Source organism: Budorcas taxicolor, chromosome X, assembly GCF_023091745.1.
Source record: "Budorcas taxicolor isolate Tak-1 chromosome X, Takin1.1, whole genome shotgun sequence".
Lineage (NCBI taxonomy): Eukaryota > Metazoa > Chordata > Mammalia > Artiodactyla > Bovidae > Budorcas > Budorcas taxicolor.
Genome location: NC_068935.1, coordinates 140,705,061 through 140,848,942, shown reverse-complemented (window position 1 = coordinate 140,848,942; position 143,882 = coordinate 140,705,061). Strand labels below are relative to the sequence as shown.

The following is a 143,882-nucleotide window of genomic DNA, read 5'->3' as shown; positions in this document are numbered from 1 at the left end:
TAAAGAGTTTGTTTCCAGTGCAGGAGACCTGGCTTTATCTCTGGGTCGGGAAGATCCCCTGGAGGAGGGCAGGGCAACCCACTCCAGGATTCTTGCCTGGAGAATCCCATGGACAGAGGAGCCTGGCGGGCTACAGTCCATGGGGTCGCAAAGAGTCAGACACGACTGAGTGACTGACGCTTTCACTTTTAATGATCTCTTGTGCATAAGGGAACCACTTTTTTTTTCATACACCTTGTGTCAGAAAGAATTTATGGGATGTTTCTTATGGAAATATGCTACACTGACCTTGCTTGGATTCATATGATAAAGCTGCATTTATTGTTTCTTTTTCTTCTATGGCTGCGAATAGAACCACGTGATTATCAATGAAAAACAATGAAAGTTAAGCAAAAATGGCATCTTTAAAATAAGAAAATTTCAATTATGAACATGTTTATATTCTTCTAGTCTTTGAAATCGTCCTTCATTTTTCTCAGTGTTTTATAGAACACTTTGGCAATTTTTGCTAAAATTTTAAACCAACTTTGTTGATGCTACGGTAATTGGTATTTTAGCTGCATTTTCTATTGACATGCAAATCTATCTTGAGGTTTTTATGGACATAAATGTTGAATCACTGAGGTTGCACACTTGAAATGAATATAATGTGAACTTTTGTAGTTCCGCAAAAAGAATAGATAAATAAATGAGTAAAAATTTAAAAAAGAAGCAGATCTTTACCCAGTCCTTGCAGTCAGTAACTATGCTACTGCACTTATAAATTTTAAGGGTTTACAAATCATTTCAAAGTTTATGTATATACAAACATGTCAATTATGAACAAAATTTCCTTTTCTCCAATTCATATATTTTTTAAACTTGTTGTTTTGTAGTGGGGTATAGCCAATTAACAATGTCATGATAGTCTCAGGTAAACATCAATGAGACTCAACCATACATAAACAAGTATCCATCCTCCCCCAACCAACTCATAATAGTTTAATCTGATAATGCAACCTTTAGAATTTTGCTCCGAAGTTCATGGTAACAATTAGCCTGTAATTTTATTCTTATAAGGTCCTTCTCAGATTTTTATGAAACATGTACAGTGCCTTCATACAATGAGTTGGAAAAATATCCTCTCTATTTCTGTTTTCTGGAAAAGCGTGTAAGATTGACATTACTTCTTCTTCCTAATGGTTTTGTAAAAACCACTGGTAAATGTCAGTCTTGAATGTTCATTGGAAGGACTGGTGCTGAAGCTCCGATACTTTGGCCACCTGATGAGATGAGCTGACTCATTGGCAAGATCCTGATGCTGGGAAAGATTGAAGGCAGGAAGAGAAGGGGATGACAGAGGATGAGATGGTTGGATGGCATCACAGACTCAATGGATATGAGTTTGAGCAAGCTCCGGGAGATGGTGAAGGACAGGGAAGCCTGGCGTGCTGCAGTCCACAGGGTCACACACAGTGAAACATCACTTCATGAGTGGACAGCAACAACAAAAAGCCCACTGTCCTTGGTAACATCTTAAATTAGATTCAATATCTTCAATGGATAAAGGCCTTTTCCTATTTGAACAATATAACGACACGGACGAGTCCCACCTTTCTGTTTGCCTGGGGTGCCTCAAATTCCGATTTTTCTCCTGAATCATCTTTGCTCAAGCCGTGGGTCTGGCTTTCTGCGGTAGATAAAGAAGCCCTGCTATCATGCTTTGAATGCTACCCTGGGTTTCTTTGATACCAAAGGACACACGTCAACACCACCCTGGCCTCTACGTCTCCACCAAACCGAAAGCCACTTTGTTTGAAAGCCGACAGCGTCCACCCGTGCCTTTGACAGCCCTCTCCCCATCCGAGGTCACGAAAACGTCTTAAAAGGAAGATAAATGCCTCGTGGGGAGACAAAAAGTCTTTTGAGTTCTGAATGGCAAAGGAGACATGAAGGAGAGAAAAAAAAAGTTCTCTCTTAGATGTGGGTTTGTTGAGCTGCTACAGAAAACCAGCACATCCTTACCGGTGCTAGCCTGGGACCCTGTAGCTGGGCAGGACGTCTTTTAAAAAAAAATATTTTTTAAATTGATTTTTGGCTGTGCTGGGTCTTCATTGCTGTATGAGCTGTCTCTGGCTGCAGCAAGCAGGGGATACTCTTCGAGCTTTGCTACACGAGCTTCTCACTGTGGAAGCTTCTCTTGTTGCACAGCACGGGGTCCAGACCCCAGGCTCAATAAGTTGCGGTGCACAGACGACCTAGTCTCCCCACATCACGTGGGACCTTCCCGGCCCAGGGATCAAACCCTGGGGCCTCCTGCCTCGGCAGCTGAGGCGGCAGGAAGCTTTGAGCAATTGGCAAAAATAGCTTGTCTTAACATAATTTTTCAAGGGGCTTGAAGTAAATGCTTTCTCCAGGGCAGGGGGTGGGGTTGGAGGGGGGTGGGGACACGACGGATGCCTCCTTTTGTCACCCACTGGGAATACACGCTACAGGCCAGGTATCGGGGAAGGTTTGAATAGACAAAGGTGTCGCTAGGAAGACCGCTCTGTGGGTGACTTTCGCCATTGTCCACTGGGCACTTTTCCTCTCTAACAGCTCCATTGGAGGGGGCGGGTCATGGTAACCCACTGCAGTATTCTGGTCTGGACCATCCCAGGGACAGGGGAGCCTGGCGGGCTTCGGTTCACGGGGTTGCAAGGAGTCGGACATGACTGAGCAACTGGGTAAGAGAGCGCACGGGTCACCCATGGACTTTTTCCTACTCTGTGCACATTTTTTTTTTTTTTGCTTCAAATAGTTGTTTCTGTCTCTTTTTTAAAGATCTATTTACTTAACATCTGCGCTGGGTCTTCGCTGCTGTGCAATCTTTTTTTTTTTCTAGTTGCAGCGATCAGGGGGCTAGTCTCTAGCTGTGTTTGCACGGGCTTCTGATTGCGGTGGCTTCTCTTGTTGAAGAGCACCGGCTCTAGGGTGCTGGGGTTTCAGGAGGTGCAGCCCACGGGCTCACTCATTGCGGCCCCCAGGCTCGAGAGCACCCAGGGGATCGAACCCGGCTCAGTCGTTGTGGCCCCAGCAAGAACCGAGTCTGAATTTCCCGTGGCAGCTAATGAATGAGCCGGAAGCTACACGCGGCAAGCCTCTGAGACTCTCCTGGAGCAGTTCCGGCTTCGACATTTACCAGCAGGGTGTGCCTTCAGGGCGGTAGAGCCTCGGAACCCTCTTCGGCCAGCATCGCAGAACCTGCTCGTCACCTCCGTGCAGAAGAGTCGTAGCTCTTTCCTGGCTTCAGGTCCTGCTTGCTTTTCGTTTGCATTTCTTTGTTCAAGTGAGAAAGGAGAGGTGTCCGAGCTCCTTGGGTTGGCGGTGGGGCTTCCATGGAAACACGGCTCCCCCTACTGTTGCGAGGGGGTGAAGGAAAGAGAAGGAATGGTACCCAGCCTGTCCAAGGACAGCTTCGCTTGCTTCTTGGGACCTTGAAAAGGCACAAACAAATCCTATCAGATGGGCCAGGCTGCAGAGAGGGCGGGTGAGTTTCAATCTCACGCCCTCTGTAGCGTTTCCTCTGTATCAAAGATTTTAATGCCCCCAGCCCGAGCGATATTCAGACTGCATTTTCTCGTGTTGCTCTTGTGCGGTTGCTCAGCTGTTCAACCCGCATTTCCTCATGTTGCAGTTGTCTAGTTGCTAAGTTGCGTCCGACTCTCCGTGGCCCCGTGGACTGTAGCCCGCCAGGCTCCCCCGTCCGTGGAGTTCTGCAGGCAAGAATAGTGGAGTGCGTTGCCATTTCCTCCTCCAGGGCATCCTCCTGACCCAGGGATTGAACCTGGGTCTCCCGCATTGCAGGGGGATTCTTCACCAAAGACACCTAGAGACTGTTTCAATCGTGACCTTTCTGATGCTTCAAGAATATCCAGTCTCAAATGGCAGCTTTCCTTCTCCTTGATATGCTGCATATATTATAATTTTATTAGCATCTATTAAAATAGTATCGTATCCTAAGACGAAACAATTTCATCGTTTCTGAATTATTTGAGAACGTGGTTTACATGACTCCCCTTGTGGTACTCTGCCTCCTGAGAGCCTTTTTTTCTTATATTTATTTATCTAATGTTTATTTTCTAATATTTATTTTTCCACCATCTATTACCAGTTTAGTATTTACTAAGTTACTTATTTGGCTGCATCGGGTTCAGCTGCAGCACCCAGCGTTTTCAATCTTCATTACAGCACTCGGGCTCTTTGAGTCATGTGGGGTCTAGTTTCCTGATCAGAAATTGAACCCAAGCCCCCTACACTGGGACCTGGACCACCTTAGCCACGGGACCACCAGGGAAGTCCCTGGTGCTGCTGCTGCTGCTAAGTCACTTCAGTCGTGTCCAACTCTGTGCGACCCCATAGACGGCAGCCCACCAGGTTCCCCCATCCCTGGGATTCTCCAGGCAAGAACACTGGAGTGGGTTGCCATTTCCTTCTCCAATGCATGAAAGTGAAAAGTGAAAGTGAAGTCGCTCAGTCATGTCTGACTCTTAGCGACCCCATAGACGGCAGCCCACCAGGCTCCCCCGCCCCTGGGATTCTCCAGGCAAGAACACTGGCGTGGGTTGCCATTTCCTTCTCCAAGGGAAGTCCCTAGAAACAGGCTTTGTAAGATGAATGCCCTTTGCGTATTTCACGAGTTAGTCTCTTAATTGGGTTACATTATATGCCAAGGTAGGAGGGGAGAGGGGGCTTCCCTGGAGGCTCAGTTGTAAAGAACCCAGCTGCAATGCAGGAGACTCGAGTTCGATCCCTGGGTCGGGAAGATCCCCTGGAGAAGGGCCTGGCAACCCACTCCAGTATTCTTGCCTGGAGAATCCCACGGACCAAGGAGGCTGGCTGGACTGCAGTCCATGGAGTCGCAAAGAGTTGTACACGACTGAGCATGCCTAGCCAGCATATGCCAAGGGGAAAGGAAATCTTTAAAATTTTAATTAAGGTCCCTGATCTGGTCACTGGGAACTCATGAAACAGAGACATGAACTGGGGTGGGCCTGGTCTAACCAGGTTCTGCCTTATGAAGAGGGTCCTGATGTTGCCTGAGAGGAATGTGTGTGTGTGTGTGTGTGTGTGTGTGTGTGTGCGTGTGTGTGTGTGTAATGGAATATCATAGAGCCTTAACCAGAAGGACGTCCTGCCATTTGCAACAACACGGGTGGATTTGAGGGGCTTAGGCTAAGAACTGTGAGGCAGACAGAGAAAGACCAACACAAAGCTATGGTTTTTCCAGTAGTCAAGTACGGATGGGAGAGTTGGACAATAAAGAAAGCTGAGCGCTGAAGAATTAATGCTTTTGAACTGTGGTGTTGGAGAAGACTCTGGAGAGTTCCTTGGACTGCAAGGAGATCAAGTGAGTCCATTCTAAAGGAGATCAACCCTGAATATTCATTGGAAGGACTGATGCTAAAGCTGAAACTCCAATCCTTTGGCCACCTGATGTGAAGAACTGACTCATTGGAAAAGAGCCTGATGCTGGGAAAGGTTGAGGGCAGGAGGAGAAGGGGACGACAGAGGATGAGATGGTTGGATGGCATCACTGACTCAATGGACATGAGTTGGTGATGGACAGGGAGGCCTGGCTTGCTGCCATCCATGGGGTTGCAAAGAGTCGGACACGGCTGAGCGACTGAACTGAACTGATATGGTATGACTTGTGTATGGAATCTAGAAGCAACCACCAAATACATAGATGCAGAAAGCAGATTGGTGGTTACCAGAAAGAGGTGATGGGGTGGGATGGGGAGGTGGGGAGGGAAGCACAGCTGGGAGCCCTCATCTTGGGGCTCAGGTCACCTTCTGTGAACATCTATTCAGAGTGCTGACCTGGCTTCCAGCAGAAACCAAATGCCGTCCACGAAAGCTTCTCCCTGAGCGACAAGCATTCCCTTTTGAGAACATCTCATTTCCTGCTTCGCATCTCGCGAAGTCTCAAGCTCTAGACACATGTTCCCTCGATGATTGCCTGGGAACTGAATTTTTTTTAAACTCTGCTTTGCCACCATGGGATCTTTAAGAGCTCACACGTGGCTGGGTTCACTAAACGCCTTGCGTTGTCTAAGAGCCCCGAATTAATTTGCTTCTTGAGATGTCTGTACAGTAAGCTCCCGCATGCGTGCTAAGTTGCTTCGTTCGTGTCTGACTCTCTGCGACCCCATGGACTGCAGCACGCCAGGCTTCCCTATCCATCACCACCTCGGGGAGCTTGCTCAAAGTCAAGTCCATGGAGTCAGTGATGCCACCCACCCATGTCATCCTCTGTCGCCCCCTTCTCCTCCTGCCCTCAATCTTTCCCAGCGTCAGGGTCTTTTCCAGTGAGTCGGCTCTTCGCATCAGGTGGCCAAAGGATTGGAGCTTACGTGTATACAGCAGCCAACAGACATGGAAACAAAGACTCTCAACATCGTTAGTCATTGGAGTGAACCAGCTTAAAATGAAAGTGAGATGTACAATCTTCAGGTATAAGAGAGCTGTGCTTTGTGTGCTGAGCCACCCAGTCGTGTCTGACTCTGTGACTCCACGGACTGCAGCCTGCCAGGCTCCTCTGTCCGTGGGATTCTCCAGGCAAGAACACTGGAGTGGGTCACCATTTCCTCCTCCAAGGCTCAACCCAGGGATGGGAACCGAGTCTTTTCTCTTTACTGCATTGGCAGACAAATCCTTTACCACCAAGCCACCTGGAGAAGCCCGTAAAACAGCTACAAGGATATATTGTACAGCGCAGGAAATATAGCCAGGATTTTCAAATAACTATAGATGAAATAGAACCTTTACAACTTGTGAATCAGTGTATCATACACTGGTACCTTATGTGATATTGGACATAATGTTACTTCAATTTAAAATGATACTACCTATGAAAAATAGCAGTCTGGCATATGAACCAGAAATTTCACTCATAAGTATGGAACCAAGAAAAAAAATTGGCTGGGGGAAAAGAAAAGGAATTTTACTAATGCTATTGCAGTTTCATGCTCAGGAAGATCCCCTGGAGGAGGGCATGGCAACCCACTCCAGTATTCCTGCCTGGAGCATCCCATGGACAGAGGAGCCTGGTGGGCTCCAGTCCAGGGGGTCACAAAGATTCAGGACGTGACTGAGCAACAAACACTTTCACTTTCATGCATAATACCCAAACAGATAAATTGGTTATACAAACTACGGTCAGCAGAAGCATCACAAAAAAAAAAAAAAAATTTTTTTTTAATTTGTTTGTTGGCTTTTTTAGAGTCTTTATTAAGTATATGACAATATTGCTTCTGTTTGAAGTTGTACTTTTTTTTTTTTTTTTTTTGATGCACGGCACCTGAGATCTTAGCTCCCCAACCAGGGATTAAACTCACACCCTCTGCATTGGAAGGCCAAGTCTTAGCCTCTGGACCACCATGGAAGTCCCCCACAAAAACATAGAAAGGAATCCATTCTGATTACAGCCGTGCATGCCTGCTAACTCATTGTTGCGTCCGACTCGGCCATCAGAAGGACTGTAGCTCGCCAGGCTCCTCTGTCCATGGGACTCTCCAGGCAAGAGTACTGGAGTGGGTTGCCACTCCCTTCGCCAGGGCATCTTCCCCACCCAGGGATCGAACCCACGTCTCCTACGTCTCCTGCGTTGGCTGACAGGTTCTCTACTGCTAGTGTTTACCTGGGAAGTCCCGTTACACCTGAGCCTTCCAGCTTTCCACCTTCCTCCCGTCTTTCCTGCACAGAATCGCCCGCCGCAGGCGATAATAAAGCCTTTACTCACCCCTTGCTTGAGCTCACTTGGAGGTGCTGAGGCTGTTTCTTCTCATATTATAAACACACCTGGGGGACCCCTAACATGATGATAAACATGCCGTAGCTGGGGGGGTCCATGAGCCAGGTGGAGCTTCCCATTCCAAATTATTACCAATTCACGTTTCCACCTACCTGCTGTCTCCAACGAGCTTTTAAAAACTTTAAGACGTGTCTAAAATAATGTTTCTGAGTGAAATGGAAAAAAAAATTGTGGTGGTGTTTGACGCCACCTAGCGGAAGCGTTTTGCTATGACGCCACTTAACTATTTCTTGACCATTAACAGAAGAAAGGCAAGAAAAAATTTTTTAAGTTTTTTTTTTTTTTTCCCTGACGTGTACCATCCTTTCCCTTTTCACTTTCATGCATTGGAGAAGGAAATGGCAACCCGCTCCAGTGTTCTTGCCTGGAGAATCCCAGGGACGGCAGAGCCTGGTGGGCTGCTGTCTATGGGGTCGCAGAGTCAGACACGACTGAAGCAACTTAGCAGCAGCCGCAGCAGGACCATGTTTTAAAATCTTCATTGCACTTCTTACAATATTGCTTCTATTTTACGTTTTGGGTTGTTTTTTTTTTTTTTTTTGGCCTCGAGGCATGTAGGATATTAACTCCGCGACCAGGCATCGAATCCACAATCCCTGCAGGGGAAGGCAAAGTCTTAACCACTGGACCAGCCGGGGAGCCCCAGGGAACCCTTTCAAGATCAATGGAACACAGAATCGTTTTTTGTTTTTTGTTTTTTTTTTCAGAAATGATCGTGGAACCCGCGCTCGAAATGTGGACACTAGCATTTTTTTCTAATTAAAATAATATCTGGATTAATGGTGTCCACTGAGAAAAGCAATGGCACCCCACTCCAGTACTCTTGCCTGGAAAATCCATCCCATGGACGGGGGAGCCTGGTGGGCTGCAATCCATGGGGTCGCTAAGAGTTGGACACAACTGAGCAACTTCACTTTCACTTTTCACTTTCCTGCATTGGAGAAGGAAATGGCAACCCACTCCAGTGTTCTTGCCTGGAGAATCCCAGGGACGGGGGAGCCTGGTGGGCTGCCGTCTATGGGGTCACACAGGGTCGGACACGACTGAAGCGACTTAGCAGCAGCACTGAGGAAAGTTCACGGCCTAAAAGTGGAGAATTTTGCTTTATTCTGCGAGCGTTCTGAGGACTCAGACTCAAGCCCAGGAGGCAGCCTCTCAGATAGCGCTGAGGGACCGCTCCCAAGAGGAAACGGAAGAGACAGGATGAGCAGCAGTTTTTGCAACATCAAACAGGTAGCCGGAACATCAATATTGTTACTTAAAGGAAACCAGGCAGCTCACGTTAATGAATTTAGTGCTTTTCAAAGTTTGAGAAGAGCTATGACCAACCTAGACAGGATATTAAGAAGCAGAGACATTACTCTGCCGACAAAGGTCCATCTAGTCAAGGCTATGGTTTTTCCAGTGGTCACCTATGGATGTGAGAGTTGGACTGGAAAGAAAGCCGAGCGCCAAAGAATTGATGCTTTTGAACTGTGGTGTTGGAGAAGACTCTTGAGAACTCCTTGGACAGCAAGGAGAGCCAACCAGTCCATCCTAAAGGAAATCAGTGCTGAGTATTCATTGGAAGAACTGATGCTGAAGCTGAAACTCCAGTCCTTTGGCCACCTGATGTGAAGAGCTGACTCATTGGAAAAGACCTTGATGCTGGGAAAGATTGAAGGCAGGAGGAGAAGGGGGCGGCAGGGGATGAGATGGCTGGAGAGTATCACGTGCATTTGAGCAAATTCCGGGAGATGGTGAGAGTCCAGGAAGCCTAATGTGCTACAGTCCAGGAAGCCTAATGTGCTACAGTCCATGGGGTTGCAAAGAGACAGACAGGGCGGAGCCACTGAACAACAAGTTTGGAAAGAAGGGAAGTCTCTGCTCCCTGAGCTCCTTCCTTTGATATGCACTTCAGCTGTCTGGGACCAGTCTCCTGTTCTTTGTGTACACGTTTGAATGTGACTGCCGCGGCTATTAGCGGCAACATCATTTGTTTCAGTTCAGTCCAGTCGCTCAGTCGTGTCCGACTCTTTGCAACCCCATGGACTGCAACAGGCCAGGCTTCCCTGTCTATCACCAACTCCTGGAGTTTACTCAAACTCATGTCCGTTGAGTCGGTGATGCTAACTATCTCATCTCATGCCAATCTGAGGTAGACAGTTTCAAAAGGAATCCCTGGACTGTGGACCAAAGCAATTCTGGATAAAACTTCTCTAACCAGAGCAAGATTGCCCACAATGTAGGCAGTGACAGTCACGAAACTATAACCACTCTGCAGAGCCGTGTCCCAGGTATGATAGTCCATGCAGAAAAGAACTGAAACTGAGTAACTCAGTAATTCACAGGATGAGGTGGTTGGATGGCATCACTGACTCAATGGACATGAGTCTGAGCAAACTCCAGGGGACAGTGAAGGACAGACAGGGAAGCCTGCCGTGCTGCAGTCCATGGGGTCGCAAAGAGTCAGACACGGCTTAAAAGACTGAACAAGAACTCCGATTGGTCTTTTTTTTTTTTTTTTTAACTGAAACCACACCTAGTCTCCAATAGACACATTTGGATGTGAGAGTTGGACCATAAAGAGGGCTGAGCACCAAAAGAATTGATGCTTTTGAACTGTGGTGCTGGAGAAGACTCTTGAGAGTCCCTTGGACTGCAAGGAGATCCAACCAGTCCATCCTAAAGGAGATCAGTGCTGAGCATTCATTGGAAGGACTAATACTGAAGCTCCAATACTTTGGCCACCTGATGTGAAGAGCCAGCTCGTTCGAAAAGACCCTGATGCTTAGAAAGACTGAGGGCGGGAGGAGAAGGGGACGACAAGGATGAGATGGTTGGATGGCATCACTGACTCGGTGGACATGAGTTTGAGTAAACTCCTGGAGTTGGTGATGGACAAGAAGGCCTGCCGTGCTGCAGTCCATGGGGTCGCAAAGAGTCGGACACAACTGAACAGCAAAGGACTCTTTACGTTGATGGTGGCGAGAGAACGCCCTATAGATGAGCACGGGTCTCCATAAGCACCCTTCTCGGCCTACAAGGATATGACACCTTTCAGTAGGTCCTTTCCTTATTAGCAGTGTCAGAGCCTGAACATCCGCTTTGTCATAGATTTCTCTCCCCTGGCCCTTCCGGAAATTGACGGCTACATGGGCTGGTGATGTCATTGTTCCTAAACAGCCCCAGACGCTGTGAGAGGTTCACAAATTCAATTGCGTTGATAGCATTTCGCTCTGTGTTTCCATTAACTAACCTTTAATTCTGATTGGCAGCAACACCGCTACTGAGACTAACCAGAGCTTCCTGAGTATCGAGAGAGTCTTGGTCATCAGCAGCCTCTGCACAGAGAATACCAAATCAGGGATAGAAAAAAAAAAAATTGCAAAGTGACAGAGCATTCAGAATCAAGGAGTAAACATGAAAACCTTAGAAATTCCTCAGAAATCTCATCGTGAGGTCAGTTGTGGAAATGGGGGCATTTAGAGACAGTATGGGCTTCCCTTGTAGCTAAGTCAGTAAAGAATCTGCCTGCAAAGCAGAAGACCTGGGCTGGATCCCTGGGTGGGGAAGATCCCAGGAGGGCATGGCAACCCACTCCAGTATTCTTGCCTGGAGAATCTCATGGACTGAGAAGCCTGGCGGGGTGCAGTCCATGGGGTCGCAGAGAGGCTGACATGCCTGAATGACTAAGTACAGCACCAAATTAATCCTGCCAAGTTGCATTCCCTTCCATGTCCTCACGTGGACGGACCTTTCTTCAGTCAGTTGAGTTCAGTTCAGTCGCTCAGTCGTGTCCGACTCTTCGAGACCCCATGAACCGCAGCACACCAGGCCTCCCTGTCCATCGCCAACTCCCGGAGTTTATTCAAACTCATGTCCACTGAGTCGGTGATGCCATCCAACCATCTCCTCCTCTGTCGTCCCCTTCTCCTCCCGCCCTCAATCTTTCCCAGCATCAGGGTCTTTTCAAATAAGTCATTTCTTCACATCAGGTGGCCAAAGGATTGGAGTTTCAGCTTCAGCATCACACCTTCCAGTGAATATTCCGGACTGATTTCCTTTAGGATGGACTGGTCGGATCTCCTTGCATACAGGTTGGATGCAACCTTTCTCACATACAGACAAAACATTTGGATCTTTCTCCTTGGGAAAGTGTAAAGAAGGAAGTGAAAGGGTTAGTCACTCAGTCATGTCCAACTCTTTGTGACCCCCATGGACTGGAGCCCGCCAGGCTCCTCTGTCCATGGGATTCTCCAAGCAAGGATACTGGAGCAGGTAGCCGTTCCCTTCTCCAGGGCATCTTCCCGATCCAGGGATGGAACCCGGCTCTCCTGCTTTGCAAGGAGATTCTTTACTGTCTGAGCTACCCAGGAAGCTCTCCTTGGGAAAATCTGTTGCTTTAGTGTTAATTATGCTTCTGTACTTCAAACATGTTGACCAAGCAAAGTGGTCCTGTGTGGGGGATCCAAGGGGTATTGTTGTCATAATATGGCTTTCTCCTCAATTGCGGAGAGGGCAGCTGATTAAAGAGTTTGTTTTCTTGCAGTCAGAGGACTTCTTTGGTAGTCAAAAACCCTTATTGTTTTCTCAGAGAGAAAGGAGAATGAAGCCAACGTTTGAGACGAGATGACTATGAATGTAAAGAGAACCTGATGAGTCCTACACGGGAAAAAGCAGAAAGCCAAGCAGTGTTCTTCCCACCCCACCCCACACCCCACCCCAAGCAGCAGCCAAGTGGCGTCTCAGGCAAATGCCGACTCAGCTGTGTGCACACACACAGGTTCCAGAGCAGAGGGCAGAGAAGCAGCTTCCGTCATCAACGCCATCAGCGTGCTCATACTCGTCTCATCAATACCGTCGTCACCGCCATCGTCATCACCACCATCATCACTATCCTCAGCACCATCATTAGCGTGACCATTATCATCGTCGCCATCGTCACCACCATCACTGCACGAGCGCCACCATCATCAGCACCACCATCGCCAACATCCCCACCGTTCCACCATCATGCCCACCAGCACCATCCTCCCTTCCACCATCACCCCCACCATCATCATGATAAATGCCCGGCAGATGTTAGCATCGTACTTGCAATCTCGTATATAACAGGTCTAAAGTAAATCCACTCAGGAGGTGCCTGGAATAGGCAACTTCATAGACATAGAAAGTAGAATTCTGGTTCCCAGAAGCTGGGGCAGGGGGTGGGCAAGAGGGGATGGGGAGTTGGTATCTGACGCAGACAGAGCTGGCTTCCCAGGTGGCGCAGTGGTAATGAACCCGCCTGCCAGTGCAGAACATGTGGGTTGGATCCCTGGGTCAGGAAATGGCAACCCGCTCCAGTGTTCTTGTCTGGAGAATCCCATGGACAGAGGAGCCTGGCGGGCTACAGTCCACGGGGTCGCAAAGAGCCAGACACGCCTGAGCAACAGAGCACACAGCTTTTGTGAAGATGAAAAAGTTCTGGAGATGATGGTATTGATGGCTGCACCACCATGTAAATATGCTTAATGCCTCCTCCGACCCGTGCACCAGAAAAGGGCTGACGTGGAAGTTTTTGTCAAGTGTATCTTAACTCAATTGAAACGCACATACTCGCAGAGCTGGATTTATCCTTGACCCCTGATTTCAGGCATTCCCGGGAAATCGTCCTGTCTTATCACCTCCCCCCCGCAATGCCCCGATCCTGTCACAAGCTGCGTGAGATACGCCTCCTTCATGTTAGTTGTCTTCTTCCCCCAAACCCCTTAAATAATTATTTTTTTGCCTCAACCATCCCTTCTTGTTAACCAGAAAGCCGTCTTCTGCAGCAAGACCATACAAGTCAGATTCTCTGGGGACTGGAAGGAACTGCTTCTGTCTGAAACTGGGTGGAAAGCCTTCCTGGGCTAAAAGGAGCTGGTATCTGGCAGCTCCAATACTGGCCAAACCCCAGGACTCAGATGGCTGATAGCACATCATCGGTCGGTCTGATAATTGAGTCTCCAAGGAGAGGGTCTCTCCTGGGAGCGGAGATGCTCTCTCACCACCAGGACGATGAAACAGGTGTGATTTTCCTTCTCAATCCCTCAGGGCTACCAGGCAAACGTCACGATTAGCCTGCAGCAGCTGCTGCTGCTGCTGCTGCTGCTGAATCGCTTCAGTCGTGTCTGACTCTACATATGAAATAAACACAGTTCCCGTATCAGAACCTGTCTCCATGCAGAGAGCTTTAAAACATGGTACCCCAATTCTTCAAGGGTGATCAGAGACCTGTGACCACGTGCGAAGATTTAAAATATGTCAGTTCAATACCTCAAGGGTGATCAGAAACCAACCACTATGCAGAAAGCTTTAAAATATGGCCCTCCAGGTGAAGAGCCAACTCATTGGAAAAGACCCTGATGCTGGGAAAGATTAAAGGCAGGAGGAGAAGGGAGCGACAGAGGATGAGATGGTTGGATGGCATCACCGACTCAATGGACATGACTTTGAGCAAGCTCAGGCAGATGGTGAAGGACAGAGGAGCCTGGTGTGCTGCTGTCCACGGGGCTGCAAAGAGTCAGACACGACTGAGCGAGTGAACAGCAACTAATGCTTCAAGGGTGATCAGAGACATATGTGCACGTGGAGAGACTGAAAACTTGGCACCCCAGTACTTTTCAAAAGTGACCAGAAGCCACTTAACAAACCAACACGTCAAGGGTTAAATGATTCGATTTTTTAGGATGCGCCCACTTGACATCAGGAAATTTTCATCTACCTCGTGCAGGGAAAGGCAATCTGGATGATGCTGGAAACAAGCTAAGAAGGGCTGATGCAAGTTCAACCCTTGGGGGCCCCCCCCCTTTCTTTCCTGGTGGCACAAACGGTAAAGAATCTGCCTGCAATACAGAAGATTCGGGTTTCGATCCCTGGATTGGAAAAGGAAAACGTCCTGGGGAAGGAAACGGCAACCCACTCTGGTCTTCTTGCCTGGAGACTTGCACAGGCTGGGAAGCCTGGCGGGCTGCAGTCCATGGGGTCGCAGAGAGTCGGGATGCGACTGAGCAACCAATGCTTTCACCTTTCACCCTTTCTTTCAACAAGAAAACTGCCTTTTGGAGGAGAACATGAGCTCAGCTGTGCCATATTGGAGCGGGGAGGTCATAATAAAAATTTGTAGTCACCCAAGGACTTGCATGGTAGGAGCAGCCAAGCAATTTCCCTGCCCCAAAGAATATGGCATTTGGGAATAAGCAGGCATTTGATGTCCTCTTTCTGAGCGAGGGGGAAGGGAAACAGCCCATGATTCTACCTCAGCCCTGCCTCTAACCTGCCTCTCTGTTTATGACATTTCACGTGGCATAAAGTCTGACTGGGGGCCAAGATTCTGAAGCAGCCAGCATCACCCACGAGCTGGTTAGGACAAGAAACCTGCCACCCAGACTTCTGAACTCAGCCTCTGCACTTTAACACAATCTGCAAGTGTTCTCTTTGCAAGTTAGTGATTGTGAAACCCTTAACTTATAGGGCATTTCCTCAGTCTGCTCAGACTCCCCGGTCTAGCACCTGTTCTCAACCAGAGGTGGTTCTGCCCCCATGGGGACGCTTGGAGATTCCACAGACATTTTTGGGGGGGGGGGGGGAGGGGGGCTGGAAAGCCCATATAAATAGTGTGTGTAATACATGAATTTTTGCAAATTTTTGAGTTTTTGAAAATTTTTGAATTTTTACCTAGCTAAAAAATTTATGACACTTTGATTCCACTTGTTTGGCTTAGTATGAATGGAATGCTAGATATCTAATTTTAAAAAATAAATGCACAACAAGCAACACTTTACTGTAAACCACAGGAAACTATAGTCAATACCTTGTAATAACCTGCAAAAGGAAAATAATCTGAAAAGTAGTATTTGTGTATATGTATGATTGGGACTTCCCTGGTGGCTCAGAGGTAAAGAATCTGCCTGCAATACACGAGACCTGGGTTTGATCTCTGGGTCGGGAAGATTCCATGGAGGAGGGAAATGGCAGCCCACTCCAGTATTCTTGCCTGGAGAATCCCACGGACAGAGGAGCCTGGCGGGGCTACCGTCCATGGGGTTGCAAGAATCGGACACGACTCTAGTGAACACACCACCACCCTATGTATAATTGAATCACCTTGCTGGGCAACTGAAACATCGTGGGTCAACTATCCCTAACGTACATATATACATACGTAAGTGTCAGCTTTTAGGTTGAGAACACGTTTTCAGTCCGCACCTTCCTGCCTTATGCTTCCCCCAGCCCCGAGCTCAGCTGCTGAGTCCTGTGTGACTCTTTGCAGCCCCACGGACCGTAGCCCCCCAGGCTCCTCTGTCCATAGACGTCTCCAGGCAAGAATACTGGAGTGGGTTGCCACTTTCTCCTCCAGGGAATTTCCCCGACCCAGGGATCGACCCTGTGTCTTCTGTGTCTCCTGCATTAGCAGGCAGGTTCTGTACCACTGAACCACCAGGGAAGCCCAGATTGCCCCCAAACTGCCCCTTTCCTCCACTACAAGAAAATCCACCTGGAAAAAACAACCCCTTACAGCCACGGCTCAGAACCAAAGAAAACTCACCTTACAAGCGCTGCGAGGGTGGGGGAGGGGAGCTGGCCCCGCCCCCATCACCTGCCAGAGGGGGGTCATTGTTCCCGTCACAGCCCCGGGGGGCAGGGACGGGGGGGGGGGGGGGGGGGGCGGTGGGAGGACGCCTGTCTGCAAAACCTCCTGTGGCTCCATCTGGGGCCGAGCCTTTAGCAGACAGATGCGCTAGAGTCAAGCTTCAAAAGGATCAGCCTGAAAGGTCGCCGGGGGGAGCAGGGAGGGGCGGGTCACAGGACCTCTTTTCCAGGAACCTTGTGGGTTGGATTCCATCCAGGGCGCCCCAGCTTTGTTGGGAGAACTCCCAAGGGGCTCAGAGGAACCAGGTCTCTCCCAAGGTCCCTCCCGTGTCTCTCTCTCTCTCTCTCTCTTTTTTTTTTTCAGGCCTTTGGAGTGGTCTCCAAGGGAGGCGCCACTGTGGCATCAATTTACAGAGCGCTGGCGAGAAAACGAAGGTGAAAAAAAAAACAAGGGAAATCAGGAGCTCAGGCTGGTGTGTCTTCCCGTCCATCTCGTGAAACGGGGCGGAAAGGAGAGACAGAGCCCGCCACGCCCCACCCGCCGAGTGTCAGACCTGAGATCTGAGCTAACCCTGAAGTTCCTTCCTCGTATCTGTTTATCTCCTACAATGGGAAACAGGCCAACGCGTATGGAAAATTCCTCCAGAGACGCACTCAGCTCGCCCAGGCGTCATTCCGGGCGCGATTCACACCCACGTTCCTCTTTGCAAATTAAGCAAGCTTTCCAGCGCACAAGGAGACATCTCCAAGGGGACGAAGCTCCTCTGGTCCCTGGTGCCTCCTGTTCTGTTCACTCACTCTTCCTACTGGGAACGTCAAAGTCCAGTTCAGTACCGTTTTTCTAGATTCCGTTTATAATGGGACTGAAGAATTTATTGACAGGGCAGCAATGGAGCAACAGATGTAGAAAATAGACTTACAGACATGGCGAGGGGGGAGGAGGGGGGAAAAAAAAAAAGTCAAGCTCATCCTCGATTGCACACACCAGAAAGTGCTTTCCTGGCCAGTTCTAAAGTGTCTCTCAAATAGCTCCCATATTTAAAATTGGCTTTGTCACGGGACATCAATCCCGCATAAAAGGTTTTGTTTCCTGTTAAGCTTGAAATGGGATTTGAGAAATGGAACATTTCCTGCCGTATCTAGACAGCGTATTAAAAAGCAGAGACATCACTTTGCCAACAAAGGTCCGTACAAAGTCAAGGTTTTTTTCAGTAGTCATGTATAGATGTGAGAGTTGGACCATAAGGAAGGCTGAGTGCCAAAGAATTGGTGCTTTCAAACTGTGGTGTTGGAGAAGACTCCTGAGACTCCCTTGGACTAGCAAGGAGATCAGATTAGACTCTCCTAAAGGAAACCCTTCATATTCACTGGCAGGACTTATGCTAAAACTGACTGTCCAATACTTTGGCCACCTGATGGGAAAAACTGACTCATTAGAAAAACCCTGATGTTGGGAGAGACTGAGGGTAGGAGGAGAAGGGGACAACAGAGGATGAGATGGTTGGATGGCATCACTGACGCGATGGACATGAGTTTGAGCAAGCTGCGGATGGACAGGGAAGCCTGGCATGCTGTGGTCCATGGGGTCACAAAGAGTCAGACACGACTGAGCGACTGAACTGACTGACAGTGTGTATGTTAAATGCAAACTCTTAAACTAATTGCAATGCAACAGAAACCAGCCTTTTTTCCTGTCATTTTGCCCAGACGTTAAAAGCAGACCCATTCCGTCCCTAAGTCATTCTTTGTCCAGAGATAAGCCCTGATATCTCCGCCCCAGATCATTTCTAAGAACTGAAGAGAAAAAAAAAGACCTCAGGAAACTGTTAGGAGCTGAAACACTCACCCACCCCCAGAGGCAGGAAACAAGATCCCCAAATGGATAAGCACCCTGACTCCCTCCCTTATTCAAAATATAATCACGTGGATTAAATGGTAGCTTTAAAAAAAAAAATTAGCAAGCCTCAAAACAATGGCATTTGAAGCAGTCATTGAGTGACAAGGTTGAGCATCTTGTCTCTTTGGGGAAAGAACAAAGTTGAATTCACTTCATGGCCCTGGAAGGCCTAACCCAGGACATGCTCGAGGAGGCTAGTGGAGACTTTGCGTTCGCTCACTCAGTCATATCTGAGTCTTTGCGACCCCAAACAAGAAAGCATCCTTCACTATCTTCTGGAATTTGCTCAGATTGATGTCCATTCCATTGGTGATGCCATCCAGCCGTCTCATCCTCTGTCGTCCCCTTCTCTCCCTGCCTTCAATCTTGTCCAGCATCAGGGTCTTTTCCGATGAGTCGGTTCTTCTCATCAGGCGGCCAAAGTACTGAGGCTTTAGCTTCGCAGTGGCAGTCCTTCCAATGAATATTTTATTCTCTGAAGCCTAAATGTATCTTCGGTGGCCGTCTTCCTTGCTTGGCGACTAAGACCCGTGGTCTGTCACCGTACCGCAGGGTCTCTAAAGGTGTATGAAAAGAATTTCAAAGACTAGTCCCTGAAATCTTCTGACCCTAGAGTCCCTTTGGTCTTCCGTCTCCAGCGTCTTGATTTTACCAATTTTTGTTCGTTGGCTCGTTTGCTTTAGGTTTTTTATTTACTTTATTGACGTCTGGTTGATTTACAGAAGAGTGGTTCACTTATATGATCATATGATCATATTCTTCTTCACATTCTTTCCCGTGATGCTTTGCTATAGGATATCAGACATAGTTCTCTGTGCAATAAACACTGTGTGTGTGTGTGCTCAGTCGCTCAGTTGTGTCCGACTCTTTGTGACCCCCTGGACTGCAGCCCGCCAGGCTCCTCTGTCCATGGGATTCCCCAGGAAGAACAGTGGAGTGGGTTGCCGTGCCCTCCTCCAGAAGATCTTCCAGACCCAGGGGCCAAACCCTGCATTTCCTGCATCTCTGACATTCCAGGCGGATTCTTTTTTTTTTTCTGTTTTATTTTTATTATTATTATTATTATTATTTTACTTTACAGTACTGTATTGATTTTGCCATACATTGACATGAATCCGCCACGGGTGTACATGAGTTCCACTGAGCCACCAGGTAAGCCGTCACAGTATACAGCAGAACATTCTTTATCCATCCTATGTATAGTAGTTTGAAAAAGAAAAGTGAAACATACTGGAGTAGGTTGCCATGCCCTCCTCCAGCGAATCTTCCCGACCCAGGGCTTGAACCCACATCTCTGATCTCACCTGCATTGGCAGGCAAGTCGTTTACCATTAGTGCCACCTGGGAAGCCCAACCTCAGGTGTAACTTGAATCTATACCATTGTTTCCTTCTTGTTTTCATTGAAACCCAAACCCCAAATGAAGATCTCTCTGTCCCTGGGAACCTTGCTTGACTTCTTATAGTCAAGGAATGGAGACACAGAGAATCAGGACCAATTACCTTGGTGAGAAATCCTAGATGAGTACAACGCACATTTTCAAAATTTCATTGAAAATCTGCGTCTATGGCATACCTTCCGGTTCGTACAAATGCCACTCTTTATAATTGGAACAGTGAAGAAACCCAGATGATTACGCACTCATAATACACTCTGATAGAGACAGCTCTTTCCTGGCAATCACAGAGATGCATGGAGCTGAAGACCGGTTTGATCTATTGCTGCTGCTTCTAGAGAGAAATTTAATTTCTCCTGTGTTTTTCAGAGCACACGTCAAGAGAAATTCTCTTTCATCCCTTTAGTAGAGTCCAGCCACCCTGGGCACCAAGGAAGAATTGTGGAGGCAAGGCGGTTCCTCCACAGGAAGCAGATGATAATTAAGATTTCCTTCACAGGAGCACTGTATTGATTTTTGAATGTATTGTGCTGTGGGTGAACATACTCTGAACCAAATGGAAGAGGAAGAGGTTTGTGGCAAACATCGTTTCATAAATGCTTCCTGGGTGCTTCTGCCTTTTTCCTACTAAGAATTGTAACCGTGGAGAATCATGACTGAGAGATTGAAGCACCACCCCTTCATGTCTTCTGTGCACAATGTTGCTATTCTTCCTTTTTTTAGTAAGTAGATTTTTTTTCTTTTTTTTTTTATGACAAACCTAGACTGTATTAAGAAGCAGAGATATTAGTTTGCCAGCAAAGGTCCATCTAGTTGAAGCTATGGTTTTCCCAGTGGTCATGTATGGATGTGAGAGTTGGACCATAAAAAAGACTGGGCACCAAAGAATTGATGCTTTCAAATTGTGATGTTGGAGAAGACTCTTGAGAGTCCCTTGAACTGCAAGGAGATCCAACCAGTCCATTCTAAAGGAGATCAATCCTGAATATTCATTGGAAGGACTGATGCTGAAGCTGAAACTCCAATACTCTGGCCACCTGATGGGAAGAGCCTACTCACCGGAAAAGACCCTGATGCTGGGAAAGATTGAAGGCAGGAGGAGAAGGGGACGACAGAGGATGAGATGGTTGGATGGCATCACTGACTCGATGGACATGAGTTTAAGCAAGCTCTGGGAAACTGAAGGACGGGGAAGCCTGGCGTGCTGCAGTCCATGAGGTCACCAAGAGCTGGACACGACTGAGCGAGTGAAAAAGAAGAACAAGTGAGGCATTGACATCTTACCTCCCAGACCAGAGATGGAACCCACGCTACGCTCTTTCTGCAGCGGAAACCGGAATCTTAACCCCTGGACAGCAGGGGAAGTCCTCTCCTATACATTCTTTCATCTCTTCAAGGCAAGTCATTTGTCGGTTCAGGCAACCTTTCGATTGCTTATGACAAGAACTTCCTCAAACAGCCATCAGCTCCTGAATGAAATGTGTCCACAGGGAGCATTCTCTCTCTGGCATTCTTTGATATCTACACACCAGTATGAGTTCCTGAGAAATTTGTTCTTTTTTTTTTTTTTAAGATTTTTTTTTTTTAATGTGGACCATTTCTAAAGTCTTTATTGAATTTGTAACAATATCGATATATTGATTCTGTTTTATGTTTTGGTTCTTTGTTCTCAAGGCATGTGGGATCCTAGGTCCCTGACCAGGGGTTGAACCCACACCCCTGGCGTTAGAAGGCGAAGTCTTAACCACTGGACCACCAGGCAAGTCCCTCAGAAACCATTTTAATTCACCCACAAGTTCACAGAGAAACATTTGATGTCTACCTTCCTTGATGTCTACACACCAGTATGAGTTGTTAAGAAAAAAAATTTTTTTTAATGTGGACCATTTGCAAAGTCTTTACTGAATTTGTTACGAAATCGCTTCTCTTTTACACTTTTTGCTTTTTACCTGCCAGCCAAGTTTGATCTTAGCTCCCTGACAAGGGATGGACCGCCCACCTCCTGCATTGGAAGGACACAGTCTACCCACTGGACCCCCAGGGAAAGTCCCTGAGAAATCTTTTTTATTTCACCCAAATGTTCACAGCGGAACACTGAATCACATACACTCCCATAAAGAAAAAGTGTTCAACGTGAAAAAAGAGTGCATAAAAAGAGAAACGTTTTCGAAACGTCACCAGAGTTGAGAGGGCTGAGCTTCTCAGAATAAAGCCAACAGAAGACCCGGTATCTATTTAGCAAATAATAATAATAATAATAATTACACAAAGGAAAAAAATTGCAATTTAAAATAGCATCAACGAAGTCCCTTGATGGTCCAGTGGTCAGAGCTTTGCGCTTCCAATGCAGGGGGCAGTGGGTTCAATCCCTTGTCAGGGAACTAAGATCCCACATGCTATGCAGTATGGCCAGATAAATTTAAAATAAATACAAATACACCCATGGTGGATTCATGTCAATGTGTGGCAAAACCAATACAGTATTGTAAGGTATAATAAAGTAAAAAAAAAAAAAAAAGTATCAGTAGAAAAAAAAAAAACAAAATAAAATAGCACCGAAAAAGTTATATTCATGGGAATAATTACAAATAGATCCATAAGATGTCTATGAAAAAAATGAAATATTTTTGGTTAAGATAAATGAGAAGACTGGTCTGTGCAGGAACAGGTCCTGTATTTCCTCTCCTGCTCTCATCCGTTCATCCTTCCTCCTCTTCTGACCTCCAGGAAATAGATGACACGGCCGAACCACGTTGTCTGAACGCACTGCAGCAGCTCATAACCTGCTTCCACCGCTGAAACATGAACATGGAGCAAGCTCGGCGATTGACCCCTCCAAGGAAGCAGTTACATTCTCGCCTGCAGACCGCTCGTCTTGCACAGCCTGGGGTTTTACATACTCCCAGCTGTGCAGCTCACAGGATGAAGCTTCCATCCAAAATGATACCAATGAACTTATTTACAAAGCAGAAAGAGATTCACAGACCTAGAGAAGGAGCTTATGGTTGCTGGGGATACCCAGGAAGTTTGGGATAGACATGGACACACGGCTGTATTTAACATGGAGAACCAGCAAGGACCTGCTGGACAGCACAGGGAACTCTGCTCAATCCTCTGTAATAACCTTATGGGGGAAGGATGGGGGAAGGGACAGTCAGGGAGTTTGGGATGGACATGGACACACTGCTGTATTTCACATGGAGAACCAACAAGGACCTGCTGTCCAGCACAAGGAACTCTGCTCAATGTCGTGCGGCAGCCTGGCTGGGAGGGGAGTTTGGGGGAGCATGGATTCATGTGTATGTATGCCTGAGTCCCTTTGCCGTCCACCTGAAAGTATCACAACATTTTCAATCAGCTATACCCCAATAAAAAATAAAAAGTTAAAGAAATAAAAGCTCAGATTCTAAATGTGAGTTTGTTGTACCCAACGCTGTAGAAAACACTCTGATGCTGGGAGGGATTGGGGGCAGGAGGAGAAGGGGACTACCAAGGATGAGATGGCTGGATGGCATCACGGACTCGATGGACGTGAGTCTGAGTGAACTCCGGGAGATGGTGATGGACAGGGAGGCCTGGCGTGCTGCGATTCATGAAGTCGCAAAGAGTCGGACACGACTGAGTGACTGAACTGAACTGAACGCTGTAGAGGACAGACCAGAAGGGAAACACAATCTCAGAACCATCAAACACTGTCGTTTGGGGAACTTTGCCGTCACAGATTGTGTGTATTCTCATTATTGGTAAGAATCAAAACCCACCACAGGCCATCCTGAAGGAAATCAACTCTGAATATTCACTGGAAGGATTGATGCTAAAACTGAAGCTCCATTCCTTTGGCCACCTGATATCGAGAGCTGACTCACTGGATAAGCCCCTGGTGCTGGGAAAGATTGAGGAAGGGAGAGGAAGGGGACGACAGAGGGTGAGATGGCTGGATGGCATCACCGACTCGATGGACATGAGTTTGAGCAAGCTCCGGGAGATGGTCAAGGACAGGGAGGCCTGGCCTGCTGCAGTCCATGGGGTCGCAGAGTCAGACACGACTGCACCAAGGAACGGCAACAACAGACCCCACCCAATCATGAGCTCACTGAATAATCCCATCATAGTGCTTAAGTAAGACTCACAAACCCTTCTACGACCATAGCTTTCAAAGCCGGTTCTTGTACCAGCAGCATCCACACAACCAAGGAACTTGATCCACAGGCAAGTCTTCCAGCCAAATACAAACCACCCCACAAGACCCACTGAAACAAAACCTGTTTTCAGGGATTCCCTGGTGGCTCAGTGGTAAAGAATCTGCCTAGCAACGCAGGAGACACAAGTGCCATCCCTGGGCCGGAAAGCTCCCACACGCCGTGGAGTAACTCAGCCCGTATGCCACAGTAATTGAGCCTGTGCTGTAGAGCCCGGGACTCACAACTACTGACTCTGGTGTGCCCTAGAGTCTCTGCTCTGCAGCAACAGCAGCCACCGCGATGAGGAACTGCAGCTGTGAGCAATGAACCCACAACAATGAACCGCGGCTCATCGCAGCTAGAGAAAAACCTGCACCCAGCAATCAAGGCACAGCACAGCCAAGACTAAACAATCAAGTACACAGCCAGAAATAAGTCATTAAAATGACTTTAAAAAAAAAAAAGCTTTTCACACGTCCTGCGTCTTTCTGAACCACCCCTGACGTTCGAGAACCACCGCGTCAGGCGCCCCTTTCTCGTAAGTAGGTTCATATCATATTTGGGGTCTGGTTTCCGGAATCACATTACTGTTCCAACACAGCCAAAACCACAATGAGCAGAAGCCGTTCTGGAGATAATGGCTCAGACGTCTGTGTGTCTAATGAGATGAAGAAAAATAAAACAAACAAACAAACAAACAAAAAAACCCAGAGTGCCAGCAGGGAGCCAGCGTGTTTAGGCAAAGATGGATGAGCTTGTCTCTAATCCTGGGACAAGAAAAATTGCCTTTCTGGTAAAAAGCATCATCTTGAACATGACATGTTTGCCTTGAACTTGCCTATGAGGGGATTTGGAGGGTGGACGGTTATCAGGTACGGTCGTGGATATGACCTCCTTCATACCGTTTTCTCCCTGGGTGCTAACCGTCAGACCTCACCTGGTGTGGTTATCCTAACTTAACAGTGGGTGACCATCCCTCATTTTAAATGAATAAAAGTGCGTGCGTCCACAAGGAAAGGCTTCCCTGGTGGCTCAGATGGTAAAGAATCTGCCTGCTAATACAGGAAACCTGGGTTCCATACCTGGGTCAGGAAGTTCCCCTGGAGATGGAAATGGCAATCCACTCCAGTCTTCTTGCTTGGAGAATTCCGAGGACAGAGGAGCCTGGCGGGCTACAGTCCATGGGGTCGCAAAGAGTCGGACACGACTCATCGCCTAACACACAGCCACACATCCCCAAGGATAAGACCCTGATGCTGGGAAAGATTGAGGGCAGGAGGAGAAGGGGATGACAGAGGATGAGATGGCTGGATGGCATCACCAAATCAGTGGACATGAGTTTGAGTAAACTACGGGAGTAGGTGATGGACAGGGAGGCCTGGCGTGCTGCAGTCCATGGGGTCCCAGAGTCAGACACGACTGAGCAACTGAACTGAACTGAAGACACATAGGTCACCCACTGCATGATTCTAAGCATATGTGAAATCTAATAAAGTCAAATACATAGAAGCGGACAGGAGAATTCTAGTTGTCAGGGGCTGAGGGATTGGGGGAAAGTGGTTACATCGCATGAAGAAGTTCTAATCGATAGAAGGATTTAAAGGATAGCATACTGACTTTAGTGATAATGTTGCTATTATTTACTCATTCAGTCATGTCTGACTCTGTGACCCCGTGGACTGTAGCCCAGCAGGCTCCTCTGTCCATGGGATTCTCCAAGCCAGAACACTGGAGTGGGTTGCCATTTCCTCCTCCAGGGGATCTTCCCTACCCAGGGATCGAACCTGTGACTCCCGCATTGGCAGGCAGATTCTTTCTCACTGAGCCAGCTGGGAACCAGCAAAGAGTAGATTTCAGGCCCTTCCCCATGCCCAGCAAATGACAATGGTGTTATCGACAAAAAGAAGGCAAATATCCACGTGAGAAGGGATGTGACCTCCTTTGTTGGGTATCTCCTGCCCTCCTGATGCACTGTGAACCAGTTCAGCTTCGTCCACCGTTTTCCAAGGCCCTAAGGAGTGACAGTCACTTGGACAGCAAGCAGATCAAACCAGTTTAGTCCTAAAGGAACTCAACCCTGAATATTCACTGCGAGGATTGATAATGAAGCTGAAGCTCCAATCCTTTGGCCACCTGATGTGAAGAAGTGACTCACTGGAAAAGACCCAGATGCTGGGAGGGATTGGGGGCAGGAGGACAAGGGGACGACAGAGGATGAGATGGTTGGATGGCATCACCGACTCGATGGACATGAGTTTTAGCAGGCTCCGGGAGTTGGTGATGGACAGGGAGGCCTGGCGTGCTGTGGTCCATGGGGGTGCAGAGAGTCGGACACGACTGAGCGACTAAACTACAACAGAGAGTGACCCGGGTGGATAGCTTGGAGAGATTTCCTGCCCTCTGGTTTCCAGTGAGTCAGAAAGGAGGGGTTTCCCAGCAGCAGAGAGGAAGGTGAGAGCAGATTGTGGTGGGTGGTGGGTGTTGGCCACACAGCCCTCTAAGCCTCCAGGTTCTGGGAACCCTTCTCCCTCCCAGGAAGACAAAGTCCTTTCTGATGCAGACTTTGGCATTCTTTTTTTTTTTTTTAATAATTGTTTATTCTCTGATATACATTTACCTTTTTCTTTGACAGGTCTCATGAAGGTGAAAGTGAAGTCACTCAGTTGTGCCCGACTCTTTACGACCCCATGAACTGCAGCCCACCAGGCTCCTCTGTCCATGGGATTCTCCAGGCAAGAATACTGGAGTGGGTTGCCATTTTCCTTCTCCAGGGGATCTTCCTGGTGCAGGGATCGAACCCGGGTCTCCCACATTGTAGGCAGATGCTTTACCGTCTGAGCCACCAGGGAAGTCCATGACAGGTCTCATAATTCATTTCAAAGCTACATTCAGATTGGATTATCTATGCCACTGCTTCCTTTTACTGTGACTTCTTCTTCTTTCTTTTTTTTAATTTATTTGGCTTTCTGGGTCTTATTTGCACCTTGTGGAGCCTTTGTTCATCACAGGCAGGATCTTTGCTTGTGGCACATAGCCCTCCAGCTGTGGTACACAGGCTTCGTTTTTCCAGAGCATGTGGGATATTAACTCTCCGACCGGGGATTGAACCCGCTTCCGCTGCATTGCAAGGCAGATTCGTAACCGCATTCTTGCCTGTGTCTTTCCCAGATTTTTCAGATGAGTTTCCTGTTTACAAGTCACCCTCAGATGGCACAACTCAAGGCTCCCGTGTATTCCTACCCGGGACCACCCGCTTAAGCGTCCCCCACGTTTGGAAGAAACCTTGCTGGCTGGCTTCCACGTTTAGACGTTGACTGCTCTACCTGACTGTAGCCCCAAAATATGAAACCCACCTGCTGCCAACATATTCATTTTCTGCCCCGTTTGCGGGTGAGCCTGTTGACCGCGGTTTCTTTCTGTTTATCTCAACGACCACAGGAATGCCGTTAGGTGATTTGAGATGGTGTTTGTAGAGTGGATTTCAAATGCCTGACGGGAGACTCTCCACGAGAAAAGGACTTAAGGTCTGATGGACGCGGACAGCCCCGTGCACTATTTACATGCTGTGTGAAACCTGTAATTATGAATAGAATTTATAGTATAATACTCACTGCGGGGAATAAAGGACAATTTCCACAGTCATGCTGTTGTGATTTACTTTGGTTTTTAAGACCAATGGGTCACAGGCAGGGAGTTGCAACTTTCTTTTTTTTTTTTTTTTAAGATTTTTTTTTATGTGGATCATTTTGAAAGTCTTTATTGAATTTGTTGCAACATTGGTTCAAGGCTATGTTTTATTTTTTTGGCGGCAAGGAATGTGGAATCTTAGCTCCCTGCTGCTGCTGCTGCTGCTGCTAAGTCGCTTCAGTCGTGTCTGACTCTGTGTGACCCCATAGACGGCAGCCCACCAGGCTCCCCCGTCCCTGGGATTCTCCAGGCAAGAACACTGGAGTGGGTTGCCATTTCCTTCTCCAGTGCATGAAAGTGAAAAGTGAAAGTGAAGTCGCTCAACCGTGTCTGACTCTTTGTGACCCCATGGACTGCAGCCTACCTGGCTCCTCCGTCCATGGGATTTTCCAGGCAAGAGTACTGGAGTGGGGTGCCATTGCCTTCTCCACTTAGCTCCCTGACCAGGGATCAAACCCACACCCCACTGCATTGGACAGCGAAGTCTTAGCTACGGGACCACCAGGGAACTCCCAGGACTGGAAATTTTTGAACCAAGCTGAGGGTACCTAGGAGAACTCTCACTGTATCATGAGATATTTCGGACTGGAGAAATTCACGCAAACTGAAGCATCCCAAGGATGTTGACTCCTTAACGTCCTTTAGTAGGAAAGCTGCTATTTAAAGAGGCTGAATTGGGAAAGGAAGCCTTGCATGTTGGCAAGAATTAACGGATATTTCAGGTATTTCCGTCTGGAATGAACCACTAAAACGACTCAGTCCTTCAGTTGCACTTTCCATGTTTCATTTCATTTAACCATTGCGTTATAACATTGTCTCACTGCAGCCAAGTAGGTGTGGGAAATATTGGGAGTGGAGTGGGGAAGGTGAATATATCTGTCCAAGCTTTACACACAGAAAGGGAAGATTTCCCAAGTGCTCATTTTTACCTCCAAAGCCATGAACACGGAGGGTTCTGTCTGAAAGGCAGTGAAGTTAAATCAACTAGAGAAAGGTTGGCAACTGTTTTCTTTCTTTCTTTTTTTTTTAAGTCTTTATTAAGCTTGTTAGAATATTGCTTCTGTTGTTTATGTTCTGGTTTTTTGAGCAGTGAGGAAGGTGGGATCTTAGTTCCCTGACCCGGGATCAAACCCATACCCCGTGCTTTGGAAGGTGAGTTCTCAGCTAGTAGACCCCCAAGGAAGTGCCAGCAGATGTTTTCCGCAACAACAGCAAAACAAACAGGAAAAAAAAAATGAGGAATAAGCGCTTTGGGCTTTGTGGACCATACCATGTCCTTTGAAAATATCCAACTCTGTCATTGTAACAGGAAATAGCCACAGGTTATTGCATACCCATATACAAATGAATGTATGCAGCTGTGTCCCAATAAAACTTTATTTATAAAAGCAGACCAAGGGCCGGACTTGGCCCACGGTTCATAGCCTGCAGACCTAGAGCAATGCAACCACTCCTAAGTGTTTACTGAGAGCTTACAGCTGATATGCGCACTTCCTGTAAATCATCTGTTTGCCAGACACTCAGTTACATTTTCCCTTTTACTTTCAAAGCACGAATCTCTGCCTGCACACCAGAGCTTGATCACAAATGCAGTTAAATTCTTAATATGGAAAATTCTGGAGATTCTCAAGGAAGCACTTTGCCGTTCTCTTTGCCTTCTGCATTACTAACCACAGAAGCCTTCCAGGACAACGCCCTGATCATCACCAGCAACTGAACTTTCCAGCTCTAAGCTTTTCGTACTGAGCAATTAAAGTAAAACCTGTCGAAGGGAACCTTGTCTGTGCTCAGGTCTGTTTCCAATTTTTTTTTTAAGATGTGGATTCTTTTTTTTTTTTTTTTTGAAATCTTTATTGAATTTCTTGGGGCTTCCCAGGTGGCTCAGATGGAAAAGAATCTGCCTGCAGTACAAGAGATCTGGAAAGATGCCCTGGAGAAGGGAATGGCAACCCACTCCAGTATCCTTGCCTGGAAAATCCCATGGACAGAGGAGCCTGGAGGGCCACAGGCGAGGGAGTTGCAAGAGTCTGACAGGACTTGGCAGCTAAACCACCACTTGTTGCATTTGTTACAATCTTGCTTCTCTTTTGCTTTTTGAAGGGGTTTTATTTTATTTTATTTTTTTTTCAGATTAAGATGTTTCATTCATCTCCAATCTGGGAGGGCTAGAGGTTCCTGGTATCGTTGTTTGTTTGTTTTTTAATTTAAATTTTATTTTTTTACTTTACAATACTGTATTGGTTTTGCCATACATTGACATGATTCCACCACAGGTGTACATGAGTTCCCAACCCTGAACCCCCCTCCCACCTCCCTCCCCATACCATCTCTGTGGGTCATCCCAGTGCACCAGCCCCAAGCATCCTGTATCCTGTATCGAACCTAGACTAGCGATTCATTTCTTACATGATAGTATACATGTTTCAATGCCATTCTCCCCTGCGGTGACTGTGGGATCTTATTTCTGGACCAGGGATCAAACCGCCACCCACCTGCTTTGGAAGGAGCAGTCTTAACCACTGGCCCTCCTGGGAAGATCCCTTGGGACTCTGCTTCTTAAAATACATACAGAAAGAAGGAATATAGGCATATGCATAATTGATTCACTTTGCTGTACACCGGAATCTGTCAAAACATTGTACATCAAACTCTGCTCCAATATGAAATAAAAATTAAACTAAAAAAACACATACACAGTCTGAACCCATGCAGTGTGCCTGTGAGCTTAGCTGCTCAGTTGTATCTGAGACTTTGTGACCCCGTGGACTGCAGCCCTCCAGGCTCCTCTGTTCATGGGATTCTCCAGGCAAGAATACTGGAGTGGGTTGCCATTTCCTCCTCCGGGGGAACTTCCCTACCCAGGGATCGGGCCCACATCTCCTGCACTGCAGAGAGATTCTTTGCTGTCTGAGCCAGCAGGGAACCAACACAGAGGTCTCACCTAAACAGCCTCTAGGAAAGTTCCAGATAAAACTGTCTGATTCTTCCAGTCTGATTTGCCTCAGTCTGTCTCTCTCTTTTTTTCGTATAACAAAGCCACTATGGAAGGATGTCTTAAAAAAAAACATAACAAGGAAAAAATTAGTTTCAGATTCCAGACAGAGCTTTAAAGCCAGGGTAAGAGGAAAAAATTTCAAATGCACAAATGGATAACTCATCTTAGCTATCTGTAAGGAATCACCCCTGATGCCCTTCTCTCTGGCTTGTGCTGAAAGCGAGTCATCAGCCCAGCCCCCCCACTGCCTGGTTCTGCCTGCGGGTCAGAACCCTCCAGCTGAAACCCACTCTCACTCTCCTTGAACTTCGTCACTCCGCAAACTGGGGCGACTCTTCCCTGTAACATCTCTTGGCTGCTCTTACAGCTCTGCATTCCTGAACCTTGGAGCTTAACCATCAAGGTCTGTGGAGCCGAATGAGCCACTCCCTGCTCCCTTTTTACAATGATCACCCCAAGCAAATGAGTCTCTTTGCCAGGCTTCTTTAACCCCATGTTGCTGTTCAGTCGCTCTGTCGTGTCCGACTCTTTTGCGACCCCGTGGACTCTAGCCCGCCAGGCTCCTCCGTCCATGGGATTCTCCAGGCAAGAATACTGGAGTGGCTTGTCATTTCCTCCTCCAGGGGAATCTTCCCGAACCCAGGGATCAAACCCGCATCTCCTGCATTGGGAGGCATTGGATTCTTTTCCACTGAGCCACCAGGTCAGCCCATCAAGCAGTGAACCAAACACGAAATTTGTGATTATTATTATTGTTATTCAGTATGCAAAGCGCCACAAAACCGATTATCATCGTTATTGTTAAGCAATGTTTATTTTTGGTTACTCACTACACATCAGACGTTATCACAAGCTGTTTACAGGAAATATCTCATACTGTTTTCATCACTTAGGTCTGCAGCCAGGATGCCACGTCAGGGTGGTTGGGCTTGAAGGCCAGTTTCCTTATAGCCTTGACAGTCTGATAAAAACATAAACATTCAATGTAAAACATGCTGCTCTTTGGGACTTCCTGACAGTCCAATGGTTTAGACTCTGAGCTGTCAATACAGGGGCCACGGGTTCCATCTCTGCTCAGGAAACTAATATCTTGCATGTCAAAAGATTTTCAAAAAGAAAAAAAAAATGCTGGTATGTATCCTGAGTTCAATCCCTGTGTCAAGAAGATCCGCTGGAGAACGAAATGGCAACCCGCTTCAGTAACTTGTCTGGAGAATTCCATGGACAGAGGACCTTGGCTGACTACAGTCCATGGGGCCACAAACAGTCTGACACAACGGAGTACACATGCACGCATTTATAACTACACCTATTTTAAGAGGTTGTTGCTGTTCAGTCACTCAGTCACGTCTGACTCTTTGTGACCCCATGGACGGCAGCATGCCTGGCTCCCCTGCCCATCACCAGCTCCCGGGGGTCACTCAGACTCGTGTGCCCTGAATCGGTGATACCATTCAACCATCTCATCCTCTGTCATCCCCTTCTCCTCCCACGTTCAATCTTTCCCAGCATCAGGGTCTTTTCTAATGAGTCAGCTCTTCGCATCTGGTGGACAAAGAAGAGGGACTCTCCCTAAACAGAAATCTTGATGTTATTCTCGGTCTTATGAGGGACTGGATATGTGCCTTGGGGAGAGCAGTGTAAATTTTCAGAATCAGTGGAAAAGGAGAAGGACTTTGAGAAAGCCAGACGATACGTTTACAGACAGGAACCTTTACCTGGGAGAAAAAGTGTTTGCATTTCCCCATCGTAAACTATCTCCACCTTCCCTGGTCAGCAGAAAAAAAAGGAGCATTAAATTCAATTTTGGTTTCAAGATACACAATGACAAACAGAGAATAAAAGATGGATAGATGGATGGATGGATGGATGTGTGGGTGGATGGATGGATGGATGGGTTGGTGGATGGATGGGTTGGTGGATCGATGGATGGATGGGTGGATAAATGGATGGGTAGATGGCTGGACAGATGGGTGGATGGATGGATGGATGGTTGGATGGATGATGGATGGATGGATGTATGGGTTGGTGGATACCTGGATGGATGGGTGAGTGGATGAATGGATAGATGGATGCATGGATGGGTGGATGAGTGGATAGGTGGGTGGGTGGGTGGATGGATGAGTGGGTGGATGGATGAGTTGGTGGATGGATGGATGGATGTGTGGGTGGATGGGTGGATGATGGATGGATGGATGAATGGGTGGATGGATGAATGGGTGGATGAATGGGTGGATGGGTGGATAGATGGGTGGGTGGGTGCATGGGTGGGTGAGTGGGTGGATGGATGGATGGGTGGGTGGATGGGTAGATGGCTGGACAGATGGGTGGATGGATGGATGGATGGGTTGGTGGATGGATGGATGCGTGAGTGGATGAATGGATAGATGGATGCATGGATGGGTGGATGAGTTGATAGGTGGGTGGATGGGTGGATGGATGAGTTGGTGGATGGGTGGATGGATGTGTGGGTGGATGGATGGATGGATGAGTTGGTGGATGGATGGATGGATGTGTGGATGGATGTGTGGGTGGATGGGTGGATGGATGAATGGGTGGATGGATGTGTGGGTGGATGGATGGATGGATGAGTTGGTGGATGGATGGATGGATGTGTGGATGGATGTGTGGGTGGATGGGTGGATGGATGGATAGGTGGATGGATGAGTTGGTGGATGGATGGATGCATGGGTGGGTGGATGGATGGATGGATGTGTGAGTGGATGAATGGATGGATGGATGGATGCATGGATGGGTGGATGAGTTGATAGGTGGGTGGATGGATGGATGGATGAGTTGGTGGATGGATGGATGGATGGATGAATGGGTGGATGGGTGGATAGATGGGTGGGTGGGTGCATGGGTGGGTGAGTGGGTGGATGGATGGATGGGTGGGTGGATGGGTAGATGGCTGGACAGATGGGTGGATGGATGGGTGGATGAGTCGATAGGTGGGTGGATGGGTGGATGGATGAGTTGGTGGATGGATGGATGGATGTGTGGGTGGATGGGTGGATGATGGATGGATGGATGAGTGGGTGGATGGATGAATGGGCGGGTGGATGGATGGATGGGTGGATGGATGAGTGGGTGGATGGATGCATGGGTGGGTGGATGGATGGATAGGTGGATGGATGAGTGGGTGGATGGATGAGTGGGTGGATGGATGCATGGGTGGGTGGATGGATGGATAGGTGGATGGATGAGTGGGTGGATGGATGAATGGGTGGGTGGATGGATGGATGGGTGGATGGATGAGTGGGTGGATGGATGGATAGGTGGATGGATGAGTGGGTGGATGGATGAGTGGGTGGATGGATGCATGGGTGGATGGGTGGATGGATGGATGGATAGAAGAATGGATGAGTTGGTGGATGGATGGATGGATGGGTTGGTGGATGGATGGATGGATGTGTGAGTGGATGAATGGATAGATGCATGCATGGATGGGTGGATGGGTCGATAGGTGGGTGGATGGATGGATGGATGAGTTGGTGGATGGATGGATGGATGTGTGGGTGGATGGGTGGATGGGTGGATAGATGGGTGGATGGATGGATGGGTGGATGGGTGGATGGATGGATAGGTGGATGGATGAGTTGGTGGATGGATGGATGGATGTGTGGGTGGATGGGTGGATGGGTGGATGGGTGGATGGGTGGATAGATGGGTGGATGGATGGATGGGTGGATGGGTGGATAGATGGGTGGGTGGGTGCATGGGTGGGTGAGTGGGTGGATGGATGGATGGGTGGGTGGATGGGTGGATGATGGATGGATGGATGAGTGGGTGGATGGATGAATGGGTGGATGGATGGATGGGTGGATGGATGGATGGGTGGATGGATGAGTGGGTGGATGGATGGGTGAGTGGATGAATGGATAGATGGATGCATGGATGGGTGGATGAGTGGATAGGTGGGTGGGTGGATGGATGCATGGGTGGGTGGATGGATGGATAGGTGGATGGATGAGTTGGTGGATGGATGGATGGATGTGTGGGTGGATGGGTGGATGATGGATGGATGGATGAGTTGGTGGATGGATGGATGGATGGATGTGTGGGTGGATGGGTGGATGGGTGGATAGATGGGTGGGTGGGTGCATGGGTGGGTGAGTGGGTGGATGGATGGATGGGTGGGTGGATGGGTAGATGGCTGGACAGATGGGTGGATGGATGGATGGATGGGTTGGTGGATGGATGGATGATGGATGGATGGATGTGTGGGTGGATGGATGGATGGGTGGACGGATGCATGGATGGGTGGATGGATGGATGGATGGGTGGATGGATGAGTGGGTGGATGGATGGATGCATGGGTGGGTGGATGGATGGATAGGTGGATGGATGAGTGGGTGGATGGATGAATGGGTGGGTGGATGGATAGGTGGATGGATGAGTGGGTGGATGGATGAGTGGGTGGATGGATGAGTGGGTGGATGGATGGATGGATAGGTGGATGGATGAGTGGGTGGATGGATGAGTGGATGGATGGATGGGTGGGTGGATGGGTAGATGGCTGGACAGATGGGTGGATGGATGGATGGATGCGTGAGTGGATGAATGGATAGATGGATGCATGGATGGGTGGATGAGTCGATAGGTGGGTGGATGGGTGGATGGATGAGTTGGTGGATGGATGGATGGATGTGTGGGTGGATGGGTGGATGATGGATGGATGGATGGATGAGTTGGTGGATGGATGGATGGATGTGTGGGTGGATGGGTGGATGATGGATGGATGGATGAGTGGGTGGATGGATGAGTGGGTGGATGGATGAATGGGCGGGTGGATGGATGGGTGGGTGGATGGATGAGTGGGTGGATGGATGGATGGATGGGTGGATGGATGAGTGGGTGGATGGATGGATGCATGGGTGGGTGGATGGATGGGTGACCATCTACCCATCCATGGGTGGAATAGCACTGTCTAAGAAAAATCACTCAGCCTGTTTCATCAGGGTGTGTGACAGTCGAAAGAGAACCCCAGAGGACGGCTGTGGGCAGCACACAGGTATGGGCCGCTCGCAGGCCCTGCTGGGAGGCTGATGGTGGAGATTAGGGGAGAAAGCTTTCCATCTGAAGGACCTGATAAGGCCACAGTCAACAGGATGTGGCGATGACCCACGTTCAGAAAAAAGAGAACAAAGGCACAGATAACGTCCCCTTTAGGACCTGGCAGGATTGAACGGAAATGTGTATTTATTTTTTTTTAATACGGAGAAAAGGGAACTACCAGCTTGACTGGTGGGGGCGTGCGGTAGAAATGAATTCACTTGTTATTTCTGTGATTCTTACTCTAGACCCCGGTCTTCTCCAAGGCAGTAATAAGAACGAACAAATCATGCTGACCTCAAGAGACATGTGCCTGTTTCATTTATTGATCTGCATTATCTGAGATTGCCTTTATTATTATTTTTTTTTTTTTTAATTTTATTGGAAGGACTTCTCTAGTAGCCCAGCGGCTAGGACTGTGTGCTTCCAATGCAGAGGTCTCAAGTTGAATCCTTTTTTGGGGAACTAAGATCCTGCAAGTCATATGGTGCCACCAAAATGATATATAAACAGATAAAACTTGAAACGAATGAGTTACAAGTGCATTCTTAAATCACAGTAATTTTAGCAAAATCCAATGTTCACTTTCACTGGATTTTAGTAAAAGTGTTTAAAGGCTCTTAATGTTGACCACGCGGATCTTTTGTTTGTTTTATTTTTTTTTTAATTTACAATAACTGCTCCACAATGTTCTCTTGGCCTCTGACATACGTCAGGATGAGTCAGCCACAGCTATCCATGGGTCTTCTGTCTCTTGAACCTGCCTCCCACCTCCCACTGCATCCCACCCCCTAGGTGGTTACAGAGCTCCTGCTTGAGATCCCTGGGTCAAACAGCAAATTCGCACTGGTTATCTGTTTCACATGTGGTCGTGTAAATGTTTTCACGTTCCTCTCTCCTTCAGTCCCGCCCTCTGCTTCCTCCCTTTGGCCTTACTGTATTATTTTTTAATGGAATGCACACTGCTGCTGACTTTTCTTTCTGTTCCCGGGATGTGTGTACTCTTTGCAACCTCACGGGTCAGACTCTTCTCTTGTTTTCTTTCTGAGGCCAGTTCTCCCTTCCTGACACAAAGCCTGGACCTTTCCACGGGACCTCTGTGCGTCCCACGGCTTCTAAACCGCTCACGTGGGCACCAAGTAGCCGAAAATGGATCTCCCAGACGTTTTCTCAGGAGAACGAGATTGTTCCGGGCAAGAGATGAGCGGAGCTGAGTTCCAAAGGCAAACATTTGCCCCACGTGAAGGTCACTCTCTTCTCTCTTCTCGGCAGTAAATTTGTAAACAACAGATACTTTTTTTCGTTTCCATAATAGAAAGGCATCACTATAAGAGACCTGTGGTTGTTCAGTTGGTCAGTCTTGTCCCGACTCTTTGGACCCCGTGGACTGCAGCACGCCAGGCTTCCTGGTCATTCACTATCTCCCAGAGCTTGCTCAGACTCATGTCCATCGAGTCGGTGATGCCATCCAGCCATCTCATCCTCTGTCGTGCCCTTCTCCTCCTGCCTTCAATCTTTCCCAGCATCAGGGTCTTTTCCAATGAGTCAGCTCTTTGCATCAGGTGGCCAGATTACTGGAGCTTCAGCTTAAGCCTCTGTCCTTCCCATGAGCATTCAGGACTGATTTCCTTTCGGATTGACTGGCTGGATCTCCTTGCAGTCCAAGGGACTCTCAGGAGTCTTCTCCAGCACCACACTTTGAATCGACAGCATTCCCTGAGCCCCTTAGGGGAGACTTGTATTCTTTGAACAAAAGAAGCAGGCAGGCTGATCTCCCTTTCCTTTGCCCTTGCTAAAAGCATCTGTGACCGTGTGCCTGCTGCTGCTGCCAAGTCAGTTCAGTCGTGTCCGACTCTGTGCGACCCCACAGACAGCAGGCCAGCAGGCTCCCCCGTCCCTGAGATTCTCCAGGCAAGAACACTGGAGTGGGTTGCCATTTCCTTCTCCAGTGCATGAAAGTGAAAAGTGAAAGGAAAGTCGCTCAGTTGCGCCTGACTCTTCGCGACCCCATGGACTGCAGCCCACCAGGCTCCTCCGTCCATGAGATGTTCCAGGCAAGAGTACTGGAGTGGGGTGCCATCGCCTTTCTCCGGACCATGTGACTAGGTGACCCAAAATAGCAGAAACAAGACCCAGAGGGAAAGCATGGAAGGGAATTCACTTTGCTGCCTGTGTCTTTGCACGTAGACGGCATGACTCATGAAAGATGCTACATGCTTCTGAGCATCTTCTGGGTGGAAGAGATGGCAGCTTTTTGTGCTGATTTTGAAGAGGGAGGGTGATGCAGACACTGTCCCTCCCTGCCCAATCCCCCTTGAGTCTTGCGTTGTCTTTAAATATATATATATTTTTAATCGATATAGTTAATAGGTATAGCTCACATTGGATGGCGGATTCAATGGACATGAACTTGGGCAAACTCAGAGAGATGGTGATGGACAGGGAAGCCTGGCGTGCTGCAGTCCACGGGGTCGCAAAGAATCAGACACAACTGAGTGACTGAACAACAACCACAAAATAGTTATTGTACAACCTGACTCTCAGACGTACAATATGAAGTGACGAGAAAGTCTCTAAGTTGTGTCCAAGTCTTTTGTAACCCCATGGGCTCTAGCCCGCCAGGCTGCTCTGTCCATGGGACTCTCCAGGCAAGAATACTGGAGTGGGTTGCCATGCCCTCCTCCAGGGGAATCCTCCCAACACAGGGGGCTAACCCACATCTCTTGTGTCTCCTCCATTGACAGTCAAGTTCTTTACTACTAGCACCATTTAATAAAAGGTACCTAAAGTAAAATAAAGGGCTTTCCAGGCGGTATTAGTGGTAAAGAACCTGCAAGCCTATGCAAGAGACATAAGAGACACAAGTTCAATCCCTGGGTGGGGAAGATCCCCTGGAGGAGGGCATGGCAACCCGCTCCGGTACTCGTGCCTGGAGATCCCATAGACAGAGGAGCCTGGCGGGCTACAGTCCACAGGGTCACAAAGAGTTGGACACAGCTGAAGCAACTTAGCTCACAGACAAAGTAAGATAAGACCCTCCTTCTTTTTTTTCCGAACCACTGTGATACCACTATAATTACTGATGCAAACACACACACACACACACACACATTCCTTTCCTTGCAAAGAATGTGGTCCCATTAGCTGGGAAACTTCAGATTATACTTAACTATATAGTAATTAGGCTTGTCATGGCACTTTTATTATGCATTGGATTAGATGGTTAGCATAATCATAGCAACCGGTTCAGTCTGTACCAAAACCATGTAATTGCTTGGTGGGGCTGGGTGAGACAACACAGAGCTGATGTTCCTTGAAAAACATAGATGTTAAATCAGTTCTCCCCCATGTCCTTAATAAGTCCTTTTCAAGCATGGTTGTTCCTGGGAAAAAAAAAAAAAAAAGCTATTTAAAAAGAATTGAAATGTAGCTCAGAGTTGCCTTTCTCGGTAAAGCATGTTGTTATTCCATCAGTAAGTCACACCCAACTCCATTGGTCCGTATCCTTCCATCCATTTATCCATCCATCCTTCAGGATGAGGCTGAAAAACCGTGACCTAGCATGAGACACTGTCCAATTATCTATCTAGTTATTCTGGTGGCTCAGGTGGTAAAGAATCCACCTGCAATGTGGGAGACCTGGGTTCGATCCCTGGGTTAGGAACATCTCCTGGAGGAGCACGTGGCAACCCACTCCAGTATTCAAGCCTGGAGAATCCCCTGGACAGAGGAGCCTGGTGGGCTGCGGTCCATGGGGTCGCAAAGAGTCAAACATGACTCAGCAACTAAGCACAGCATTTATTCTATCCATCCATCCATCCAACCATCTACCTGTCTATCCATCCATCCATATATCTATCCATCCACCCACCCATCCACCCACCCACCCATCCATCTATCCACCTATCTATCCAGCCATCTACCCATCCATCCATTCATCCATCCATCTATCCATGCATCCATGCATCCATCCATCCATCTATGCATCCATCCATTCATCCATCTATCTATCCAGCCATCTACCCATCCATCCATTCATCCATCCATCTATCCATGCATGCATCCATCCATCTATGCATCCATCCATTCATCCATCCATCTATCCATCCATCCGTCTATCCATCCATCAGAGTGAGGCTGAGAAATCCTGAACTAACATAAGAGACTGTCTAACTATCTACCCACTGAGTCTATCTATCCATCCATCCATGCATCCATCCATCCATCTATGTATCCAGCCATCTACCCATCCATCCATCCATCCATCTATCAGCTATGGCCATGGTTCTCAACCAGGGACGACTTTGCCCCGAGGAGACATATGACAATATCCGGAGGCATTTTTAGCTGCCAAAACTTGGGGAGGGGGTGCTCGTGACACCAGGCGAGTGGGAAGCCAGGGACCCTCCTCCACACACCACAGGGCCCAGGACACCCCACATCAGAGACTCATCCAGCCCCAGACGTCAGCCATGCTGAGATTAAGAAATAGTGATTTCACACGCGGTAACATCAGTGTATTTTGGTTTGGGGGCGGGGCGGGGGGGGCAGGGAACGAGCCACGTGCAGTTTCTCTGCGCTCACGTCTCATCTCTTAAGCAAGCACCGTGTTTTAGATCTTCTTGTCCAGAAATAAAACGTTTGCGAAATTTTCTCTATGGCTTGCCAGAGAATAAACACGGAATCCTAAAACACCTTTCAAATGCACCATACAAGCATACTTCACATTTCAGTTCTTAAGGATGTACCCTTCCAGTTCAGTTTAGTTCAGTTCAGTAGCTCAGTCACGTCCGACTCTTTGCGACCTCGTGGACTGCCGGCTGCCCTGTCCTTTACACTTTAGACCTTTCAAAATTACTTTTGGCTTCATTTGTTTGAAGCATTTTATTCCACTCCAATATCCAAACTGTATTTTAAGAAATGCATTTGGGTTTGCCAGCATGTTTTTGTAATACAGACAGGTGCCTCAGGAGTAGAGCTCACGGCTGTATTTCTCTAGGTAAAAATGGCAGATCAGGCTTCTTAGGAGAATCAGAGGCTATTCGACACTATGGAATAAACACAGCAGTGTCAGGTATCTCAGCAAAATTGAGAGGATGAAAGCTAAACTCAGCATTGAGATGACAGCATATTTCAGTTCCAACTTAAATCAATAAAGGAGGTTTCATTTTAGCTGCTAATTCTACTTTGGCCACCTGATGCAAAGAGGTGACTCGTTGGAAAAGACCCTGATGCTGGGAAAGATTGAGGGCAGGAGGAGAAGGGGACGACAGAGGATGAGATGATTGGATGGCATCACCAACTCCATGGACATGAGTTTTAGCAGGCTCCGGGAGTTGGTGATGGACAGGGAGGCCTGGTGTGCTGCGGTCCATGGGGTCACAAAGAGTCGGACACGACTGACCAAACAGTGGTTAGGGAAACATCCAGCTCACCTGTGTCTTCATAAAATTCCACTTAAATAGTACAGATGGATTGACACAATGTCTCATGTTTTTAAAAACCCTTTATGAAAACTATCAATGTAACATAGCTGATTCTCCTTCCTTTTAAAACCTATACACATCACGGTGTATAAAAGAGAAAGCTAGTGGCATTTTCCCCTTGTGTCTCAGACAGTAAAGAATCCGCCTGCGATTCAGGAGACCCCAGTTCGATCCCTGTGTTGAGAAGATCCCCAGGAGGAGGGCATGGCGACCCACTGCCGTATTCTTGCCTGGAGAATCCCCGTGGACAGAGGAGCCTGGCGGGGCTACAGTCCACAGTCAGATAGAGTGAAAAGAGTCAGAAAGACTATATAGTCCATGGAATTCTCCAGGCCACAACAGTGGAGTGGGTGGCCTTTCTCTTCTCCAGGGGATCTTCCCAAGCCAGGGATCGAACGCAGGTCTCCTGCATTGCAGGCAGATTCTTTACCGGCTGAGCCACCAGGGAAGCCCAAGAATACTTGGGTGGGTAGCCTATCCCTTCTCCAATGGGTCTTTAATGAACATTTAAGTTAAATGAATATTAATTTCATTTAATATTCATTAGAATATTTACTCTTAATAAAAGATTAAAAGCATTCACATTAAATGAATATGGCAACTACTCTCTGTTCACAGAACTGGGCATTCTCCATTTTTTTTTTCCCCATTGTTAAAAGAACCTCCAGGTCAATCAACGACCCATGAGTCAGACTCCTGATCCTAGATTTTCCCTTCTGAGTCACTGTGAGATAAGCCCTAATGTCAGGAACAGTAAGGTCAGCTGACATAAACCCTCTCAACCCCCAGGAAAGGCAGAGACTCGTGAGACAGATAAGAATAGAATTCCATAGACGGAACACCCTTTTCCCCTCTAAGTCCTGATGGCTCCATTTAAACCAAACACCACAAAGAATATGGGCGCATAACGCTGGGCTGGAAGAAGCACAAGCTGGAATCAAGATTGCTGAGAAAAATATCAATAACCTCAGATATGCAGATGATACCACCCTTATGGCACAAAGTGAAGAGGAACTAAAAAGCCTCTTGATGAAAGTGAAAGAGGAGAGTGAAAAAGTTGGCTTAAAGCTCAACATTCAGAAAACGAAGATCATGGCATCTGGTCCCATCACTTCATGGGAAATAGATGGCAAAACAGTGGAAACAGTGGTCAGACTTTATTTCTGGGGGCTCCAAAATCACTGCAAATGGTGACTGCAGCCATGAAATTAAAAGACACTTACTCCTTGGAAGGAAAGTTATGACCAACCTAGGTAGTATATTGAAAACCAAGCAGAGACATCACTTTGCCAACAAAGGTCCGTCTAGTCAAGGCTATGGTTTTTCCTGTGGTCATGTATGGATGTGAGAGTTGGGCTATAAAGAAAGCTGAGCGCCGAACAATTGATGCTTTTGAACTGTGGTGTTGGAGAAGACTCTTGACGATCCCTTGGACTGCAAGGAGATCCAACCAGTCCATCCTAAAGGAAATCAGTCCTGAATTTTCCTTGCAAGGACGGATGCTGAAGCTGAAACTCCAATACTCTGGCCACCTGACGGGAAGAGCTCTCATTTGAAAAGACCCTGATGCTGGGAAAGATTGAAGGCAGGAGGAGACGTGGATGATAGAGGATGAGATGGTTGGATGGCATTGCCGACTCAACGGACATGAGTTTGAGTAAGCTCCGTGAGTTGGTGATGGACGGGGAGGCCTGGTGCGCTGCAGTCCACAGGGTTGCAAAGAGTCGGACACGGCTGAGCGGCTGAACAACAACAGCAAAACTGAGGTATAGCTGCTGTACAATATTGCCTTGGTTTCAGCTGTACGACATGGTGATTCACAGGCTTTTAAAACTGATGCTCCATTTATCGTTATCATAAAATATTGGCTACACTTTCTGTGCTGCAGCATACATCCTTGAGGCTTATTTATTACAAGGATAACAGTTTGTACGTCTTCCTCCCCTCCCATAGGGGCCTCTCCGCCTCCCCTCTCCCCACTGGTCTCCACTAGTTTGTTCTTAGTTTCTTGGGCTTCCCTGGCAGCTCTTTGGCAAAGAATCTGCCTGCAATGCAGGAGACCCAGGTTTGATCCCTGCGTCGGGAGCATCCCTTGTGACTCAGCTTCTTTTCTTGTTATAGTCACTAGCTTGTGGTATTTTTTTTTTAGATTCCACATATAGGGGGTACCCTCCAGTATCCCCTGGGGGATACCCTCAGTCTTTCTCTGATCTGTTTCACCCTCATCCCCTCCAGGTCCATCCATCTTGTTGCAAATGGCAAAATGTTGCTTTTTTTTCTTTTTTTTAATGACAACAAAACATTTGTTTTCAAAAGCCCCACCTGAACCCCTCCAACCTCACAGCACGTACTGTTGACACACTGAGATTTAGGAAAATATCCCAATCGCTTTTGACTGCAAACCAAAGCAGGGAATGTCAGGAGCGGGGCTGGGTGTGGGTGGTCCGAGTGGTCTGACAGGTGACGAAGATGCTCTGAAGAAGCACAGGGTATCAGATGCACGCCGTGGCTCCTCTGGTATGTCCTGGCCGACGCGATGCATCTCAGTGGAGTCCTCCCAACGAACGACCTCACTTTTCTCCACGGTCCCTGAAGAACACGCACGACTGAGGTCTGCAGTGGGTTGCGTGCTCCAGAGGTGACCTGACAACTCCTGTGCTCCTGTTTTTATCTCCCCACGCCTCCAAGAAAGAAAGTGAAACGCTTAGTCACTCATTCGTGTCCAACTCCTTGCGACCCTGTGGACTGTAGCCCACCAGGCTCCTCTGTCCATGGGATTCTCCAGGCAAGGATCCTGGAGTGGGTGGCCATGCCCTTCTCCAGGGGGTCTTCCCTACCCAGGGATCAAACCCAGGTCTCCAGCATTGCAGATGGATACTTTACCATGTGAGCCACCAGCGAAGGCAAATATATACATATCCATAGCCCAGAATGTATATGTGTTCTTTCCGGTTATGGCTTATCCCAGGCCATAGAATATAGTTTCTTTTGGAAATGTGAGACTCTTTGCTCCATCTCTGGACAAGCCCACATATCTAGTCCTCATTTTTAAAACCTAAAGAGCATGGGAAGCAGGTTCAAAAGGGAGGGAGGTTCAAGACAGAGGGGACATATGTATACCCAAGGCTGATGCCTGTTGACGTTTGACAGAAAACAGCAAAATTCTGTAAAGCGATTATCCGTCAACTAATAAATAAATAAATTTACATATATATATATATATATATATATATATATATATATATATATAAAGCTAAAGCGCTATGTCTGAAATTCAGTGAACTCCAGGTCAGCCTAAGTCAACACAGCAGATCAGATTCATTTCTAAGCTGTTGTCGGTTCTGTGTCCCTCAAAGCTTCCACACCACTCGAGGTCCCTATCCCACGAAGGTCGTTTTCTCTCTGTATTTACCCTCAGGCTTATCAGCCATGCTTGCATCACCTCTGTGTTCAACTGAGAGTTCAGGTTCAGTCGCTCAGTCGTGTCCAACTCTTTGCGACCCCGTGGACCCCAGCATGTCAGGCTTCCCTGTCCATCACCAACGCCCGGAGCTTGCTCAAACTCCTGTCCATCGAGTCGGTGATGTCACCCAACCATCTCATCCTCTGCCGTCCCCTTCTCCTCCTGCCCTCAATCTTTCCCAGCATCAGAGTCTTTTCAAATGAGCAGCTCTTCGCATCAGGTGGCCAAAGGATTGGAGTTTCAGCTTCAGCATCTGTCCTTGGCACGAATATTCAGGACTCATTTCCTTTAGGATGGACTGGTTTGTTCTTCTTGCTATCCAAGAGTCTTCTCTGAGCGGACAGCCGCCAATTCAGCAAAATTGAAGACACTGGATACCATACTGTTGTTTTGCCATAAAGTTCCAAGGCTCATTATGTTCTTTGTGGTGCAGTGGTTATTGCTGGGGACGGTGGCCCCGGACAGACCCCATCTATGCGTGACGGATATGACCTGGGGTGTCTTTTATTCTGCACACAGATCTTTCAAGTTAAGTCCAGGCATCAGGTGTTGGTGGCATTCTTGCTTTCTGGAGACATGTAAAATCAGTCCTGATTATTCATTGGAAGGGCTGATTCTGAAGCTGAAGCTCCAATCCTTTGGCCACCTGATAAGACGAGCTGACTCATTGGAAAAGATACTGATGCTGGGAAAGATCGAAGGCAGGAGAAGAAGGGGATGACAGAGGAGGAGATGGTTGGATGGCATCATCGACTCAGCGGACATGAGTTGGAGCAAGCTCCAGGAGTTGGTGATGGACAGGGAAGCCTGGCGTGCTGCAGTCCATGGGGTCACAAAGAGTCAGACACGACTGAGTGACTGAACTGAACTGATCTAAGATTCTCTCTGTTCCTCTACATTATGGGATATGATGTCTGAATGTTTCTTTTGGAGTACATTACCTGTTTGCCTATGCACATTTTCTGGGCTTCCCTGGTGGCTCAGATGGTAAAGAATGCACGTGCAATGCGGCAGACATCAGTTCGATCCCTGAGTCGGGAAGATGCCCAGGAGGAGGGCACGGCAACCCACTCCGTTGGGAGAGAACAGAGAACCCCATGGATAGAGGAGCCTGGCGGGCTACAGTCCATGGGGTTGCAAACGGTCAGACGTGACTTAGTGACTTAGCATTGCAATGCAGAGTACATGGGTTCAATCCCTGGTCTGAGAACTAAGATCCCACGTGCTTTATTTGCAGTGCGGTCAAAACACACAAAAAAACAATCAGAAACAAAAGCCAAGACTTCTCCTTTCACAGAGAGTCCCAGAATCCCATTCCTACCTCTGATCTGGCTTCCCTGGTGGCTCAGATAGGAAAGAATCTGTCTACAATGCAGGAGACCCACATTCGATCCCTGGGTAGGGAAGATGCCTTGGAGAAGGAAATAGCAACCCACTCCAGTATTCTTGCCTGGAGAATCCCATGGACAGAGGCGCCTGGGGGGCTACAGTTCAGGGGGTCGCAAAGAGTTGGATACGATCGAACGACTAACACACACATCTCTTAACTGGCAGTTTCCAGCAAAGCCCTGTTCTAATTGAACAAACACTGGGTGCCTTCAAAAGTTTCCCAAGGTCTTCTCAGCGCAGTTCCAAATCCCAGAGATGACGCAAAGGGTTCAATTCTTGACTCTCTTTCCGAAGTGCAGAGTTGGGTATTACCTTAAAAACCAGCCACATATATTCCTTAGAAAGACGTTAAGAGCCCAGTTTATTTATTTCTCTGTGAGTGTCTTCTCTCCCATCCTCCCTCTCAAGGCATCTTATGTGCTGTGCTTATGAATTAAAAAAATAAATAAACAGCAATTAGTGGCATGATTTTTCATAGCCCATCATTTTGGGTGTCAAGTGGGTCGGCCTAATTATACAGGGGACATCATAAAAAATAAAAAGTAGAGCCGCAAGCTCGTTAAATGCATCCAGTATGGACTAGATGGTTTTATACCCTGTCTTTATTTTAGGTGTTTTTGGGTTTTGCCTCCATTTACTTCATAAATACAGACCAAATCGTAAGAACACCACAATTTGTCCTAATTTTGGGTCTAGATGTAATTTTCCTGCTGCTGTTCAGTTGCTAAGTCCCGTCCAGCTCTTTGCAACCCCATGGACGGCAGCACGCCAGGCGTCCCTGTCCTTCACCATCTCCCGGAGCTTACTCAAACTCATGCCTATCAAGTCGGTGATGCCATCCAACCATCTCATCCTCTGTCGTCCCCTTCTCCTCCTGTCCTCAATCTTTCCCAGCATCTGGGTCTTTTCCAACGAGTCAGTTCTTCCCATCAGGTGGCCAAAGGATTGGAGCTTCAGATTCAGCGTCAATCCTTCCAATGAACATTCAGGAGTGAATTCCATTAGGATGGACTGGATTTATCTCCGTGCAGTCCAAGGGAGTCACAGGAATCTCTCCAGCACCACAATTTGAACATGCTGCTGCTGAGTCGCGTCAGTCTTGTCCGACTCTGTGCGACCCCATAGATGTCAGCCCACCAGGGTCCCCCGTCCCTGGGATTCTCCAGGCAAGAACACTAGAGTGGGTTGCCATTTCCTTCTCCAATGCATGAAAGTAAAAAGTGAAAGTGAAGTCGCTCAGTCATATTTGACTCTTCGAGACTCCATGGACTGCAGCCCCCCAGGCTCCTACGTCCATGGGATTTTCCAGGCAAGAGTATTGGAGTGGGTTGCCATTGCCTTCTCCGCAATTTGAACAGATTATATTTCAAATATGAAATATGAAAACTTTCTTCCTATTTTATTTTTTAAATTGAAGTATATTGATTTAGAATGTTGTATTTCTGCTGTACATCTGTGATTGAGTTCTCATATGCAATGTATACATAACATATAATATATACAGGCATAAGTTGTTTATTTTATGTATGCTATGCGTGTTCAGTCACTTCAGTCATGTTTGATTTTTTGTGACCCCCATGGACTGCAGCCTGCGAGGCTCCTCTTTCCATGGGGTTCTCCAGGCAAGAATACTGGAGTGGGTTGCCATTCCCTTCTCCTTGGGATCTTCCCCACCCAGGGATCAAACCCGAGTCTCCCACATTGCAGGCAGAGTCTTCCCTATCTGAACCACCAGAAAAACCCCATAGCTTCCCCATACATGTGTAAATATATGACACTTCTTCTGAGTAATATTTCCTGGGGGACCTCCGTTCTCTGCTGCCTGGAAATGGTATGTGCGTTCTGGCATCTTGTGAACCCCAGTTCAAAAGTTTCTTTCCTCTCCGATCCCAAACCGGTTTTCAAAATCGTGGCTCTATCATGAGCAAAGCTAGTTGCCACCTCACCACCAAACTTAATTTTCAGGATTTTAGGGCGTCATCTCTCATATGTCTCCTTCACGATAAAGGTAACTTCACTCTCTCTGGTTCAAACTGTTGACTAAAAGTTAGTCACAACCTGAAGTAATGAGTGATTTTATTTGGTCGGCATGGTTAGGACTCGGAGCCCAGGAAACAGCATCTCAGTAGCTCTGAGAAAACTGCTCCAAGGAGGCAGGAAGGGAAAGTACTAGTCACTCAGTCATATCTGACTCTGTGGGACCCCAAGAACTGTAGCCCACCAGGTTCCTCTGTCCGTGGGATTCTTCAGGCCAGAATACTGGAGCAGGTTGCCATGCCCTTCTCCAGGGGACCTTCCTAACCCAGGACTGAACCCGGGTCTCCCGCCTTGCAGGCAGATGCTGTACCCTATGAGGCCCCAGGGAAGCCCAAGAATACTGGGGTGGATTGCCATTTCCTTCTCCAGGGGATCTTCCAGAACCAGGGATTGAATCCAGGTCTCCTGCATCTCAGGTAGACTTTACACTGGCTTAGCCACCAGACAGGACTCGCGGGAAGGGATGTCAGGCTATATATAAGTGTGTTACAAAGGAAGCAGGCAGTCCAAACATCAAAGATCAGGTATCAGGTTAAGGAATTGAGCATTCTATGAATGGGATGGGGCAAGCCTCTGGGCTACTGCGTTTATATGCACCTCAGTTCAGTTCAGTCGTTCAGTCGTGTCCGACTCTTTGTGACCCCATGGACTGCAGCACGCCAGGCCTCCGTGTCCATCACCAACTCCCAGAGTTTACTCCAACTCATCTCCATGGAGTCTGTGACGCCATCCAATCATCTCATCCTCTGTCGTCCCCTTCTCCTCTTGCCCTCAATCTTTCCCAGCATCAGGGTCTTTTCCAATGAGTCAGTTTTTCACATCAGGTGGCCAAAGGATTGGAGTTTCAGCCTCAGCATCAGTCTTTCCATATTCAGGACTGATCTCCTTTAGGATGGACTGGTTGGGTCTCCTTGCAGTCCAAGGGACTCTCAAGAGTCTTCTCCAACTCCACAGGTCAAAAGCACCTTGGTTATCTGGGGCCAAATCCCGCTCCTTGTTCCCCTTGCTAAGTCACTCTTGAACCTCCCTGCCACCTCCCATCCAGTCAGACCCCTCTAGGTTGTCACAGAGCACCAGGTTGAGGTCCCTGTATAACACAGCAAATTCCCACTGAAAGTTTAAGTCGCTCAGTCGTGTCCGACTCCTTGCGACCCCATGGACTGTAGCCCGCCAGGCTCCTCTGCGCATGGGGTTCTCCAGGCAAGGATACTGGAGTGGGTTGCCATTTCCTGCTCCAGGGGATCTTCCCGACCCGGGGATGGAACCGGAGTCTCCTATGTCTCCTGCGTTGGCAGGCAGGGTCTTTACCACCAGCGCCACGTAGGAAGCCGCTAGTTCTCCCGAAGGAGTGGCAGAGATGGCAGACGACTGCTTCTTCCATCTCACCCTCCCCCAGCTCATCAGCAATCACCTTGGGGAGGGCGGGGGTGGGGGACAGCATTCGTTTGGCAGAAGGCATTGTGTGCCATTTTGGGAGCCCTCATTCACGTTTGGAGGCCAGGAATCGCTTATGGCTGTGACATTTCTTGCTCACCGATACAGCAGGAAATAGTTTCATTTCATGGACTTCCTTGACGACTCAGCTGGTGAAGAATCTGCCTGCAATGCGGGAGATCCGGGTTTGATCCCTGGGTCAGGAAGATCCTCTGGAGGAGACAGAATGGAAACCCACTCCAGCCTCCTTGCCGGGAGAATCCCATGGACAGGGGAGCCTGGCGGGCTACAGTCCACGGGGTCTGCAAGAGTTGGACACGAATGAGCAACTGACTCTTCATTTTCATTTAACCACCAAATCGCCGAGGGAATGTTACTGTGATGGTCTGTGGCGTTGGCCTGAATCATGCATGAAGGGAGAATTCTAGCCACAGATGCCTTCCTCCAAGGTCTGGGGACTGTTTCTACTTAGTCACATCTTCCTCACGTCCTTCAGGAGTTTGCAAGTTTCCTCTTTGTACCCATTAAGTACTGATGACCGGTGACAACAATCTTTCTCAGATAAGGATTAATAAATGTTCTTGATGTCCTGCCTGGAAGTGAAGATAAACTACAGAACCACAGCTTCTGAGCAAGACCTGAAGATACTGCTGCTAAGTCACTTCAGTCGTGTCTGACTCTGTGTGACCCCATAGACAGCAGCCCACCAGGCTCCCCCGTCCCTGAGATTCTCCAGGCAAGAACACTGGAGTGGGCTGCCATCTCCTTCTCCAATGCATCAAAGTGAAAAGTGAAAGTGAAGTCGCTCAGTCGTGTCCAACCCTCAGCGACACCATGGGCTGCAGCCTTCCAGGCTCCTCCGTCCATGGGATTTTCCAGGCAAGAGTACTGGAGTGGGGTGCCATTGCCTTCTCTAATCCATCACTATTTAAAAATATTAAAAAAGCAGGTTTCCAAGGCTTTCCATCGTATCTCCTGTGAAATTTTTGTGTCCTCAGAATCAGATAATCTGCAGAATAGAAAATTTACTGTAAAGCCTTTTCTAATCCAGATAAAACTTTTTGGATATTTTCCTACTTTTGGGGTGGGGGAGTCATCTTGTTATACAATGAAGATCAGGGTCTGTTACAAAATGTGGATGACTATAATACTTCATGGGCTTCTCTGGTGCCTCAGACAGTAAAGAATCTGCCTGCAATGTGGGAGACCTGGGTTCAGTCCCTGGGTTGGTACAATCTCCTGGAGAAGGCAATGGGAACTCACGCCAGTATTCTTGCCTGGAGAATCCCATGAACAGAGGAGCCAGATGGGCTGCAGTCCTTGCCAAGTTGCTTCAGGTGTATCCGACTCTTTCCGACCCCATGGACTGTAGCCTGCCAGGCTCCTCTGTCCATGGGATTCTCCAGGCAAGAATACTGGAGTGGGTTGCCATTGCCTCCTCTAGGGGGTCTTTCCAAGGCAGGGATCGAACCCAGGTCACTGCAGGCAGATTCTTTACCATTTGAGCCATCAGGAAATCTCACTCAGTCTCAGGGCTGCAGTTCATGGGGCTGCCAAGTGTCGGACAGGACTGAGCAACTCAGCATGCAGGCAATCCTAAAAGAAGTGTCCAGGTGCACTCCTAGACTACCCTTGGTCTTTCTCCTCTCTTCAATACTGCCTTCACCTGTCATCCTTGGTAGAGGTGGCTGTCATTCCTTCTTGATTACAAAGCTCAGTAACTCCCCTGTCCCCCATCACAACCTCACGCTATCACAAAGGTGGTTATGACTGTGTAATGCCTTGCTTAAAAGGCTCCCCCACCCCCACTCTTTTGCCTTTCAAGAAATATGCTGTGGTTGCTGAACAATTTTTATGAACCTTGCAGATGAAATCTGCTTTGTTTCCAAGGTGTGATGAGACCTGCCCAGGATATTTATAGCAACAGGTAGGTACGTGATCACTCCCCTGAACCGGAGAGCAAGGGTCAGATCCACCCCGTAACCCAGACTTTAATTCTCAAAGTGTCTCTGTTAACAGTTTTCCTCCTGGGATATCATTGTTGCAGGGAGAAAGCTAACTCTGACTCCATGTTGGAAACTTGTTTGTCTGACTTGCTTTAATTATTATAATCATACTCAGTAGCTTGCCTGGAGGACCCTGCCCCTCTGCTGGACTGAAAACCAAAGTGTCTTTGTTCAGCTCAGGGAGACATGGTTTGTCTCTGCCCACCTGTGAATAGATGAGATTCAGTTCAGTTCAGTTCAGTCACTCAGTCGTGTCTGACTGTTTGCGACCCCATGAACTGCAGCACGCCAAGGCCTCCCTGTCCATCACCAACTCCCGGAGTTTACTCAAACTCATGTCCATTGAGTCAGGGATGCCATCCAACCATCTCATCCTCTGTCATCCCCTTCCCCTCCTGCCTTCAGTCTTTCCCAACATCAGGGTCTTTTCCATTGAGTCAGTTGTTCGCATCGGGTGGACAAAGTATTGGCATTTCAGCTTCAGCATCAGTCCTTCCAGTGAATATTCAGGACTGATTTCCTTTAGCATGGACAGGTTGGATCTCCTCGCAGCCCAGGGGACTCTCAATAGATGAGATCAGCACAGCCCTCCCTTGGAGATGTTTTTGCAAAACGCGCTGCATTCTGACTTTAGTTCCTGATTACTTCTCTCTCTCGGGTCTATAAGAGAACCTGGCATCCAGACCCCAAGAAGATGCTTATTTGCCCTCCTCTCGATCTCCTGGCTCCCAGATTGGAAGTCACTTCTTGCCTCAACACCTCCTCGCTCGGATTCACTGGCCTGTCCTGCCGTTGAGCTGGAGAAGGAAATGGCAACCCACTCCAGTATTCTTGCCTGGAGAATCCCAGGGACAGAGGAACCTGGCAGGCTGCCCTCTATGGGGTCGCACAGAGTCCGACACGACTGAAGCGACTTGGCGGCAGCAGCAGCAGCAGCCGTTAAGCAGAGAGAGCTTGGACTCAGAAGAGGAAGGCGTGCCTTTCCCTGGGTGTAAAACCCCATCCTTGACCACCGACCTTCATCAGCCAGTCAGACCCCCAGGCGACCCCTGTGCGGGACAGAACCTGCCGGGTGGCCTGAGCTCAGGGGCACCGGCCTTTGTCTAAACCAGCCGCGGGGGCGAGCAGCCCTTCCCCTCGCCCCGCCGGCTCCCGGAGCGCATTCTTCGCATTCCAGCCCAAGGACTGGCAACCTGACCGGAGCAGGCGTCACGCCCGGGGGTAAAAGCCACCCACAGTGGGAAGAACAGGGCTGGCGAGAGGCTGGCAGAACAGCCACACCCAGAGTTGGTTCTATTTCCTGCCACCCGCTCCCAGCGGGCCCACGCCTCCTTTCTGAAGTTTTTGCCGCTGCGATAGGCGGTCCCCACCCCGACCCCCAGGACGCAGGGGCCGGACACTCCCTTCCAAGCGCGGAAAGGCTGGAATTGCTTCAAACTATACGCTGGCACGGTGCTCAGATTGTGGGCCGCGGATTTGCGGCCCCGTGAGCCGGGTTTGGGGAAGCCTGGGGGTGGGGGTGGGGCGGGGACGGCTCAGAAAGGTTCATTCGAGGCGTTTCTAGTTGGGCCAGCCGAGCTGCAGCTGGATAAGACTCCTGAGAGTCCCTTGGACTGCAAGGAGATCCAACCAGTCCACCCTAAAAGATATCAGTCCTGAATGTTCATTGGAAGGACTGAAGCTGAAGCTGAAACTCCAATCCTTTGGTCACCTGACGCCAAGAGCTGACTCATCGGAAAAGACCCTGATGCTGGGAGAGATTGCAGGCGGGAGGAGAAGGGGACGGCAGAGGGTGAAATTAGGTGGTTAGTATCACTGACTCAATGGACTTGAGTTTGAGTAAACTCCGGGAGTTGGTGATGGACCGGGAGGCCTGGCGTGCTGCAGTCCACAGGATCGCAGAGTCGGACAGGACTGAGCAACTGAATAACCAGAGAAACAGTGGCTGGCTGGTGTAAGTGGTATAGCTATAATCACAGATGGCCTGAGACAGACTTCCACTACAGAAAAAGAAAACAGAACAAAACCTATCGTTGTGTGTCTGAAATTTTAATGTACCTGATCATCTTACATTTCTTTCCCCAAATCATCTCAGGTGTGTTTAAACCAGGGGCCCATCAGCTCCCATGCGCTGCTTTTGCCTGTTCTATTATCTGCCTCTTAGTATTTTAGAAAACAGTTCTTTTGAAATAATTTAAGATGTATCAGGGATTTCCCTGGTGGTCCAGTGGTCAAGACTCTGCGCTCTCAAATGCAGGGGACCAGGGTTCAATCCCTGGTCAGGAAACTAGATCCCACATGCTACAACTAAACCTGGAGCAGCCTAATAAATTAAGAAGGAAAAAAAAAAAAAAGATTTATCTGAAGCTGCCAAGAAACCCTCAAGGGAGGTCCCTGTGCAGCTGCCGGCTTCCCCTGCTGTGTACATCTTTATAACATCACTTTTGTCCAGCAAGGCTGGGCTGGAAGTCACCCTGGTGCCGTTGATTACTCTCCAGATCTGTCTACTGCCTGCTGTGGACTAATGGGCATGGCGTGGTCAGCTGAGCTCCCGGTCAACTCCAGTTTTATTTTTTAGTGTAAAGTGATAGTCGCTCAGTCATGTCCAACCCTTTGCGAACCCATGGACTGTAGCCCACTAGGCTTCTGTGTCCATGGAGTTCTCCAGGCAAGAATACTGGAGTGGGTTGACATTCCCTTCTCCAGGGGGTCTTTTCCATGCAGGACTCAAACCCAATGTTTCCTGCCTTGCAGGCAGATTCTTTACCAACTGAGCTATAAGGGAATGCCAAGGGAGCCAGCAGGGAAGCTCTTTTAAAAAGTTATTTTTTAAAAACTTTGAACCACACCCTCAGGTTCCTGGGCCGGTGACACCTCTCACGCCCACAAGTTTTCCAGAGGAGCTTGGCAGGGACTCCGCCCTTGGGGTCCCCCAGGATGTGGACGCCAAGTGCACACGTCTCCCTATGAGCACCTGCTCTCCCTTGCTCCTTGGAAAAAAAGCAATGACAAAACCTAGACATGTAGCCAAAAGCAGAGACATTACTTTGTCTGGAAAGGTCTGTACAGTCAAAGCTATGGTGTTTCCAGTAGTCATGTACAGATGTGAGAGCTGGACGATAAAAAAGGGCTGAGCACCAAACAACTGAAGCTTCAGAGTTGCGGTGCTGGAGAAGACTCCTGAGAGTCCCTTGGACTGCAAGGAGATCCAACTAGTCCATCCTAAAGGAAATCAGTCCTGAATATTCATTGGAAGGACTGATGCTGACGCTGAAACGCCAATGCTTTGGCCACCTGATGTGAAGAACTGACTCACTGGAAAAGACCCTGATGCTGGGAAAGACTGAAGGTGGGAGGAGAGGGGGAGGACAGAGGCTGAGATGGGTGGATGGCATCACCGACTGGATGGACATGAGTCTGAGCAAACTGCAGGAGTTAGTGATGGACAGGGAGGCCTGGCGTGCTGCAGTCCATGGGGTCACACAGAGTCGGACACGACTGAGAGACTTTCCACTGCTGTGGGGGGACGCACGGGCAGCGGGGGAGGGAGTGGTACCCAGCGTGTGGGCGGGGCGGAGGCGGGGTGTAGAGGAGGCGGGCTTAACGGAGGCGCGCAGCGGCGGAGGCAGGGCTTAGCAAAGGCGCGGAGGACCGGGCGTGGAGGAAGACAGGAGAGGCGGAGGCGGGGTTTAGTGGAGGCTTGCCGGTGGCGGGGGAGTAGTGGAGGCGGAGAGGAGGCGGGGCTTAGCGGAGGCGGGGCCTTGCGGGGGCGTGGCGTGGCGGAGGCGGAGCATAGCAGAGCGCCGAGGGGGACATAGCGAGGCAGAGGCGTGGCTTAGCGGAGGCGATGCTTAGAGGAGGCGTGGCGGAGACGGGGGACAGGGGCTGGCGAAGGCGGAGCTAGCCGAGGTGGGGCGGGGCGGAGGCGGGCTACAGACGAACGTAGAATAGGAAGGGGCGAGGCTAGCGGAGGCGTGGCTAGCAGGACGGGCCGTGACCGAGCGCAGAGCAGGGGGCTCTTGGAGGGCGTGGCTAGCAGAGGCGTGGCCAGCGGCGGTGGGGCGGGGCGGAGGCGGGCCATAGCCGAACGTAGAGTAAGGAGGGGCGTGGCTAGCGGAGGCGGGGCCACGCCCGAGCCGCGCTCCCGGGGTCCGGGCGGTGTGGCGGGGGGGGGCGGTGACGGAGGCGTAGCCTTACGCAGAGGAGTCGTAGTTTAGCGGAGGTGTGGCCAGTGGAGTCGGTACTGGAGGAGGCGGGCGATAGCCGAGCGTACTGTGATGGGCGGCTTAGAGGAGGCGTGGCCAAACGGAGGCGTGGCCGTCCGAGACGGGGCTAGCAGAGACGGGCCGAAACCGAGAGCAGAGGGGGCGGGGCTTAGCGGGGCGCTGCCAGGGGAGGTGCGACCAGCGGAGGCGGGGCGTAGCCGAACGTAGAGTAGGGAGGGGCGTGGCTAGCGGAGGCGCGGCCAACGGGGGCGGGTCATAGGCGAATATATAGTGAGAAGGGGTGTGGCTTAGCGGAGGAGGGGCGGGGCTGAGGCGGGCCATAGGCCAACTTAAGTAGGAAGGGGCGTGGCTAGCGGAGGCGCGGCCAGCCGAGGCGGGTCTACGCCCTCGCCGCGCGCGCAGGGTCGGGGCCGGCGCCCGGGGCGGGCGCAGGGAGCGCGCTCGCGGCCCCGCCCAGCCCGCTTCCGCTGGCTCTTCCCTCCCTCGGAGCAGCGCGCTCGCCGCGGCCGGCGTTAGGGGCGGTGCTCGCGTGCCCCGAGGAATGCACGCGCAGCCCGGCGCCCGCGGCCCCCGGGACCCCGCCTCGCTGCCACCGCCGCCGCCGCCGCGCTCCCGGGCCGCGCCCCCGCCGCCCCTGGAGGTCGGGGGCTGCTCCCTCCCGCCGCCCCTGCACTGATCGCCGCGCCGCGCCGCGCCTTTGTCCCCGGCGTGCTCGGCCACCTCCCGGGACGCTCATGGCGGGGCCCGGCTGATGCCGCCGCCTCCGCGCCGCCCTCCGAGGCTGCGTCCGCAGGAGCCCGGCCCCGCGCGGACCCCTCCCCGCGCCCCGCGCTCCCCGGGACCTCTGCGCGCTCCACATGGAGGCGCGCGCCCTGGCCGAGGCGGACGCCGCCGGCCCCCAAGAAGGACCCGCGGAGCCCACCGCGGGCGCGCCCGAGCCTGAGCCTCTCGCCTACCGGCCGGACGACTTCCACATGCGGGCCACCGTGGGTGAGTTCTCTGCGCCGCTGCCGCCCCCGGGGGGGACTCGGGCCCGCACACAAAAGCGTCGCGTGCGCTCGCCCCTCCAGCACCGGCTCCCGGGGCGCGCCCTGCTGGCGCGGTCTCTCCCCGCCTGCCTACGCGGGGGTCCCCGAGCGCCCCTACACTTGGAGGGCTTCTCCCCCGCGACGCCCCTGGTCTTGGAGAGCCTTCCCTCTCTCCCGATCGTCCAAACTCTCTTTATTTACATCTCTCTCCACCTCCCAGCCCCTCAGAGGCCCCCGTCCCCCGCATCCTTCCCCACGTCTGGACTGCGCCCCACGTCCCGAGCGCTCCTCGATTTAGAGGACCTCTCCTGCTTGGTCCTTAAGAGCCACCCCAGCTGCGGGCACTCTCTCAGGATCTTTCAAAGTCTCTTTATTGGGATTTCCCGCCCGGTACACCCGCCCCCCCCTACCCCCCCCGCAACCATCCCCTTCTCTGGACTGTCTTCCCCCACCCCTCCCCAGCGCTCCTCGATTTAGAAGGCTCACCCACCCCGCCCCTTGAGATCTCGTCTCCCCACTTGCGGGCGCACTCTCTAGATCTTTCAAAGTATCTTTATTGAGATCCCCCCCACACACATACACACCGCGCGGTGCCCCGCAGCAACCATCTCCTTGTCTGGCCGCCCTCACCACCGCGCCCCCCCCCAACCCCGACGTCACAAAGCCTGCCGGGGATTAATTCACACTGGTGGTCTCGCGCGGGCGCTCCCCACCCCGCCCCCCACCGGGGCCGGGACTCTTGGGCACACAGGCAGCGTCCGTAGAGACACCTGCCGATTCCACCTCGGTCAGGGTCCCCTTCCCCTGTCCAGCGTCAGGATGCTCCCGCTTGGACTTTAGAATTCTGGAGTGCCCCCGTGCCGTTCTGGGGGGAGGTTCCTTACATCGCAGTTCTTTTCCTGTATGCATTTGACCATCTGGGGTGGCCCATGGAGTTTTGGGGGGCAGTGGACGGCATTGTAGGTAGACAACAGCAGACTACACGTTTCCTTACATCGTGGTACTTTTCCTGTGTACCTTTGAAACTTGGCATTTCTTCTTTTTTTTTTTTTAATGCAACACTAACCTTCCACCTCCACCTTTGTACCTGACCACTCCTACGCAACTGAATAGGTAAAGTGTCCCGGTCCCTGGGCACCTCGGTCCCCAGACATGTTGGTTTCTGGAGTCCACCCTCGAGTGCTTAGAATGTCCCAACCCCACAAGGCCGCTTCATTCAGCCCCGGGGGCTCAAGCCAGCCTGTGACTTCTTGACAACTCTTTGTGGCTAAGGGCCTTGTGCCTATCTGTCCCTCTTTTGCCTTTTTCATGTTGTTGTGGGGTTGTGGAGAGACGAGAATACTGGACAGTGAAGGACAGGGGAGCCTGGTGTGCTGCAGTCCATGGGGTCACCCCCAAAGAGTCAGACGTGACTTAGCAACTTGACACCCACCACCATCACCACCCTCTTTTTCAAGGGAGGAAGCACTGAGTTCAGGGTCATGCTTGAGGCTTCATAAGACCAAAGGGCACAGCCAGAGTGGCCTTGAAACTTCCCCTTTTTTCTGTAACCTCTTGGCCATGTGAGGTCAGCAGTGAGGAAGGGGTCCCCAAGAAGCCTGGTTTGGGATAGAGTGAATGAATGGCACCCTCCGTCTGTCCTGCCGTTCACCTCCTCTCCCTGTCTGCCCGGTTCTGCTCTTGCTCCTTCCGTCTTCTCTGTCTCCGTCTGTCTCTTGCCTTTCCTGTCTCTGTCTGTCCCTCCCTCTCAATTTCATCTCTGTCCTGTTTTCACTCTCTCTGTGTCTCTCACCTTGTTTGTCTTCTCTCTCTCTCTCTCTCTCTCTCTCTCTCTGTCTCTCTCATCCTCCCTCTGGGGCACTCCACTGGGCTGATTTAAGAAGCTGCCCGTGTTTGTGTGTGTGTGGTTTTTTTTTTTTTTTTGCAGGGCAGCAGAGGAGGTGAGAAACCCCAGATGGTGGGCGGGCGGCAGCCACCACCACCCCCCACCCCACCACTAGCTGTAAAACATACATCAACAATGGAAAGTTGGTGGAGGCCCTGCCGGCCCCTTGGCACACAGCTCTGGCAATTGGATCTGTATGGGGCACTGAAGCCAGTCTCTCCTGAAAGATGCCAGGGTGTCTGGCGGGGCCCCCCGGGGGCAGGTGGGTGGACTGCGGCCCGTGACGTAGCCTAGTGTCTGCAGCTCCCTGGGGACACTGTGGGCACTTGCCTGGTGGGCATGGGGAGCCCCGATGAGTCATCTGGTCCTTAAAAATAAGAGCATCACCGCTTCTGGGGACGGAGTGGGGCCAGGTAGGGTAAGACGAGCTCTCTTTGCCTCTCTTAATGAAGAAGATGCTTGTGTTCAAGGATAACTTCCTGTGGGTTCCAAGGGTATGAAGGGAGAGCCAGGTCATCCATATTCAGGATGTTGCGCTAGCTCAGGTGTGGGACCAGGGTGTGTGTGTGTGTGTGTGTGTGTGTCACTTTGGAGCTTTGCTGACTTTTATTTATTTATTTTTTTAATGAAGGATAATTGCTTGACAGAATTTTGTTGTTTTCCGTCAAACTTCAACATGAATCAGCCATTGGTATCCTGCTGACTTTTTGTTTTGAAATCACATTTGTTTTGAAATCACCTTTTGCCAAGACCTTTTTCTTTAATGTTAGAAGATTTGTGTGAGAGAATCTTTTAACATTAAAGGCACGGCCTGAGATGCTAAGAAACTCAGAATAAGCTTGAAGAAGTCCTAACCCCTCCGGAGGTGTCACAGTTTCCAGTAACTTGATATCATAAGGTGTCCCGGACAAAAGTGAGAGGCTGCCTGCTGTTAGAATGCAGTCCAGACTAGCCTTAGGAAACTTCATCCTAAGTTTCCACTCGGGGAAACTGCAGTTTCCCTTTTCACGGCTCACAGACCCATGCCTCACCAGCCCCCATCACAGACAGGCTCCCCTGGTGTCTGTGAACTGTCTGTGCGCACTCTTGCAGCTGAGAAAGGCCTTTCTGCAGGACATGAAAGGAGCCCACACACAAAACACAAACTAACCGCTCCCACAAGCCTCTCAGCCATTATCACAGGCCCCACCCCCTCGGAAACTTCCAGAATGAGTCAGCATGGCCGGACCCGTTCCCCAGCCTGAATGTGTCACTCGCGCTGTTGTGTCCGACTCTCTGCAGCCTCCTGGACTGTCGCCCGCCAGGCTCCCCTGTCCCTGGGGATCCTCCAGGCAGGAATACTGCAGTGAGTTGCCACTCCCTTCTCCAAGGGGATCTTCCCGACCCAGGGGTTGAACCCGGGTCTCCTGCATTGGCAGGCAGAATCGTTACCAACTGAGCCACCACCCTGAAGGGTGTGTTAGAGCCCTGGCCTCACACAGTGAGGCATTTTCAACTGGCCGCATGGCCACTCCCGTGGGTCAGCTTTTCTATTTTCTTACAGTGCACATTTTTTTTCCCCATCTTTTCCTTTTACCTGTGAGCTGAGCCCTGGGGGAGTGACCTGTGGGACTGAATTTCTGACTCACCATCCCCCAGGGATGGTTGTGATGACGTTTGATCTCTCAGTGCAAGTGGAACTTCGCAGGTGGGGCACAGGTGTGCTTATGCCAGATTTAGCAAGAAAAAAGGGGCCAGGGCTTCTCAGATGGTGGGACACCCCTCTCTGCCCCCCTGCCTCCCCGCTGCTGGGCGGAGGGACTGTGACCTCAGAAGCCAGCTGGCAGCAGACGGCCCAGTTCATGGGGAGGCCACAACATCTTGGAGAGCTTGACTCAGGAGGACAGTCAGTTAGCAGTCAGTGATCAGATGCTCTTGTTCTGCGCTCCGGGATAAACCCTCTCTGGGAAACTCCAGAATTGTTGACTAGTTCTCCACGAATTCAAAGAGCTTGGAAGAAACCTCAGCTTGTGTTGGTGAAAAATCTCACCAAGGGCATTTTTCTTTCTTTATTTTAAAAATGTTTATTTATTTGGCGGTGCCAGGTCTTAGCTGTGGCTTGTGGGATCTAGTCCCCCGACCAGGGAGCGAACTTGGGCCCCCTGCATTGGGAGTGTGGCGTCTTATCCACTGGACTACCACGGAAGTCCATGAAGGGCATCTTTTAAAGGGCTTGGAGCGTCGGGGGTGGGGTGGGGTACCATCTTGGCTAAACCGATTTCCTGGATTGGGAAACTCAGGCTCAGTTACAGCAGGAATGGTTTGCAGCCACGCTTGATTTCTTGCCGTGAGCAAGAAATGTTTTGGAATAATCGTAGGAGCGCAGGGGATTCCCAAAACCCACACCTAGATTCGTGTTTCAATCACAAAGCTTTCCCTCCTGTGACATCTTCTTTAGCTATCATATGATATCAAAACGAGGATGTTGGCTGTACATACGGCTATATTTAAAGTCGATTAGCAACAAGGCCCTGCTGGACAGCACAGGGAACTCTGCTCAGTACTCTGTAATAACCTTATGGTCACCAGGGGGAAGATGGGGGAAGGGATAGTCAGGGAGTCTGGGATGGACATGTACACACCGCTGTATTTAACATGGAGAACCAACAAGGACCCCCTGGACAGCACAGGGAACTCTGCTCAATACTCTGTAGTAACCTTATTGTCACCAGGGGGAAGGATTGGGGAAGGGACAGTCAGGGAGTTTGGGATGGACATGGACACACTGCTGTATTTAACATGGAGAACCAGCAAGGACCTGCTGTCCAGCACAGGGAACTCTGCTCAGTGTCACGTGGCAGCCTGGGTGGGAGGGGAGTTTGGGGGAGAGTGGATACACGTATATGTACGGCTGAGTCCCTTTGCTGTCCACCTAAAACTGTCCCAACATTGTTGATCGGCTATATTCCAGTATAAAATACTAAGCTTTTTATCTTTTATTTTTTTAGAAAACGAACCAGGATGTTGGAATGGGTTCCATATCGTGTTGAGAGAGCATAGCCCCGATCACTGTGCCCACTTTTCATGGAAGCTCTTTTGAGTGTGTGAGAAGGGGGTATGTGTGTGTGTATGTGTGTGTAGTGTGTGTAACTCATTCCCTGATCACAGGAGTGTGCTCACATCTGACTTTTTGTTTGGTTGTTTGTTTTAGCGTAGCGTCACACTGTCAGAAAGCCGTGTGTTCTTACGATCTGGGAGTCCTTCCGTAGTGAATAATTAAACCCGTACTCTTCTCTCTTACGATTGTTTTCCTCTCAGCTGCTACGCCTCTTGGTTCCCCAGAATCGACCCTAATCTTTCTCTCCCTCCCACGTGGACGTTCCCTCCCACGTTCTGCTCCCAAACCACAACACAAACATAACCTCCGTGGCCGGTGGAATCCCGACGGGCGAGATCTCCCGTGCTGGTGAAGCGACTCCTTGTCCGGGCCGTGTTGACGGGAGCTGCCGTTAGGAGGGAATGTGGTTTCTGGTGCCACGATACTGTCTGTGTGCACCTTTTAATCTTAACTCACCTTGCGTGGGTGTGGAGGATGCTTTCATCCTGGGAGCATCACGGCAACCTCGCAAGTTAGGTAAAGGACCAGAAAAGAATATTGCTTCTTACAGAAGTCCTGTAGGCTCTTTGTCCTCATTAAAAAAAAAAAAAGAACAAAAAACGTTTATTCATTTTTTTACTCTTTGGGCATGCTGTGTGGCTTGTGGGAACTTAGTTCCCTGACCAGGGATCGAACCTGTACCCCCCGTGTTGGAAGCATGGCGTCTTGACCCCTAGACCACCAGGGAAGGCTCTGTTTCTTTTTTAAAGACTGCAGTGACATTGATGTAACGTGAAAGGAACTGTTTTCAAGGGAACCGTCCACTGGCCTTTTGCATATTTACAGATCCTCGCCCTCGAGGCCCTCGCCTCTGTGACTTTGCAGAACGTTTTTTGTCCCCCGCAAAGGCGACTCTCTCGCAGTCATCCCCACCCCCCACCGCAGCCATCTCTTGCTCTTCTGGCTGCTGAGAACCCCGCCTGCTGTCTGTCTCCACGGTTTTGCCTGTTCCGTGTTGTCATCCTCGCATAGACTCTGCATTCTCGGCTTCCATCTCCGCGGGGCAGGGCCTTTGTAAACTTTTCATCTCCAAGGGTTGTAGCTCAGCGCATAAAGAAGCTACCTGCCAATGCAGGAGACCCGGGTTCGATCCCTGGGTTGGGAAGATTCCCCTGGAGAAGGAAATGGCAACCCACTCCAGTATTCCTGCCTGGAGCATCCCATGGACGGAGGAGCCCGGTGGGCTACAGTCCGTGGGGTTGCCAAGAGTCAGACATGACTGAGCGACTGACACTTTGCTTCAAGAGAAGCCTGGGAGGTGCAGACGCGATGGTTCCCTGCTCGGGAGAAAGAAAAGGAAAACTAGCCTGAGGAGAGAAAAGTACGGGAGGGGAGGGCCATCCAGGAGTAGAAATGTGCAACGAAAATCAATCGCATTTTCATTCTCACTTGCGGAAGGACGGAGGCAGGGATGCGTTAACAACCCACAGGTACGGCCACACGAAACCTCTGGTCCTGAGTAGGCTAGACCCTCGGCCACGGACACACACGAAAATTACGTCCCCTCACAGTGGGACCTTACCTTGAAACAGGGTCTCTGCAGACGTGATGAACTGAAGGGTCTGAGATGACGTTCCTCCTGGATGGGGGTGGCCCTAAACCCCAGTGACGGTCCTTATAAGACACACAGAGGAGAGACACGGACGCAGAGGAGAAGCCATGTGGACGCAGAGGCAGAGACGGGAGGGAGGCGGCCACCAGCCCAGGGACGGACGCCTGGAGCCCCTGGAGGCTGGAAGAGGCGGGGAGGACCCTCCTCTGGAGCCTCTGCAGGGAGCCCAGCCCTGGGACACCCTGACCTCAGACGTCTGGTCTCCAGGGCTGGGGGAGGGTGGATTGTATGGTTGTTAAGCCCCCACATTGTAGGCGCCCCGGGAAGCTCATACAACTCCCAGAGAGGACTGAGGAGTTGCTTTCTCCGTGACTTTGGAGCTTGGTCTGTGAATAATGGGTTGGCCTAAAATCCTTGGAGGTCGAGGACCCCCGGTTCCATGTCAGACATGTGTTTTCCAAGGTTATTGTTATCCCACGCAGAAGATGTCTGAAGCCAGAATGCCCGTCACTCAGTCGTGTCCGATTCTTTGTGACCCCGTGGACTGTAGCCCGCCAGGCTATCTCTTTCCATGGCAAGAACGCTGGAGTGGGTTGCTGTTTACTTCTCCAGGGGGATCTTCCCGACCCAGGGATCGAATCCGCGTCCCTGACGTCTCCTGCACGGGCAGCTGGATGCTTTAGCACTACGGCCACCTGGGGAAGCCCCTTCAGAAGATGAGGCGTCTCTCATTCACTGCCGGGCAGAGCTCCATGGGGCAGGGTCTCCACCAGCTTCCCATGTGGTCAGGCCAGCGGGTACCATCTTGAATCCATGCCGACCTTGGTGTCTTGGTGGGGCATGGGCCCACCAGGAACACTATCCATGGGGTATCTTATCAGCAACACAGATCAGCTTCTCACGGTTCTGGAGGCTGGAAGTTCAAAGTCAGGGTGGTTGGATTTTGCTCAGAGCTGTCTCCTAAAAAATGGTAATCCCTTCCTCGTGAATTATTCTCAGCTTCATCCCGTACCAGAGAGCCACCTCAAGACACCATCACGTGTCTGTGTGGGTGGGTGTGTGTGTGGGTGGGTGGTGTTTGGACTTCTACCTGAGCGTTTTGAAGGGACGTGCACATTTAGTCCGTAAGACTGGGGTTGACCTACCTTCCCTTGAGGTCAAAGGTTGACCTGCCTTTGGGGCTACAGGTGGTTGTCTCCAGTAACACCATCAAGTTGCCATGTCCTAGAATCCTCCCACGGAGAAGGCGACGGCACCCCACTCCAGTCCTCTTGCCTGGAAAATCCCATGGATGAGGGAGCCTGGAAGGCTGCAGTCCATGGGGTCGCTGACGGTCGGACACGACTGAGCAACTTCACTTTCACTTCCATGCATTGGAGAAGGACATGGCAACCCACTCCAGTGTTCTTGCCTGGAGAATCTCAGGGACGGGGGAGCCTGGTGGGCTGCCGTCTATGGGGTCGCACAGAGTCGGACACGACTGAAATGACTTAGCAGCAGCAGCAGCTGCAGAATCCTCCCGGGAGAACACCTGTCCCCCTGGGGCTGGGGACAAAGCCTCCTTGACCCCCTCCTGGGTCATCTATGTACATCAGGACATGGTGGGTGATGCTGATGTCAGCCTTGCTTCTCGGGTGGGGACCACCGAGGAGGTCAAGTCCGTCTCTAAGGAAAGGGCCAGAACAGTCTGTGACCCAGGCGTGACCATCCCCTCCCTGGGTCACTTGACCCTTGTACCCATCTTGTCCTTCCTGTTGGGGAGAGAAGAGAAAAGGAAAAAAAAAGCCACATTCGCGATTCTCAGGAAAACTTCCTCATTTGCTTTGGGCATCACGCTGTGGGGCTTTCCTGGTATTTTCCCCAAGTTGTTTTTTTTTTTTTAGACACCCACATGTCACCACCCTCAGACCATTCGAAAACGTTTCCCTTTGTCCTCTTTTTGTTGAAACTGCACGTGGTTTTTCTTGCCGGGAAGAACCAGTCAATACTGGGAAAAAGCAAGGCTCACTTTTTTGGGAGCTCCGGTCTCAGGGAAGACCACAAGCATCTCCCTGGATTTTTCACAGAGGTCTCTGGGAAGAAAGGGAGATGACCAGGGCATTTCGGGGTGTCCTCCCCAGACGCTCAGGATGTGAGCTGATTGGGGTTTGAGGTGAGAGACAGAGAGAAGAAGGAAGTGTCATCTCTGGGGTCTCCTCTCCTGAGGACATGTAGACAGGCTCTCCTGGATTAGAGCTCCACCCTAAGGACATCCTTACTCCTTAGAGGTTTCATCTCCATTTACCATCCCAGCAGGATGGTGAGTCGTGTCCGACTCTTTTGCAAAAGTGAGCGTGTTCGTCACTCAGTGGCAAGCGACTCTTTGCAGCCCCCTGGACTGTAGCCCACTGGGCTCCTCTGCGGGATTCCCCAGGCAAGAATCCCGGAGTGGGTTGCCATGCCCTCCTCCAGGGGATCGTCCCAAGCCAGAAATCGAACCTGAGTCTCCCGATTCGCAGGCAGATTTTTCACCATCTGAGCCACTGGGGAAAGTCTTGGGACAATTTAAGACCCTTCGCAGCCAAATAAATAAATACTTAAAAAAAAAAAAAAAAGAAAAGCTCTTCCTTACGAAAAATGGGACAGACCAAAAGATGGGGCTGGAGGTGGGCACGTGTGCGCAGGGGGGAAGGTATTCATGACCATGTGAGGCTGTCAGGCTGTATCGGAGTGTCCACCACTAATTGCCACCTCCACCAGGCAGGCTGCTTCCTGGTGCTGGACAAGCAGAACCAGTTCTGAATGTTACAGGAGGGCCCCAGCCCCAGGACTGCTCCTGGATAAGACGCAAAACCTTCCCTTCGAGGAGGAGCTTCTGGCTCCGGGATGCGCCTTTAGACATGCAGCTCTGAGCCACTGGTCTCGGAGTGGGGATGTCGGGCAGGCAGCCGCGTGGAATCGCAGAGACCGCGCTCGTATCCATATCCACCTGGGCGGCGGAGACGCGGGTGATGGAGGGGAGGCTTTTTCGCAAGGAGCCTTTAGAGTGTCGCTCGGTTGAACATCACGAGTCCATTTACTTCCCGTTTTTTGTGTAAGCTTTGTTCAGTCGGGAAGTCCTGTCTGACCCCATGGACTGCAGCACGCCAGGCTTCCCAGTCCTTCACTGTCTCCTCGAGTTTCCTAAACTCATGTCCATCGGCAGACTTGGTAGGCTGTTTTGGTTTTTCTGAGGTTACCCTTCAAAGAATAACAAAACCAACACTACAGATACTTGTGTATTTCTCTGTCAGTAGCTCAGGCGTGTCTCACTCTTTCCGACCTCATGGACTATGGCCCACCAGGCTCCTCTGTCCATGGGTTTCTCCAGGCATTCCCTTCTCCAGGGGATCCTCCCGACCCAGGGATCGAACCCCAGTCTCCTGCCTTTGCAGGTTGATCCTTTATGGTCTGAGTCACAAGGGAAATTAATGAATGCTTGTGAGCTACTCTGAATTGCAGAAATAGCCTCCCCCACATTTCAGGGCTGGGATCTCCGATGCTTTGGTGGATTGGGTAGACAGAATGCTGCATTTTTTTTGCTAAATTCCTGAAGCTGAAGCTCCAATCCTTTGGCCACCTGATGCGGAGGGCTGACTCACTGGAAAAGACCTTGATGCTGGGGAAGATTGAAGGCAGGAGGAGAAGGGGACGACAGAGGATGAGATGGCTGGATGGCATCACCGACTCGATGGACATGAGTTTGTGATGGACAGGGAGCTGGTGATGGACAGGGAGGCCTGGCGTGCTGCAGTCCACGGGGTCGCAGAGTGGGACTGAGTGACTGAACTGAACTGAAGAGACATTTCTAAGTATGAGGTGAGGAATGATCAGCTTGACTTTATCTGATAATCTGTAAACAGTACATTAACATAGGTGAGTCCACACCCGTTTTCCAAAGGAATACCCAAGAGAGAAGCACCAATAAAGTCTAATGGCGAGTCAGCCACCAGATGAAATAATTCAGTTCAAGCGCATCTCTTTCCAAGAGCCGGGGGACTGGGCAGGTGGTTCGGAAGGAAATACAATGTGCTTTTTAACCTTGTATGAGAAATGGAGTTCAGTTCCATGTTGCTGAACGTAGTTGGGTTTCTGCTGGTCTCTGAGTTCTCTCCAGATGGTTCGTGTGGACACTTGCTTGATGAGGCAGCCCATCGCGGGGGAGGGCTTTGGAGGGAAGCCTCCCTGGGGTTCCTGTGAAAAGGCGGACGATGACTTGAACGGATGGCTTCACCCCGCTGGCTCCGTCTCTGGGGAGCCTCTCCTCCGAACAAAGGGGCCAGCACATGGGAGGCTGGGTGTGGCCAGCGGGGCTCGGCTGCAGAGAAAGCCGGCCTTTGTCGTGGTGAGGGCGCCCGGAGTCTGAGTGAGGGACAGATGGAAGCAGGGCTCTGCGGCGGTGGGGGTGTGTGTGTGTGTGTGTGATGGAAGCAGGGCTCTGCGGGGGGGTGGGGGGGTGGTGTGTGTGTGTGTGTGTGTGTGTGTGTGTGTGTGTGTGCACGTGCACGCGCGCGCGCTTAGCCCTGGGCCTTGCAGGAAGCAGGGAAGAGGTGGATAGTGAACCAGCTTATGTTTGGGAGCAATTCCTTCCCCCTCCTCAAAAAAAAAAGTTATTTAGTTCAGGTTGAAAACTTCTCACCAACATCAGTTCGGTTCAGTCGCTCAGTCGTGTCTGACTCTTTGCGACCCCGTGGACTGCAGCCCGCCAGGCCTCCCTGTCCACCACCAACTCCCGGAGGTTGCTCAAACTCAGGTCCATCGAGTCGGTGATGCCATCCAGCCATCTCGTCCTCTGTCGCCCCCTTCTCCTCCTGCCCTCCATCTCCCCCAGCGTCAGGGTGTTTTCCGGTGAGTCGGCTCTTCGCCTCAGGACCTGTTGTATAACACAGGGAGCTCCGCTCCGTGCTCTCCAATCACCTTATGGTCTCCAGGGGGAAGGGATAGTCAGGGAGTTCGGGATGGACATGGACACACTGCTGTGTTTAACGTGGGAAACCACAGTTTCATTTTTGGGAAATTCTACTTGAGTGACAGTTTCCATTTATCCTTCACACCTTCATAAAAAAAAAAAATTAGCAAATTTACCCGTTATTACAAAAAAAAAACAACTCCACCAAGGAGTCAGAGGGTTATGTGGATGCTTGAATGAAAATAGTTACTGTTGGGATGTGATTTTACTCACAGTGACGTTCATTTACTTGATCCTCAAAAAGGTTACTTGGCTTTTTTTTGATAACAGATTTTGGGGTATTGTGTTGACTCAGTTGTGGTATTCCTAGTTTTTTTTTTTTAAGGACTCTTCATAGTGTTCTCCCAGAAGCCTGTTTCTAAGAGGTGTCCATTTCGGGACAATTGGCCTGGTTTCCTTTAAAAGCAGAAGTAAAAATGCCCGGGACGACTGCTTTTGACATCACCCTTAGGATCGCCGTCTAGCACCTGGGATGCTGTTCACGGTTGGGTGTGCAGTTGGGTGGACTTGGCTCTCGACCTCCTGGGTAAGGTCTGCCTTTGTGCAGGAAGAAAGCGGTTGCTTTTAATTGTCCAGCAATTTCGTGGGTTTTTCTTTCTGCCCACATGAGTTGGAGCACACACACCCGTATATGCAGGAAGGTTTCTGGCCAAGGGCCGGGGAGGGGGGACCCTTCTGGCTGTTGAAAACACTCTGGTTCTTTGCATGTTGACAAATAACTGGATGAAAGCTGAGGCCCGCTGCCTCTTAGGACGGGAAACCCATGCTCTGTTCTGGGACTCAGTGCCTGGCTTGACCGTTGAGTCAGCTCGAAGGTAGTTCCCAGGTGTGTGTGTGTGTGTGAAAGTCGCCCAGTCATGTCTGCCTCTTTGCAACCCCATGGACTGTACAGCCCATGGGATTCTCCAGGCCAGAATACTCGAGTGGGTAGCCTTTCCCTTCTCCAGGGGGATCTTTCCAACCCATGGATCGAATCCCGGTCTCCCGCATCGCAGGCGGATTCTTTACCGGCTGAGCCACCACGGAAGTTCTTAGTTTGGAAGCAGTGTGACCTCTCAGGGTCGGGATTCCAGGCTGCTGCGTTTGCAGCCCAGAAGAGATGCCAGTGAATGATGCCAGCCCAGCCCAGGAACCACCCAGCCACACTGAGAGCAGGTGGATTCTTGAAGGAAGGGAGATTGACAGGTGGGCTGTGGAGACGGAGTGACCAGCTTTTATTAGGACTCTTGAGGAATGGCTGGGGTGGTCCTAGGGGTAACATATCCACCTGCCACGCAGGAGACCTGGGCTCAATCCCTGGGTGGGGAAGATCCCCTGGAGAAGGGCCTGGCAGCCCACTCCAGGATTCTTGCTTGGAGAATCCCATGGACAGAAGAGCCTGGTGGGGCTACAGTCCACAGGGTCGCAAAGAGACACGACTGAGCAAAGAGCACATACTTTCGGCAAACTTGAGGAACGGAGATGTCATCTTTCAGTGGCTTTTTGTTTGTTGCCGGCGTTGAACTTGACTTTCCCAGGTGGCTTGGCGTGGCGTCGCCCTTTGAAAACGGATCTCTGGCGTGTCCAGACTCTGCACCGACCCGCCGTGCCTGGGCTTGCAGAACAGTGTGTGTGTCCTGGGTGATGACTGCGCTCTCCGGCTCCAGCCGGGCCAGCCTCGGGCCGGGGCGTTTGGAGACCCACCACTGTTTGTCTTTCCTCACAGATGCACGGATCCCGTGGGCTTGCCCAGAACACGGTTTGCGCGCATTGGGCAAAAAGGAAGGCTGGGTGCTTACCCTAGTCTGGGGTCATGGGGGACTTTATTGTTTAATGTGCTTCAGTATCTTTTAAAAAAAATTCCTCATTGATGTATTTATCTGACTGCACCAGGTCTTAGTTCTGGCATGCGAGCTCCTAGTCACGTGGCATCTGGTTCCCTGCGGTTGTTGTTTAGTTGTTAACGAGGGTCTGACAAACTCTGCGACCCCATGGACTGCAGCACGCCAGGCCTCCCTGTCCATCACCATCTCCCGGAGCTTGCTCAAACTCACTCTATCGAGTTGGTGATGCCACCCAACCATCTCATCCTCTGTTGTCCCCTTCTCCTCCTGCCCTCAATCTTTCAGCACCAGGGTCTTTTCAAATGAGTTAGTTCTATGCATCAAGTGGCCAAAGTGTTGGAGTTTCAGCTTCAGCATCAGTCCTTCCAATGAATATTCAGGACTGATCTCCTTTAGGATGGACTGGTTGGATCTTCTTGCAGTCCAGGGGAATTTCAAGAGTCTTCTCCAATACCACAGTTCAAAGGCATCAATTCTGCGCTCAGCTTTCTTTATAGTCCAACTCTCACATCCATACATGACCACTGGAAAACCACAGCTCTGACTAGACAGATCTTTGTTGGCAAAGTAATGTCTCTGCTTTTTAATACGCTGTCTAGGTTGGTCATAGCTTTTCTTCCAAGGAGCAAGCGTCTTTGAATTTCATGGGTGCAGTCAGCGTCCACAGTGGTTTCAGGCCCCAAGAAAATAAAATCAGCCGCTATTTCCATTCTTTCCCCATGTATTTGCCAGGAAGTGATGGGACCAGAATCCGTGATCTTAGTTTTTTGAATGTTGGCTTTTAAGCCAGTTTTTTCACTCTTAATTCCCTGACCAGGGATCAAACCTGAGTGTTAGAAGGCGACGTCTCAACCGCTGAAACACCAGGGAACTCCTTTTTCTCACCTCCTTAACAGGAGAAGACAAGCAACCTAACTGTGATCGGTACGTTGACAACTGTCCGAGATATGAAGATAGCAGAAGGCTTGAGATCTCGGAACCGACGAAGAATTCAGGGAACCTAAGAGATGATAAAAACCAAGAGGGGAACTTGAGAGGAATTTTTTTTTTAACAAGTCTCACTTTGAGTCCCATTTTCAGACCAGTTGGACAAGATGGTGTGTTGATGAACAAAGGCAGGAAGTGGCAGTTAGTAACAGTTTTTGACAGGCTGGCTGGACATGACAAAGGAGGGAGGGTCTCATTCATCCTGGTGAATTTTGCTATCGTTCTGGAGCTGGGGGCTCCCATAGGCGCCTCTTTCATCTACAGCTTTCTGCTGTGGGCTTGAGGGGGTGTCCCCAAGGTGGTGCTTGCTGGGGGTCCGTCTCCATGAACGTCCAGGGGTCCCCTGTGTTGGCTTCCTGGAGCTGTTGTTACAAACCATTACTAACCAGGTGGCTTCAAACCACACCCATCCATCCTCCCCCAGCCCTGAGATCAGATGTCTGAGGTCATGGTGTCCCAGGGCTGAGCTCCGTCCAGAGTCTCCAGGGGAGGGTTCTTCTTGCCTCTTCCTGCTTCTTGGGGCTCCAGGCGTCCGTCCCTGGGGCTCTTGCAACCTGCGTGACCTTCCAGCATCTATAGTAACAGAGGAAACCTGGGGCTTCAAACTACAGACATCCATCCCCCCACCACACACACACCCCGAGTCCCGAGGAACAAGACACCCCGACTCCTGGGGATCAGACATCTGAGGTCAGGGTGTCCCAGGGCTGGGCTCCCTGCAGAGGCTCCAGGGGAGGGTCCTTCCCGCCTCTTGTGGCTTCTGGGGGCTCCAGGCGTCTATCCCTGGGCTGGTGGCCGCCTCTCCGTCTCCACGTGGCTTCTCCGCTGCGTCCGTGTCTCTCCTCTTGTGTGTCTTAGGAGGACCCTGTCATGGGGTTTAGGGCCACCCCCATCCAAGAGGAACCTCATCTCAGACCCTTCGGTCCATCACCTCTGCAAATACTTTCTTTCCAAGTAACTCCGCATTCTAAAGTTCTGGGTGGGGACTTCCTGGGTGGTCCAGTGGCTAAGAGTCCACGCTCCCAGCACAGGAGGCCTGGGTTTGGCCCCTGGTCAGGGAAGTAGTTGCCACATGCAGCAAGCTGAGACCAGGTTTCGGCCAAATAAATTAAAGAGTGTGTGTTAGTCATTCAATCACGTCCGACTCTCTGGACCGCATGAGCTGTAGCCCCACCAGGCTCGTCTGTCCATGGGATTCTCCAGGCAAGAAGACTGGAGTGGGTTGCCCTTCCCTCCTCCAGGGGATCTTCCCCACCCTGGGATTGAACCCGGGTCTCCCGCATGGCAGGCTGATTCTTTATCAGCTGAGCCAAATTAAAATAAATAAATATTTAAAAAAATTTAAAAAAGGACAGGTTGCAGGCAGACAGGAATCTTGTTTCGGGGACAGACAGCCTTCCAGCCACCATATGCCACATCCTCTGCTTGTCCGGAGGCTCCAGCACGGAACTTGTCACCAGCTTCTCCCCAAAACAAAGCAACTCCACAGACCCCTCTGGACACCCGCCAGGGTTCCCCTATCTGCAGGGGGACCGGGAGGACCCTCTCAGATGCTTCACCCACCCACTGTGGTCCTCCCTGCTCTTCCGCCCTCTGCCAGCCCCATCCCCGCCCGTCCCCAAGCAGCATTTTCTCTTCTCTTTGAGTTTGCAGGCCCCTCTTTTTCGGTTCTTCCTGCTGCCTTCTGTGGCCACAGGGAAAGCTCTGAAACAAACTGAAAACACACCAGAGCTCAGATCAGCCAGGCCACTTCCCCTCTGTCTGCCCCATGACTTCCTGGAACCTGCCTCTCCCAAAGAACTTGGTGGAAGGCTTTCGAAAGGCCGGCCCTTCTCTGCCCCCGTTTCCTCCGCCCCCTTGAATCTCAGCTCTTGTCTGTGGCTGTACCAGCGTTCATTTCAACTAGACCGCAAGCTCCAGTCTTTGCCCTCCTCCCCAGTTTCCACAGCAGACTTCAGTCGCTCAATCGTGTCCGACTCTCTGCGACCTCACGGACCGCAGCACGCCAGACGTCCCTGTCCATCACCAACTCCCGGAGTATACTCAAACTCATGTCCATCGAGTCGGTGATGCCATGCAACCATCTCATCCCCTGTCGTCCCCTTCTCCTCCTGCCTTCAATCTTTCCCAGCATCAGGGTCTTTTCCAGTGAGTCAGCTCGTCACATCAGGTGGCCAAAGGATTGGAGTTTCAGCATCAGTCCTTCCAATGAATATTCAGGACTGATTTCCTTTAGGACTGGCTTCCTCCAAAAACAGTGTCTTGGGACTTCCCTGGTGGTACAGTGTTAAAGACTCCACCCTCCCAGTGCAGGGGGACACAGGTTCCGTCCCTGGTCAGCTAACTACATCCCACATGCCATGACTAAACATACTGTGTGTTCAAACTGAGACACAGCACAGCCAAATGTAAGTCTAGCCTCCGGGAGGCTAGGTTCGAGAGACCTGGGTTCGATCCCTGGGTCGGGGAGCTCCCCTGGAGAAGAAAATGGCAACCCACTCCAGTCTTCTTGCCTGGAGAATCCCATGGACAGAGGAGCCTGGTGGGCTGCAGTCCATGGGGTTGTAAAGAGTCGGACTCGACTGCAGTTTACGGCTTCGACTTTTAAAGTGGCCAGCTCGTGTTATCAAGTTACAGAGACCAACCTTTGCCTCTGGGTCAAGAGTTACCAGGCGAGGTTCAGAGCAGCTCCTGTCTTCTCTCAGGGAGCCCAGTGCAAGACCAGGAATTCGAGGCATCTCCTTGTCTCACATTTGTTAGCAGTGGGAGTTGGGCTGGCAACTTCCCGTGTTCCTGGTTTTCTTTTGTGATTATACACTTTGTATCTTTGATAGGAGACAGCGTAACTTTAATAGCCTGTAACTAGAAGAATTGGGTGGGTGCTGAAGTATCTGTTCTATTTTTGTCTTTTAAAAATAAGTATCTTACAGAATGAAGGAGTTGACTGTGCAATGGAATGCCGCTTCCCTCCCGCAGCATTTTGAGGGAATGACTGGTTTTTGTTTTTTTGAAAGCCTGTCTAGACGAGTGGACTCAGAAGGGCCGTCTGCCCCACCCAGCGCCCAGCTGAACTGTGTGCAGCTTATTCAGCTGATCTTTGAAGCTGAAGATTCCAAGCTTTAAAAAAAAAAAAAAATTCATAACTTTATCCAAATCATACATTTTTTTGAGGGTAGATTTTGCTTATTAAGAGATAATATCCAAATCAATAAAATTCACCTGTTCGAAGGGTCCAGTTCCATGATTTTAAGTTTATTCAAAGTCAGCACACATTCTTTACAGAACTCCTGAAGGTTCCCCCGCCCCCAATGAAACAGGAGTTGGTACTGGTTTGCAGCCATAATTTCCGAAAGCCAAATTTTATTCTGTGTTTCTTAATCTTTTTTATTTTATGCTGGAGTATAGCCGATTAACAATGTGATGGCTTCAGGTGGACAGCAAAGGGACTCAGCCATCCATACACATGTACCCATTCTCCCCCAAACTCCCCCCCATCCAGGCTGCCACGTGACATGGAGCAGAGTTCCCTGTGCTGTCCAGCAGGTCCTCGCTGGTTCTCCATGTTAAATACAGCAGTGTGTCCATGTCCATCCCAGACTCCCTGACTATCCCTTCTGCCTGGGAACCATAAGGTTATTACAGAGTATTGAGCAGAGTTCCCTGTGCTGGACAGCAGGTCCTTGTTCATTATCTGTTTTCTGCATCGTGTGTGTGTGTGTGTGTGTGTGTGGGCGTGCTCCGTCATTCAGTCGTGTCCGACTCTTTGCGACCCCATGGACTGTAGCCCACCAGGCTCCTCTGTCCATGGGATTCTCCAGCCAAGAAGGCTGGAGTGGGTTGCCATTTCCTTCTCCAGGGGATCTTCCCAACCCACGGATCGAACCTGGCTCTCCCGCATTGAAGACAGATTCTGGACTGTCTGAACCGCCAGAGAAGCCCATTTAAAGCATGAACTAGGTCGTTTTCCAGGAACCAGTGCTATTGGGTTTGGCCAAAAACAGTCCGTGTGCCTCGCAAAGCCATTGTTCTGTAAAACTCTTGGTGAACATGAAAAATGGTTTTCACTTTTCCTCAAAACTGGGTGAACTTTTTCGCCCACCCAGTGCTTCTGAATGTCTGAAACAGGAAGAGAAGGTGATTTCTCATCAGATGAAACAAATGGTTCAGTTCCCTGTTTTTCAGCAGAACGCAGGAGATTAAATTCCTATGTGTGGGATCTGCTTGTACGTTTAGCCAGGCTTTGGTAAACTTCTGCCTTGGTGGGATTTCTACGTGGACTCTCAACTCACCAGTTGTTATCATTATCCTGTAGTTTCACATCATCTTTTCCTTTATGTGTGAAATAATATTTCTTTTTAAACATGTCTTCAGATGGTTTGTTTCTGACCCTTTCATCATCAAGGGCATGGCAACCCACTCCAGAATTCTTGCCTGGAGAATCCCACAGACAGAGGAGCCTGGTGGGCTGCAGTCCGTTGGGGGTGGTAAAGAGTTGGACACGACTGATCGAGTAACGCTTGCATCCCTCCCGTGTTACTTTCATCATGAAAGAGTGAATCCTTCAGGACGGGGTCTTTTCGTTCTTAAACACAAGAGACAAATGTGTAAGAAAATGCTACTAGTGGCCTCCATGATGGAAAGGTATTAAAAAAAAAAAAAGGCTGTGCGATTCTTCCAAGTTAAATTGTGTCAGAGGTATCGGGAAAAGGATACAGAGGCATCAGAGATTTTACTTGATTGCTGCAGCCTCAAGGATTAAAAAAATGTAACACAAGGTGTAAGCATGTAAGTAAAGGCCCCTGATGGTCTCCATGATGTGGAACCATTAAAACCAGTGCGATTCCTTCCAAATTGTGTCAGAGGTATCTAAAAAAAAAAAAAAAAAAAAGAGTGTCATCACATATTTCATTCCTGCAGTCTCAAGGATAAATAAAAATACAGGTATTGGGAAGCAAGACTTTATGTCTTAAGAGAAGTGTTACTGTATCTATTTTCTGCATGAGGTACCATGCATAGACACATTTAGAAACATTTTTTTATAACATGAGGACTCCTTTCCCTTCCAGTAATTAAAACGTACAGTGGGAGTGAAGTTCATAAAAAAGAAACGTGGACTGTGGCAGCCCTTTTGGAGAAACTTCTTCTTTTAGGAAGTCTGAGAGTAATTCCCCTTTCTAGCCAGGGTGTGTTCCCAGTAAGAACCGCCCAGGGGCTTACCCCACGGGTACCAGAAACTCGGCAGCGTTTCCTTTGCCAAGAAAATGTTGCTATTATTAGCCAGAAGCAGACGGTGCTTCTTTTGATAAGCTTTTGCAAAGTTCATCAGTTTTCCAGAACAGGCTGGCTTCTCTGTTTATGATTTCTCATTGTCTTTCTTTCGAATTTCTCCTCATCAGCGTTAATCTGGACAAAGACAATTGAGCGTGGTGTCCTCACCCCTGGCCTTTAATTTTCCCGAAATTTTCCGAGACCACATCAGCATATCCAGAGACCTGAGCGGAGCTCCGCTGGGGCAGTTGAGACATGTACACTTCCATGTCCAGACCTGTTCTCAAACAGGAGGAAGGTTAAAGTTGTCTTAGGTTCTATGTGCAAAACCATGAACGTGTAACATTAAGTGATTAAACAACAAGGATGCTCGGACCATTCCTGAGGGTTGTTTGGTTGAATTCCTACCCCCTGGTGCAGCCATAACAAATTTCCACCAAACTGGGAAGCTTGAAACTGTAGACATTCATCTTCCCTGAACCCTGGGGACCAGACGTCTGAGGTCAGGGGGTCCCAGGGCTGGGCTCCCTGCAGTCTCCAGGGGAGGGTCCTTCCCGCCTCTTCCAGCTTCCGGGGGTTCCAGGCGTCCGTCCCTGGGCTGATGGCCGCCTCCCTCCCGTCTCTGTCTCCGTCTCCACGTGGCTTCTCCGCCGTGTCCGTGTCTCTCCTGTTCTGTGTCTTATGAGGGCCCTGTCCTTGGGTTTACAGCCACCCCTGGTGACTCAGGCAGTAAAGAATGTGCCTGCGATTCAGGAGACCCGGGTTTGATCCCTGGGTCAGGAAGATCTCTTGGAGGGAGGGCATGGCAACCCACTCCAGTATTCTTGCCTGGAGCATCCCCAGGAACAGAGGAGCCTGGCGGGGCTACAGTCCGTGGGGTCACAAAGAGTCAGTCAGTCACTGCCGAGTGACTGAACGGCAGCAAGCGTTAATTACAGCGTTGTGTTCATTTGAGCTGTGAGTCAGTTACATATCTGTTCCTTTTTTTACATTCTCTTTCCGTATACGGTTATTACGAGATGTGGAGAAGAATTCCGTGCTCTTCAGTAGTAGCTCCTTGCTTGTCCATTTCCCATCTAGTCGTGTGTTATCTGTTCATCCCAAACTCTTCATTTAACCCTCCCCCAACCCCTTCCCCTTCAGTCGCCCTAAGTTTGTTGACTGTGTCTCATCCTGATTTAGAAAAGGGTCAAGAAAAAGACACGTCACAGGAATGTATTTGGCGTGCTTTCCCATTCTGCCTTTAGCTCCGTGTGTGTTTTCTCTGGGATGACTCATTTCCAGAAACGATGGTCAGTCACTCTCGTCAAAGGATAATTTAGGGGCAAGTTACGCTTCTTGTGCTTCAGCTGCTGATTCGTGTCCGTCTCTCTGCGACCCCATGGACTGCAGCACGCTAGGCCTCCCTGTCTATCACTGACTCCCAGAGTTTATCCAAACTCATGTCCATCGAGTCAGTGATGCCATCCGACCATCTCATCCTCTGCCGTCCCCTTCTCTTCCTGCCTTCAATCTTTCCCAGCTTCAGGGTCTTTTCAGATGAGTCAGCTCTTCGCATCAGGTGGCCAAAGTATTGGAGTTTCAGCTTTACCATCAGTCCTTCCAATGAACATTCAGGACTGGTCTCCTTTAGGATGGACTGGTTGGATCTCCTTGCAGTCCAAGGGACTCTCAAGAGGCTTCTCCAGCACCACAGTCCGAAAGCATCAATGCTTAAGTGCGCTCAGCCTTCCTTATGGTCCAGCTCTCACGTCCGTGCCTCACTCCTGGAAGAAGCACAGCTGTGACTCTGTGTAGTTTTGTCCCAGAGTCAAGTGATGCTGTGTGTGTGTGCACAAATTTAACTTGACCATTGCAGAGGAGGGTCTGTCGCCTGGCGTCTCGTAGGGAATGGAGTCTTCCGACCTGCCAGGTTGTCTGACGTTCCCGGCGGTGGGGGAGCTGTGGTCGCTGAGCACGCCTCTCCCCCCACCTCTGCCCTCCGCATGCAGGTACAGGGACGTTCGGCCGCGTGCAGCTCGTCCAGGAGAAGACAAGCAAGCATTTCTTCGCCCTGAAGATGATGACCATCCCCGACATCATTCGCCTGAAGCAGGAGCAACACGTCCACAACGAGAAGTCGGTGCTGAAGGAAGTCGACCACCCTTTCCTGGTCAAACTGTGAGTCCTTGGCTCTGGGTCCCCGCCTGCCTGCCCACCCGCACCCCCTAACGTGGGAGTCTCCTGTGTGTGCTGGGGATAGAGCGTGTTCCCGCCGGGTCCTGACATACCTCAAGCTCCCCATCTTACAAGAGAGGGTCCCACTGAGTGCCTGCCCAGGGTCGGCGGGGAGAAGGGGTGCCCGTCTGCCCCAGCAAGGCATCCACGTGGGCTCCCCGCCTGCCGTCGCCAGAGCGCTCATCTCCTGGGTTTTCCCAGGACCTCAGTCACCCGCCCGCCTCTGCCCGCTCCCATCCTCTTTGGGGTGTTTCGTGGAGTCTCGAGTGTCGTCACGTGGGTGTATCGTGGCGTCATCCGGTTGATGGTGCCCGACGTGCAGCGCATACATGCCTCTCTCCCCCACGCTCTTTCAAGTTTCCTTTATTAGTTGATGTATGATTTGGGGGCTGGGGTGCGTGGCTGCTGGGCTTACCAGGTGGTGGTGGTGGTGAAGAACCCGCCTGCCAGTGCAGGAGATCCGAGACACGTGGGTTTGATCTCTGGGTGGGGAAGATCCCCTTGAGGAGGGCATGGCTGTTTTGGGGCTTCCCTGGGGGCTCATAGGGTACAGCATCTGCCTGCAGTGCAGGAGACCCGGTCCAGTTCCTGGGTTGGGAAGGTCCCCTGGAGCAGTGAATGGCAACCCACCCCAGTATTCTTGCCTGGAGAATCCCATGCACAGAGGAGCCTGGAGGGGCCACAGTCCAGGGAGAAGGAAATGGCAATCCACTCCAGTATTCTTTGGCTTCCCTGGGGCCTCATAGGGTACAGCATCTGCCTGCAAGGCGGGAGACCCGGGTTCAGTCCCTGAGTTGGGAAGGTCCCCTGGAGAAGGGCATGGCAACCCACTCCAGTATTCTGGCCTTGAGAATCCCATGGACAGAGGAGCCTGGAGGGGCTACAGTCCACGGGGTCTCAAAGAGTCGGACAGGACGGAGTGACTTTCACTCACTCACTCAGTGCCCTGCATGGGCTGGTGGAGTCTTTCCCACTGAGCCACCAGGAAAGCTGCTCTCCTACCCTCTTTGCTACTGACAGGTACGACCCTGGCCCACGGCCCAGATGTGTAGGCGTCCACAGCAGGCTGTCTGTCCCCATCCCTGGCGGGATGTAGGGGGCTGCTTCTTCCGTGGTTCCCACCTCCGGCCTGCACTGTGTTCCTCTGAGCGCCCCTTCTCCCCCAGCCCAGCCTGTGCTCGGAGTTAACAGCTGTTCTGGCCTCCCCGACTTGCCTGCTTTCAGGGTATCCTTCGCTTCCCTGCAGCCGTCGGGGCCCACCCACCCCACGCCGCACCCCGCCGGCCATCTGCGTCTCTGCTTGCAGCTCCGTAGAGAATGACCCCAGGGGCTTCATTTAATCGTGTCCTGGAGACGGCTGTCACGGGCTCTGGCTTTGTCTTTGACTGTTTTTCGGCCTTCCCAGGTGGCTCAGTGGGTAAAGAACCCAGCCGCCGATGCAGGAGACGTGGGTTCCATCCCCGGCTCTGCAGAGATCCCCTGGAGGAGGGCATGGCAACCCACTCCAGTGTTGTTGCCTGGAGAATCCCCACGGACAGAGGAGCCTACGGGGGCTACAGTCCACGGGGTCGCAGAGAGTCAGACACGACGGAAGCGACTGAACACACAGGCACGGTGACCCTTTTGAGATGCCCTTCCCTCCATCATCCCAGCACAGTGACCGCACTGGAAGGTGGGGGTGCCAGCCACGTGATCAGCCCAGGATCACGCCTCCGCTGCGATGCTCGCCTCCTCTGCCTTGCCCTGCCCCTCGCCACCTCCAAACTCAGCCATCCACACCGGCCTTTCTTCTGCAATCCACTCGCCCAGACAAGCAGATACAGGACCGTCTACTATGGTCTCGGAACATCTTGCGTGTCCCCGTCTCCGCCCCCACGCACGGACGAAAGCACCCATAAACTCAAAACCGCCGGAGCAATGTCTCCAGACGAGCAGAGGCATGTTTGATGGGGGACAGAGGGAGCAGCTGGCTTTGTGTGTGTGTGTCTGACTTTCCTTTTACGGAGCCGAAGGGCAGTCTGGGGCCCATGTGGATGGGTCACAGAGTCGCATGCTTTTGAGTCATCAGAACAGAAGTCGCTGGTGCATCGGGGTCAACCCCCTGACGCCGGTCGAGTCTGAGTGTCCAGGTGGCTGACGGGAAGGCTTGTAGACGATCCAGTGCGTGTGTGCCTTCCTCTGCAACAAAACAAAGCTTCTACTTAACGGTGTCTCTCCTGTGGACTCGGAGATTCTGGGAAGGCACTCCCGTTGCCCAGCGGTTTTCGATGAATCTTTTATAAAGGAGACGCAGAGTGCTCTGTCTGTGGCCAAGGCATTCTCATGTGATTTAGGAGAACTGGCTTCAGCCTTTTTTTTTTTTTTTTTTTAACTGAATACAGGAAGTCCTCAAACCAGAACCCCAGGGTGTGTCCCTGAGGGTGCTTTGTGGCCCAGTTTTCCCAGGAAGACAGGCCTCCTGGTGGCCGGATTCCTGTTTGTTCTGGAGACCTAGTGGTCTGTTGAGCTTTCTGTGGTAGTTTATGTGATGGTTAGAGAATCTGCCTGCAATGCAGGAGACTCGGGTTCAATCCCTGGGCTGGGAACAAGAGAAGGAAAGGCAGCCCACTCCAGTGTGCTCGCCTGGACCATCCCGTGGACAGAGGAGCCCGGCGGGCTGTGGTCCATATGGTCTCAAAGAGTTGGACACGACTGATGGACTAACACTTCCACGGAAGAGAAGCAGATAGACTTGATGGCGGACAGGAAAAGTCCGAAATGTGGTTGTTGAGAAGACAAGAGTTTGGAAGAGGCAAGAAGCCGGCGGGAGAAGCTCTTTTCAGGCCTGGGAGTGGCAGGGTGGAGATGCTGAGTTGACCTCGTTGCGTGTGTTCTAGGCTCAGCAAACATTAGGGTGATGCTCTTGTGAATCTTGGGCTGGGCGGGGGGCTTCCAGCTCTGGATATTCCACCTCGTTGTGGGTGTAATTGTGTCTGCCTCCCCAAAAGATGGGTCTTCCCTGGTGGCTCAGACGGTGAAGAATCTGCCTGCAATGCAGAAGACCTGGGTTCGATCCCTGGGACGGGAAGATGCCCTGGAGAAGGAAATAGCAACCCACTCCAGGCTTCTTGCCTGGAGAAACTCATGGACAGAGGAGCCTGGCAGGCTACAGTCCATGGGGTTGCAAAGAGTCAGACATGACTGAGCGAGCAGCACCCAAGCCCAGAAATACACCACAAGTACCTGTGAAAGTGACCTTGTTTGGAAATTGGGTCATTGCAGGTAGAATTAAGTTGTTGAGGTGCTATAGAAATGTGTTGTTCATCTGATTTCATGGGTGGCCTTCTACCAAGAGGCCTAGGTCGGGAAGATGCCCAGGGGAAGGAAATGGGGATTTTTTCCTTGTAATTTAGTCTACACAGCTGTGCTTCTGTGTCTGTCTGTCTCCTGACCTCCTCTTTCTGTATGGACCCCAGTCCTTTGGGATCAGGACCCGCCCTAGTGACCTCATTTCACCTTTATCCTCTCTTTGAAGACCCATCTCTTAATACAGGCATATTCTTACGTCCTGGGGGGTTAGCAGTTCAACATATGGATTTGGGGTGATGCAGACAGTATCTATAAAAATCTGCCTGAAATGGCAGGAGACGCAGGTTCGATCCCTGGGTCGGGAAGATCCCCTGGAGGAGGAAATGGCAACCCACCCCAGTATTCTTGCCTGGAGAGTCCCATGGACAGAGGAGCCCGGCGGGCTATGGTCCTTGGGGTCACAGAGTTGGACATGACTGAGCGACTGACACTTTGGCCATCCAGCCCAGAACACCTACTTACTGAGTTGCCCAATGCCGGTGTTTTAGCCCATGAGGGTGTTATTTTAAGGTCCTTGAGGTTTGGGATGTTTTTCCATGTGTTATCACTTCAGAGACCAGGTTGTGTTTGAAAACTGCGGTTGCGTTGATCCAGGGCCAGCAGGCTTTGGATGCGCCCCCATACAGAGCAGGGGGGACAGGGATCTATGTGACCAGCCCTGGGAACAGACGGCAGGGAAGGCCCGCAGCCACGGGGTGAAGCCTGCAGTTGAGTGGGAAGAAAACCAGGAGGTGAGCAGGTGTTGAATCCTCCCAGCTGTCCAGTTTTCTCTTGGAAGTGAGTCACTTCTCCCAATATCTGCCTTTTGAAACACTGTCCAGAAACCCTGAGTGGGTTTTCCTTGCATTTCCATGAAGCTGCGTGAAGCACAGAAGATCACGCCGAAGAAAGGCTCCAGTTTGAACTTGTGCTTAAACGGTTTGGCACGTTCGCCTGGGGTGTTATCAGCAAGTCCGGGACTTGAAGTGTGACTGGTTGCATTTTTCTGAAAGCCAGCCAGGAGGTTCACTACATAGATATCGGACAAAACTTTTCTGTTCTGGGATAAAACCATTCCAAAGGTCAGTGCAGCCAGCGGAGAGATAATTTTAGAAGAGCTTAGTAACTCAGCGTCCAGGGTGTTGAAGGATTGTGACACAGTCAAGATTTTCCAGGGGAGGACGGCTTCAGTCCTGTCTGAAGAAGGCAATCCTGTGTCTGCTCCCTGTCCTTTCTGCCGTATAGAGATTGCTGGCATCTAAGAGTGGGACCTGAGTTCGATCCCTGGGTTGGGAAGATCCCCGGGAGAAGGGAATGGCAACCCACTCCAGTATCCTCGACTGGAGAATCCCATGGTCAGAGGAGCCTGGTGGGCTACAGTCCGTGGGATCGCAAAGAGTCAGACACGGCTGAGTGGCTAACACTTTCTGTTCTTTTGAGAGTGGCACCAGGACAGGTGTTCTCAGCACTGCTGACATTTTTAGGACTTAAGCCCAGGAGGCAGCATCTCTATTAACCCTGAGAATTGCTCTGAGGAAGCAGGACGGGGTGCGGGGAGCCAGGTTATATAGAAGTTTTGCAACAGAGAGCAGTTAGTGTGAACATCAGAAGGTGATTGTTAATGAAAGAAATCAGATACCCGAAGTTGAGGAATTTAGTGCTTTTCTATGTATGGATGTGAGTGTTGAACCATAAAGAAGGCTGAGCGCTGAAGAGTTGATGCTTTCGAAGTGTGGTGTTGGAGAAGACTCTTGAGAGTCCCTTGGACTGGAAGGAGATCCAACCAGCCCATCCTAAAGGAGGTCAGTCCTGGGTGTTCATTGGAAGGACTGATGCTGAAGCTGAAACTCCAATACTTTGCCCACCTGATGGGAAGAACTGACTCATTTGAAAAGACCTTGATGCTGGGAAAGATTGACGGTGGAAGGAGAAGGGGACCACAGAGAATGAGATGGTTGGATGGCATCACCGACTCGATGGGCATGAGTCTGAATAAGCTCCAGGAGTTGGTGATGGACGGGGAGGCCTGGCGTGCTGCAGTCCATGGGGTTGTAGAGTTGGACGTGACTGAGCGGCTGGACTGAACTGAACTGATGTATAGGAAGATACAAGCATCTGGACTCACTAAAGTCATTCCTTTTATTCTGCATCTCAGCTACCTGGGGCCAGCATCTGTGTGTTCACCTGCTGAGTTTCCTCAGGGCTCACCACGGGGAGTGGCTGCTCGCCGGCAGCTGTGGTTTCCTGAGTTCCTTCAGGGCTCGTGGACTCCCCATCCATCGTGCTTGCAGTCACTCATGACTGTGACATCCTTGGTTTACTGATATGGCTGGAAATCCATTTCTCACGAGTTTCTATAGAGGTTCATTGTGCAGGGTCATCCGTCAGGTGTCATTGGGACCCTGGAAGACGTTCTCCCATCAGAAGAGCCCTCGCTGGGTGCTAAGCTCGCCCAAGAAAGAACAGTGAGGCTGTTATACGTTTGCGATTCTGTGTGCTTCTGTTTGAGCATCACGGCAAGGAACAGGCTGACTAGACCTAGACAGGTCATGATGTGACCCAGAGAAGGAGTGAGCGCAACCCAGAGAAAGAGACTTGTCTCGATTATAAATGATGGAAAAAAAGGCGGGCGTCTAGTCATCTGGTTTCTCTAGACAGTGATGCCAGGGAGGAAGACATGTTCCTGATCCTTCCAGGGTCTTCTGGCTGGTCTAAGAATGAAATGGACCTGAGACAGATGAACCAGGAGAAAAAGCACACAAAAATTTAATCTCATGTATACATGGGAGAGAGCTACGAAAATGGAGTCACTCCCTTAAATGGCCCAACTTGTAGCCCGCATGCTCACTTGCGTCCCAACTCTTGCGACCCGCATGGACTGTAGCCCCGCCAGGCTCCTCTGTCCATGGGATTCTCCAGGCCAGAATACTGGACTGGGTTGCCATTTCCTCCTCCAGCGGATCTTCCCAACACAGGGATCGAACTCCTGCGTCTCCTGCTTTGGCAGGCGAACTGTTTACCACTGAGCCAACTGGGACTCACCAGATGGCCCTAACACTCCCCTTAAATACCCTCTTCAGCTGCAGACAAAAAGAGGATGTTGGGGGTAGTGGTTTGAGATATCAAAGAGGAGGAAGGGCAGTTGACATAGAGATGGAGAAAAAGCAAAATTTTATAAATAAATGTTTGCTGGTCCAGGAGAGACATAGGGACCTAGTGTGAACTCTAGTCTTCAGCTCTGTTTGCCCTCTGCAGACATCTCTGCTGAAACTAGAGATTCCAGGACCAACTCCTCTATCTATGTTCTTGTAGGCAGTTCAGGGAGAAGGTCCAGGTTTTCCCTTGCATCTGCCGGACCTTGTTTGTTTTCAGCTGGAGATAGTCTGCGTGCCTGAGAGATACTGGGGGAGGGCAGGTTTTGTTCCTTTTCCAGTAATAACGGCCACAAACCACCACCACCCCACCCCAAGCCCCCTTCCTGCCTCCTGTCTTCGGTCAGATCTCAACACTGCAGATCTCGAACCTTGAGACTGGGAACGGGAGAAAGATACACAGGAACTGGGGAAAGAGAAACCCCTAGAAGTGGATGCCACTGTGCTTCCTAAAGATGGGGTCCCTGGGCAGCCCTGGCCGCAAGAGGCAGAAATCTAGCAATGCAGAAAGAAAGGCATTTATAGGAGTGTAACAAAGTGAGGTGAGTGCTTCCCTTAGCGTGCAGCCCTTAATGTGCATCGCCAGGCTGCACCATTACTAGGCAACAGGTCCCGCTCAGCCATTGGTCAGCTCTGCACTTGGGTCCCGCCTACAAGCAACCAACTGTCCGTAAGAGACCCTAAGTACTCCTGCTCAGGCATGGGTTGAGGCCTCAGTGGGCTCAGCCCACCGGCAACCAGCTATGAATGAGTGCCCGTGAGTGGTCCCACTCAGCCATTGGTCAGTGCTGCAGAAGGACCCGCCCAGAAACAATCGTCAATAAGTGACCCTTAGTGGTCCTGCCCAGCCATTGGTTGATGCTTCAGTGAGCTCCGCCCACTGGCAACCACCTATGAATGAGAGACCGTTAGTGGTACCGCACCTCCATTGGTTGACACCTCAGAAGGCCCCGCCCACAAGCAACCAACTGCCAATGAGCGATCCTTAGTGGTCCTGCTCACCCAGTGGACAGCACCTCAGTGGGCCCCTGCCCACAAGCAACCAACTGCCATTGAGCGACCCTTAGTGGTCCTGCTCACCCAGTGGACAGCACCTCAGTGGGCCCCTGCCCACAAGCAACCAACTGCCAATGAAGTCCTGGCGGTCCTGCTCAGCCGTTGGGCAGTGCCACAGTGGTCGCCAGGTAACCAACTGTCAATGAGTAACATTCTTGGTCCCACCCAGCCATTGGTCATTTCTGCAGTGGGCCCTGCCCACAAGCAGCCAGCTGCCAATGAGCAACACTTAATGGTCCTGCTCAGCCATTGGATGGCACCTCAGCGGGCCCCACCCACAAGCTACTGTCCGGGAACAACCCTTTGTGGTTCCACTCAGCCACTGGTTGGCTCTGCAGTGGACCGTGCCCACAAGCAGCCAACTGCCAATGAAGTCCTGGTGATGGTTCTGCTCAGCCATTGGGCAGTGCCACAGTGGCCCCCAGGCAACCGTCAATGAGTAGCGTTCTTGGTCCCACCCAGCCATTGGTCATCTCTGCAGTGGGCCCCGCCCACAAGCAGCCAGCTGCCAATGAGCGACCCTTAGTGGTTCTGCTCAGCCGTTGGACGGCACTGAGTGGGCCCCACCCAGTGGCAAGCAAGCATCAGTGAACATCACTTAGCGATGCTGCTCAGCCCTTGGACGGCGCTGCCCCGGGCTCCGTCCACAGGCCCCAGCTGTCATTCAGTGCCCCTTAGTGAGGGCTTTCATCCAAAGGTGTGTGGACTGGCGGTCATCGGGTGGACACAGTGCAGATACCGGTCCTGGCCTTACCCCCGGGGGCCTTCCAGCTCACCCAGCCTTGGTCCAGCGGGAGAGCTCGGAGGGCCCAGGGAACAAGCTGGGGGTTATGGCTTCGGAGGGGGGCTCCAGGGTGCTTGCCAGGGCCACCCGCTGTCTGGACCCGGGGCTTCAGGCCGCGGTGACTGTCTCCTCCCGTCCTAGGTTCTGTGATCTAAGTAGAGCGGGCATCTGTCGTGGCTACCCTGCCGTCAGGGACCCCCATGGGACCTCGTCTCCCCTATCTGGACACCCTGAGAAGCCTGGGGGTCTCCCTCATCCTTGGGTCTGCGATCTAACTACTTGGGCGTCTGTCTTGGCTACCGTACAGTCAGGGACCCCCATGGGACCCCATCTTCCCCGACCTGGGCACCCTGAGAAGCCCGAGGGTCAGTTCAGTGATGACAGCTGGGCAGGGTCTGGGGACCTGCCCCTGAGGGAGCTGCCCGCTAAGCTCTGTCCCTTCTGAGCCAGGCCTGGGACCCTGAAGGGTGAAACCTATGCCTGGGGACCTGGCTCTTTCTTTTCAGAACAGAAAATATAACACGTGTCTGGTAGAAATTTAGCGGAACATTATCCGCTGACCGTGATGGGACCTCAAGAGCAAAGGATGTGTGTGCGTGTGAATGTGTTCAGTCGTGTCTGACTCTTTGCAGCCCCTTGGACTGTCGCCCTGCCAGGCTCCTCTGTCCGTGGGATTCTCCAGGTGAGAATATTGGAGTGGGTTGCCATTGCCTTCTCCAAGGGATCTTCCCAACCTGGGGATTGAACGCAGGTCTTCTGCATTGCAGGCATATTCTTCTGAGACACTTCGGAAGCCTGAATAAAGGTTCTGACATCAAGAAGTTGGCAACAGCTAACCACGCCCATCCCTCACCTTCTGTACAAAACAGCTTTGCTGAAAGCTTCCAGTAACTTTTGGTTTCTTAAGGCTTGATGCACCCATCTCCTTGTGCGGCCCTGTAACAAACTTTCCTGTGTTTCAAATTCCAGTATCCTAGTATCGTTTGGTCTCACTGGGTGTCAGGCAAAGGGGCTTGCATTTATAACAGCAGCTCTATCTGAGCGTAGCGAGCTCCCCAGGGGGCCCAGATGGTAAAAAATGCCGCTTGCCGATGCAGGAGACACAGGTTCAATCCCTGGATCGGGAAGATCCACTTGCGGAAGGGAATGGCAATGCACTCCAGTCTCCTTGCCTGGGAAGTCCCACGGACAGAGGAGCCTAGAGGGCTACAGTCCATAGGGTTGCCAAGAGTAAGACAGGACTGAGCAACTAAGTACATGTCTGAGACTAGCCTCACAGAGTCTTCACATTTAAATGCACACTTAGAGAAAGCCTGTTGTATGCCGGACCCATACTTTTCTCTAACGGATAACCACAGTGATCAGCGAAATAGACATTCGTTTGAACATCAGAACAGTATGCTGTTTTTTCTTTTTGAAAGGCTCTCCTTGGACACAGAAAAGTTTTTCCTCTCTGCCGCCCATCTTTTTTCTAATTTGGCCACCTTGTGCAACTTGTAGGGTCTTAGTTCTCACACCAGGCGTCAAACCCACGCCTTCAACAATGAAAGCGCACTGTCCTAACCGCTGGACCACTAGGGAATTCCCTCATCTTTTTTTTATTGCATAAACTTATATTTCCCTGGGAACTTCGCTGTTGCTCACATGATAAAGAATCTGCTTGCAGTGCAGGAGACCTGGGTTTGATCCCTGGGTCGGGAAGGTCCCCTGGAGGAGGGCATGGCAGCCCACTCCAGTATTCCTGCCTGGAGAATCCCATGGACAGAGGAGCCTGGTGGGCTACCGTCCATGGGGTCACGAAGAGTCAGACATGACTCTTAACACGTATACTTTGCTGACCACTGCACTTGATTACTTCTGTCTGATTTTCCTTCCAGTTACGCTTTGGGTCATTGCAAGCGATCTCCTCCAGTGCTTATACATTGATATATTGATATATATATCTATAGATTGATAACAGTTTACTATAGGCAGACCTCGGAGATACAGCGGATTCAGCGGCGGAGCACCTCAGTAAAGCAGAGAGTGCCGTAAGGCAAGTCGCAAGAGGTTTTTGGTTTCCCAGTGTGTCTAAAAGTTTTGTTTAGGGGACTTTGTCATTCTCTTTTAGATTCCATGTATAAGTAGTATCATATAGTATTTCTGTGATTCTGTCTGGCTTCACTTAGTGTGACCATCTCTTTCTTATGGGTACCTTTTCCAGGGCCGTATCTTATACAATTGTATTTATTCCAATAGATGGAGAAGGGAATGGCACCCCACTCCCGTATTCTTGTCTGGAAAATCCCATGGACGAAGGAACCTGGCAGGCTACAGTCCATGGGGTCGCAAAGAGTCGGACACGTCTGAGCGAATCCACTCTTCATGACGTGTATACGTGGACACATATATGTGTCTGTGACGGTGTGTGTCGTTCAGCTGGTCCAGCGCTTTGTGAACCCAGGGACTGCAGCACCTGGCTTTCTCATGACTGAGGGCCTTGTGCTGGCTGTTGAATCTACCAGTCTGTTCTTTTCTTCTCTCTCTTTCTCCAACGCCTTTATCACCTCGGCTTTGAGTCCGTCACCCTCCTATGTAATGAAAACAGCACTTGCAGAACCAAGGAAGTTGTTGTTCAGTTGCTTAGTCATGTCTGACTCTTTGCAACCCCATGGACGGCAGCACGCCAGGCTTCCCTGTCCATCAGCAGCTCCCGGAGCTTGCTCAAACCCATGTCCGTCAAGTCGGGGATGCCATCCAACCATCTCATCCTCTGTCGCCCCCTTCTCCTCCCGCCTTCAATCTTTTGCAGCATCAGGGTCTTTTCCAGTGAGTCAGCTCTTCACATCAGGTGGCCAGAGTATTGGAGCTTCAGCTTCAGCGTCAGTCCTTTCAATGAATATTCAGGACTGATTTCCTTTAGGATGGCCTGGTTGGGTCTCCTTACAGTCCAAGGGACTCTCCAGAGTCTTCTCCAGCACCACAGTTGGAAAGCATCAGTTCTCAGACGCTCAGCCTTCTGTCTGGTGCGGCTCTCATATCCATACGTGACTGCTAGACCGCCCCTATAGATGTATCTTTGCGTGACCTGTTCATGTACCATGAACTCAATCCTCTCCCCACCTCAGCCTCTGCGTGTCCGGCCGGGGCGGAGCGCTCAGTCTCACTGTGACCCCCCCTACCCTCCCCCGTGCAGGTTCCGGACGGGCCATGAGCTCAATGCTTTGCCCACCTCAGCCTCTGCATGTCCGGCCGGGGTGGACCGCTCAGTCTCACTGGGATCCCCCGCCCTCCCCGGTGCAGGTTCTGGACGGGCCATGATGACCGATTCCTGTACATGCTCATGGAGTTCGTGCCGGGCGGCGAGCTCTTCAGCTACCTGCGGAACCGCGGCCGCTTCTCCAGCAACACCGGGCTGTTCTACGCGGCCGAGATCGTCTGTGCCATCGAGTACCTGCACTCCCGGGACATCGTCTATAGGGACCTGAAGCCGGAGAACATCCTGCTGGACAGAGACGGCCACGTCAAGCTCACCGACTTCGGGTTCGCCAAGAAGCTGGTGGACAAGTGAGTGCCCGTCGCCCTCCCCGTGTTGCCCCTTCTCCCCGCCCTCTGCCTCTGGCGGCCTCCACTCCGCCTTCTATGCTGGGAGTTGCTTTCTGTTGAGATTCCTCATCTCAGCAGAAGTGATGGGTGGCTCCCTGAGGGCTCAGCTGGTAAGGAATCTGCCTGCAATGCGGGAGACCTGGGTTCGATCCCTGGGTTGGAAAGATCCCCTGGAGAAGGGAACGGCTACCCACTCCAGTGTTCTTGCCTGGGGAATCCCATGGACAGAGTAGCCTGGCAGGCTACAATTCATGGCAGACAGTTAGCCATGACCGAGCAAATAACACTCACCCTCATAACTGATATGTATAGCTTTTGTCTTTATCTGACCGGCTTCACTTAATATGCCCATCTGTGGGTCCATCCACGTTGCCACAAATGGCACGCTGTCGTCCTTTCTCATGGCTGAGTAATATTCCATCTCGTATTCCATCTCCTTTATAGTTTCTTCTACAGACGGACAATGAGGTTGTCTCCACGCCCTCGGCTATTGTCTGTAATAAGGATGATGACGTTTTAAGAGGTAGAGGTGTGTTATTTTGTCCCCAAGCTCAGGAGAGTCTTAGAGACAGCCCCAGAGCCCAGTCCTTCTGACACCGCCTGGGGTCACGAAGAGTCAGACACACCTTAGCTTACTGAGGAGCGTACAGAAACGTATTTCCCAGGACAAAGGTGTGTGTTCCCTTCCTCTGCACGATTTTACTAATTTAGCTTCCTAACGTTGCTATCGAGAGCATTGCTGTTCAAAACTAATTCAGCACAGATCTGAATTATTTCACATTTTTAACGAGTCTTGTTTCAAAAAGTCAAACCAGGCATAAATGATTTCATTCAGAACTTGATTTAATTCAGGATGTCCCAAATGGGACAATTTCAACATATTGTCCGTATCAGCTCTGACAGACTCTCCGTGAATATTTTCTGTCCACACCTCACAGTGTGTGGGATCTTAGTTCCCCAGCCAAGGGTGGAACGTGCGTGCTCCCTGCTTTGGAAGCGTGGGTCTGAACCATGGGAAGTCCTCCATGAATCTTTGCTACTCAGGTTTTAAAATTCCAAACATCGTTTCTCCTTTGGTGTCTCTAAGTTGGGCACTGATTTCCCATCAGAAACACGAGATCTGTGTTTATTGCCCGTGACGCTTGAAACGGTTGGAAAGAAAGCAGATTCGCGTCCATTTTTCAGTCTGTGCGTTGAGTGTGCGTTGTTACATTTAAATTCAGATTAAAACCGAGTTAGAATTTCACTCTGTGCAGTGAAAGTACAGCTGATGACTCCCATATCAGAAGCTAGATCTGGAACAAACGCCCCTGGTGTCCATTCCTGTGACGAGTTGGGGTTGGTTCACGTGAGTACTGTTCCTCACGTTGCAGAAACATCTGTTTATGGCAAACAATTGGGGAGCAGTTTTACGTTAAAGGAAGTGACTCCTAGAGGAAATCAATCCTGAATAGTCATTGGAAATCAGTCCTGGCTGTTCATTGGAAGGACTGATGCTAAAGCTGAAACTCCAATCCTTTGGCCACCTGATGCGAAGAGGTGACTCATTGGAAAAGATCCTGATGCTGGGAAAGATTGAGGGCAGGAGGAGAAGGGGACGACAGAGGATGAGATGGTCGGATGGCATCACCAACTCAATAGACACGAGTTTGAGTAAACTCGGGGAGTTGGTGATGGACAGGGAGGCCTGGCGTGCTGTGGTCCGTGGGGTCGCACAGAGTCGGACACGACTGAGCGACTGAACTGAAATGACTTACATTAAATAACTCATGTCTGGTGACTTTTACATAGGGGCCATTCTGGGATTACTTTCTCTGATGAAGTTAAAGTCAATGTCATTTTTCCCTATAGAATTTCATCACTTACATGGCTAAGAATAAAATGGGGTGCTTTGTGTCTTAGCTGGGAAAGAACCCGCCTGCAACGTGGCAGACCTGGGTTCGATCACTGGGTTGGGAAGATCCCCTGGAGAAGGGAAAGGCTCCCCACTCCAGTATTCTGGCCTGGAGCATTACATGGATGTATAGTGTGTGGGGAGCGAAAAGTTGGCTTAAAGCTCAACATTCAGAAAATGAAGGTCGTGGCAGCCGGGACCATCACTTCATGGGAAATAGATGGGGAAACAGTAGAAACAGTGTCAGACTTTATATTTTTGGGCTCCAAAATCACTACAGATGGTGACTGCAGCCATGAAATTAAAAGACGCTTACTCCTTGGAAGAAAAGTTATGACGAACCTAGATAGTATATTCAAAAGCAGAGACATTACTTTGCCGACTAAGGTCCGTCTAGTCAAGGCTATGGTTTTTCCTGTGGTCATGTACGGATGTGAGAGTTGGACTGTGAAGAAGGCTGAGTGCCAAAGAATTGATGCTTTTGAGCTGTGGTGTTGGAGAAGACTCTTGAGAGTCCCTTGGACTGCAAGGAGATCCAACCAGTCCATTCTGAAGGAGAGCAGCCCTGGGATTTCTTTGGAAGGAATGATGCTAAAGCTGAAGCTCCAGTACTTTGGCCACCTCATGTGAAGAGTTGTCTCATTGGAAAAGACTCTGATTTTGGGAGGGGTTGGGGGCAGGAGGAGAAGGGGACGACCGAGGATGAGATGGCTGGATGGCATCACGGACTTGATGGACGTGAGTCTGTGTGAACGCCGGGAGTTGGTGATGGACAGGGAGGCCTGGCGTGCTGCGATTCATGGGGTCGCAAAGAGTCGGACACGACTGAGCGTCTGAACTGAACTGAGCTGATAGTATGTGGGGTCGCAAAGTGTTGAACACAACTGAGTGACTTTCACTGTCAGTTTATGTGGAAAGAGCGCAGGTAGCTTTAAACCTGGGTTTTATTCTATGATAGTGGTGCTGCCATCTATTGGCAGTGTTGGGTATAAAGTCCACCCTTGTTTAAAAAAAAAAAATTGTTCTTTTTGACTGTACTAGGTCTTCATTGCTGTACTTAGGTGGCTCAGCTGGTAAAGAGTTTGCCTGCAATGGAGGAGACCCCGGTTTAATTCCTGGGTCGGGAAGATCCCCTGGAGAAGGGATAGGCTACCCACTCCAGTATTCTTGGGCTTCCCTGGTGGCTCAGCTGGTAAAGAATCTGCCTGCGATGTGGGAGACCTGGGTTCCATCTCTGGATCAGGCAGGTCCCCTGGAGGAGGGCATGGCCACCCACTCCAGTGTTCTTGCCCGGAGAATCCCCATGGACAGAGGAGCCTGGCGGGCTACAGAGCATGGGGTCACAAAGAGTCAGAGACGGCTGAGCAACTCAGCAGAGCACACAGGCTTTTTCTCTAGTTGTGGCGAGCAGGGGCCCCTCTCTGGTTGTGATCCGCGGGGCTTCTCATTGCAGCGGCTTCTCCTGTTGTGGAGGACGGGCTCTAGAGCGGGCTCACTCACGGTGGTGCATGGGGTTTTCACTGCCCTGTGTGATGTGCAATCTTCCTGGACCAGGGATGGGACCCAGGGGACAAAGCAAGGAAGCAGGGGTGATGACAACCTGTGACCACCCTCAGCGGTGGATTCCCAATCTCTGAACTTCCAGGGGAGGCCAGTTTTTTTTTTTTATTATTAATTAATTTTATTATTTAAAAATATATTTATTTACTTATTTTTGCTTATACCAGTTTATTACTACCCACCCATCTCCCTGAACCCTCATGGACGCGTGCTGTCATGTAACCCTATGGGCTGCAGCCCGCCAGGCTCCTCTGTCAATGAACTTTTCCACCTAAGGATACTGGAGTGGGTGGCAATTTCCTTCTCCATGATTTATTTTTTAATTGAAGGATAATTGCTTTACAGAATTCCATTGTTTTAAATTTGTTTTTAGTTGAAGGATAATGGCACTATAGTATTGTGTGGGTGTCTACCAAACATCAACATGAAAGTCCTCTTTTTTTTTTTTCCAAAGTCATTTTGTTTGGAAGCTTGATTCCAAGAAACTGTCAGTAAAATGCTTCACAGATTCGCTGGGTGATCAGTTGGCCCGACCGTCACCAGTTCCCAGCTGAGAAATCTGTGGTTCTGAGAGGTGAGACGGTCTGCCCGTATCCCCACAGTTGCCAAGCGATAGTGCTTTATGGGTTTCAGGATAAGTTTATTTCCCTTACCAAGAGCCTCTGTTAATGGAAGCACCTCAGAGGGGCAGTGAGGAATGAAGGCTTGCTGTGGGGACCGCTTGTCTGCGTTGGACTCGTGTGTTTGCCCATTTCTAGAGGGTCGGAGTGAGTGTGTAGATTGGGGTCACCCCTGTGTTCCTGGCGTTGCTCATCTCATCTGTGAAGTGAGAGCTGTTCCTACCCTGTAGGGTGAGAGGTAAGGATGGCTGGATCTGCTCGTTGGAAAGTCTTTCCTAAAGACAGTTCCGATCAGGTAGTGAATGTGGGGTAGAGAGTCAGTGCTTCTCAGTTTATCACGTGCAACCTCCCGGCACCAACGTCACCTCGTAATTCTCACCTTCACTGCCATCACGACTAGCAGCAGCAGCAGCAGCGTTATCAACGTCACCACTGTTACCACCGTCAACATCACTGCCGTCAATATCGTCACCACCATCATCATAGGATTATCACCATCAACATCACCACCGTCATATCAGCATCACCACCACCATCAACATCACCACCACCACCACATCATTTTCACCATCAACATCACCACCGTCATATCACCATCACCACCATCATTAACATCACCACCATCATCTCAGTATCACCACCATCACCATATCGATATCACCACCACCATCACCACCATCATTATCACCATCAACATCACCACCGTCATATCAGCATCACCACCACCATCAGCATCACCACCACCATCAACATCACCACCACCACCACATCATTATCACCATCAACATCACCACCATCATATCACCATCACCACCATCATTAACATCACCACCACCACCACATCATTTTCACCATCAACATCACCACCATCATTATTACCACCACCATCACCATATCGATATCGCCACCACCATCACCGCCACCATTATCACCATCAGCATCACCACCATCATTACCACCACCATCACCATATCGATATCGCCACCACCATCACCACCATCATTATCACCATCAACATCACCACCGTCATATCAGCATCACCACCACCATCAACATCACCACCACCACCACATCATTTTCACCATCAACATCACCACCATCATTATTACCACCACCATCACCATATCGATATCGCCACCACCATCACCGCCACCATTATCACCATCAGCATCACCACCATCATTACCACCACCATCACCATATCGATATCGCCATCAACACCACCACCATCACTAGCATCACCACCCTCATCATATCGTTATCACCACCATCGTATCAACATCACTACCATCACATCAGTATCACCACCATCATCACCATCAATCTCACCACCATCATTAACATCACCACCGTCACCGTCAGCATCACCACCATTATTGTCGTCACCACCACCATCACCAGCATCGTGATCACTCTCCTTTGCTGTGGACTGCATGTGTGTCCCTGCAGAATCCGTGTCTTAAAGCTCTACCCCCCGTTGTGACTTTACTTGGAGACACTCTTGTTGCAGGGAAATCAAGGTCAGGTGATGTCACGGCAGTGCGGTCTTAGAAGTACAGGACGTGCGACCCTGGAAGACATTTATTACCCTCCCCAGTTCTGAAATCCACGACCTGAGTTCCTGATGACGGTCTCTTCCCGGCTCATTCTCACCGTGTCCTCCCGTGGTAAAGGGAAATCTCTGTCTGCCTCCCTCTTCTTACGGGGACGCGAGTCGCTGGGTTAGTCCCAATCTTCTCTTGATTACATCTTCCAAGACCCTGTTTCAAGCAAGATCACATTCACGGGTTCCAGCCTTTCGTTAGGACTTTTGGGTGGAACCCAGCTCAACCTAGTGTGGATGCCACAGTGGGCACTTGGGAATATGAACGTAGCACCAGCTGGACGTCTGTTGTACAGACCAACTGCGCTCTCCTTGGATAACAGCCTCCTACCCCTGAAAGTGTTAGTTGCTCAGTCATGTCCGACTCTTTGCAGCCCCATGGACTGTAGCCCCGCCAGGCTCCTCTGTTCATGGGCATTCTCCAGGCAAGAATACTGGAGTGGGTTGCCATTCCCATCTCCAGGGGATCTTCCTGACCCAGGGATTGAACCCGGGTCTCCCGCACTGCAGGTGGATTCTTTACTCTTTAAGCCACCCGGGAAGCCCCGTGTCGTAGTGGAAACGATAACACTGAGAAAAAGTAACGGCGGTGGATATCACCTTGCCTTCTCTCCACGAGCTGAGTGAGTGAAAAAGACCACAGCAGAGCGTTGATAATTCACAGCCGGGACCAGCACTTTCCCCCCAGCATCGACAGCCGTCCGTCTTTCTCTTCCCATGTTTCTTACAAATCACAAGCTTGTTTCTAACAATGGATGCCTCATGTGCCCAGGAGGATTGGGAAAATTTTTTAAGTATAAAGAGAATTCTCTTAAAGGAAGAAGACAAACTGTTCCCGCTTTTCCGTAACTGTCTGCTACGAACGTGAGTGTACACAAGTCTCTTCAGCGCCCCGCTTTCAGTTTTCTTTGGGGATATTAAGTGAGGACTGACATTTCTGGGGCTTGTGGAAACGCTGTTGCAACGTTTCACGGAACTGCAGTTCCGCTTCGAGATGTAAAGTTTTACAAAGCTTTGCTCTATTCTGAAGCTGTTTCTAGCAATTTATGCCTCTCTAGCTCCTAAGAAGCGTGGAGTCTTTTTGGAATTGGAAAAAGCTTTTGCTTCAGAAAGATACGGAGAAGGACATGACAACCCACTCCAGTATTCTTGCCTGGAAAGGTCCATGGACAGAGGAGCCTGGCGGCCTGCAGTCCGTGGGGATACATGACTGAGCAGGCGTGTCTGAGGTTGGAGGGAGATGGGTTGGTAGCCATAAACTGGCAGAGCTAAAAAAAGAAAAAGGTGTCAGGCTACCTGAGTCTACTTGGAAAACTGCTAAGTCGTACAGCCTTCGATGTGTGGGTCCCTCAGCTGAGGTTGCTGCCAGAGACTCGACTTTCCGCGCATAAGCGGAGACACCACACCTGGCAGGTATAAGTTAACCTTCCTCCAGCTGGTCTGGACCTCACAGCTGAGGCCCAGGTTTCCAGCCGCATTCAGGCAACCTTGGATGTGCCCCCAGGCTGGAAACGCAGCTCTAACGGGATCGGCCCGCAGAGCTAAAGAATTTCCTGAGCCAAAGCAACGAGGTGGTGATAGTGTTAAAAAAAAAAAAAAAAAAAATGCCTGCTGATGCAGGCGATTTAAGGGGAGGCAGTTCCTCTGCTGGGTCCGCCTTCACTCGTTGGATCTCCGGCTTTCAGCCCGATATGCTGCGTTGTGGTCGTTCCGTTGCTCAGTCGTGTCCGACTCTTTGCGACCCCACGGACTGCAGCCCGCCAGGCCTCCCTGGCCATCAGCAACCCCCAGAGCTTGCTCAAACTCATGCCCATCGAGTCGGTGATGCCATCCAGCCATCTCATCCTCTGTCGCCCCCTTCTCCCGCCGCCTTTGGTCTTTCCCAGCATCAGGGTCTTTTCCCGGCTGTCCTCTAGGTGGGGCCAAATGCTAACTTTCCTGCAGGTCTCGGCTCATCTGGGAGGGAAAATCATTTCCAAAGTTCTCAGCCCTGTTTCTACCCCAAATATCCCAGAGCCCCTTAGCCTCAGGATTTTTGAATGGCGCTGCTGACACTAACGTGTCAGTGAACCCACAGAAGCTCAGCACACACTTGAGACCTTCTGCAGAGAGGGCAGAAAAGATGCTTCACTGGTACAGCGGGCTTCACAAGTCAGTGGCTTGAATCTGTTTTCATAACGTTTTATGGGAAAACAGGATTTTGGAGGTTTTGCTTCCGAGCAGGGAAGGGAAACACCAAGAAAAATACACGGCCGTGATAACAGGACTGTTATTTCGAGTCTGTTTTGCTTAATGAATGTTTATAAAAGGAAGCAGGGCTTTCCTGTTGCTCAGACTGTAAAGAATCTGGCTGCCGTGCAAGAGACCCGGGTTTGATCCCTGAGTCAGGAAGGTCCCCTGGAGGAGGAAATGGCAATCCACTCTGGTATTCTTACTTAGAGAATCTTACTTGGAGAAGAATCACTCCAAGAATTCTTACTTGGAGAATCCCAGAGGAGCCTGGTGGGCCACAGTCCATGGGGCTGCAAAGAATTGGATATGGCTGAGTGACTTACATCATTTCGTCATGATCATAAAAGGAAGGAACTCAGGGAAGACAAGGTTATTGTCTTTATGTGTGGGGTAGGACCTGCTGGACAGCACAGGCAACTCTGCTTAGTAATAACCTTATGGTCACCAGGGGGAAGGATGGGGAGGGGATAGTTGGGGAGTGTGGGATGGACATGGACACACTGCTGGATTTAACATGGAGAACCAGCAAGGACCTGCTGGACAGCTCAGGGAACTCTGCTGAGTGGCAGCCTGGATGGGAGGGAAGTTTGGGGGACAGTGGGTACTTGTGTTTGTGTGGCTGAGTCCCTTCGCGGTCCACCTGAAACCATCGCAACATTGTCCATCGGCTGTATGCTCATATGAAGTAAAAGTTGAAAACCTTAAATTGAAAAAAAACAACTGTTTATAAAAGGAAAAACGTCACAGAGGACAGCGTTGCCGTGTTTATCCACAGGGTTGGGGTCTAAGGCTCCGCGTAGATTAATTCAGTGATGTAGCCTCCCCGCTCCTGAGGTGCAGGCGTCGGCCAATCACAGCTGAGTTCTGTGGACCCCACCTCCATCTTCTTCTCCCACAGGACGTGGACCCTCTGTGGGACCCCTGAGTACCTGGCCCCCGAGGTCATTCAGAGTAAGGGCCACGGCCGAGCAGTGGACTGGTGGGCACTTGGCATCCTGATATTCGAGATGCTCTCAGGGTGAGTACCCTTTCCGTGGGGAAGATGCCTGTGGCTCCCCGGCCTGTTCACTTGCTCTGGGGGGCTCAGCCCCTGGGATTTGGTGCAGGGGGGTCAGGGATGGACACACTTGGGAGTGGGGTCTCCCCTAGTTCCCTGGGTGCTCAGCCCCTGGGATTTGGTGCAGGGGGTCAGGGATGGACACGCTTGGAGTGGGGTCTCCCACAGTTCCCTGGGTGCTCAGCCCCTAGGGTTTGGTGCAGGGGGTCAGGGATGGACATGCTTGGAGTGAGGTCTCCCACAGTTCCCTGGGTGCTCAGCCCTCAGGATTTGGTGCAGGGGGTCAGGGATGGACACGCTTGGAGTGGGGTCTCCCACAGTTCCCTGGGTGCTCAGCCCTCAGGATTTGGTGCAGGGGGTCAGGGATGGACACGCTTGGAGTGCGGTCTTCCGAAAGTTTCCCACTGTAGGTGATGATGATATGAACTGACCATTCGGCTTGCTTTCTAGAGGCAGCAGCAGGAGCTTGGGGGACCAGCAGGGCGTGTCTGTTGAGATCTTTTGTCTCTAAATGTCCCTGTCTGCCAAGAGTGTACGATTCATCACGCACCGATCACTCCGGAGTGATTCCCAGAGCTGGGTGTATATGTTAGCGATTGAGTCGTGTCCAACTCTTTGCGACCCTGTGGACTGTAGCCCACCGGGCTTCTGTGTCCGTGGAATTGTCCCAGACAAGAATACTGGAGTGGGTTGCCATGCCCTCCCCCAGCGGATCTTCCTGACCCAGGGGTGGAACCCGAGTTTCCTGGATTGCAGGCAGATTCTTTGCCATCTGAGCCACCAGGGAAGCCCCGAGCTGGGTAGCGGGCATGTTGGATAAAGAAATGCTCTTTCGGACATTCGGAAGGAACAGCGCTGCAGAAAGGAAAGAGTGTGTTCTTTCTGAAAGCCCCAAACATGCCTCGGGGAATGTTTGGAATTGCATTTACCTCCCCGATCCAGATTCTGTATCAGCATGATTAACCACTCGCGCCTGGCGTTTTCGTGAGGTATTGCTAGGAATTCCATGAGGCGGTAAAGAATCTGTCTCCAATGCAGAAGTGGAAAGAGTTGGGTTCGCTCCCTGGGTCAGGAAGATTCCCCTGGAGAAGGGGAATGGCAGCCGAGTCCAGTTTCCTCGCCTGGAGAATCCCATGGACAGAGGAGCCTGGTGGGGCTACAGTCCACGGGGTCGCCAAAGAGTCGGATACGACTGAGCGACTGAGCCCGCACGCACACGTTTCCCCACACCGGGCAGACAGAGCAAGTGTCTTCCCCATAGACGTCCGTGCACTCGCTGCTTCCTGGCCGTCCTGTGCTCACACGGCTCTTTTGTTGGGATGCTGTGCTTGGCCGGCAGGCAGAGGAGGAGGGATTGTCCGCCCAGGACTCCTCCCTGCCCCCGTCTGCCCCTCCTCCGTCCCCTTGCCCTTCTTCTGTTCTTCTCTCTCTCTCTTTGCTCACACGCGCCTCTGTAGTCAATCAAATAGACAAAAAAAAAAAAAAATCCCTTCCCATGCACCCCAGCCCAGGAAGTCCTGGTCAGAAACACAAGACTGAAATGCATTCCCTACGGTATCAGAAATGCAAAATGTAAAAAGAAATGCAAGAATCATACATCTTTCTGCGCCTGTGTTTGATCAGTGTTCCAGACATGTCCCAGCCACGGGTGGCTGTGTTCCTTCCTGAGCGTTTCTGACCAGCAGAGGGTAGTGTTACCCGAGAATTGAATCCCGCTGCCCAGAAGACGTTTTGCTAGACTGGACTTCCTGTGTCTTCTGTTTTTTTACTCTGTATTATTACGGAGCGGGGGGTGGGGGGGGAGGACATGTAATTTCATGGAATATAATAATATGGAATATCGTAGCAAAGATAACGCTGGAATATAGTATACGATTGGAAGATACGTTGTTGGAAGATAATGGGATATTATTAGGACATTCGGGGTTTCCCTGGTGGCTCAGACAGTAAAGAATCCGCTTGCAATGCGGGAGACTCGGGTTGGATCCCTGGGTGGGGAAGATCCCCTGGAGAAAGGCATGGCGACCCACTCCAGGATTCTTGCCTGGAGAATCCCATGGACAGAGGAGCCTGGTGGGCTACAGTCCATGGGGTCAGAAAGCGTAGGACATGACTGAGCGACTGTGGTCTTCTACTATGGGAACCTACATATTCTATAGTGTACTCGAATATCCTACAATAGAAATTATTAAAATACAAGAGAGAGAATTAGAATACAGTATTAGGTTAGAATGATTATTAGAGTTACTATGTAAACACAATTGTTAGAAGTCTGGTATTTCAATACACTGTATCCTAGTCATTGCGCACGACTGAGAGACTGAACTGAACTGAACTGATCCTGCTGCTGAGTCGCTTCAGTCGTGTCCGACTCTGTGCGACCCCATAGACAGCAGCCCACCAGGCTCCGCCGTCCCTGGGATTCTCCAGGCAAGAACACTGGAGTGGGTTACCATTTCCTTCTCCAATGCATGAACGTGAGAAGTGAAAGTGAAGTCGCTCAGTCGTGTCTGACTCGTAGTGACCCCATGGACTGTAGCCCACCAGGCTCCTCTGTCCCTGGGATTTTCCAGGCAAGAGTACTGGAGTGGCGTGCCATTGCCTTCTCCGGAACTGACCCTCGTAGTATCGTAATAGGATGTGTGTTCTGTGTTTGCCAAGCATAGCTTCAGTCGTGTCTGAGTCTGTGACCCCATGGACCGTAGCCTGCCAGGCTCCTCTGTCCACAGTATTCTCCAGGCAAGAGTTCTGGAGTGGGTTGCCATGCCCTTCTCCAGGGGATCTTCCTGACCCAGGGATCAAACCCGGGTCTCTTGCATTGACAGGCGGATTCTTTACCTTCTTAGCCACCAGGAACGTTGAGATAGGTCAAAGATGTCTATAAAAAAAGATGACAGATAGATTGATGGGGAAAAAAATTGCAAAATTGGCATATATATATATATATATATATTTGTTGGTGGTTGGGGGGTGTCGCGGGTTACATCCTCTGAGGCATGTGGGATCTTCCCGGGTCAGGGATTGAACCCATATTTCCTGTGTCGGCAGGTAGACTGTTTACCACTGACCCACCGGGGAGGCCCTGATGTGCATTTTTTTAAAAGAACATCTATTTGGCTGAATTGGGCGTTAGTGGTCAGTTGTAGCCGGTCAGCACTTTGCTGGCGGCCTGCAGACACTCAAGTTGTGTAGCTTGGACCCCGTGTATGCAGCACATCGGGCTCACTTGCTCCACAGTCTTAGCTCCTCGACCAGAGATGGAACTGGCGTCGTCCGTGTGGTAAGGCGGATTCTCAACCACTGGACCGCCACACAAGTTCCTGGCTGTGCATTCTTTAAGATGAAATTCTTGAGCTTGCCTTTATGGGGCAGTACAGGTGGTCCTTCTGTCTACAGCTCACCACGGCTGATGTCAAGATGCAAGTCGTGCCCACGTGTGTGAACGGCACTCACTGCCTGTTTTATTAAGACCATCGCTATATTGTCAAGTAATTATCCTCCAGTTCAGTCACTCAGTCATATCCGACTCTTTGCGACCCCATGGACTGCAGCACGCCAGGCCTCCCTGTCCATCACCAACTCCTGGAGCTTGCTCAAACTCATGCCCATCGAGTCGGTGATGGGATCCAACCATCTCATCCTCTGTCGCCCCTTTCTCCTCCCGCCTTCGATCTTTCCCAGCATCAGGATCTTTTCCAGTGAGTCAGCTCTTCGCATCAGGTGGCCAAATGATTGGAGTTTCAGCTTCAGCATCAGTCCCTCCAGTGAATATTCAGGACTGATCTCCTTTAGGATGGACTGGATGGATCTCCTTGCAGTCCAAGGGACTCTCAAGAGTCTTCTCCAACACCACAGTTCGAAAGCATGCATTCTTCGGCGCTCAGCCTTCTTCACAGTCCAACTCTCACATCCATACATGACTATTGCAAAAGCCATAGCCTTGAGTAGATGGACATTTGTTGGCAAAGTAATGTCTCTGCTTTTTAACATGCTGTCTAGGTTGGTCATCCTTCAGTTAAATTAGTCAAATTAAAAAAAAAAAAAAGGCTTAGAAGGAGGGAGGCTTCCCTGGAAGTCCAGTGGTTAACACTGTGAGCTTCCACTGTGAGCTATGTGCCTTCTGTCCCGGTCAGGAAAGGAATACCCCATATCCCATTCCATGCGGCCAATAAATAAAATCTTGGAAGGTTTCCATTGGATTAAAGATAGACACTTGAAGATAACTTTCACATATGGGCGGGCTTCCCTGATAGGTCAGTTGGTAAAGAATCCGCCTGCAATGAGGGAGACCTGCGTTCGATCCCTGGGTTGGGAAGATTCCCCGAGAGAAGAGAAAGGCTACCCGCTCGGGGATTCTTGCCCTGGGGAATCCCATGGACTGTATGTGTAGTCCGTGGGGTGGCAAAGAGTCGGACACGACGGAGCGACTAACACACACGTCAGATGTGGGCGCCGTCTTGGGCCGCTTTCCGCACTCCGACGTCTCGGCCACACGTTCCATCTGCTTTTTCTCTCAGGCTGCATCTGTGAGCGCTGCCTCGTGATGACTTTTTTCCGCTCGTTAAAGCTACTGCCCGCATACCTTTCTCATGATGGTGGCGTGTCACGCCAGCTTCCGCGGGGCTCCGTATGCCGTATTCTCCGGGAGCCCGTGGAGGAATGTATGACGCGTCTTCTCCCGGGCCTGTTTCTGAATGGAAACCATCCCGCAGCGTATCCTCATTCACAGCCACCGCCCAAGGCAGGGATACGAAGCCCCGGCCGCTGTTGGAACCGGCTTCTGGCTCCGGGGGCGGAGGGCCGACCTCGGGGGTTTATCTACTTCAAGGCGTCCACACTCGCCGAGGGCTGGGTGGCCTTGGCCGCGGTAGGTTCGCGATCCACGGAAGCTGGTTACTCTGGAAGTACAACTGGCCGGGTCAGTTGTCGTTCTGAGACCGTAATGGGCTTCCCAGGTGCGCTCAGGGGCGAATGACTTGCCAGCCAAGACAGGAGACGCAGGTTGGATCCCTGGGTTTGGAAAGATGCCCCTGGAGGAGGGAACGGCGACCCGCTCGGGTATCCTGGCCTTGGAGAATCCCATGGACAGAGGAGCCCGTGGGGCTGCAGTCCACGGGGTCGCAAAGACTCGGACACGACTCGACGGCTAAACAACAGACGCAAGTGGCTCTGTGTTGTCTGGCTAGTCACATAGCCTCGTGGTCGTGGCCTTTTCTAGCCTTGCCCGTCGTCTGTAGTTGGGACAAAGTGCCTCCCGCTTGCCCTCTTGGAACCACGCCTTCATAGCGGGTCCCGAGTCATCCGTGATTCCAGCGTGAGAGGAGAAAGCACACACCGCAAAATAAAATTCTCTTCTGCCCCTGGCAGGCGGAAGGAAGCCATGCTTATAAAGCCTGCGGGTGTTTTTTTTTTTTTCTCCCCCCACACACACTGGCCGCTAAAAATAGACGTTTTAATTTTTCTAACAGGTTTCCTCCGTTTTTTGATGACAACGCCTTTGGCATCTATCAGAAGATTCTTGCTGGCAAGATAGACTTCCCCAGACATTTGGAGTTCAGCGTCAAGTAAGTCAGCCGTCCTCTCTGGTCTTTGGGGGGCGTTCATTTCTAAAGCCGGTGACAGACCCCCAGTGGAGGCATCCTGCCCGGCTGGGTACCATCCTGATTTGTTCCTCTGAGCTCAGCTGACGCTCTCTGGGTGGGTCATCTTTTCCCCCCGAAAAGGGGAAAGCTTTTCATGACTCTGTTGGGATGACATGTCCTCTCTTCATGACTCACAGCCATGTTTTACATCTTTTGAGAGAATGGGTGTATTTATCACCAGCGAATAAAGGCTGTTTGTCATCATATTGAATAAGGAAGCAGCTTTGTTATTCGAGAAGAAGGCCCTTGTTCCTCCCAGCTAGTTTGGTGGCTGGTGCGGGCCTCGATGACTTGGGATGACTTTGCACGCTAAGTCGCTGCAATCATGTCCAACTCTCGGCGACCGCATGGACTGTAGCCCGCCAGGCTCCTCTGTCCGTGGGATTCTCCAGGCGAGAATACTGCAGTGGGCTGTCATACCCTCCTCCAGGGAGTCTTCCCGACCCAGGGATCGAACCAGGGTCTCCTGCATGTCCTGCGTTAGCAGGCAGATTCTATACTGCTGAGCCACCGGGGAACCCTTGTATAATGTAAGTACTATGAGTGATTACGTTACTTGAATAAAATTTTTAAGGGGGAAGTAAAAGGAAATGATTTCTTGAAACACGCTTTGACATAATTGTGTTGAATCCTCATCTGCGGTGTGAATTCAGGCTTCTCTACCCTTCTGTGTTGTGATTTTTGTTGTTGTTGTTGAGTCGTTCAGTCGTGTCTGACTCTGCGACCCCATGAACCGCAGCACGCCAGGCTTCCCTGTCATCACCATCTCCCGGAGCTCACTCAAACTCATGTCCATTGAGTTGGTGATGCCATCCAACCATCTCATCCTCTGTCGTCCCCTTCTCCTCCCGCCTTCAGTCTTTCCCAGCATCAGGGTCTTTTCCAATGAGTCAGCTCTTTGCATCAGGTGATCAAAGTATTGGAGCTTCAGCATCCGTCCTTCTGATGAATATCCAGGGTTGATGTCCAGTGAGTCAGTATTCTGATACCGTCTGCTATTTAGAAGGAAAATCTCAGTGACCCAGCACACACAAAAGTACTTCTCTTGCTTCCAGGACGGCAAGGAATCCAGACAAGAATCCCACACATACGTAGACCCACCGGGCAAAGCGTTGATGACTGATTTTGGTAGAATCACACATTCTGTAGTTGGCCGCGGTTGGCCTGGCAGGTGTATTTGAAATGAAGGTCAGACATCCCCAGGGCAGACAGGGTTTCTCCAGCTCATGTTCAAAGGCTGTTCATCTCTATGATGATTTGATCAACCTCTGTGCCTTAGCTGGGTTGCAATTCTGCATCGCATAAATTGTCTAGGTTATTTAGGAACAGAAAATGATGAGAAAGGGCCTTCCCAGGTGAAGCTAGCTGTGAAGAACCCGTCTGCCAACTCAGGAGACATAAGAGACGCAGGTTCGATCCCTGGGTCGGGGAAGACCCCCTGGAGGAGGGAACGGCAACCCACTCCAGTATTGTCGCCTGGAGAATCCCACGGACAGAGGAGCCTGGCGGGCTGCAGTCCACGGGGTCGAAGAGAGTCAGACAGGACTGGAGCGACTTAGCCCTCAACAGTGGTGAGAAAGACTAGAAGACGCTTAGCCAACGTGAAGGCTGAATCACAGGCCGGGTGTCCTGTATGGTGTGGATTTTACTGCTGTTGACCTGCTGTGTTTGCGTGGGTCCGTATCAACGTGTCTGTGTTTCTGTCTCCTTGCCCCCGCCCCGGCCCAAACAGGGACCTCATCAGGAAACTGCTTGTTACTGACAGAACGAGGAGGCTGGGAAATATGAAGGTCAGTATTTGTATCCCTATATGTGGAACGGTAACGGCTTCCCATGTAAGGTTCATGGTATAAAGTCTGCCCGCCAATGCCGGGGATGTAAGAGACTCAAGTTCCATCCCTGGGTCGGGAAGATCCCCTGGAGGAGGGAAAGGCAACCCACTCCAATATTGTTGGGCTTCCCTGGGGGCTCAGCTGGTAAAGAATCTGCCTGCAATGCGGGAGACCTCAGTTCAATCCCTGGGTCGGGAAGATCCCCTGGAGAAGGGAAAGGCAACCCACTCCAATATTCTTGCCTGGAGAATCCCCCTGGACAGAGGAGCCTGGAGGGCTACAGTCCACGAGGGTCGCAAAGAGTCGGACACGACTGAGCGTCTCGGCACGTATTAAGTGGTACTCACTTTAAATGCCTCTCATCTGACTTGAGGCATGTCAACAATGGCAGAACAGTCTTACCCTTTCATTGGCCAAATTTCAGATTTGATTCACCCAGAATCGTGTCTCCTCAGCTCTCCGAAGAAGTCAGTGACTCAGCAGTGATCTATAAGTTGACGAATCGTCACTTCTTTATTAACTTATACATTTTTTTTGTTTCTGAATATTTTTAAAAATTTTCATTGACGGATAATTGCTTTACGATACTATGTTGGTTTCTGCCACACGTCAGCCCGAGTCCATCATAGGGATACCCATGTCCCCTTCCCCGTTGAACCTCCGTTTCGTCATTCACATGCCTTGCAGTTTACCCCTTTAAATCCGACAGTCGGATGGCTTGCGATATGTTAGCAAAATGATGCACCCGTTACCACAGTTTTAAAGAACAGGCTCGTTCCTTCCAAAAGAACCCAGTAACCTGTAGCTAACACTTCTCTGAGGTTTCCGGACTTCCCTGGTGGTCCAGGGCTTAAGACTCCAGGTTTCTGCTGCAGGTGACGCGGTTCTGATCCCGGGTTGGGGAATTAAAATCCCACACGCTGCAAGGTCTTTTAAAAAAAAAAGAAAAACCCGTCTCTCAAGCGTGACATCCTCGATTTGCACCGTAGTCACGTGACTTAATCTCTGGGCCGAAATGAGCAAACGACATCATTTTGTGAGCCTCATTTTATACGTTTGTAAAAGTAGGTCAGGTGGTAAAGCTTCCCGCCTGCAGTGCAGGAGACCCGGGTTCTATCCCTGGGTCGGGCAGACCCCCTGGAGAAGGAAATGGCAACCCACTCCAGTATTCTTGCCTGGAGAATCCCCATGGACAGAGGAGCCTGGCGGGGCTACAGTCCAGAGGGTCGCAAAGAGCTGGGCACGACTGAGCGACTAACACGCTCACACACACAAAATGAGCGTAGCTTCAGCTGAAGGAAATCGTCAAGGTGAAAATCCCACTTTACATTGGGACGGCCTGAACCATAATTGCCCTTTAGTCTTTGGGGCAGTATACGCGTGAACAGCATGTTGCTGTTTAGTCACTGAGTCGTGTCTGACTCTCTGCAACCCCATGGAGTATAGCCCACCAGGCTCCTCTGTCCATGGGATTCTGCAGGCAGGAATACTGGATTGGATTGCCATTTCCTTCTCCAGGGGATCTTCCCCGCCCAGGGATGGAAGCCGTATGTCCTGCCCTGGCGGGCAGGTTCTTTTACCCCTGAGCCACCAGGGAAGCCTGAGCTCCATGACTGCATTTCTTTCTGTCGTGACCAGAAGCATATAATGACGCTCACATGCCTTCCTTGGTGCTTTTCTCTGGGGACAAAGGCTCGATTCATGGCGAACCCGTGTTTCTCTCTGTGTGGAATCCTCCAGAGCTTGTCTGTGCTCCGTGCTTTCCCGTCCTGCCGGCCTTCTCTGCGCTGATGACGGCTGTTCCTTTTTGCAGAACGGAGCCGAGGACGTAAAACAGCACCGGTGGTTCCGGCTCGTGGACTGGGGCGCAGTCCCCGAACGGAAGCTGAAGGTACGGCTGTACGTCAAATCTGCCGGCTCGTACCCGGGGAAGCCTCAAGCTCTCCTGAACACAGACGCAGGTTCAGTTGGTAAAGAGACCTCCTGCGATGCAGCCATGCCCGGTTCCATCCCTGGGTCAGGAACATTCCCCTGAAGAAGGGACGGGTAAACCACTGCAGTATTCTTGCCTGGAGAATCCGACGGACAGAGGAGCCTGGGGCGCTGCAGTCCACGGAGTGGCCAAGAATCTTAAAAGAACATCTATACCTTAATCGAAAAATACAAAACAAAAGGATACCAATGTCAGTAGTTACATCAAAGATAAGTGGTCCCAGAGCAGCCTCACAAGTAAAATCATGAAAGTTTGAAATGTGAGACTTATCAGAAGGTGACACAGAGCGAAAAGGCAGGACGCAGATAGACTTGCTCGATGGACAGTTTCTGCAAAGCTTCAACGTGCAAAAACACAGTGTGTCCAAAGTGCAATTAAATGAGGCATGGCTAAATGTAACGACTTCCTGGGGCAGACTTGCTCCATGCAGGGTTTCTGCGAAACTTTGATTACATTAAAAAAAAAAAACCAAAATAAAGGAGGATGTACATGTGTGTGCGCGCTTAGTCACTGAGTCGTCGTGTCCGACTCTTTGCGACCCCATGGACTGTGGCCCACCAGGCTCCTCTGTCCATGGGGATTCTCCAGGCGAGAATACTGAGGTGAGTTGCCATGCTCTCCTCCAGGGGATCTTCCCAACCCAGGGATGGAACCCAGTCTCCTGCATTGCAGGCGGATTCTTTACAGTGTGAGCCACCAGGCAATCCCAAGAACACTGGAGTGGATAACCTGTGCTTTCTCCAGGGGTTCTTCCCAACCCAGGAATGGAACCCAGTCTCCTGCATTGCAGGCGGATTCTTTACCAGCTGAGCTATAAAGTGCAATAAAACTAGGCGCACCTGAATGTAACAACTTCCTGGTGCAGACTTGCTCCATCCAAGGTTTCTGCAAAGCTTTGATTTATAAACAAAACAAAACAAATCATAGTATCTGTATAGTGCAATAAAACTAGGCGCACCTGATTTATAAACAAAACAAAACAAAACAAAACATAGTATCTGTATAGTGCAATAAAACTAGGTGCACCTGAATGTAACAACTTCCTGGTGCAGACTTGCTCCATCCAAGGTTTCTGCAAAGCTTTGATTTATAAACAAAACAAAACAAATCATAGTATCTGTATAGTGCAATAAAACTAGGCGCACCTGATTTATAAACAAAACAAAACAAAACAAAACATAGTATCTGTATAGTGCAATAAAACTAGGTGCACCTGAATGTAACAACTTCCTGGTGCAGACTTGCTCCATCCAAGGTTTCTGCAAAGCTTTGATTTATAAACAAAACAAAACAAATCATAGTATCTGTATAGTGCAATAAAACTAGGCGCACCTGAATGTAACAACTTCCTGGTGCAGACTTGCTCCATCCAAGGTTTCTGCAAAGCTTTGATTTATAAACAAAACAAAACAAATCATAGTATCTGTATAGCGCAATAAAACTAGGCGCACCTGAATGTAACAACTTCCTGGTGCAGACTGGCAAGGTTTCTGCAAAGCTTTGATTTATTAGAAAAACAAAGTATCTGCAAAGTGCCATAAAACTGACGCATGGCTGAATGGTGAACACTGTTCCTCTGTAACCACGATGCTGTATCTTTGATGGTTCCTCAGCCCCCGATTGTCCCCAAGCTGTGCAGTGCGGACGATACCTCCAACTTCGAAACGTATCCTGAGAACGACTGGACTTCTGCCCCGCCGGTGTCACAGAAAGAGCTGGATGTCTTCAAGAATTTCTGAGCTCGGGACTCCCCGCCTGGAAGGTATATCTTTATTTTATGTATTGATTTTTGAAATGTCAAGGCACCTTTTAATTTCATTCATTCATGATATCACTTGAAAGTAAGTGAAAGTGAACGTGTTAGTCGCTGAGTCGTGTCTGACTCTGCGACCCCGTGGACTGTAGCGCAGCAGGCTCCTCTGTCCATGGGATTCTCCAGGCAAGAATACTGGATTCGGTTGCCATTCCCTTCCCCAGGGGAATCTTCCCAACCCAGGGAATGGAACCTGGGTCTCCTGCATTGGCAGGTGGGTTCCTTATCATCTGAGTTACCTGGCAAGCCCTGTATCAGTTGAATTCTGTTTATTTTTAAATTTCTTATATATATATATATGTTTTTTTTTTTTTTACATATACATGTATTTCTTCTTTCTCAAATTCTTTTCCCATATAGGTGATAAGAGAGTACTCAGCAGAGTTCCCTGTGCTCTATGTTGGGTCCTTGTGGGTTGAACTGATTTACAAAACAGAAGCTGACTTTAGATTGTGAGTCTGGGCCCTGTAGTTTTTTCTTCATCATGAAATGTTTTGTCTGATGGTTTTGTCCTATGGCAAAGTACCAGGAAATGGGGACCCACTTTTGTTTCGGGGCTGAATCTCTTTTCAAATTGTGGACGAGATTGGGCTAGTTCTATGGAACATGGAGAACCCACCTTTTAAAAAAAAATTCTTTCCATTTTCTTTATGTGGCATTCTCACTCCGTAGAATTCAGGCTTGTGGGTCTTTGCAATAAAAATGTGAAAGGAATCTTTGGCTTCTTTTCTGCCACCGTTGTTGTTACTGTTAAGATGACAAATGGTACCCAGGTGTTTCGAAAATTTAACAAAATCCAGACTTCCCTGGCACTCTGACGGGTAAGACTTCACGCTTCCAATGATGCAGGTTCAATCCTTGCTTGGGGGAATAAGCTCTCTTGTGCCACACAGGGCAAGCAAAAGATAAGAAAGACTAAACATTTACAGAAGTAACCAAATCCTCTGTTTCATTTCATGCCAGTCACAGGGTGATCTGAGCCTGCCTGGGACACACGGTGGCCCCCATGCCGACCCGAGGAAGCATCTGTCTTCTTCTTGGAGTAAGGATGCTTCCGCATTTGTATACGCCTAGATGTGTATAAAGAGATTGCACAGCTGTTGACGTCCGTGGCCCTGGAATTATTTAATCTACTGGAAAATCGGCTGCACAGTAGGACACTTTGAACTTTCGTTTGGTTGGAGGTTTTCTTCTTTTTAGCCTCGTGTGTTCCTACTGGAATATCTTGGTTTCGTTTTTTTTTTTTTTTTTTTCCTCCGTCATAGACTTGACTTTTTAAGTTTGAGCTGAACTTGTTCAGATATAACCACAAACTGTGTGTGTGTGTGTGTGTGCGCCTGCTCGTGTCTGTGTATAAAAAAAGGCGGTATGCTTGGAGCACAGAAATTGTGGAGTGATGTACATTTTCTTACTTTCAGAGGTTATATTTATGTTTCAGATTTTTTTTTAATGAATCTGTTCTCTTGCTGGACAAAATTTTTAAAGTTATGATATATGTATCTTTTGCCATCTTACGTGCATTTTATGGTTAAATCCCATGATGGGCTGTATCCCTGTGTCTGGTAGCCTGAGGTCTTGAAACCAGAAGGCAAAGGACGGAGATGCGAGTTTGAATTTTAGTCCCAAGACTAGCCACTGAGTGCGAATGTTTTTCAAGGACTTTTGTCTGTGGCATTAAAAAATTTTCAGACTGTGTAGGCAGATGGCGAGCTATTCGTATTCCAGGTTCAATCCCTGGAGCAAATGGGCATCTCCCGATACAGAAGCATCTCTTGTCAGCGTTGGCTCGAGGAATTCAACGCACGTGGTGTTTCTTTTCCCCTTTGGTTTTGGGAAAAGCAAGGAACGGAAGGGATACGATGGAACCGTTTGAACCTTCCTTGTTTCTGCTTGGTTTTATTTCTCCTCGTCCGTTCGCTGTGCTTCTGGTTTCAGAGACCTGCCCGGCCTGTGCCGGACAAGCCTGCGATGAGCTTTGTTTTCCCTTTGGACCCGAGGGCTGGGTGAGGACCGTGAACTCTGTCGATCCTGAAAGCCGGGTGCCGAGTGTGTCGGCCTGAGCCACTGTTGCTGTTTAAGTTCGTGTCTTCCCAGAAGCAGGACGTGGTCAGACGTGCTTGGCATCCTCATTCATTGCCTTCTTTTCCCTCTTTCTCTTCTGCTTTCTGATTCTCACCTTTGCTGTGAAAAAAAAGCCTAAATGGGACTCAGCTGGAAAGACACGAGTGGCTCAAACCCGTTGTGTAGAATCCGGTCGTAGGGTCCAACCATGCCCTAGCCTGCGGAGGTCTGTGCATTTAAGCAGTCGGTTCTAGAGCCTTCAGTGGCTGCCGGAGATCAGTCAATAGACCTCCCAGCCCCCTCCTGCCCCCCAAGCCCTGCATCCCCCTTTCTCCTGCCCAGAAAGGTGCCGCTCCTTGACTGCAGGGTTGCAGGCAGAGTGTGTCCTCGGGTCGTATTGCTATAAAGGCTTGGGTGCGCCCTCAGCTTTCAGCTCCTCAGGTCTCTGCAACTCAGGTATTCTGGGCTCACCTGCCGACACTGGTTTCTTTCCTGTGCTGGGCCAGAAAGGTGCGTCTTTCCAGCTTTTGCTTCCCTCGCTTCTGTAGGCACGTCTAGGGGTGTGGAGAGCTGATGTTTGGGAAAAGTAGACCTTTTTTTTTTTTTTTAACGTAGCACAAATGTCAAAGGACATAGATGTATGTATCAGATTTCACCATTTGCACCGTGAAGAATGGATGCTTTTGAACTGTGGTGTTGGAAAAGACTCTTGAGAGTCCCCTGGACTGCAGAGAGATCCAGCCAGCCCATCCTAAAGGAGATCAGTCCTGGGTGTTCATTGGAAGGACTGATGCTGAAGCTGAAGCTCCAATACTTTGGCCACCTCATGCGAAGAGTTGACTCATTGGAAAAGACTCTGATGCTGGGAAAGATTGAAGGTGGGAGGAGAAGGGGACGACAGAGGATGAGATGGCTGGATGGCATCACCGACTCAATGGATATGAGTTTGAGCAAGCTCTGAGAGTTGGTGATGGACAGGGAGGCCTGGCGTTCTGCAGTCTCTGGGTCAGAAAAAGACACAAGTGAAGTTGCGGCTGAACAACAGCAACGGCTGGGTCAGAAGACAAGGGCTGTGTGTGCTTGAAGGAGATGTGAAGAGAAACAACACCTATGGAAGCTTTGAGCCGAAGGCACTAAATCACCCCCTTCTCATAAATGACCTCATCTTCAAACAGCAGTCCGTTCCGTAGGTGAGAGTGAGTCCAAGGTTGAATAAAACAAACCTTAAATGGGCAGCTCATGAAAAATTTACTTTCCAAGGGTGCACTTGGATAGATGTTCCCAGAGAACTGTTATTTTGAGTCTGTACTTTTCCATCACCACGCTCTTTGGATTAGACAGTGAGCCAACTGGGTCTGAAAGTTTTATCATGCCATTTCTGAACTATTACATCATTAAATGTTAGAAGGTTGAATGAGCAGCGTGAACCTGCACAGAGATACAGACCCCACGAGGAAAAGCATTAAGTCTCATGTCCTCTGACTATAAAAATAAATGAGTATTATTTGGAGCCTTATGCTTAAGAAAATACAAAATAAATGAAACACCTTTCTTGAACACAATACAAAAATTGTAAATACACATGCTGATCCTGATGCATACTTTTTTGGCTTCATTCTTCCTCTCTAGGATGCAATTTGTGAGATGAAAATAGCCCAAGAACGCACGAAAATGCGTTGCCTTAATTTTGAAGAACTATGCAGGGGAAACAAAGGTTCAGATACCATGGATGGCTCGCTTCTGTATAAAAGCATGGTCGTTGACCAGCAGCCATGGAAAGCCAGTTGGAAAGGAAGAGGAATTCCAACACTGCCAGGCGGGGTTCACCTCACCTTTGACACCCCTGGCGCCCATGTAGTCAGGGAAAGCATTATGTGCTGGTGGCTGGGCCGTAAATTAAACGGTCTGACGTCATGCAATGCTGGGCGTGATCAAAATGAGTCTTAAACACATGGACGGCTCACCGCATACAACCGGAAAATCGTTTACTCCCTGGAGGCATTCTGTGATGTTCGAGTCTTGGATCCAAAGTAATCAGGGTGTGCAAGGCTTTGAAGAACGTTCACCGCCACCGTGACGACATTCCGAACTGGAAAGGGATCTATTTTTTGTTTGCTGCCGTCTGACAAGCTGGCAATATCTCCTTAAGTGACAATAACTCTTTAAAAAGTCTTGGGACTCCCCCGCCAACCTCTCCCTGGTGGCCTAGTGGTTAAGACTTCACCTTCCATTGTTGAGGGGAGGTGATGTGAGTTTAATCCCTGGTGGGGGGGAGCTAAGATGCCACTGCCTTAGTGTTAGAAAGCCAAAAATATGAAACAGAAGCAATGTCACAAATTCAGTAAAGACTTTAAAAATGGTCCTTATTCCACGCTCCCCCCCCCCCACAAAAAAAACTCATAAAGTCTTTAGGAAATGCATTGATTTCAAGAGGTGGATTGGGGTGTGTCTTGTTTTCCTCGGGGAAAAATAAAGCCAGCCTGGTTTGAGAGCCATCCGTAAAACTCACAAGGAGATAAAATGCTAGCCGGTCATAACGGCATATTGCCCGTGGGATATCGCAGTTGGGATATCCCGCTCAGCAGACATGTATCATTGGCCGGCAATGGGGAAAAAAAACCCCAACAAACCATGATTTCTGCTGTCGATTTGTCAAAATATGCAAAGGAGAAAAAACCCCGATAACCGGCGTGCACGTCACACGATCATGATGCTTTAAAAGTCCTCATAGTCTTGCTCCTCGAGCAGGTCTGGCATCCCCTGTTTTTCACCGTCTCGGGAGATGTTTGCCCTCCTTCTCTCTATCTGCATTTCAGGACCAGCCTGCCACCCATCCGAGTCACCGGCTGCACCAAGCAGTTGAGTCTTGTGACTTGCGTTTGCCGTTTCTGCCTACGACCTACGTTGCCTCTCGATGGGAAACCACTTTTAGCTGTGAGACTGGGCTCCATCCTGTTCATGCAGGTCCCCAACGCCCTGCTCTGCAGGCACCGAGGGCCACCTCACCTGGGTGAGCCCTGCAGACTGCAGTCACTCCCCATCGTAACCACAGAATCCTCTCTGCAGCTTCAGGAGCAGGGAAGATTGGAAATTTTTTTTGGTTTTTTTTTTGGTCCCCAGCCCTCTTGATTTTGCATCACATAATTGACAGCATTGTGCAAGTCTTCTGATTGCTCCCAGTGGAGATTTGAAACGAGATGCCCGTGTTCTTTTTTTTCCGGTGGTCCATCTGCCTGGCGTGTGTTCTGTATCTGCTGAGACATTGGGTATACTGTACGCTTCTTTATCTGTTTTTGACTAATCAGTTCAACTTGCATGGGCGTTGCTGACTCACCAAGAACAAAGAGAAAACCCACCTGTACGATTGTCTTAAATAATATATTTGAGTCTGTGTGTGTGTGTCTGTGTCTTGGTGGAGGTTGAGTGGTGGGCCAATGCGTCCACCAAGCATCATGTTTTCATACCGAGTTTGTTCCTGCTGAACCCGTGTGGTCACCACCAAACGCAATCCTGGATAATCAAAAAGGAAATATTCTGGAACTGGTTCCTCTAAGTTATTGTGTCTGGAAACGTCTTCTGTTGATATTCTCTTTTCTCTTCCACGGTGGACTCGTGTCTTATTTAAATAGAACTCATGGCACGTGTGTGGTTTTTTTTTTTTTTTTGCAACTGGGATCAGAAGGGTTTCTGCTCACCAGCCGCCTTTCCTGGCTCCCCGAGATGCTTTCTCCGGCTCTGCAGGGCGGTCGGAGGTTCCTTCTTTCTCAAGGGATGAAGCATCCGGGGCTGGTGTGCCACCTTCCTGCCCAAGTCATCCTGGGAGCCCCGCCCTGATCGTCTCAGCTTCTCATGTGGTTTAAAAAAGAAATTAAAAAAAAAAGCCTGTATCTACACCTCTCCATTCCTTGCACAATGAAAATCACTGTGATTTGTGTGTATATATATATATACACACACACCCTGGGAAGATCTTACTGCTGTCTAATTTATGGAATGATACCGTTGATTCCAGGTTTGTTTAATAAAACTTTGTATCTTTTAAGAGAAAAGTCTGACTCTGGTTTGTTCCTGTGGTCATGGGAAAAGCTATAGCTTCTCTGCTTTCATCTAGCCCTGAGTGGCAATGTTTTCTTTTTAAATTTTTATGTTTTGCTGAGATGTAAGGGACCACACTATGATTTAACATTTAAAAAATAGTTATTTTCTCCTCCCCCTGTCTCCCTTAAACGTAGTGAAATGGAGGCTGAGAAAGGCTTAAGTTGGTCACGCAAAGTCTCATAGTTCATAAATCGTGGCGCTGAGATTCAAACTCCCATCTGATCCCCGCTCATTCCATTGTACCACACGACATCTCAGTAATAAAAATACTAGGATCGTCGTTGAAGAAATGAGGAAGTAGGTTCTCTGTATTCAGCATTGGCTGTCGAAGACCCCCAGTCAGTGTATTGATACGGAGAATTGGACTCTTTGGTTTGCCTTAAGGCAAAAAGCCCTGAACTACTTGAACCCTGGCCTGTCAACCCTGTTGAGAGTCACATTTATTACCAGCAAATTACCTTCCAAAAATACAGACCAGAGGCTGCTTTATAAACTTGTGAAGCTACAAGTTCAGATAAACTTAAAAAAAAATTTTTTTTTAATTGGAGAACTGAACTGACCTGATAGTTGAGTTACAAAGTTGCAGTAGTTTTGGGTGTATAGCAAAGTGAATCAGTTATACATGTATCCACTCTCTTTTTGTGTCTGTGTGTGTAGCAGAGTTAGGTTTGAAAAGTGACTGAGAAAGCTTCTGACATAGACATCAGAAGGGGGATGGAGAGTTGCCCCTCCCTTGCTGCTGTTAGCAAGGGAGTTACACACTTTTTAAATCGGTTATTACAATAAAGCAAAAGAATGTCTCAAGGTTGTTAAAAAATTTTAGCAGACCCACTGGCACACTTTACCTTTTAAGATGAGAGGATTGGAACTAATCAATAGAAAGATCTTACCGGAGCCACGCCCATAATACACCTTCTGAGCTATCAGGATCAGTCAGAAGGTCTTCAGGAAGGAGAAACTGTCCTCAAGCAGGATACACCGTGGTTATATAATCATTAAGTGAAAGTGAAGTCGCTCAGTCATGTCCGACTCTTTGCGACCCCGTGGACTGTAGCCCCCCAGGCTCCTCCGTCCATGGGATTCTCCGGGCAAGCATACTGGAGTGGGTTGCCATTTCCTTCTCCGGGGGATCTTCCCGACCCAGGGATCAAACCCAGGTCTCCCACATTGCAGGCAGACGCTTTAACCTCTGCACCACCAGGGAAGCCCTGAAATACAAGAATACAGTCTCTCAGAAAACCTCCTGTAGACACTGAAAGTGAAGATATAATCCTTAGCACAGAATTAAACTGACTTGTTTGTTGTGTGACCATTAGTTCCGGGCTTAGAGAAAAAAACGTTCTATGTGACTGATTAAGGAATATAGGCAAAGAAAGGCGTTCGTTCTTTCCTCCTGCTTGAGAATTCCAGACCCCTGTCTCGTCTTCAGAAGCCCCAGACCCATCTCCTTCTTGGGGACCCCCGACCCCTTTCTCCTCCACGGGAAACCCCAGACTTCTCAATCTGCCTAGGAATTGACTCTCTCAATCCCCCCTTTTCTTTTAAGAGAATTACGTTGCCAAGGGAAAGGGGTGTCGTTTTCATTCCGTAACTGCTTCCTGCTGATGAGGGGCGTCATCCCTAAATTGTTGAGGCAACATATTCTCCTGACCCTCATGTTGAGGGTCTCTGATCCAGGGACCCCAAGATGATAAGTTGAAGGAGGTTGTGGCACTCGAAGGAGCCTGGACAACCACTTGTGACTTCAGAGCTTTCAAACGGTTACGAACCAACATTATACAGTTACAGATGTAAGGCAAGATAGTTTTTAAGCCAAGTTAAAACATAACCAAAATTAAAACTTGCATTATGTCCATAGTTAAGGTACAATATGTTATACCAGCCCATCTTAGGATTGTTGATGTCATCATGGAGTTGAGGAAAGTTCTTTCCTTGAAGCCGAGAAACCCACCATGGGATGCCTTCAATTGGTGCTGCTGCTGCTAAGTCGCTTCAGTCGTGTCCGACTCAGTGTGACCCCATAGACGGCAGCCCACCAGGCTCCCCCATCCCTGGGATTCTCCAGGCAAGAACACTGGAGTGGGTTGCCATTTCCTTCTCCAATGCGTGAAAGTGAAAGTGAAGTCACTGAGTCGTGCCCAATTCGCAGCGACCCCATGGACCACCAGGCTCCTCTGTCCATGGGATTTTCCAGGCGAGAGTACTGGAGTGGGATGCCATTGCCTTCTCTTCAATTGATGGGGCAGTTGCAAAGCTGAAAGCTGAGTCACATAGTTAATTTTAAGGCTTCAGGATCTATGACAATATCTGCTCAAGAAAGCATTCTGTCATACAGACAGTCCCTTCTTAGGAACAGTTTGAGCCCTCATTAAAACTACGGGTGTAACTTGAAGGCAACTGTCTTGTGTATCCTGAGTTAGCTTATGCAGACGCCTCTTGATAATGTAATCAGCCTCTTTAGCTTCTCCTGGAGATTGGGGTGTTATGCCCAGAGTCCGAGTCCCCAAAACTCAGAATAAGACGTCCACAGCAATGTAAAAGCATAAAGCGGTTTATTGCTAGCTCGAGTTAGGGCCCAGGTTTCATCCAGCACAGTGGAATCTGACAAGAGCCCCGAGCTCTGAATCTCATTTACTTTTATACAGACGGTTCTTTGTTTCTGTAACAGCATAGCTGATTGGTTAAACCGTACGCGCGCGTGGGACTTTTAAACCTCGCATCCCTATCTGGATTGGCTCGGGTCTGGCGCGGGCAGGGGCTACGGGGATTTTTCTGATGGGTCTAGCTACACTGTCTGCGGGAGTTCCCAGTGCCTCAGCTTTCCTAGAGACTAAACCTCAGGCCTAGCCTGCCCCTTAGAGCCTGTCCTGGCTCCAGTTTGGTCCTAACGGGTCTCCAGGAATATTCTATTCCTAGAGGTTTTGACACCCTTTGAGTTAACACTAGCTTTAGAGGTGGAACATTGTTGCTCTAAACTTTAGAGTTTAAGATCCCACTTCCATCGTAAGAAGCCAGTATGGTTAAGATTTTCCTCATTAGTAAATTTAGGAACTTTCAGTACAGTTCAGTTGAGTTCAGTCCAGTCGCTCAAAACAATAGTAGCAATTCCCCTTAAGCAATGTGGCCGTAGCCTTTTTTTCAGTAACAAACAAGCTAAACTCTGATCCTATGGGCAAGCTGAAAGCAGGATCTTGAAAGAGAGCAGTTTGAAGAGGCTTGAAAGCCTTTTGAGTCTGGGGGCCAAACCACTTTCTGTTTGGACCTGCTGAGTCTCAGTTATAAGTTTATACAAAGGGCGCGCAAGTTCCCCACAACCTGGAATGCAAATGAGGCAATAACCTATAATGGCCAAGAATCCTCTCAGTTGTCTTAAAAGTCATAGGTGGAGGGTGATTTAGTATAGGTTCAACTCTAGAAAGCAAGCTTCAGATCAACGACTAAAAAATATTTGGCTCATTCAGGAGTTTCAGACAGTAAAGTATAAGGATTAGACCCTACTTATTCATGTATCTTGAATGGGGCTCCATTTATCAACTGACTTTTTTACACCTCAGATAGGAGTGTTGTAGGGACTATTGCAGGGAATTAACAGCCCCTGTTCCTTTAAATTTTCAATGATGGTTTTAACCCTTCCCTAACACTTCAGGCTTTAATGGATACTGCTTTTGATGTGAAAATAAAAGAAAAAGAAAAAAGAAAAGTGAAGTCACTCAGTTGTGTCCAACTCTTTGCGACCCTGTGGACACCAGGCTCCTCCATCCGTGGGATTTTCTAGGCAACAGTACTGAAATGGGTTGCCGTTTCCTTCTCCAGGGAACTTCCCGACCCAGGGATCGAACCCAGGTCTCCCACATAATAGACAGACGCTTTCCGTCTGAGCCACCACTGGATCTTAGCCAAAAGGCCGAGAAGCAATGAGAAATAGGTGAGGGTCATTGAACTGAATGTGTTTATGATTAAACTTTGAAAATTAAGCTTCTTATTTTCTGTTGTTCAGTTCCGTTCAGTCGCTCAGTCGTGTCCGACTCTTTGCGACTTCATGAAGCGCAGCACGCCAGGCCTCCCTGTCCATCACCATCTCCCGGAGTTCACACAAATTCCTGTCCATTGAGTCAGTGATGCCATCCAACCATCTCATCCTCTGTCGTCCCCTTCTCCTCCTGCCCTCCATCTTTCCCAGCATCAGGGTCTTTTCCAGTGAGTCAGTTCTTTGCATCAGGTAGCCAAAGGGTTGGGGTTTCAGCTTTAACATCAGTCCTTCCAATGAACACCCAGGACTGCTCCCCTTCAGTATGGACTGGTTGGATCTCCTTGCAGTCCAAGGGACTCTCAAGAGTCTTCTCCAACACCACAGTTCAAAAGCATCAATTCTTCGGCGCTCAGCCTTCTTCACAGTCCAACTCTCACATCCATACATGACCACTGGAAAAACCATAGCCTTGACTAGATGGACCTTTGTTGACAAACTAATGTTTCTGCTTTTTAATATGCTGTCTAGGTTGGTCATAACCTTCCTTCCAAGGAGTAAGCGTCTTTTAATTTCATTGCTACAATCACCATCTGCAGTGATTTTGGAGCCCAGAAAAATAAAGTCTGACACTGTTTCAACTGTTTCCCCATCTATTTGCCATGAAGTGATGGGACCGGATGCCATGATCTTAGTTTTCTGAATGTTAAGTCTTAAGCCAACTTTTTCACTCTCCTCTTTCACTTTCATCAAGAGGCTCTTTAGTTCTTCTTTGCTTTCTGCCATAAGGGTGGTGTCATCTGCATATCTGAGGTTATTGATAGTTCTCCTGGCAATCTTGAGTCCAGCTTGTGCTTCTTCCAGCCCAGCGTTTCTCATGATGTACTCTACATAGAAGTTAAATAAGCAGGGTGACAATATACAGCCTTGACGTACTCCTTTTCCTATTTGGAACCAGTCTGTTGATCCATGTCCAATTCTGTTGCTTCCTGACCTGCATACAGGTTTCTCAAGAGGCAGGTCAGGTGGTCTGGTATTCCCATCTCTGCAGAATTTTCCACACTTTATTGTGATCCACACAGTCAAAGGCTTTGGCATAGTCAATAAAACAGAAATAGATGTTTTTCTGGAGCTCTCTTGCTTCTTCCATGATCTACCGGATGTTGGTAATTTGATCTCTGGTTCCTCAGCCTTTTCTAAAGCCAGCTTGAACATCAGGGAGTTCACGGTTGACGTATTGCTGAAGCCTGGCTTGGAGAATTTTGAGCATCACTTTACTAGCCTGTGAGATGAGTGCAATTGTGCGGTCGTTTGAGCATTCTTTGGCATTGCCTTTCTTTGGAATTGGAATGAACACTGACCTTTTCCAGTCCTGTGGCCACTGCAGAGTTTTCCAAATTTGCTGGCATATTGAGTGCAGCACTTTCACAGCATCTTCCAGGATCTGAAATAGCTCAACTGGAATTGGGGTGTAGCCAATTAACTATATTTTGATAGTTTTAGGTGGATAGCAAAGGGACTCAGCCACACATACACATGGATCCATTCTCCCCCAGCTCCCCTCCCATCCAGGCGGCCATATGACATTGAGCAGAGTTCCCTGTGCTGGACAGCAGGTCCTTGCTGGTTCTCCATGTTAAATCCAGCAGTGTGTCCATGTCCATCCCGGACTCCCTGACTATCCCTTCCCCCATCCTCTCCCCCCTGGTGACCATAAGTTCGCTCTCTAAGTCTGTGAGTCTGTTTTGTAAATAAGCTCATTTGTATAATTTCTTTTTAGATTCTGCATAGTATTTACAGTATTTCTGTTTCTCTGTCTGAATATGTCCTAGTTATTTTATTTATTTATTTTTTTGCTTATTTCTAGTTAAAATTGCCTGAAGTGTTCCTACGATTTAAGGAAAGAATCGGTCAGGAACACATCACGAGATCTACCCTCAATAAAGTGTTGAGTGTTAACTGTTTTGTTGTTGTTCAGCCGGTTAGTTGTGACCATCTCTTTGCAACCCCATGGACTGCAGCATGCCAGGCTTCCTTGCCCTTTACTATCTCCCAGCACTTACACATACTCCTGTCCATTGAGTTGGTGATACCGTCCAACCATCTCATCCTCTGTTACCCCCTTCTTCTGCTCAATGTCAATCACAGTGTTTTCTAATGAGCTGGCTCTTCACATCAGGCGGCCAAAGTATTGGAGCTTCAGCATCAGTCCTTCCAGTGGATATTCAGGGTTTGATTTCCTTTAGGATGGACTGTTGTTATTTATACATGTTACTGAACACAAGTTTATGTGCGTAGTGAGGCAAAACAAACTAAAAAATGTCCAACTTTGGAGCAGAGAAGAGTTTTATTGCAGGGCTGAGCAAGGAGGCAAGTAGCTTGTGGTCAAAAAAAGCCCCCTAACTCCTGGAATGGTGTCAGCAAAGCACTTTTAAAGGCAGGAGGAGGGAGAGTGTGCTTACTTGTTGCAAAATTCTTGGTGATGGAATCCTCCCTTCTTGCAGCTGTCCGCAGTGCCTCAGGGCCCCCAGGTTCCTGTAAACCTCCAAGGGGGACAAATGTTATGGTCTGTTCTGCAACTTTTTATCTCTTTAGGAATGGAAAACTGTTACACTCTGAAAGTCAAGAGCCTTGAGGAGGTGCTACTATGTATATTTCAGGCTAGAGACAGAGTTGGTTTACAGAAGGTGCAGAGAGAGCCTGAGAAAGCAAGAGGAAACACCAGAGTTAAAAAAGAACATTTAATATGGAATCAGGTCTGCCTCTTCCGTGTTACATAGACTGGCGTGTTGGCCAGCAGCTCTTGAGGATCCATTGTACTCAGAACTGAAACCTTATACCCGCCAAACAGTGAGTGACCCATTCTGCCCTCCTCCTTCCCCCGCCCCCATTCCCCTCTACCCACTGACCCTGGCAGCCACCGCTGGGGCCGGGTTTCACATTTCCCCAGAAACCTTTTTCAGTTCTCAAGAACATCGCGGAGAATAGACTCCAGCTTTTGGTATCTGGGTTACAAAGGTCTGGCTTGGAGCCGGCTGCAAATTCAGCGTTTACGGTTCCCCTGGGGTGTGTGTGGGGGGGCGGGGGGGGGGGGGGCGGCGGGGAGGTGTGTCTTGAAAAGCCACTGGATGAACAGTCATTTGTCCTCATGAATCAGAGTCTGTGTGCAGGCTGTTTAAACACCAGTGTCTAAGAGGAAGGTGTGGGGACATGGTGGGGAGAGTGGGGAAAAAATCCAGAAAAGGCAGCGCTTTTTAAATGATGTCATTCCAGTAAGGGAGGGAGGAACAAAGAATAGTTTGGCCCCATGAGGTCTGAGTTTCTGGCGCGTCTTGTCCACTGGGCTTATTTTTGTCCACGTGGAGAATCTCGGCCCAGACACCTGAAAGGCAGGAGGGTAGGACTCAGTTCTTGCAGAGTACATCCTGATACCCAAGAGCTCTGCATTTCCCGGTGGCCAGATGTTTAGCTCCTCGGCTTTTTTTTTCTTGGAATTTCTTGTCCTTTCCTGCTACCCCTGAGGAAGGGGGCCTCTGGCATCCTAACAGTGAGAATTTTATGCTGTGTTTCAGAATGTCATTTTAAAGAGAATCGGCGCTCTTGTCAGTTCAGTTCAGTCACTCAGTCATGTCCGACTCTTTGTGACCCCACAGACAGCAGCACACCAGGCTTCCCTGTCCATCACCAACTCCCAGAGCTTGCTCAAACTGACGTCCATCGAGTCGGTGATGCCATCCGGCCATCTCCTCTTTTTGTCGTTCTCTTTCTCAGAGAGCCCTTAATTTGTGCTTTCCAGACCTCTCACTGTGATCACGGTGAGACACCGCTTTGGCACATTTTGTTCCGCACGCACACACGGACCTTGGTCCGTGTTTGTGGCAACGCTCTACGTGACTGCTCCAAATCCTTTTCTCTTCCCACGTAAACTCCAAGCTCTGCGTTTCCAGTTTTTACCAGGATGGTTGGGAGGGGCTCGAAGAATGCTGCGGGCTTCCCCGGGTGGCGCTGGTGGTCAAGAACCCGCCTGCGAATGGCTGCTCAGGAAGATCCCCTGGAGGAGGGCATGGCAACCCACTCCAGTATTTCTTGCCTGGAGAATCCCACGGACGGAGGAACCTGGCGGGCTGCGGTTCATGGAGCTGCTAAAGAGTCAGACACGATTTTGGCAGCTTAGCACGCATGCAGAAGAGAACCATGGGTCTCTTTTCCAGCACATCTGTGCATTAAAAACGTGATCCTTTTCTTCTCTTCATTCCCGTTGTTCTCCATGACACACACCAGTCATCTCTGCATTTTAGAGCCTGTTTATGACCGTGCTGCCTTTGTAGGGAAGTCATGGTTTTCTCCAGCCTGTATTCACAATCTCTCAACATTTGTACTTTGACCAAAAGTTGGTCCAGAGTTGCTTTTCTTTTCTTTTTTTTTTGGGGGGGGGGGGGTTAGTTATTTTTTTTTCCTTCTTTTACAACTGTGGGGTCAAAATTGCCAGGGCCGTCGTCTGCGGCCATTAATGTTTTACGACCTGCTCTGGGATACCGGTTGGATGGATTTGCCTTCCTTACGGTGGTGGAAGGTCTTTGTCAGCTCTTGGCGGCCAGCGACAAGGCAGCCAGCCCCTCCAGGAGAGGCCTCCAGGTCTCATTGAAGATCTGTGCAGAGCTTGGAGTGCTGCGTGCCCGAGAGGGTTCTCCTTTCATTTTTTTTTTTTTTTAATTAATTTTTACTGGAATATATAGTGGCTTTACGACGCTGTGTTAGTTAGTGTCTGCTGTATGGCAGAGCAAGTCAGCTGTACATATTCATATGTTCCCTCTCTTTTTTGGATTCCCTTCCCATTTAGATCATCACAGAGCATTGAGTCGAGTTCTCTGTGCTAAACAGTAGGTTCTCATTACTTACGTATTTTATACATACTAGGTGGTATGAGGCTTCCCTGATAGCTCGGTTCATAAAGAATCCGCCTGCAATTCAGGAGACCCCGATTCAATTCCTGGGTTGGGAAGATCCCCTGGAGAAGGGACAGACCACCCACTCCAGTATTCTTGGGCTTCCCTGGTGGCTCAGCTGGTAAAGAATCCGCCTGCAATGCGGGAGACCTGGGTTCGATCCTTCAGTTGGGGAGATCCCCCTGGAGAAGGGAAAGGCCACCCCCTCCAGTATTCTGGCCTGGAGAATCCCATGGACAGAGGAGCCTGGCAGGCTACAGTCCACGGGGTCACAAAGAGACACGACGGAACGACTGAACAAGGACATATATATACATATTTTTTCTTGAAATATTTATGTATCTTTATGTATCTCTGCATGCATGTGACAACATATATAATTCCAAAAAAATTAAACTTCATCAAATTTAGCTTTTCTCACACTTGGGTGTTGCTTAGGATTTCATCCAGATTTTATGCTCAACGTGTTTTCTGGCTTTATTTATTTTTACATCAAAATGCTAAAGCCTTTGTCATTTATTGATAGGTGAAGTATGGTAGGGATTTTTTTTTTAATGAATGGCTTTTCCCAGTCCATTCATTAAATAGTCCATCTTTTCCCTGTTGAGTAAGGAACCAACTTTTTCCACATTGAGTTCAGTTCAGTTCAGTCGCTCAGTCGTGTCCGACTCTTTGTGACCCCGTGAATCGCAGCACGCCAGGCTTCCCTGTCCATCACCAACTCCCGGAGTTCACTCAGATTCACGTCCATCGAGTCGGTGATGCCATCCAGCCATCTCATCCTCGGTCGGCTCCTTCTCCTCCTGCCCCCAATCCCTCCCAGCATCAGCGTCTTTTCCAATAAGTCAACTCTTCGCATGAGGTAGCCAAAGTACTGGAGTTTCAGCTTCAGCATCATTCCTTGCAAAGAAATCCCAGGGCCGATCTCCTTCAGAATGGACTGCTTGGATCTCCTTGCAGTCCAAGGGACTCTCAAGAGTCTTCTCCAACACCACATTATAGCTCCCCAAAGTATTTAAGTCCGTGTATTTGGTTCCACAAGTCTGTCTGTAGTCTGTACGCTTAACAAATCTGAGAGTTCATTTCTCTTTGCTCAAATGGAGTCCTGTTTTGGAGCAATTTTTTTTTTTTTTTTGAAATTACGTTTAAGTTTATTCAACATAAGATTCATAGGTTGCTGTCAGTTTAAAGGTAGCCTACATTTCACACACAAAACCGTATTTTCTTATGGTTGAATGTAAGTATATGTCTTTTTTTTCCCCTTAAGGGGAAGGAAAATGTGTATTGACCAATTTCGGGTACATCATGAGATAGTCTGTTATTCATAAAACAAAGTCATTATAGTAAAAACCAATTTAATTAATGAAAGTGCAGGTCCCTCAGTCATGTTCAACTATTTGCGATCCCATGGAGTATAGCCCGCCAGGCCCCTCTGTCCATGGAATTCTACAGGCAAGAATCCTGGAGTGGGTTGCCATTTACTTCTCCACTGGGGCAAAAATTTTTAAAGAAATCATTAAAAGTCACCTTCACTGTTTCGTCAACTTCTGAACTTGGCAAATGATCCCATGGAAAGGAGCTTTCTTGTTATTTTAGGTTATTAATGCCACATAAAACTTGTATTAATTTTATTATTATTATTTTTTTATTATCAGCACCCACTTTAAGCTTTTTACAGTCCACGAACGGCATTTGAATACACGTGAGCAGATGTAGGTCTAAGCTATTTCTATAGCATTTGAAAGTCAGCTAGCAGATGTTTTCAGGCATGTTATTGCTGTTCCTGCCGATTGTTCTGAACAATGGAGCTTACAGTGTGTTCTGTTCTGTATTGAGACTATTCCTGTTCCCGAATTGACTCTTCTGTTTTCCGTTGACCTGAAAGCTGCCCATGGGAGGCAACCGCCTCCTAAATTTACATGGAAGGCCTTGGGTCTTGTGGTTTGGTTTCCGAAGCGTTCAAGAAACTCAAGAGTGTTTCCTGGAAGCCTTCCGCGAGTTTCATTCCTCATTTATTTTTCCGTCAGTCCCCACCATCTGCCGCACCCTGATCACATTTAGAAAACCGTGCGGTGGCTTTCCAGGCGCAAGGAAACCCATAAATGCTTCCCCCGACGCAAGAATTCTGGGTTCTCTTGAGAACCGAGAATACAGGATTCTACTGCAGGGGTGTTACTGAAGTCAGGCTCACTGATCAAAACGCACTACTCAAGAGGTACGTGTTGGTTGGGAGGAAACTTTGCTTTATTTTGCATGCTGGCCATCTGGGAGAGAAAACGGACTCAAGTCCAAAAGCCATCTTCCCCTCTGCCCAGCAGTGGACAAGAACTTTTGAAGGGGAGTTTCGCGGGGCCACAGGCGGAGGTAGGGGGCTCCTTGCAGAAACAGCACAGTCAGCTCCAACAGTCATCCTGAAATCGGTCATCGGTGGCCAAACCAGCGTCGTCTTGATTGTTTTAGGTACGGTTAATCAGGACTTGTTGCCTTTGAACTGTGGTGTTGGGGAAGATTCTTGAGCGTCCCTTGGACTGCAGGGAGCACTAACCAGTCCATCCTAAAGGAAATCAACCCTGAATATTCACTGGAAGGACTGAGGCTGAAACTCTCATCCTTTGGCCACCTGATGCTAAGAACTGACCCATTGGAAAAGACCCTGATGCTGGGAAAGATTGAAGGTGGGAGGAGAAGGGGGCGACAGAGGATGAGATGGTTGAATGGCATCACCGACTCGATGGACATGAGTTTGAGCAAGCTCTGGGAGATGGTGATGGACAGAAAATCCTGGCGTGGTGCAGTCCATGGGGGTCGCAGAGAGTCGGACAGGACTGATCAGCAGAAACAATCTTCAGTTCCAGGATTGGTCTGAGTTCCCCAACCAGAGATCGAAGCTGGGCTCTTGGCAGCAAAATCACGAGAGTCCTAACCACTGGACTGCCAGGAAATTCCCTTGGTGGGCATTTAGAACAATTCTTATTTTTCTCTCAAGTGCTTCCTATTTTACTTTCTACATTTTATACAACTTTCAAAGGTTATACTCCACTTACAGTTGTTTCAGAATATTGGCTACGTTTCCTGGGACGCACACGTGTCTCACCTGTCTTTCCTGTGGTATACAATGTATATCCTTGTAGCTTATGCAGTGTACACGTGGTAACTTGCGCCTCTGAGGCCCTTCCTGCTACGTTGCCCCTGCCCCTTCCTTCTCCCCACTGCTCACCGCTAGTCTCTGTTCGGTACCTCTGAGTTGGCTTCTTTCCTCTTCTATTCACGGTCTTATGGTTCTTAGATCCCACATATCAGTCAGTTCAGTCGCTCAGTCGTGTCTGACTCTTTGCAGCCCCCCGTGGACCACAGCATACCAGACTTCCCTGTCCATCACCGACTCCTGGACTTGACTCAAACCCATGTCCATTGAGTCGGTGTTGCCATCCAACCATCTCATCCTCTGTCGCCTCCTTCTGCTTCTGCTTTCAATCTTTCCCAGCATCAGGGTCTTTTGCAATGAGTCAGCTCTTCTCATCAGGTGGCCAAAGGACTGGAGTTTCAGCTTCAGCATCAGTCCTTCCGATGAATATTCAGGACCGATCTCCTTTAGGATGGACTGGTTGGATCTCCTTGCAGTCCAAGGGACTCTCATTTGTTTGTGACTCATTTCATTCAGTACAGTGTCCTGCAAGTCATTCATGTCCTTTCTTTTGTTTTTTTTGTTTTTTTTGGGGGGGGGGATTCTCTTTTATTTGTCTCTGTGTTCCTGAATTGTCTTTCCCGTTTATCCATTCTTATGGATATCTGTTACTCAGTTTCCGTATCTGTGACTCAGTTTCCATATCGTCTAACGTCCTGTCCTCTGTTCTGTGATCCTGTCTTCTGCTGTGTGTGTGCACGCGCTCAGTCACGTCTTAACTCTTTTTGGAACCCATGGACTCGACAGCCTGCCAGGCTCCTCTGTCCATGGGGATTCTCCAGGCAAGAAGACTGGAGTGGGTTGCCGTTTCCTCCTCGGTGATGTACATTTTTAGAAGAACCGCACTGCCCATCTGTAACATATTATTTTGTTCGTGTGGCTTTTCAAATGGGTGGAAAGCCCTCTGCCCTTTCCATTAATTATCTTTTCTTAATAACTGATGTATGCAAGACATATGATAAGGAAGGGATTCCATACAGTTAGAGTTTTCTTGCCACAGGCATACATGACTTATTTTCAACAACGGCAACAGAAATTTCTCTGTGGTGCAGTTGCCGTAGAGCTTCAGCTCTTTGACGCTTTTATATCAGGCATACTGAGAAATAGCCTAGCAACCAAAACAAGAAAAAAGTGGCCTCAGAAGTAATCATACAGTTAGGGTGGGATTTGAAAATAAATCAGAGTGTAACCAATATACAGAATAAACTTCAAGAGTTAAAAAAATTGGTGGAAGCCCTGTGTTTTGAGGGAAGATTTCTAAGCCATATTGGTATATCAAAAAGCAGCTTGCAGATTAATGACTGCAGTGTTCTTTGTTGGTTTGGGGGTGACAGGGATGTGTTTTGGGAAACTACACATTTTTCAGCATCTTCATGAGGGGTGGGGGGCTTCCCTGATAGCTCAGTTGCTAAAGAATTTATCTGCAATGCAGGAGACTCCGGTTCAATCCCTGGGTCAGGAAGATCCCCTGGAGAAGGCATAGGCTACCCGCTCCAGTATCGCCTGGAGAATCCCATGGACAGAGCAGCGTGGTGGGCTCAGTAGTGCTTGGAGTCGCAAGAGTCAGACATGAATTAGCGACTAGAAACGAAACAACAAAATGTGTCTCTAGACCCAAATCCGTATGGAAGATGTAGCAAGAGAGACGTGGAGCGAGGGGAAAGTTGAAGGCGATCGTAAACAGAAACGTTCGGCTTGTTCCGTTTCATGCCTCTGTGGCTTGAGTTTGGAAAGCAAACCCCACATTAAAATGCGCCCGCCAGAATTTGTACCGCCGTAGCCTTCGAAGGGCCTGTTTTCACGTCCCTGTCTTGCTCCGGCGGATCCGTTTCTCTTGGCACGTAGCATTCCCAGCGTGCAGCTCTGCTGGTGCGCGGTCATCTCCCAAGAGTAGATAACCGTTCTTGGTACAGCGTTTTCCTCGCCTTTTAATTTGAGTGTCTTTGGCTTTACTTGGAGGATAATGGCTTTGTAATATGGTGTCGCCTTCTGCCATGCACCAGCATGCATCCGCCTCAGGTAGACACAGGTCCCCGCCCTCTTGAGCCCCCCTCCCACCGCCCTGCCCACCGCAGCCCTCTGGGTGGTCACAGACCACCCCCCCGCACCCCCCCTCCTCCCCCCCCGGTCTGAGGCACACAGCAAACGCCACTGGCTGTCTCTCTTGCACACAGTCCTGTGTGCGTTGACATGCCGCTGTCTGGATTCAGCCCACCCTCTCCTTCCCCCGGCGGGTCCTGTTCTCTGCATCTGCGTCTCCCACGGCTGCCCCGTGGAGACATCTGTGCCATCCGTGCACACTTTCCAGAGTCCTTCTTGAAGTCCAGTTGCTTTCCAATTCGGTCGCGTTTTTCCGTGAAGCCTCCCTTTGCATTGAAATATCCCCCCTCGCCTTCAGCGGCTCCTTCACCACGACCCTGACAGGCACTCTCTCTCTCTTTCTCTCTCGGACTTGGATCGAGGGCTCCTTCTCTCTCGGATTGAAAGCTTCTTCCAGGAAGATATCACATCCTTCTCAGCCGTGTGGCCCCTGCCTCGTGCTGGGAACCCCTTGTGCTTCTAAAAATACCCTGTGCGTTCACTTTGATGACTCGTTCGGTGTTAGCAGAGTTGAGCTGAATACCTACTTTTTTTTTTTTTTTTACAACCCTGTCATCTTCTCGGGGAGTGGGTGGGTGGGGAGGTTGAGAGACGCACATGTGTTAGGGATTATAATCATGCATGCGCAAAGAAATTTTTTTAAAAAAGGGGTAAATTACAATCCTTAAAAATAGGCATCGGACCCCTTTTCAATCAGAATAATAGGAAAATGACTATTATTAAAAATTTCAGTCCAAATAATGACAGATTCCACGTAAGAGGAGATGGTTTGCAACCCGCTTATTACAAATTGTCGGGGGTGGGGAGTGATTCCATTCTGAGTTTTGGCTCACGAAAGAGAGAATTATTATTATAGGTTTTTACGATTTTTTTTTTTTTATGGGGCCATCAGATCTGAAGTCTGGTCATTATTTCATAAATGCCTCTTGCCCAGACCATTGTAGGATCTGTTTAGAGGTTACAGTGTGGTCTCTGTGGCATGTGAGACACGTCGCCTGTTTCAATTTATTTCTGAAAATTCTGAAACTCTAAGGCATCGTATATTTCTGAAATACATTTGACTGCATCTCAAGTCTTCACTCATGTGGTTGGAAGATGTGGTTTTTCTCTTTTGCAGTGGTTGAGCCAGCTCTCTGAGATGTGAGTGAAGAATTGACATGGGCTTGGGCTTGAGTGTATTCCGAATTCCACCCTTTTTTGCAGATGAGAAGCGCACACACGATTCAGGTGTAAAAAAGCCAAAATATGTGAGATCAGTTTCTGAGTTACTATCACCTGGAGAAAGGGACTGAAATTTACGCATATCAGTATGTAATCGTTCCACAGTATCTCTCATTAGGGAACTGGATAGAAAAGCCTTTATTATTATTTTTTTTAAATTTTATTTTGTATTGGGGTATAGCTGATTAATAATGCTGTGATGGTTTCAGGTGAGTAGCAAAAGGACTCAGCCATCCATACACGTGTATCCATTCTCCCCCAAACTCCCCTCCCATCCAGGTTGCCGCGTGACATGGAACAGAGTTCCCTGTGCTGTTCAGCAGGTCCTTGTTGGTTCTCCATGTTAAACACAGCAGTGAGTCCATGTCCATCCCAGACTCCCTGACTATCCCTTCCCCCGTCCTTCCCCCTGGTGACCATAAGGTTGTTACAGAGTATTGAGCAGAGGTCCCTGTGCTGTCCAGCATCTATCTCCTTGCTGGTTCTCCCCGTTAAATACAGCAGTGCCGGGGTCCAGCCCCGGTGGAACCAGGGTGATTCGAAGGGGAGACGGATAGGCGAGGGAAAAGCTTATTTATTTGTTAATATAAGATTAGATTAGGAAGAAATAGTGTAGTAGGAAGATTAAGTGGAGAAAAGAGGCTGAATAACTTGGGTTACGTGGAAAGCCAATAAAGTTCCAGACAAGGAGCCTGCACCATCTACGTTAGGCCTCCGGCGCCCATTTGAATATCGGAGAGTGCCCCGCCTTGGGCTCTCTCTCTTACGGATCTTCGGATCTTCGAGGCCGGGGCAGGTAAGTAGACATGGCGAGCCTCCACGCCCCAGATGGGAATTCAGCCTGAAATTAGAGTACAGAGGAGACACGGGGGAAACCAGTCCTTCCAATGACTGGCCCCCACTCTGTTGTCCTTCAAGGCCTTTTATACTTGTGATTATACATAGAGATCAATGGGTAATACAAAGTTATGCACTGTTAGCAGCCCAGACTCTTATCAAAACCAGGCTTTTCTCTCTGCATACAAGTCTTAGGTGATTTACATCATCTTCCGGCCAAAAGGGCCAATTAACATTTTACAGCCTTTTTTCTGATAAGGGTTTGTCAACCAGAAGACTTATTTGTGTTGTTCTTCCGAAAGTCCGGTGCCGCTCTCAGAAAGCACTAAATAAAGTTACATTCTTACATAGCAAAGATACAGCCATTTATAACAAGTAAAAGGAGCACAGTGATTTATAACAAAAGAAAAGGAATTAACTCAAAAGTCTAGTGTTGCTAACATCAAAACTATTATGTATCCTTTTCCATATCCCGTTTACGTTGATTAACATCCTCCCAGGTGCCTAGAAGATAAAGAATATGGAGGCCTGGCAGCAATCATTGAGTCAACAGTGAAAACCCTCAACCAATATGATTTTTAGCTCTTTAGAAAAGGCTCTGTGTCTTTAAGATGCTTTTAAGCTCTGTGCCTCTTGCGGTTGGGGGGCTGTAAGCAATTCACAAGCTGTAAGAGGTCCGGGGGAACCTGTTAAGCAAGCTAGAGAGCTCTCAGAGGGGTTTAACTGAAACATCGCTTTCAAATGCAGAGGACTAAAGCCCTGATTTGACGTTTTCCAGAGAGTGTCAGAAGAGTGGAGATGCCGGCAGATTCTTATTTTTGGGGGGTGGATGCTCAGGAAATTTCAGGGGGAAAACCTGAGGTCTGATTAGCCTTGTCATCAGAGCTCTTGCCGCATGACCTTGTCACGGGTGGAATTCCTCACGCTGGCTCCTGGCACCGCAGCGTGTCCATGTCCATCCCAGACTCCCTGACCATCCCTTCCCCCATCCTTCTCCCTGGGAACCATAAGGTTATTACAGAGTACTGAGCAGAGTTCCCTGTGCTGTCCAGCAGGTCCTTGTTGGTTCTCCATGATAAACAAAGCAGTGTGTCCATGTCCATCCCAGACTCCCTGACTTTCCCTTCCTCCCATATTTCGCCTCTGGCAACCGAAATTTCCTTCTGTAATCTGTGACTGTGTTCCTGTTTTGTAAATCAGTTCCTTTGTATCGTTTCTTTTTGCATCCTGCATATAAGGGGTGCCTCACAATATCTCCTTTCTCTGACTGACTTCGCGCAACATGACAGCCTCCGGATCCGTCCGTGTTGCCGCAGATGGCATTATTTCATTCTTTTTAATGGTCAAGTACTATTCTGACGTATATATCTACCACGTTTTTATGCATTCCTCTGTCAGTGGACATTGAGATTGTCTGGGCTGTTGGTCTGGGCTGTTGTAAACGGTGAAAAGCCTTTATTTTTCAGCCAAGCCCAGGTGAGCAATTTAACAGTCAGTAGACAATGAAGACAACTTCAAAAGAATATTTACCAGCCCAGTGACAGTGAAAGCTACTCAGTCATGTCCAGTTTTTTGCGACCCCATGGACTGAATTCTGCAGGCCAGGGTACTGGAGTGGGGAGCCGTTCCCTTCTCCAGGGGGATCTTCCCAACCCAGCGAACGAACCCAGGTCTCCAGCATTGCAGGCGGATTCTTTACCAGCTGAGCCACCAGGGAACCCCAAAATACTGGAGTGGGTAGCCTATCCCTTCTCCAGGGGATCTTCCCCACCCAGAAATCGAATCACCTGCATTGCAGGCAGATTCTTTACCAACTGAGCTATCAGGGGAGCCGTTACCAGCCAGAGGAATATGCAGAGCTTTCCATGATTGAATTCATCATCTTTCATTAGGCAAAAGAACCTTCCTGACCACAGTTCTCTTCTGCCCCATTCACTGGAAAACACTGGATACTAAATAACAAAGACCGGACTTCTCTGCTAGTCCAGCGGATAAGAATTCTCCTGCCAGTGGAAGGAACATGGGTTCAATCCCTCATCCAGGAAGATTCCACACGCTGTGGAGCAGCTAAGTCTGCGCGCGACTTCTGCGCCCGTGTGCTGCAGCTGTGGAAGTCCGCACTCCTAGAGAGCAGCTCCTGAAACTTGAGGGTAACCTCCGCTCTCTATAACTGGAGCAAGTCGTGCACAACATCAAAAACCCCAGCATAGGCTAAAAAGAAAAAAAAGAATAAAGACCAAACATCAGTCAGAGAGACCAGAATCACAGTCATTGAAAAATAAAACAATAGACTCTTTGTGGGGTTCACGTACAGGGCCGATCCCAACAGGTCTGTGTAGCTAATCTCAAAAGGATTAGCCGTGGCCAGGAATGGACTTCTTGAAGGAACTGCCCCAGGCTGCTAGGGGCAACACGTAAATAAATAATTTCAACATCACCAGTATACCCTATCATTATTTATAAATGTCGGCAACATGCTGGGTTTTTTCCAGTGCTTTTGGGAATCCGCAAAAGGGTCGAGGCATGTTTCTTCCACTCAGGATTGGATGACTAGCTGGTGGGTGGCTGGGCGCACGTACCCAGCATCTCGCCCATGTCGTTATATAACAATATAAGGCGGGAACCAAAGCCTCATTTCTCCCCTGTTTTATTTGAAAATCTCCTCTTTGTCATCGGATCCAATTTTAGAAAGCTTGCCCCTGGAAGGCCCAAAGCAGGTTTTCCCCATTTAGAATGAGAAGCTTATTAGAAATATCTCTGTTCCATTTATTTGACCTACACAGTCCAGTTTAGTTCAGTGTCCTACGCTTTGTGACCCCATGGACTACAGCACGCCAGGCCTCCTTGTCCATCAGCAACTCCCAGAGTTTACTCAAGCTCATGTACATCGAGTCAGTGATGCTATCCAGCCATCTCATCCTCTGTCGTCCCCTTCTCCTCCTGCCCTCAATCCCTCCCAGCATCAGAGTCAGTCAAACCTAAAGGAGATCAATCCTAAGTATTCACTGGAAGGACTGATGCTGAAGCTGAAACTCTAATACTTTGGCCACCTGATGCGAAGAGCTGAGTCACTGGAAAAGACCCTGATGCTGGGGAAGACTGAAGGCAGGAGGAGAGCGGGCTGATAGAAGACGAGATGGTTCGGTAGCATCGCCGACTCAGTGGACATGAATCTGAACAAACTCCGGGAGATGGTGAAGGACAGAGGCGCCTGGCCTGCCGGACTCCATGGGGTCATAAACAGGTGGACACGGCTGAGCAACTGAACAGCAAATCTGCTACTTACCAAAAAAAGAAAAAGAACGAGGTATTTTTTCAGTTCGTAGAAGTAGGGGAGCCCAGTAAAAATACAGGAAATGTGCTTACATTTCAAGTTGGGGTAAATGGTGAGTGATTTTTTTTATTTTTAAGCTTTTTACTTTTTATTGGAGTATAGCCCATTATCAATGCTGTGATGGTTTCAGGTAGACAGGAAGGGACTCAGCCGTTCTCATACACGTGTGCACTCTCCCCCAAACTCCCCTCCCATGGCGCAGAGTTCCCTGTGCTGTCCAGCAGGTCCTTGCTGGTTCTCCATGTTAATACAGCAGTGTGTCCATGTCCATCCCAGACTCCCTGACTATCCCTTCCCCCATCCCTCCCCCTGGGAACCATAAGGTTATTACAGAGGATTGAGCAGAGTTCCCTGTGCTGGACAGCAGGTGCTTGCTGGTTATCCGTGTTAAATACAGCAGTGTGTCCATGTCCTTCCCAAACTCCCTGACTATCCCTTCCCCCATCCTTCCCCCTGGTGACCATAAGGTTATTACAGAGGATTGAGCAGAGTTCCCTGTGCTGGACAGCAGGTCCTTGCTGGTTATCTGTGTTAAATGCAGCAGTGTGTCCATGTCCATCTCAAACTCCTATCTCTTTGAATGAGTTTTTAAATCCTAAGTTTGTCCCCGATTCGCATACGTGCTTTAAAAAAAAGTCTTCACTGTTTATCTCCTCTTCAAATTTAACTGGTGGTTACCACTGCTGATAAGTGCCAGTGTGACCTACACGCAGTGTCGGGGACAGACTTGCCCTCGTGGACGGCAAACTAGCCGCCGTCGGTAAAGGGCGCTCCTGCTCCAGATTGTCTGTGACAAGATGCATAATCGTGTCGCCGTCCCCAGGTGCGTTTACTCAGAAGGAAGTCTCAATAGGATCGCCTTAAAGAAAACAAACCTTCACAAGTGAGAGAACAAGGCTCCCATTCATCACAGAAGAGGGGACTGGCAGAGAAAGAAAGAGACCTTTAAAATAGCTTGAAATGACATCGTCGGTCTACCCAAGATACCCTCGTGGCTCTTGGCTGACAGGCTCCTTCTCTTCTGTGAGTTGGCGTTTACCCCGGTTGGCAACACTCTGAATGCCGGAGAGCAAAAAAATAAATAAAAATAATAATGCGCTGGGCTTCAGTTTGTGTCAAGGCTGGCTGTTCACTGAGCCCGACACAGTCCTACCCAGGAGAAACCATAAGTGGTTCCAACGTCATATACAGTAATGACCGGACGATACATCTGGGCTATTGTACCGGTTTTGTAACTATGCCTATCAGCGTAGACTCTCCTGTCTCATCCTGCCATTGCAGCGGCTTTCAAGTGTGACCTCATGTTGAAAAATAAACGCAACATTCTTCTTCCTGGTGTCCTGAAGGCTCTCCTAATGATAAGTAAACAGTCCTATCCTGGCCATCTAATATTTACACAGGTGGGAGTTGTTTCTCTAAGGCAAAGGAAAACGTTTTGAATGAACGCATGCGAAGGCTTTCCGTCTTCAGAGACGTTTTATTTTCATGAAGCAGCGCCCTCGAAAAGCAAAAGTCTACGTTGAGTCACAGGGTTTTATCATTGTGTCTCGAAACCGCCAGCACCTTGCACCGTCTCTGCAAACACAGAAGCACACAGGTCATCTCTTGATACTTTGTGACCCCACAGACTGCAGCATGCCAGGCTTCCCTGTCCTTCACTGTCTCCCAGACTTTGCTCAGACCCATGTCCATTGAGCCGGTGATGCCATCTAACCATGTCATCCTCTGTTGTCCACTTTTCCTCCCGCCTTCAATCTTTCCCAGCATCAGGATCTTTTCTAATGAGTCAGTTCTTCCCATCACATGGCCAAAGGATTGGAGTTTCACCTTCAGCATCAGTCCTTCCAATGAATATTCAGGACTGGTTTCCTTTAGGATGGACTGGTTGGATCTCCTTGCAGTCCAAGGGACTCTCAAGAGTCTTCTCCAGCACCTCAGTCTGAAAAAAACATTCATTCTTTGGTGCTCAGCCTTCTTTATGATCCAACTATCACATTGTTGCAAGTGTAATAGAAACACTCAGGTACTGGTTGCTCAATTGTGTAGGTTGCCTGTGTGTAGTTTGCTTTGCAGTCAGCGTCATTGCAACAGATAAATCCGTGTGCATCCCTGGGACTCTGGAGACAGCCAAGTGTTCACTGAGATTCTAGGAAACAGGGAAGCCAAACAATAGTATGCACCTTCCCATTGTCTGTCTGCCTGCCTTCCTGCTCTTACTGAAAGGAATGGAAAGGAGAAAAATATTGGTGAGAGGTATTCAGGATCTGCGGCTTCCCGTGTGACACAGTGGTTAAAACAGAAAATCCGCCTACCAGTGCAGGAGACCCAAGTTCCATCGCTGGGTCGGGAAGATTCCCCTGGAGGAGGACATGGCAACCCACTCCAGTGTTCTTGCCTGGAGAGTCCCATGGACAGAGGAGCCTGGTGGGGCTACAGTCCCCGGGGTCTCAGAGAGTCGGACATGACAAAGCAGCTAACACGCACATACTCCTACACGTTCACGGTCTAGTTGACATGATGGTCTTGATTCACGAACATCCAGAATTCGTGGGATGAACGTAAGGAAGCGGACGGTGCACCTGCCAAGCAGGGAGTTAGTGTCACCACTGAGAGAACTTCCGTTCATGGGTGCGAGGATTCCGAACTTTGCATCTGGGGCCAGGCTCTGTATTCACGGAAACTCCTTACGGATGACCATCGCCCGTGATGGTTTTCTGTAGACAGGCATGTGCTGAAATGCCTTCTTGGGGACCGCACTGGACTGTGTGACTACCTTCCTTCTCTTGGAGATCCCCTGCCGGGCAGACAGATGGATTTCAGGGCTCAAACACCAAAAACATGGTTTAAGTGAACAGACAGGAAGCTTGGATCTGCAGTAATGGGATCCGTCCACCTTTTGGTTAATTATGTTATAGTGAAGTAGCTCAGTCGTGTCCAACTCTTTGTGATCCCATGGACTGTAGTCTGCCAGGCTTCTCTGTCCATGGGATTTTCCAGGCAAGATGACTGGAGTGGGGTGGCATTTCCTTCTCCAGGGATCTTCCCCACCCAGGGATCAAACCCAGGTCTCCTGCATGGCAGGCAGACGCTTTATCCTCTGAGCTCCAAGAAGCTGTATTAATTCCCTTAGATTCCTGCTATTTCTGAACCAGAGGACACCGGGTTTTCTAGGATTTACGATGTCACCATACTTTATTTGCTGTTGCGGTCCTGAGTCTCAGAACAGACTCTAAAGTAAGACACAGATGAACTTACTGATGAATCAGAAACAGCCTCACAGACGTAGGAACCAGACTTTTGGTTCCCGAAGGGGAAGGGGAGAAGAATAAATCAGCAGTTTGGGGTTAACGTAAACACACACTGTATATAAAACTTGCATGGAATCAACGAGATAGCGAAGGGCAGGGAAGCCTGGTGTGCTGCAGTTCTTGGGAACTGCACTGGACTGTAGCCTGGTAGACTACAGTCCATGGGATCACGAAGAGTCGGGCACGATTTAGCAACTGAACAACCCGAGCATAATAAAATGGGCTTCCCCGGCGGCTCGGTGGGAAAGAGTCCCGCTGCCGATGCAGGAGACCTGGGTTCCATCCGTGAGTTGGGAGGATCCCCTGGAGAAGGAAATGGCAACCCACTCCAGTACTCTTCCTGGAGAATCCCATGGACAGAGAAGCCTGGCGGGGCTACAGTCCAGAGTCACAGAGTCAGCTATGACTTAGCAGCTAAACAACAATTAACAACAGATATGTAAAATAAACCACAAGGATGTAATGTGTAGCATCGGGAACTGTACTCAAGATCTCTTAATCACCTAGAGTGGAAAAGAAAGTCAAAAAATATACCTGTATATATTTATACAACTGACTCACTTTGCTGTGTAGCTGAAATTAACACAGCATTGTAAATCGACTGTACTTTGGTAGAAAAATTACTTTTAAGAAATTGAAGGGGCAAAATCTTTCTAACGTAGGAGTAGGCGAATATTTCTTTGCTTTTTTTAAAAAATATATTTACTTATTTCACTGTGCTGGGTCTTAGTTATAACATGCAGGACCCTGACCAGGGATTAAATACCTGGACCCCTGCATTGCGAGCTCAGAGTCTTACTCACTTGACCACCAGGGAAGTCCCTTGGTGGAGATTTTGTAAACAAAATCATAAAAACAGAGGCTGTGAGTAAAGAAAAAAATAGAGGCATTTCACTTAATCCAACTCAACATTCAGGAAACTAAGATCATGGCATCTGGTCCCATCACTTCATGGCAAATAGATGGGGAAACAGTGGCTGACTTTATATTTTGAGGCTCCAAAATCACTGCAGATGGTGACTGCAGCCGTGAAATCAAAAGACGCTTGCTCCTTGGAAGAAAAGCTATGACCAACTTAGACAGCATGTTAAAAAAAAGCTGTGCTTTTGAACTGTGGTGCTGGAGAAGACTCTTGAGAGTCCCCTGGACTGCAAGGAGATCCAACCAGTCCAGCCTAAAGGAAATCGCTCTTGAATATTCATCAGAAGGACTGATAGTGAGGCTGAAACTCCAATACTCTGGCCACCTGATGTGAAGAACTGACTCATTGGGAAAGACCCTGATGCTGGGAAAGATTGAGGGCAGGAGAAGGGGACGACAAAGGATGAGATGGCTGGATGGCATCACCGACTCCATGGACATGAGTCTGAGCAAAGTCTGGGAGACGGTGAAGGACAGGGAAGCCTGGCGTGCTGCAGTCTGTGGGGTCACAAAGTATCGAGAGATGACCTGTGTGCTTCTGTGTTTGCAGAGACGGCACAAGGTGCTGTGGGTTTCAAGACAAAATGATAAAACCCTGTGACTCAACATAGACATGAGTTTGAGTAAGCTCTGGGAGTTGGTGATGGACAGGGAGGCCTGGTATGCTGTAGTCCATGGGGTCGCAGAGAGTTGGACACAACTGACTGAACTGAACTGAATTAAAATGAAGGCTTTCTGTGAAGCGCATCGTAAGCAAAGTTTAGTGGCTGGCTGAGAGGGTGGTTGGTACCTGTTATTTGTGATATCCAAATATATAACAGGAGGATTCCCTGCAGGTCCAGTGGTTTGGACACTGAGCTTCCACTGCAGGCGATGTGGGTTCAATCCTTGGTCAGGAAACTAAGATCCTAAAGGCTGCATGGCACCACCATAAAAAATAAATGAGCTCAAACAATAAAAACAAACAAAAGAGATTCTTATCTAGAAGACAAGTGAGCTCCTACAAATTAATGGGGAAACTACACTGGAAACTCTATTAAAAAGAAAAGGAAGAAACAGGTGAAGTATAGAAGGAGACAGTGCACAAAGGAATTGTTGTTTAGTTGCTCGGTCGTGTCCAACTCTGTGACCCATGGACTGCAGCACGCCAGGCTTCCTGATCCTTCACCACCTCCTAGAGCTTGTTCGAACTCATGTCCATCGAGTCAGTCATGCCATCCAACCATCTCATCCTCTGCCGTCCCCTTCTCCTCCTGTCTTCAATCTTTCCCAGCATCAGGGTCTTTTTTAGTGAGTCAGCTCTTCGTGTGAGGTGGCCAAAGGATTGAAGCTTCACCCTTAGAATCAGTCCTTCCAGTGAACACCCAGGACTGATTTCCTTTAGGATGGACTGGTTGGATCTCCTTGCAGTCCAAGGGACTCTCAAGAGTCTTCTCCAACACCACAGTTCAGAAGCATCAATTCTTTGGTGCTCAGCTTTCTTTATAGTCCAACTCTCATATCCATACATGACCACTGGAAAAACCATAGCCTTGACTAGACGACCCTTTGTCGGCCAAATAACGTCTGTGCTTTTCAGTATGCTGTCTAGGTTGGTCATAGCTTTTCTTCCAAGGAGCAAGCGTGTTTGAATTCCATCACTGCAGTCACCATCCGCAGTGGTTTTGGAGCCCAAGAAAATAATGTCTGTCACTCTTTCCATGGCACAAAAGAATAAGCCCTTTTCAGTGATGAGTTAATGAGCAGAGTTGCACAGGAAAACAACAGCGAGAGAGACTTTTGTGTGGCTTGATGTTGCAAGATGTGAACGATGGAAACACACCTGATGTTCTCAGGGGCCTGGGCAGGTGAGAACGCCCCCACGGTGGGAGTGACAGTCAGCATTGTAGCTGCCCTCCTGAAGAGCATTCTGGCCAGACTTCAGATTTTCCCCCGAGTGGACTGTCTCATGACCCAGTCGTACCCCGCATAGGTCTAAAACCCAGAGGAATTCTTAACAGACGTGCGTTCAGGAATTTTTAGCAGGCACAATCTCAGGTCTCTCCCGAGGCTTAGGGAATTCAGGCTGCCTGAGGGCGGTCCTCACCCCGTGACCCTTGCAGAGCGTGTTAGACGGACGCTGCAGATGGACGTTTGAGCCCCGCAGATGGAGGCTCGGCTCCATGATGAGGTCCTGAAAGCATTTTGCTGAGTGAGAGACCTTGAGCAAACACTGTGAGATTTACGGCACCGTCCTATTTATAGAAATGAGAACCACATCCTCGCAGAGCCGCGTGCTGGGGTTGACAAGCCACAGGCATCGTGGAAGACATGTGTCAACCAGGCTGCGAGGCGGGGGGAGGGAAATGAAGGCTGTTGCGGGCTGACGGCAGGAATGAGGTGAAGGTTGAAGACAAGTCAACAAGGGAATGATCTTGCCACGGGTGGTGGCCGTTTTTAAAATTTGCTTGTTTTTACGTGGTGTGTAATTAATTGCTTTACAAAAGCGTGTTGGTTCCTGCCATCCGTGCACATGAATCAGCCATAGGTATACACGTGTCCTTTCTCTCTTGAACCCCGCTTCCACCTGCCACCACATCCCACCCCCCTAGACTGTCACTGAGCCCTGGTTTGAGTCCCCGCAGTCATACAGGAATTTCCCACTGGCTGTCTGTTTTACAGATGCCCTACGTGTCTCTGTTTCCCTGCCAATCTCTCTATTCATCCCACCCCCTGCTTCCCCCAGCGTGTCCATAAGTCTGTTCTCTGTGTCTGCCTCTGCATTGCTGCTCTGCAAACAGGTTCGTCAGTCCTGTCTTTCTCAGTTCCATAGTGAAGTCGCTCAGTCGTGTCTGACTCTTTGCCACCCCAGGGACACCAGGCTCCTCTCTCCGTGGGATTTTCTAGGCAAGAGTACTGGAGTGGGTTGCCGTTTCCTTCTCCAGGGAACTTCCCGACCCAGGGATCGAACCCAGGTCTCCCACATTATAGACAGACGCTTTGCTGTCTGAGCCGCCAGGAAAGTCAACTGTATATGCGTTAACATACAGTATTTGTTTTTCTCTTTCTGGCTTCACTTTTTTTTTATAATAAGCTCTACGTTCATCCATCGCATTAGAGCTGACTCAAATGTGTCCCTTTTCATGGCTGGGTAATATTCCATTGTATATAGGTACCACACCTTATTTATCCATTCATCCGTCAGTGGATATT

General features: G+C 49.5%; 1 protein-coding gene across 1 annotated transcript; it reads left to right on the top strand.

The window, feature by feature from the left end:
* The first annotated feature begins 56,537 nt into the window (after window positions 1-56,537).
* Window positions 56,538-111,821, top strand: PRKX (protein kinase cAMP-dependent X-linked catalytic subunit). Its single transcript, XM_052663613.1, has 9 exons — window positions 56,538-56,670; window positions 78,338-78,506; window positions 90,165-90,428; window positions 99,275-99,394; window positions 104,902-104,997; window positions 106,808-106,865; window positions 108,721-108,798; window positions 110,514-110,662; window positions 111,677-111,821. Exons 1-8 carry the CDS (start codon window positions 56,538-56,540, stop codon window positions 110,637-110,639), a joined length of 1,044 nt encoding a protein of 347 aa, XP_052519573.1. The 3' UTR covers window positions 110,640-110,662; window positions 111,677-111,821.
* The last annotated feature ends 32,061 nt before the right edge of the window (window positions 111,822-143,882 follow it).

What these genes read in the sequence shown, in the direction of transcription:
- PRKX (XM_052663613.1), top strand. Translation starts at nt 56,538, where the DNA reads ATGGAGGCGCGCGCCCTGGCCGAGGCGGACGCCGCCGGCCCCCAAGAA. An exon ending in CCACATGCGGGCCACCGTGG is followed by an intron (nt 56,671 to 78,337) that starts GTGAGTTCTCTG and finishes CTCCGCATGCAG; the next exon opens with GTACAGGGACGTTCGGCCGC. An exon ending in ATATTCGAGATGCTCTCAGG is followed by an intron (nt 99,395 to 104,901) that starts GTGAGTACCCTT and finishes TTTTTCTAACAG; the next exon opens with GTTTCCTCCGTTTTTTGATG.